We start from the raw sequence: 113,808 nt of genomic DNA, 5'->3' as shown, positions 1-113,808 counted from the left end.
TTCTTGACGATATATCGCGATATCAAATTTCCTACATCGTCCATCCCTAGTCATAATCCCCTTTTGGCCCGGTTTTCCTAAAAAAAAGAACGTCAAAGATAGGAAAGATAGCAAAATGAGGGCTGACTACCAACAAAAGTGTACGTAACCCGCCCCTTTCGAAAATCCTGGGCACGCCACTGAGCATGAGCTATTCGATGTTTTCAGCTCATTGGACAAAGGGTAATTCCAGTTAGATTTCTTTGACCAATCAGTTTTATACTTTGCTGACTTCATGCTGCTCGCAAGATCCCTGTCCACCCGGGAAGAGGAGGGAGGCCCCTGTTAAGAAAATTATTATGAAGCATATCCCCACCATTGAATTTTCTCTATGTTGATTTATACAAGCATCCCCCAACTTTTCCCCAAACTGGGCAAAGCATCCCCTCTTGGTAGGAATTTCCGCTCAGAGAACTGGGAGCAAAGTAAGGTATCATATCTTGCCTCCGATCATAAAAATTCATATTTTACCTTTTGCTATTTTTCTTTACAAAACATAAAATTAAAATTGAATTTAAAATACCATGGCGTTGTTGTCAGTTCAGACTTGATGATTCTACTTGCTCCCTTTCCATAAACATCTATTACTTTCTTGATAAAAAGTTCTTTGTATTTTTGAACTTTTTAACGATGCACAGATATCAGAGACCACTTCTGTCGTCTTGAGGGGGAAAGTGGACCCTTTGCGGGTGACCCTGATATGAATGCAAATGAGTACTGGATGAAATTAATGAGAACAAAACAAATAATTCCTTAGCTCAGTGGTTCCCAAACTTCTTAATTTCACGGCGCCCTTAGTGTTTCAAGATTTTTCTGCTGCGTCCAAGTAAGAACCACTGCTAGCTTATCTAAAGCCCTTATCACACGGAACTGGATTTCTAGTAGAAATGCCCTAGTTGGCGCTGAACTAACTTTCTAGGTAGGAATCATGGCCGCCTGGCTGACTGCTTGACTGGTTTGGAGGAATAGGACATGTTCTAATTGCTACTTGCTTTCGTCGACTGGATTCTGTGGAACAGCCAATCAGAGCAAAGTTTCGTCATGTGAAGATAATCTAGATTGTGCAAAGGAGTGTTTTTGTCTGTGGTTTCCGAGTGTTACTCCAGCAATGTATAACGTATACAGCATGAAAGGCGCGTTGAGTTACACCATCTATGCTGGGTGCACGGTGTTTACATTTGAAACAACTTAAATATTCTTCCATAGGTGTACAGTAAACGTTGTAAAGTATGTATTTAAGCAGCGCCATTGTTTTGTACCTAATAACTTTTTTTTATACGAAACGTTATTCCTCTCGGTTGAATAGTTATCGGCTTTTAAAAATGTGAAGTGATACATTGTTTACGTCTCACGCGGCCGCCATTACAACTTCCCTCGTATGCAAAAGTCTATCGACAAGTACATTGATAAGTATCGTGTGAGGCGAAAACTAGCAAATTGGTAGCCAGTCCAGCGCCAACTAGGGCATACCTACTGGAAATCCAGTTCCTTGTGATGAGGGCTTAACACTTGCAACGCTCAGTTAGTGTGGTTAGGTTGCTTGCCGTAAGTTACAAAATAAACACATAGCCTATTTCAAGTTCAGTAACTATTTATGTGTAAAAAGTACTAAAACCCTGTGTAGACTAACAAGTAAGTGTCATTTCAGTGAAAATATTAGAACATTTCGCGACGCCTCTGCAAGTCCCATTTTGGGAACAACTGCTAGCCTGAATTCGAATCCAGCTTATAGTCAAACAATGAAACCCAATGCATTAGGTTTTGTAATAGGCAGCGGCGTAGCAAACAGTGTACGAATGAAGTGGGCGATCGCCAGGGGCCTCGCACCTGAAGGGTCTCCGCGTCCGGTGTCGTGCTGTTAGCGAACGTGCTCATATCGAACACGTGCTCTTAGCGAATACAGTTACGGAAGGATTTGCAGGTGCGTGTTGTTAGCGAACACGTAAACTTGTCCTGTCTTATTTGTCCTTGAAACTGGTCAGCATGCAAGTGTTGTCAGTGATAAGCGAACTTGCGTGGAGAAATACCTCATTGGCTGTTGTCTCTTGACCTGACCTGACTCACCCCTGATCATTCTTCAATCGACTGTGAAACCAGCAAGATGAGTGAAACAGAATTCATTAAAACGAAATACGTGAATTTGTGTTTGGTGTACGATGGTTACAGGAAGCCGTACATGCCATGTTCCAAATTAGGCAGGTAGAACTTCGAGTCTCTAGCGGTAAAAGGAAGAAGACTTACATGAACATCGACACCCGGATAAAAACAGCTTTGGAACAACTGAAAATTGATAATAACATTTAGAAATGTCTTAGGAAGTTGTCATTTGTACAAAAAGTAACCTAGGTTGATTAACATTTACATTTACTATGTAAAATTTAATTTAAGGAAGATGAAATACTACGTATATCAATATTTTAACAAATACTTTCATGTAGTTAACCTAAAATGTTGAGGATCCTTCATTTAGCTAATCTCAAACACAAAAGATTATAAGGTATCACTGGCAACACTTGCATGTTGACCACTTTCAAGGACAAACAAGACGGGGCAAATTTGTGTGTTCGCTAACAGCACGCATCTGCAAATCCTTTCCTTCCGGTGTTCGCTACGAGCACGGAATCCCGCGTCCAATGGGGCTTATTTTCTTAAAAATGTAATAAAAAGAAGTGAGAAAATAGATAATAAAACTAAAACATTCTCTTTTTACTATGCTTTAAATTCTAGTGCCTTTTTCTTAGCCTAGGTGGCTCCTGAGCGGCGGCTAGCTCGACGGTCAACGAGAGAGTTAAACTTTACAATTTGAATCAAAAGTCAAATATTTGATATTTTAAATAAACCGAATGATAGCCGTATACAATGAAATGAAGTTCACAATTATGATTCACAATATTAAAATTCAAAATGAACTGATACAAGTAATGAGCAACAAAGTCAAAATGGCTACATTAAAAAAGGTAAAATTAATAAGTTAATGTTCAGTTTCAATCTTTACTTTCTCTAAGTTCGAAACTTCCTTTACATCCTAAATTATTTTGTACGTAAACGTAACCTATGACTTTTATATTTGGAGCACAACAATGTTTAACATTCAACAGTAATTGTTCATTGTTGAAACTCGTTACAGTAGCTATGAAACTACATTCAAAAACTGACGGCCCGACACGTTTAAGAATTCTATTCTACTTTTACTTAACGTAAACATTTTAATACCGGATTTCCTTTCAAAAGTAGAGAGATGCTGGCAGCTGCAGGATAGTACGTAAGTTTTAGAACTTTATTATTTCCAATCGCTTTTCTGCAATTTCTGGCTAATAGCTATCATGCGGATGAGTGATGATGTGATTAAATTAATGAAAGGACACTTACAAGGACACCCATGCCCAGATCGAGATTCGAACTCAGGAACTCCTGTGGCAAGATCGAAAGCCGACCACTTAACACACCCGGCCCACCGAGCCGGCATGTTTATGTTATTAATGCTATATTGTTTTGTGCGTTGCTTTTCTTATACTTTTGGCTTCTCGCAAAGATGAAGATGACGGAGCACTCACCAATATCACCCATTCCCGGGCCGGCATTCAAATCCGGGAACCATTTTAATGCTATATATGAGGCGTTGCGGATACGAAGGGCGAAGTCAACAAACGGAAATTGTGAGGGAAATGCGTTTCAATTTGTCTGGCACAGTGCGAACTTCACAAAAAACTTTGGAAATCCCGCAGGAAACTTTCCGATCTACTCTTACCTGTATCAAACAGGTCTTCAGTGCCAAGGCCTGCCAACCATATTTCAGCTAGATGGCGCCTAGTGAACTATAAAGTTCCATCGCCGCTGCTGTCTATCTTACTAGATTACAGGATGAATGCTAGTTAATATCTTAATCTGCTATTTTCATCGTTGACAGTAGCTTATTGTATAGTGTACAAGACGATAACACACAGGATTTGCGTGAAGTAACTTGGAGTCTCGCGGTAACATGATTAAGCCTTGTTTCCCTATTAAATACCACTCCAGTTGCTGGCAAAGGCAGTTTTATTAAAATGTAATTAAAAGCACTTTACACGTTACGTTGCAACCCTATATTATGCATTCTTGTTATTCGTATGGCATATAACACTGTAGGACCGCTCCCGATAAGGTTGTTTCCTACCTGTTTTGGTAGGAGACGTCGTGGAAGTTCCACCTAGGACAATGATTGAGCCTGCTTGTGCATTGGCTCTCTATACTAGTGTGTGATAGTACACGACGTTTTCCGAGTTAGTACGAGTTCGTCAGCTCTGGAAAACTACCTTGTCGGAAAGGTTCCACGTTTGCTCAACATCCACAGTTGTTATGCTGTTGCAAATCTTGCCAGTTTGCCACAGTACAATCACAGTAATTGCAGTAATCCCTGAGATTTTCCCATGTCACTTTAGGCAAATGTAGGTATGTAATGAAGTAAGTCTTGGTAGGCAGTATGTAGGTATGTAATGTAAGACCACTAACGGTTCTTCCTTTTGGGTCTGCAAAGTAATTCCCTAAGCTTGTAGGTAAGGTTGAGTGAAATTTTTATTACCTTAGATTTATATGTCAGTATATGCAGACCCAAAAGAAATAAATATTCCACGTTGTATTACAAGAGATCGCTGAAAGCGAGATATTGTTATACACAGATGCAATTGACATATTGTGTAAGTTGCAGTTGGTTCTCCGGCTCAAGGCTGTAAGGTACAAATGGCCTTGCGTTCCTCTTCCAACTGAAAAAAAGAGACCCTCACAGATGGTAGAGACGTTGTGGTGAGGCTTTGCACTGACATCTACCTGTACCAACCCTATGTGGTCATATCTTTGCAGGACCTTAAGAGATCTAGATTGCCAGGGAACCATCGATAGACTTATGGAGTTATTGCGCCGACAGGAAAGCATATCAGAAGTCCTAACTTCACGGCCTCAAAATCAACAACACAAGGAGGTTCACAGAGATCCATTCTAGGTCCTGAATTGTGGAATCTAAACTTGGAGCCATCTCTCGAACTATTAGAAAATATTTCGGAGATAGAAAGCACAATAGACTATGCAGATGACGTAATAATTGTAATAGAAGGTAATTCAAGAACTGTAAAAAGAATAGTCCAGTATTGCGATCAACTCTCTCGAGGACTTGCGTGATTGACCATTGTCACCCAGAAGACCCACTTTACAATTCTCGAGTAAGCTGAATGCTAATAGACACCAACAAATAAAACTCAGAGGAAAGAATCTTAAAATAGTAAAGGAAGCTAAATATCTAGGTGTAAAATTGCAAGAAAATGTGCAACAATCACAACGATTGGCAACAATAGGTTCGAACACTTAGAGACTCCCAATGTCGCTTATAAAAATCAACAATCTACGTGTAGAACGCGATTGTTTCTTATGGCACACTAATCTGGGTCGACTTCCAAAAATGTGCAACCTATGTAACAAAAATAAGATCAGCGCAAATGAATGATATTATTATAATGACAGGCGCATTTCGAACAACGTCGACAGTTACAGGCCTATGGCCTATCGACAAAAAAATAAAAAAATAAACAGCGAGCCGCCAAATACTGGTGCAAGGAAGGCCAAGAAGAGAGAGTTTACAAAGTAATTGGCAGATATGCCCCTACCATGGCAAAAGTAAACTACCAGATCATCCAGGAGTGGCAGGAAGAATGGACTAACAGCCCCAAGGCAGAAATCTGTACCACTCCTTCTTATTTATAAAAGAGAGGCTGATGACTAGGGTCCGAGTTGATGACAAGTCATCTTTTTCTGTGAGCCTTGAAAACAATGCTAAATTTGGTATCAGTCCGTTTCCCTTTTAGAACCAGAAAACCTAATTTTTATTTTGCTTATTTCAGCCTTTTAGGTCATTCTTCAGTATCTTTTGTAGTTTTTATTGCATTTTTCATTTTTGAGGCTTTTTTCCTCTTCCTTTGTGATTTCGTGAACTTTAAATGCATTTGCTAGCATAACTTACATATTTCAATTCCCTGACATTAGCAAGTTCGCCATTAATCGAAAACACGGTCAATGGAAAAGCACAATATTATTTTAACTGAAACGTTTGGCAATGCATTAAATAATTTATTGTGGTAAATTTATTTTTCCTCCAGAAAACTTAAAATACTTTGTGTAAAGCCTACTTTGAGGTTCCCTTGGTGGCCTCTATTATCGCTTTTATCTGTGGTTTTAAAGTAAAATTAGTCACAATATTTTAAAACAATATAATCTGATGTATGCGAAACACAACCGTATTTTCAGATGCTGGTCGACTACTGTATCGTGGAAGGTGCACTCTGAAAGAAGATGAATTACTTTTACAGAAAAACCTTGCGGTGTATTATTTGTAACCTTCAAGTAAAAATAAAGAAAACTACATTAGCACTAATTGCTAATTGCTTTGCTTCAGTAGTTTAAACCACAAAACAACGGCATGTATCGAATTATTCAACTACTCTCTTGTAATTTATGAAAAATCAAGCTTTCTTTTTCAGAGCGAAAATTATTTTTAGGTCAACAACTTCCGAACTCTACTGATGACGACTGAGGGCAGGCGTTGACCTCTCGAACGACGAATGGACACTTCACTTGTGGTAAATCGCCGACCAGATTCATGGTTTCCAAATCCCCCAGCGCACAAAATACCTTTATGTAAGAGCTGCATCACGTGAGTGGCGATTCTAGTGACGTGCACTGAGGAGTAGCTAGTCTAGCAGAGATAGATCAATCAATCTCACATCTCGAATTATATTCAAATCACAATATTTATTGTCTTGTTAAAGCCACCACAGCTCATATGCAACACCTTTTTTTTTTCCCACGCTCTTCTCGTCCATCGGTGTTCTCCGTGGGCAAAGCTGGCTGGATACCCTAGCTCGCTCTTCTTCCGCCAGACCAGTTTCCAGGTAGAAACGGCCGGCCCAAGGAAAAGGAAGATTTCTACCTCTACTTCCCTTGCCCCCACGCCCCCCGCTGCAATGGTTGAAAGCCCGTGCTTACAGGTCCCCCAGTCTATCTCCTATAGGACAGATAGGGGATTGGTTTCTCATAGATTTTTTTTGTAAATCCTCTAAAAAACTCAGGGTAAAATTTTCTGCAGTACTTATGTTCTCTGTATTTACACAACATTTTACACGTTGTACAATATGTATGTATAATATGGGATGTAGTTTTATTATTTATGAAATAGGAACGTGTTATGTGCAGACAATAATGTTATGCTTTCTTTCTTTTTTCTTTTTCAAATATGGCATATATAATGTTTAAATTACAAATATGTGATCGGGCTCTCACTCTTGTTTTCGTAGTGTCGTATTATTTAAATATACTACTCTTGGCCTCTAACAGTCATAAGTACGGATGTATTGATTTGGGCAGGAGAACGCGTCTTCATATTGTTGTTGGTTTTGTTTATTTTACCTCGCTTTTCTGCCACATTTGGTTATCGCGAAAATGAGGATGAGTGATGATATGATGAAATTGATGAAGGGACCTCATATGAACAATCCAGGCCAGGATTCGAACCCGTGACGAGTGCGCATTCTTGTCCTGTGTGTTGTACTCTGCAGTAATTTGTATTCATGTCCAGATATTATTAGAATGATTAAATCAAGAAGACTTAGGTGGGCAGGCCATGTGGCACGAATGGGAGAGGAAAGAGGAGTTCACAGGATTCTTGTTGGGAAACCTGATGGTAAGAAAACTGTAGGAAGACCAAGACGAAGATGGGGGGATAACGTTGAGATGGACATAAGGGAAATCGGTAGGGATGGAAAAGAGTATATAGATCTTGCTCAAGATAGGGACAGATGGAAGGCCTGTGTTGCTGCAGCCATGAACCTTCGGGTTTAAGAAGGCTATAGAGTTAGTTAGCTCTGCAGTGAATAATGAAATAATTTGGAATGAAAAATGTACCTCAGAACTCAAAAAGCCAAATGAATATTATTGAAGAAACTACAAAAAAGTGTGTTTTGTTACCGGTTTTGTTTCTGTGCATAAAGTGTGCTTAAAACATCAAATCAACCAACTGTGGGGGAGTGGTTATCACAGTGCGTTACGACACCAGGATTTCCGGCTTCGAACCCCGTCCTGGGCATAGGTGTTCTTTGTGTTATTTTATCGTATTATCTTCGCAATTAACCAAATGAGACAAAAAAGCGACGCTAAGTAACAAAAATGAAGTGAAATCATTGATTGATTGCTTGATTTGGTTTATTTTACTTCGCTTTTCCGCCACTTTTGGCTAATCGCGAAGATGATACGATAAAATTGATGAAGGGACACACGCAAAGAATACCCATGGCCAAGCTGAGATTCGAACCCAGGATCTCTGGCTTAGTAGTCAAATCAAATCGTTTTCTTATTTTCGAATGTGGGTGGGGTTTACGTGTACTTTTTTAGTACTCATTCATCAATTTGCAATCTTTTCCTGTTATTGACATTCTTTTTTTTTAGAAATACTGGGCCCTAAAGGGGGGGAGTGGTGTGACCCACACCAACCCCGCCCCTCCTTGAGCACGCCACTGACTGCTACCCCAAGTGTCGACGTCACCGCACGTCACTGGGCGATTCTGTTTTTCCATTTAACGTCCGTTTCATGTACACTTTACAAAAGCTGGCTCACTGATCCAGGGGTGCCCACAGAGTACATCCATGACGTGCCTGCGTCATGGGATATTTTTTTTTGGGGGGGGGACAAAATTTTATAGTTTTGATACCAATTCTATGTATCTTCACACAAAATTGGGGGAGGGGGATCGTTTCGTTTGATTGACTTGTTATTAATCTTTAGTTATGGGGTTGAAATGAAACACCATCTTTTATGCCTTTTAGAATCGGTTTGGAACCGGGATAAGGTGGGGGGGGGGGGCGTATGGCAGATGAGTGGTTAATTTCTACCTTAATTCCATCATGCGAGTCCGATATAGATGGGTTTCATGTGACGTCAGGATTCGCACCGCCGCCATCTTCGTGGCCAACTTGCTTGTCGTCTGCAAGGAAATACCCACCACGTAACGTTCGTTACACCTGCGCCAACTGTACGTTTGTTAGTACTGTGTAAAATGTCGGTAATATTGCATATAACATTAATGACAATGTCGTTCCATCTGGAAACGTGCGCAGTCGACAGAGAAAGATATGGAGAAATAGCGTAATTTTGCGGTGTAGATCCACATGAACTGGACCATAGCGAAATGAAAAGGGGCCTAAACCTTTAGCCAACTCTAGTTCACGTGTGTTTATTTACTTGACCCAGCTACCTGGAATCAATTTGTTTTCGTATTTATTAGTGGTTAGGATTCTGCTTCAAATATTTACATCCAGTACAGATTATCTATAAATTCCAAGGCTCCGCCATTATCGTCTGTTTCCTTTTAAGGTTTGTTCAAGCGGTGTAATTTAAAAGGTTAAGCTGCTCGAAAACAGTAATTTCACTCCTTGCTTTAACAATTTGGGACATACCGGCCTCCGTGGCAGAGTAGTTAACACAGCGCGCTACGATGCCAGGGGTCCCTGGTTCGAATCCCAGCCTGAGCATGGGTGCTCTTAGAGTTTAGCTTTATCAATTTGAACATATCATCGCTCTGTCTCGTCTTCACGATTAGCCAAAACTGGCAGAAAAGCGAGGTAAAATAAACCCAATCAATCAATTTGGAATACTTTGAGTTTTTTTTTTTTTGACAGTATGCAAAGCCTATTACAGGTACCTTTTCTCACGGATCGAATAATAATTAATAACAGTTTGTGTTAACGAACGAAATATAATAAATAATCAAGTTCAAACGTACAATTATCAAGATGAAGTAAACTTTGAATATTATCATTTTTATCGTCAAACTTATCAGAAGTATCAGCACCTTTCTACCAAAAAACAAGGAAACACTATTGCAAGTATGATTATACACACCAGTTCGATCCATTTGTACTAAATTTCACAGAGAAAGGTGGCATATGAACTTACCTGAGAGGATATATTCACTGCACACTCTGTAATGATTTACTTTCTCCAACCAGACGACGCGGCATCTTCTGATCAACAATTATAGTCCCCCGTGCCGTGAAGCGCACCTTCTGTTCTTTCTCGAAAAATTCGAGGATAAACGTGAGTTTCTGTTAAAGAACCGAATACTGCACAGTAGTACGTACCATCGTAAACAAGGTTGAAATCTCCCGCCCGCCCGCTTGTATTCCGTATGTTTACAAGAACCGGCCTCAATCATGGCTGCTCGATCCCACAATGCAACAGTTTGTGACGTAAGTGAAACACAAAATGAGAAAATTATCAATACATTTGCTGAAACAACTTTCCAACGTCAGAAGTTATAATCATTCATGTAAAATGATATTTTAATCAAAGTAAACAAACAATATGCATGTAAATGTCTATATTGTAAACAATATCTAAAGTAAATATATATATTGATTAAATATGTCTGTATTATATTGTTCCGCAAATGTTGTCTGACCAAAATAATTCGGCATAAAGGTGGGGGCGGGGGAATGTTCTATACCTTTTTGGGGGGCACCCCTGCACTGATCACCTATTTAATGCAAACAGCATAAGAATAAACCCTCTTTCGTGCTTCTCTGCTAAAAATAGACTGACTCTTTGTTGTGTTATTTCGATTGTTCTAACATAAAGTTGCCAGACGTCCCTTATATACGGGATTGTCCCCTTTTTTTAAATAAATCTTCTCGGGACGACCATTTGTCCCGTATTTAGCTAAGAAAATAAAGAATTAAAATTTCAAAATAATTTTATACAATGAATTAATAACAATTTATAACTAACCTTTCTATGATGACTGTTCAGGGGACTAAAGAACGCAATCGGCTGGAAAGCATATTGCAATCTAGTGAATGGTAATGCATTGGAAAAAAAAAAAAGATCCTCTTAAAGGACGCAAAGAGTTCACTCAAATATTAATATATTTTGTCAAAATGTTAAAAATTAGGGATTAACAATGCTTTAAACAGCAATTGATTTTGTAATGTTTAAAAATGTTATAAAAATAAATTTAACTATATCCATGTCTATACATATAATTTACATGACCTGTTTTATTATTTTAGAAATCTGGCAAACCCTATTCTAACACAACAAATTTAAAATATCCTTAGGGGCGATTTTTTTTACCAATAGGTGTACTTCGGTAAAACATCTAGAAGAAAACTTGATTATTGAAGTATGCAAATACTTTCTTCTATATTACACTAATACCATTGTACGTATATTTATGCACATCTATTCAGATCAATACGCCATCAAATCCAAGGCGCAGCTAAATTTTTAAGATAAGAGACCTGAGAAAAGGTGCGCCTGGAATTCGAAGAAATGCGGCATTTAAATGTCATAATACATTTGATGACGTATAGTCCCGTGCAGCAATGGGACGCGCGCAGGTTCGAGTCTCCTGGGGGAAACATCAAATTTTCTGCAGATATTTCGGCCTGTGTATGGAACCAGTGGCCACCCATCATTGTGAGGAAACTGTGCTGGGAGCTATGATCTTGTATCGATTCACTTTGAAAATTCAAAACAAAGAAAAGATTGGGGCCTCACATTTTAATCTTGCTGAGGGCCCCGCGATATGTTGCTACGCCAATGGTGATAGGTATCATGTTGATCAAAAATATCACAAGAAATAAAGGAATATTTACATAAATTCAGATTAATTTTATTCCTTGTTGTACGGTCCTAAAACGTAGAAATGCAACATGACTGAATATAAAGGATCGATTTTGAACTCTGGACTGTAAAATTGACACGTGTCCATCTCCTCTTGTTCTAGATGTGAGCAAATTAGAATAGGATTTCCTATACATCAAAATGAGACCTCTGATGAAACTACAGACTACTTTACATTTTGTCAGTGGATTGGACTAGCCTTTTCATTGGCGAATGACTGTTTACACATATTTTACGTGGTTCTAGGAAAACAGGACAATGAAATTAATTATTTTATGATCAGTGAGGTCTATATTGAACGGTTGAGTTTTTTCTAATGTAATTGAATGAAATACAGCAAGTTTTATCTTCTACAATACGAGGGCCACTATTTATATTTTGAGCCTTGGCAACACTGATTGAAGTTAGGCGCGATTTGACGTTTGCACGGAATCGTCTGGCATTATTGACCATAACGTACTTCAAATGTTTTGTCAATACCTTGATTTGTGTTGTTTATGTTGCCTTGGAGATTGCGCGACAACAATAAAATGAAATTAACTCGTGAACATTTTCGTGCGATGATTTTTTTATGATTTTCGACGTGGATTATCAAGACAAGAGTGCAACGATCAACTTACTTCCACATTTGGCGATGAAGCCCCATCCTTTGCCACTGTGAAACGCTGGTATAACGAATTTAATCGTGGCCGCCATTCGCTCACCGACGAGATTCACGAAGGTCGTCCAAAATCAGTTGTTGTTCAAGAAAACAGTGATGCTGTGCAAAACCTAATACTGCAAGATCGTCATGTGACATACTGTGAGATTGAGGCTACCATAGGCATTAGTTCCACCAGCATATATAAAATATTACATGAACATTTAGCTGTGAGAAAGGTATGTTCTCGTTGGATCCCACACAATTTGACAAAAACTCAAAAAGACGCTCGCGTCAATTGGTGCAAACAAATGCTCAATAAATACAATCGTGGTGCTTCAAAAGACGTATATAAGATTGTAACAGGTGACGAATCATGGATATATGCATATGAGCCGGAACGTAAACAGCAGTCGACTGTATGGGTGTTTCAAGATGAACCCAATCCAACAAAAGTTGTTCGCGCTCGAAGCACATCGAAACAAATGGTCGCCCGTTTTTTTCGGGAAAACTGGTCATGTGGCAACTGTGCCTTTAGAGGAAAGTAGAACGGTCAACTCTGAATGGTACACAACAATTTGTTTGCCAGAGGTCTTCGGTCAAATACGGAAAACAAACAAACGCCGTCGGATCATTCTTCATCAAGACAATGCCAGCTGTCACACATCGCGTCTAACAACCGACTTTATGAACAGTCAAAAAATCGAATTGATGGGTCATCCGCCGTACAATCCTGATTTGGCACCCAATGACGACTTCTTGTTCCCGAATGTCAAGAATAAATTGCGTGGACGATTTTCGTCGGCGGAAGACGCCGTTGATGCATTCAAAAACCATATTATGGAGGTGTCTCAAGAAGATTGGAAAAACTGCTTTGACAAATGGTTCGAACGAATGCAAAAGTGTATTGACCATAAAGGAGAATACTTCGAAAAACAATAAAGCAGTTTTCAATGCCAAATTCCTGTTTTTTCATTGTTAGGCGCAAAATATAAATAGTGACCCTCGTACCTGTAAACCTTTCAATGAAAATAAGCAGATACATTAACAGAAGCTCCTGATATTTCTATTCACAACCACGTACATGTCCTTTATTAGACTCCCAAACTTCATGATGCAGATTGGGAGACATTTACACTCGTTACTCTACTGTCTCCAAGTTGTTTCCATTGGACATTCGACCATACTCGGCTGGACGGCTGTCCTCTTCGGAGCAAGTATCGCCAGTACGAGCCATTTACACAAGATGATTTGATTTGTGGGATTGCGACGACGAGGATGATTGACGATATGATGGACAATCAGAAAAAACAATATCCAGCCTAGGATTTGAAACCGGGACCCCTAGCTTCTTAGCACGCTGTTGATAACCACTACGCTATGGTTACAAACAAGCAAAGACATTGGCACTCTGATTTTACACAGTGTACGAAAAAGTCCTGTTACCATATCCCATAATTAAGTTGTAACCAAACAAGATAGAATGCAATGCTGTCTGTCTAACAGGAAAAAAAAATTGAGATTCTACAGAAGGCCAAACGTATCCTTTGCTTTAATTACTGTCCAACAATATTTTTGCTGTGGCGCAGAGGTGGGTCATAGCTAGTGGTGTTGGCTCTAGCACCATGGCCTCTTAAAGCTAAGCCTTGTTTACAAGAGAAAGTAAACTGCCCTTACACCCAAAGTTTGGTACCCAATCGCCGCTACTGGTCATGGCCAGTCCACAAATCAGGCTGGCCTACTCTGTCATAATGTTGAATATAATGGGAAACCTTCCTTATTTGGATCCATAATAACAATGCGAAATATCAAAACACATTTTTATTTGAAGATATGTAGTGTAGTGAATGAGAAAAAAAAACAATGGTTGGAATCAGACAAGACCAAGACAAGTTTTCTCATCTCAGTACCATTCTTAGTTTCAGGAAATAATTTCTTTACCATGTCATGTTACCTATGGCTTGGGTTTAAGGGGATGAAAGGCTTCACATGGAAGAAAAATTGCTTTGAAAGGATATACAAAACCAACAGGGGGAAAAAACAAACTTGAAATACGGTTAAAAAGAATACTAGAAATAACTTGGCCCAACAGTTATTAACATTTCTTATTTCCTACACAGTTGAGAGAAATTTTCCATTGGAATTCTTAAAATGAATCAAAAAATTTATATTTGAATAGAAGATAATCCAGATAATGGTAAAAAAATCCAGAGGCAAAACATTATGCATTGTTCTTTTTTCAGTAAATGCCAGTATAGCAAACCGACATGTACGGCCAGAAAACAAAGAAGTGTGTGTTTATATAAAGGGTGCTGCAATGTAAAAAAAGTAAAAAAGTAAAGTGCTCCCCTGTGCATAGCACCACGCCATGAAGGTGTATAGGGGGTGTGGGGGTAACGCCCCAAACTTTCTTGATCCGGTCGTGAGTGGGGTGCTGCAATGAATCGGGCAATTTTAAATACTCCCACACTTCAGACAAAATATTGTATAATACATACAAAACATACATAATTAAGACAAAATAAACTAATTTATTGACTGAAGAAGAAATACCATAAGAAAATACAATCCTTACATTGTGATTTATTTGAAAATAACAGTACTATGATGACACCATTATAGTTGCACACACACTACAAGGTAGGAATTTGAGCCATACCTTCCTGGAACGATCTTATAAGTGCATTAAGGGTACTCGATGGTTGGTTGGAAGATTTTTTTTTTTCAATTACCCTCACACAAAATAATCACACACGGACACATCCGGTGATCTGCCCAACCAAGGAATATCTCCGTTGTTTTTTATGCTTTTATAGCGAATGCGACCTGTGCCTCGTTCCATGACTTCATAATGGTAAAGAGAAGGTTCTGCAAGATGATGGTAGTCACGTGTTACCTAAGATGCAACAACTAGCTATATCCAGTGTTGCAAATTGCCCGATTCATTGCCACACACTGTACACACATCCATGCATGTACTTTGTTTTTGATGACATGCAAATTTTGGTAGCTTTTTAATGTTTACAGTGAAACGAGAATGAAAATAGCACAATTTTAAACTTCTCACAGATCAGCCAAGTTATTGAAAAAAAGATATAATTACATTTTAAATACATGCTCTTTGTTGAGGATCTATTACGGTTTCATGGCTTTCTCTCTTTTGCTTCTACTTACTTAGTTGATAACCAAAATTTCAAAATATTATGTCGCTCTCTCTTCACGAACGTTCAGTTAGGTATGAATAAGCAGGGTTACCATACATCCTCAGAGAGTGCCCAGGAAGATTTTCTTTTCAGAGTACAATGTTTTGGTTTTCTACCAATTTTTAACAAAAACTTCAAAATGTTAAAAATAAGAATAGCAAGTCACAACATGCATGCTCACTAGATGTCACACTAGCTTGAGTGCAAATACAATCACGGCTAAATTTAATACTGAAAAACCATTGCCAGCTACCGCTAGGTCCATATCAGAAAGCTATACAAACAATTTCTGCTCATAGCATCATCTTGGACTCAAACTCGAATCTACATGCATTTATGTTATGTCATGTAGTATATCGTGATTTAGCATGCTTTATTGTTGTGTTTTATAGTTACATTAAAAAGTTGAAATAAAGCGTTAACAGATATGTTCATGTAGAAATGTAATATATATGCTTAAATCGTGTAATTCTTGCTGAGAATTCAGTTGGTGGTTCAGTAAATTTTTAACAACAGTTATTAATATACGAATCATAGGAATATCAGAAAAACAGAATTTGACTCTCATAATTCCAACAAATGAAATAAACCTAAACTATTTTTGACTACTAGATGTGGATAATTGAACCCTGTGAGCAAGTGAAACTTACTGATTTTGATGTCCATATTTAACACATTCTGATTTCATATTATATACAGTGCTCGAAGTGAGGGGGGATGCAGTGGGACCATCCACTCAGCTAGCAAAATTCTTGCAAAACATTCCCCATGCTAACCCAAGGCTCCACGAAACTGTTTCATCATAAATAAATAAATAAATACTGTGTAAATAACTTACATAATATGGTGATATGCACTGCACTCCATTAGAATTAGAAGCCATTCATTGATATTTTGCCAGTCTCCGTGGCAGAGTGGTTAGCACATTGCGCTACGATGCCAGGAGTCCCGGGTTTGAATCCCAGCCTGGGCATGGATGTTTGTGAGTGTCCATTCATCAATTTCATCAAAAAGCGATCATATCAACACTCATTCCCATCTTCGCAAATTAGCTAAAAGTGGCACAAAAGGCAAAGTAAAATGAAGGAAAATTGAAAGACTGAATATTACTATGCCATAGTTCATAGTAATGTAATGTTACAGTAGTTCTATGCCGATAAGTCAGTCACAAAAAAAGGGACATTTTGGTGTCCCATTTTACGTTAAAAAAAAAGGACAGACTCAAAAAAGGGGACTGTCCCAGCTAATACAGGACATCTGGTCACCTTACCCTGGGTAAATGAATCACTAAGGTTCTTTGTGGAGCATTTGTATTGTTAAATATTCATATTAGTTTTCTCTATGAGAAATGAATAATGTATGCAAGATTTGAATACATTAGAACAGTGGTTCAAAAAGTGGGAGCCGCAGCACCGTGGCTGGCTTACAGGAGCACCGCAAAACGTTCCAATATTTTCACTGAAATTAAATGAGTGTTCCAAACATTTGCTCATTCAGTACTTTTTGCACATAAATGTTTCTGAATTTGAAATACGTGTCTTTTTTTAAAATTAAGGCAAGCACACTAACTGAGCGTTGCAAGTATTAGATAGGGCTACATTTTGACTGGGACATCGCGGAAAATCTTGAAACACTAAAGGCACTGTGGAATGAAAGAAGAATAAGACTGTACAGGGTGGGCCAAAAGTCACAATCGGATGTTGATATATTATTATTATTGTAAAAGAAAATGTGGTAATCAATGCAGAAACTGTATTTCATTGAACAGGATACATTAAAGGGTGAAATAAGACAAGAATACCTTCAACACCCTACAACGTGGCTTTTAACTAGCATCTGGACTGACTTTATTGGAAAACCTGACTCCTAACCACAGTATTGGGATTGACTGGCCTCTATTGGAAAACAGACAAATTATTACCACACAATGTATGCGGGGACCTATGACAAAATTTTACATCAATTTCGCTTGTGAATAATAAGTTCTTGCACCATAAATAGTATCCGATCATGACTTTTAACCCACAGTGTACTGTAGAAATGCGATAAATTTGTCCTCTTTTATGAAACTTTTGAAGGCAAGAAATTGAAATTTGGGTGAAAAATGCAAGTTTTCAAACTAAAGTCAAATCCTGATTGGTCCAGAAATTTTCACTTATACTTCTGTAAAGCGCATTTCCTGTGTGTGCAAAATCACAATGCAAGAAATTGAGCGTGAGGATTGATTTAACCTTTAGCGGACAGAGCCTTGCATGCCTGGATCTTTTAAAGAGTGTGCTTTTCAAACATGTTGCGAAGTACAAAAAATACTGTAAATTGTAGCTTGAGAACTAATTGTTGTGTAAAGATGAAATTGGTTTAGTTTTCTTTCTTAAAAACAGGGCTTTTAGCAGAGGTAAAATTTGTACATTGAGCTTCCCAATAATTAGTGTTAAAAGAAAAAGGAAAGGAAATTTGAATTTTTTTTAAAAAAAATTGACATGTGGCACGCTCCTCTGGCCCCCACAATAGACCGAAGTGAATGAAAAATAAGGTATGTAGCAGTTGTACATTCCTTCAACCATGCAAAGTTTCATTGAAAACAGACTGATACTTCTTGGCTAAAAAAAATAATAACAATGTACGAGAGCAGCAGTGTTGCCAGCTTATGGAAAAATTACGGAATTTCACTTATAGAGTTGGCTCTTTGGATAGTGGTTGGACCAAATTTGGAGAGAGGCATGAAACAAGACTATTATCTGAGGATGCTCGTGTCACAATTTTGAAAAATAAACTAAAATTACCACGTTCAGAAATTTTGCGTATTTCCCGAAAATTTTAATTTTTGGTCATTTGTCCCCACGTTCTCCCTGGATTCTTAATTGTTAAGAAATAATGCGTCACTTTCTGTCTTGTGGTGCTGGTACCAGCCAGCCTAAGCTGAATACCAGAGGTGGTACATATTTGTATTAGCTCATATCAATATATCAATTCAGCTAATATTTGTATATCTAATGTTAAAACTAATACAACGATAAGAAAACACTTACTTACCTTACATTAATCATACTTCAAATGCTGTTACATATAACTGAGAAAAAAAAGGGTTCTCCTTTTCATGTTGATAATGTTTCGATAGGGATAAGTATTGGGGATAATTTATTTTATTACAAATTCTTTACCTTTATTGGAACCGGTGTTTTTGCTTTTCTTGTTCTGTAATCTGCTTACACAAGTATTGGAATGATCCAATGGTAACAATACATTTTTTTATGATAAACACAAATTATACCTGTGGTGTCACATCCAACCTATTAGGTGGCGAATGCATTAACTTTGGGGAGAAAAGTTCCACCAATAAAAATTATACCTCAAATCAACTTTTCAATCAATTGATTACACAACACTTTGAGAATATCTTTTAGTATCCTTGGCTGGAGTCGATTCGAAATATGGAAGAAGTAAATATCCGGGCATGTCCCACAGGAACTCTCAACTGCACAAAATAACACTCATTCTCATTCTCGCATACACGCAAACACGTACATTTATCTAGTATGATCGGCCCCTTCCACGTCCACCCCTGCCTCCACGACCCCTGAAGCCACGACCGGATGAGCCCCTTCCTCCTCTTGGGTTATTTAAGCCTCCCCTTAAATTGTCAAACCCACTTCTTGAATTTTGGAAGCCACTTCTGCCGCCTGGGGCATCAAGGCCAGTCCGTGCATTGAAACCTCCTCTAGAATTGTCTCCGCCTCCTCTCATACCAGCTCTCATGCCACCGAAATTTCCTCGCATGTTATCAAAACCACTCCTTGAATTATCGAAACCGCCCCGCAAATTTCCGAAGGATTCTCTCTCGCTGTCAAACCCTCGCGAATTAGGTGGACGAAGCATGTCATCTCTTGATCCTGAAAATCCACGCTGCAAACCTTGCTTAGGACCATCATCAGCATACTCATCATCATCGTCATACATATTGTCTTCCTCATCTTGGAAATTCCTATCTTCTTTCCTCCATCCTCTCTCATCCTTGTCATCATAAAAATTGTCCATTTCTCCCTTTCCATTTGGGCCGCTGCCCCACAAATTTCCCCTCTGCCAATCTCCTTGATTAATTCCTCCGCGATGACCGGCACCACGTCCACGATCGAACGGAGGTTCCCTCATAGGTAAACCACCACCAGGATGCCTTCGATCGTCCATATCTCCTGAAGTAGGGAAACCAAACTGCACATTTCGCTGATCAAAATCACTAAAACTTCCACGTAGATCAACATCGCGACCTTCTGCTCCCATCTCATGGTTAGGAGGCCCCATACGTCTTCCGGCTGGAGAACCTTGTCGGCCCATGTTGCCAAACTGTCCATGATTCCCCGAATCCATAAACTCAGGCCTCGGTCCTCGCATTTCCTGAAATAAGGGAGGCATCATTGGACCAGGCCCTAACATAGGAGGATTCTGCCCTAACATTGGGGGGTGATTTTGCCGAAAATCTTGATCCTGCCCATACATTGCAGGAGGTTTTCGGAGATCCTGGTCGCTCATGACGCGTAAGTCTTTATCTCCAAATACATGCTGGGGTTCCTGAGTTTCACCAATCCCTTCAAACATGCTTCCGCCGAGACTCCGCATGTCTTGGTCACCAGACACCAAGTTGCTTAGTTCTTCAGGATTCCCGCTGGCCACGCCCGTAACTTCGTTCGACTCCATGCTGTTATCGTCATGGCACCACGGCTCTAGCTCACTCCAGTCTTTGTCACCATTGATGGAGCCTTCGTCTTCGTCAGGTGGTACAACATCCTGCAGCTCTTCAATTTCACCAGATTTAATCAACTTACGCAATTCTTCTGACCCTGCAGCAATTGCTGTAGCAAGTGCAGAGTTAGCTGTGGAGGCAAAATGCAGCTTTAATAAAGAAATAATGAAATTACTCCATAAAAATACTATTATTTTTAAAACAAGAAAACATAAGACTTATGACAGTTTCAAGAAACAAACTAGACTAACAGAAAAGGACTATTATGTCCTATTTTAGTTGATAAGGAGTACCTAACATCAGATTCAAAATCCAGCAGGAACATTGTCTTGTTATTCTGTAACTTGGTTTTACAGTAATTAAATAATTATTTGGGCACGATTAAAATAATTTAACGTGCATATTTTATGATGAGTTTTAAATAGTTATAACAGTAATTACAGCCCTCTCCCTCAAAATAAAATCCAACAACGCATAGCTATTTAAAAAAGGAACGAGATAAACACTGTATAGTACTATGTACAGTCTGAACCTCCATTTTCATATCTATGACATAAAACATTTTCTATTGGCATACGAGGTGTGGCTAGAAAAAAAAACAGATTAATATTGCTGTCGACAAACGGCAAGAGCGTCAAGCTCAAGCGGTGCATGAGTGTATAATGTGATATCCTGCCTATCGACTGTGTGATTGTCCAGGGTGCACGGCGCTCAGTTCCGCTCTAACTTGTGGATGAAGTGAACCATCAAAAACGTCAAAAAAGCCTTGCACGTCAAAAACAGAATCAAACATTGCAAATGTCGGTGAATTGATTCGAATTGGGTACCCAAAGGTCAAACTGTCAACCAACATTATTTCATTACGGTGCTGACGACCCTTCGTGAGCGAGTAAGAAGATGACGAGCTGATTTGTGGAAAAGAAAGTCACGGATTCATCATCAGGAAAATGCTACTGCCCACACGGCATTGCCAGTCAAGGCTTTTTTGGCCAAGCATGGGATCCCAGTGTTTGAAAATCCACCCTATTCACAGGCTCTCGCTCAGTGCGACTTTTTTTTATTCCAAAGGTCAAATCAGCACTGAAAGGAACCAGATTTACGACCATAGGACCTGTGAAAAGAAAAGTGACTGAGGCCATGAACATGGTTTCAGAAAATGATTTCCAGCACTGCTTCCAGCAAAGGAAGATTCGAATGGAGCAGTGTATCGATAGTACAGGGGAGTACTTTGAAGGGGATAATGTTTGTATTGTACAAAATAACCAATAAAAGATTTTGTAGCAACAGTCCGGTTTCTTTCTAGCCACACCTTGTAATTGTTTATTTTTATTTCCTTGTGGTTTTTGTACTGTAAAAAGAAAACAGACTTCTAAGAAACTGCAAACGAAAAGTGTTAGTGGGTCCTCCCCTATGCCATCTATTGTACAGTCACATACACTTCAGGATTGTAACAACCGCATTGACTTTCAATGGGATGATTCCAACCCACAAGTGTCCGTACCTGAACATGCATTTTAAAAATGTGATGAGGAGGAGAGATTTGCATTTGTAGTTTAACTAATGCAATTTCAAGCACAAGGAAAATGCTTCTTTTATCTCCTCACTCTGTCTCATTATCTCTTCCTACCTCTAACTTCTCTCACAATGTAACTTTCTCTTCCCCCTATCTATCTATCTCTCTCTCTCTCTCTCACTCACTCACTTTCACACACGTGCTCACAGAAAAAGATACTCACCATACAAACAGAACTCACAAATTAAAGCATTTCAATTTTTTACTCACACATGAAAACAGATCATGTTTGAGATGTGTGTTACATACTGGGTGGTCCAAAAGTCCCAGAACGGTCACATATCGTGGGAAATGCACATCGAATCGGAAAACGAAAAAAAATATATGTTTAATAAGTAAAAGAAAGCTATTCAATGATATCACATTTGATTCCCCACCCCGGCCCCTGGGCAATTGTGAAATTTTAAATGTAAACCCCCATTTTGTATTGTAGAATCGTAAAGAGGACTTCATTCCGAGTCCAACGAGTTATCAACCATCCTCCTAGCTCAATTAGGAACGGAGATATAGCGATTTTAATTTTTTTTTCTTTCTTTCTTTCACCAAAATTTAAAATCGCCATATCTCCGTTCCTAATTGAGCTAGGAGGATGGCTGATAGCTCGTTGGATTCGGAATGAAGTCCTCTTTTCGACACTATAATACAAAATGGGGGTTTCCATTTAAAATTTCACAGTTGCTTCCCACCCCACCCCCAGGGGCCGGGGGTGGGGAAACAAGTGTGATATCATTGAATAGCTTTCTTTCACTTATTAAACATGTATTTTTTCGTTTTCCGATTCAATGTGTATTTCTCACGGTATGTGACCGTTCCGGCACTTTTGGACCACCCGGTATAAGTTCTTACGAAAATCTCATGCTTGCTCTACAGTACTTTTCACTGTCAAGTCGCCTGTGGAGCAGCACATCTGCTGGCATTTAGACCCACAGCTTTATTCTGACTTTGGCACTAGATGCACGTGTGCTTCAGTATCCAGATAGCTGGTGTCCAGTTTGCATGTGTTTGTGAAGTGTTAAGAAGCTAACAAGTGTTTTAAACAGGGAGTCGTAACGTAACGAAATGGAACGGTATTTTCAATTACGGTTTCCGTTACGTTACAACCAGAAACAGAATAACTTTTTTCGTGAACAGAAACGTTACCTCAGGTATATGAACATTACGTTACAGGTGTGCATAACGGTACCGAACCATAACTGATCTTTAAAGAAGTAGGTCTTCACGTGACACTTTAACGTTACATCCATTGCCGGCAACCAGTAACGTTACAGGGTAAGAAAGAGGTTCGTCACGTATTGACTAGTAACTTTAGTGTGTGTGGAAAGTGATAGTAACGTTACAATTAACCAGTAACTTAATTGAGGTCACTACTGAAAAAACGTTACACTCCTTTTTTCAAAGCAACAACGTTATTTATAGCTGGTATCATACAGACGTTCCGATGTGCAATACCGTGTCCGATGCCGTGTTCCGGAGAGAATAACATAGGTCTCTCGTATAATTGTGCTCGTTACTTTTGTAACGTTACAGTTCTTTTCCTCCACAAAAGTCTGTTTCGAAAAAGTGATACACATATCCGTTACGAATAGCAAATACCGTTATCGAAGGCGTTTTCGAAGAAGTCTCATAATTGTTTGATTTTGATATGCTTTATTTGACTTCGCTTTTTTTTTGCCACTTTTGGCTAATTCTCGAAGATGGAGATTGGTGATAACAATATGAAATTGATGAATGCACACTCACAAACATCCACGCCCAGGCCGGGATTCGGACCCGGGACCCGTAGCGTTCTCATAATTGTGATCGGCAGCATAGTAACATTACAATATTTTGACACCTTGAAAGTCATTAAGTTATAATACGTATTTTCGTTTTGGATGTCAGTGAAAACATTAAATTGTAAAACAAAACGTTTCATTCGGCGTGACAGAATTCTGGTTATCGGAATTTACTGACTAACTATGTATTTATCACAAATATATTTCTTTTCTGCATACTTAATCACTTTACGTGAATTTGTTCTAATTTGAATATCTATGCAAGATGAATTTTAACATGTGCGTTCACTTTATACAATAGGAAAACAAACGTTTGTTGAAGGAAAACGTTTCTATCTATCTATCTATCTCTCGCTCTCGGTTTACATGTGTTACATCAATTAAAAAAAAATACATTATGTTTTTCGATGAGAATGATTCGTTCTTAGATTAAAATGCTGAAGGACGAAACATAAAGGACCAACCATGGTCGAGCCAAAAAGTCATCCGTGCCACGCGTTCGTCCACATAAGCGAGAGGCAAGCTTTTTCCTATCGGAAGACGAAAAATAATTGCTTGCTGCGCGACCTTGAGAAGGCGAACCGAACTGATAGCAGCAGCACCACGCAAATCGGAAAATCTGAAACTTTGTACACGTGACCTTCGATCACGAAGCATCCGAGTAGACAACGCCCTGAGGCGATATGAAAGGCACTTTTAGCCAGTGGCGGCCGGCGGGTACTGTCAACGTGATCAAGAAATCGAAGAAAAAAAACCTCCGCAATGCCTTGGCCCCCCTCCTTGAGGTTGCCCCACTGGCCAAGATGTATATCCTTGTTTGGTAACGTGGAAAACAGTGTGTTTAAGTAATAACACACTAATACGATTCATCTTCACTCACTAACCTATCTTTAAACACTACAGGACACTTCACTAAAAACACAATTACAAGAGGAAGGGAAAGCAAATCTTCTCACCTTCTCCTCCCCCATGCACACGTATTCCAACTGGATGTTGAAAATATTCTACATTTGATGTAAAAAGAAATTGTCGAAATGCCAAAGGAATTTTTACTTTTATATTTTTAAAAAGTCTGGATGGCCCTCTAGGCGCATCTATCTATTATCAAAATGTTCATTTAACTTCGGAAAAATACTAGGTTCGTTTCTCCAAATGTTGGCAGAAAAGTAGATAGTACCTTTTTCACGAATTACTTCCCCAACGGGTCGTACAAATCCGTCGTATTTAGCGACTTATCTCTGAAGATGGCAACGGTGTCAACACTGAGAAAGTTCCCTCGCTGTGCTAAACGGGCACGGCTGGTGTCTTATGGGCTAACCCCATTGGCTAACACCACCCCCTGCCACCTTCTTCCCGGCTTATGGTGCAAAGGTTACTCGCTGAGACTTCACCAACCCTCTGCACGCGTTTCAACTTGGTTAGGCCAGCTCTTGGGTGGCGCCGACCGCTGCCTCGCCGAGGATACGAAACAGCTGGCGATGCAGTGAGGAGGTTGGGGCGGTTCATATCTAGTCTGTGGTTGGGGCGGTCGTCACGTCAGCTTGACCGATTGAAAGATTCGAATCTCATTGTCTGTAAACTATCAATGTATTAATTTAACAATACTTGGGCTAGGGGCTAGGTATGCATTTCTTCTGAGGGTAGTGCCATGGTACGGCGGCTCTCCCCCTTGAGCCGCCGCTGCTTTTAGCAAGTAGAAAATACGTATAAAGGATGGAATTTGTGTACGAAACAAATGAAACCGCGTTTGCGCAACTGGTCTGTAGCTAGACAGGGCCTTTGGACTCTGAAGTAGGCAACAATTGTATGGAGAGTGATTCTCAAAACTAAGCGAATAAAAGGACAGTACACGTATTTTACAAGGGCCCTCATCTGCTTACAATTTTGAAAATTACTTTCAGTAATTCGTGCCTTTTTGGACAGGAGATGAATTAAACTTTTTGGTGTAGAAACAGACAGAGCGCCTACCACGTTTGAAAGAAGAGCATAGGCAGACATTAAAGTAATTTTCAAGAATGTAAGAACGACAGTCGACATGGACATTGAGCAACGTGTGACTGAGAAATACAATCGGAACAAAGGACAAGATTCTTCAAGAAACAGTAATTTTATAAAACTTCCTATCATTAACTAAGTTCATCCTTTTATCCTCTTTTGTTTCTTCTACTTTTGTATTGTTCTTGTATCGCTTTTCTGCCACTTGTAGATAATCGCGACTATGAACATTAATGATGATCATATTAAATCTATGAAGGGATGGTTACCAAAGAAAACGCTCATGCCCAGGTGTCTACTCGAACTTGAAATGTTTGGTAGAGAGTTTATGAGTGGATCACTCAACGACTTCGGCTTCGAGGATACTGTTTCAGTTGCAACATGCAGTATAATTACGTTTCTACTACTCTCAATTGACCCAAGCATGTGGTATGTGTCCTTCATTTTACTTAAAAAGCCCCCTTGATACATGAGATACTGCAAATAATTTCAGGCATGCCGTCGAATTCACATTGCCTGGCACTTTTTTTAAACTAAGTAATGAAGTGACGTGTATATTCATATTACGACTAGCTCGAACTAAAAACTCTTGTGGAATACTGTGTATATGTTGTCCTTGTTGAAGTGAGGAACTTCATATTTTGCTAAGAAAATATGTATGAAAAAATATGTTTGTAGCTACTAGAAGAATTCAAATTATTATGATGGAATTTCAACTTGCGTATACTCTTCATATAACGTGGTATATAGTTATCGCAGACGAGGTCTTGTTTCGCAGTCAATTTATTTTTAGTTGAGGAACTCGAGAGTAAGTTGCAAATATTTAATGACCCACGTTGTGGTGTGCTGTTCGATTAAGCAGAATTGGAGTGAGAGAAATCATTCAACACGTCAATTTGTAACTGTGAATGCAAGTTTTCTTTGATTTAGCGGGAAATCAGTCTGCTATTGTTGTAAGTAATAAATGGAAACATATACATTTTCTGCTCGAGTAGGAATCCACAGGCGTTATCCAATCAATCAGTTTCTGTGTTTGAAACTTCTGTCTAGGAAAGCTACATAAAATTTGCTTTTAATAACAGCAGCTTCAAAATAACCTATCCATTCTTGTCATGCCAAGTAATGTTTGATTTTGATTTGTTATATTTAACTTTGGTTTTCTGCCACTTTTGGCTAATCGCGAAGACGAGGATGGGTGATGAAATTACAAAATTGACGAAAGGACATCACAAAGAAAAATGAAAATGATGCATAGGCTGGGATACGAACTCGGGACCTGTGGCGTCGTATTGCGATGTGCTAACCGCTCCGCCACGGAGGTCTGCAAAGTTGTATTTGACCATTGTACATTGTTAATGAAATAAAAACATTACATATACAGTGGCTCACATTAGTAACCGAAACGTAGCATTTTGTTTCATTTCTTCACAATATTTCACAATTAACAACATGTACATAAATATAATCCATTGTGAAATATTTATACGCATTTATTAAAGCTATATTCCCTGTTACGTTTTTCTTTTTTTTTTTAATTTTGGGTGTTTCAGCACTTAGGCTATTTTGCACCCGCCACGTTATACTGGGTCCAGCCCCTTACCACAACAAATAACATAACTGTAAGGTCGCATAACTGAAATATGAAAATATTCTGACTTAGGTTAAAAGCTGAGGCTGTAAAGGGGCACTCAGCACACATGACAAAAAGCAGGAGAACATACAGAATTATACTGGCCAGTCGCCAGAGACTTGTTAGTCAGCAAAAGGCAGCCCAGGGTGTACTACGTGGAACTGATTTTGACGATCGGGTGTATGTACTGCGTGGAAGGTCACCCCTTACACCCCTGTTACGTTTTCAAATCTGAAATTAGTTATTTATATTTGGGTGTGAAAAAAAAGATCACTTTAATATTCAGACAAATCTTGAAAGCCTTCTGTTACTGTTACATAGTTTTTTACCGGTCAACTACAATGCGGGGAAAGAACAATTCATGCTACTTCCTGACTACATCTGTTATGAGTAACTGCATTGATCCCTGACTGAAGTACGAGAAAAATGGGTAACAAAACAAAAAAACAACATTTGACGAACGACAGCTATTTATATTTGCCGTATCTAACCAAAGGGTGTCGGTACGTGCAAGGAAATTGAAAATGTTAAGTACATGTAAGCGTACCGTGGGTAACGCAATAAAACGTAATGAAAAGCAAAATGAGGTAAATTCCGTATCTCAGAAAATTCAACCAAGATAAATGGGAGAAAGAAATGAAGGAGCTTCGGTATGAAAAATCAAGACCCTTTCCTCACCCCCACCCCCTTCTCAAACCAAGGGCTCTGAAAGCAGCTGTGCAACTTGGAGCAGACATTGGGACTGCTTTACAGACGGGATAAAATGAAATGTACTTCCGTTTTCCTACCAACTCAGAAGCGAGTTGGAAACTCTTCATTGCTCCTGTATAGATAAGAAAGTGGGGGAGGGCAGTAGCAGACAAGGCCACCACGGAAACTTGTTTCCAGCAAGCTTTATGTTGGAGTCTTGGCAGTTTGTGGAAGGATTTTGTGTTCTGCCTTCCCCCCCTCCTCTCTCTCTTTGGATTGAAAAACAGGGTGCGACGATTATGCGATGAAATACGGTAATATATAACGATAAAGCTTTATTTGATTGAAGATGATGATAATAATAATAATAATAATAATAATAACCCGTGACGCAACGGTCCGTGAGGGCCACGTCCTACCTACCGACTGCCGGCTTCACTTCCACCTGCCGAGGTTGGAATTATGGGGTGACGCGTGGTTAACAAGACAAGTCTTCAGCTAATCTGTGGTCTTCAGTCTTTGCAGGTTTCCATGGCCGCGTCACGCTACTAATTTGTAGCTCCTCAATTTCCTCACGACGGTGGATGGCCACCAACCCCATACACAGGCCGAAATCTCAGAACCAGGGGTTCCGGGTTCGAATCCTGGCCTGGCCATGAATGTTTGATCTTTGCAAATTAGCCAAAAGTGGCACAAAAAGCGAAGTATAATAAAAGAAAATCAATCAATAAATTGTTTATTGTTGGTTGACGTGAATTGTTAATATGCCTAAACTATTAAAATACTCTAATATCAGGTTTTCTGTTGCAAATTATTATTTGAATTTTGAGGGCATCCATGACGAAGTGCTTTGCATACTGCTCTATGAAACCGGAGACCCTATGATCGATTGATTGATTGATTTGCTTTATTTTAATTCGCTTCTTGTGCCACTTTTGGCTAAACGCGACGATGAGGATGGTCGATGAAATGATGAAATTAATGAAGGGACACTCACAATGAACACCGAATGAACACAATGCCAAAGCCGGTGTTTAAGCAAGCTGTGCTAACCACTCTACCACGGAGGCCGGAATCCTTCTTAATGTATAGGAGAAATCGTTCTTTGACATCGAACTAAGAACAGTTAATATGCGTCACCTCGGAGTTATTATATTTTAAATTTCGAACAATCAATTGAGATTTATTCTTCACCATTATTTTGTCCACATCAAAACTTCCACACAATAAGATCAATTACACTAAGGACAACAGCATTAGAGTCTATGCTTTAAGGAATGATTAAGCACACAACGATGACGGAAAATAATTCACATGATTAAAGTGATGCATTACATCAGTGAAACATAAATTTTCGGTCATGAAGAAAGATTGAAAAACGCAGGGACACAATAATCGATGTGTTTATTTATTTTATTTCGCTTTTCTTCCACTTTTGGGTAATCACAAAGATAAGTATGAAAGGTGTGTTAAGATGAAATTTGTGAAAGGACAACTACAAACGTAAATGGATAGGACACAGTCCAAACCCCACAGACCATTATACTGACCTTATGTCATGACGCCAGATCCTCGTTAGTGTGCAAAATGCACTCCATGGTCACAATGACGTAAGCATTCGTAGAATTGATTTGTATATCATTCTTTCTTTTTTTCAGAAAAACGCGAGCTAAACTATTGCGCGTTCTGTGATATGTTCATTACTTCTCAGGAACACTCGCGGCCTTCAACCAGTTTTATCCTTAAACAAAATTGCGGGTTAGGATGTTAACAGATACTTCAAAGACAATATCCAAAAAATTACTTGTCACATACGCAGAATGTAAAACATTTTTATTTTCTCGTTTCTTCTACATCCTTGGGGAGTAAAGACGGCTGGAGCGTGGTGCTGGTCATATGACCTCCAAAATGTCCGAACTCGAGAATATGCGACACCCTACTGCCACAAACCCTTAAATGTGCCTTCATGGCACGGTTCTATACGCACGACGAACTTTACCTTACCTTTACTACTACTAAGTACTCATGCCCGGAATTTTTGTATTTTTGATCCCTCATTATGTCTCCATTGCTAACCTGTTTCATTTCCAGTCATGACAGCAATTAGTCGATGCAATAAAAATACGTCAAACTTAAAATGAAACAGGTGTCGGCGCGCGCACACACACACACAAACACAAACTCAAGGAGAGAGAGAAAGGCGGGGTTGGGGTGGGGGAGGAACACAAAATCCTTCCACAAACTGCCAAGACTCCAACAAGACGCTTTGCCGGAAACAAGTTTGCGTGCTGGCCTTGTCTGCTATTGCCCTCCCCCACTTTCTTATCTATACAGGAGCAATGAAGAGTTTCCAACTCGCTTCTGAGTTGGTAGGAAAACGGAAGTACATTTCATTTGATCCCGTCTGTACATCCGAAATGGTAATCTGGCGGTTAAGAAAGCAACGATGAGTATGAGCGACGAAATGGTGAAACTGATGAAGGGACAATCACAAAGAACACTCCTGCACAGGTCGGGATTCGAAACCGGAACCCCTGGCGTCGTAGCGTGCTGTGCCACTCTACCACGTAATATTTTTTATGTACTCATTTTTAGCTACTTCCTTTGTTCCTTATTTTATTAAGTGTATCCGAATATTAATGTTGCTGCTATGTAAAGTCCAACGTTCATAATTTAATATCTGACTAAATTGTATTTTTTCAAAATTGTTCCACTTTGTATCACACATCTACGATACCGAAGATATTTTTTTTAAAAAAATTCTAACGTTCCTTCATTTAAAATGTGTCTGACATGCCTTAAAATGAAAACGTCTTATCTGGCCAAATATTCGAGAGTCTACCTATTTAGCGAAGCGTTTTTCTGTTGTTTGCGACGTGAACAACGTAACGTCTCGAAGGTAGTGAAGTATAAAGACATTTGTAGACATGTGAGCACTTTTGTTATCATATTCACTGATTGTAAATGTCAAATGATGGGGAATTGCAGAATTACGCCTGTTTATTTGATGGAATTCTAAGTGAAAAAGAAGAGAGGAAATGGAGATATTAATACTAACATTTATTGAACGTTTTATCCTGGATGCGAACCCGGCTTCTTAAAGGTAAGTGATCTCACTTTGTATTTGTTGAATATGTATTTAGTGTACACATTTGTGCCTAATAAAGAAGTCCAAGAAAAATGTATTTTTTAGCTAATACGTTTTAGAATTATTATTTTTTTAAGTATTTGTAGGTGTGTTTTACAACAAAAGAGCATTTCGGTATCAAAGCAGAGGGACACAAGAAAGAAAATGCAAGGGCATTAAATGAAAACTCCTTAACTTCATTAGGGGTAACATCTGAAATAAATAAATCAATAAATAAATCTAAGCGTACATATGGTGAGACATGAATCCATAGGGACAAAAGTATATTTTTGGTGAAATGGATTAGAATCACTGCGTGCACCCTAGAAAGTTTGATAAAACACCTCAAGTGTTTTTCTTAAGAGAAGTGTAATACTACCAAATAGGACCTCTGGCAAGAAATCGCTAATAGGCGGTGTGTGCCAAACAAAGAAGACGACGACAACCTATCTCCAGTTCTCAAGGGCATTTAGTGGAATGAGTGATTATAAAGTTTTATTTTGGATTTGTTCAGTAATATGGTGCAGGCGATAATCGTTCAGGTGTGTATATGTATATGATTAATTGAATTAGGTTATTTTACTTACCTTTTTGTCATTTTAGTATATATATATACTAAAGCAAGATATATATATATATATATATATATCTTGCTTTAACCCACGGAAATAACTATTTCTGCTTCTGCATTTTTCAGCAGTGTACAAATACGCCACAAGCTGCTTCTACATGGAGCCAATCAGATTCGCAGTGTTCGATTTAAGGGAGGGGTAGGAGGTTAGAACTACATTTTACAGCGGAGGTAGATGAAGAAATTGGGATCCTTAAAACTAGCGTGAATGGGAATCTCGGTCTTTTACGATTGGTTACAATGGAAGGAGAAGGTTCTTCGCTATCCAAGGGAAGAAAGAGAAAAAATCCCGTTCGCATGTTTTTCTCCTTTGATGACATACGACGAGAATCTCACTGTCTTATTCCGGGCTGCGGAAAGAAAGTTGCGGTAAGTGCAATCTTCGGGCAGGTTGAAATGTTTCAGTTCTCGCCGTAAATTCCGTTATTTAGGATTTCAGGATGGGACTTATCTTAACTTGTCGAATCTCATAGCCGTCCTAGACCGAAGCCACCTTGATCGTGTTATTACTATTTAAACATCATAAGTGTTTTCTATCTTATAAGTTACATTCTTCCTCTCAATTGTTCTGCCAGTGAGGGTCAACGTAGAGAACGTGGTCTCGAAAAAGGAAACTGAAAACAGCTCGTCTAAATGTCGGAGAGCCTTAGTTTAGAGTGCAATGGGGTTATACGTCGTATAGAGCGACCACAAGGGGAAAAAAAACGCCGAAAAGTGTACGCACAGATTTTCCTTCTTCCATTCAGCTCTGGCCATAAGAAAGCATGCTTTACTGTGCCCCTCTCCTCCACGCGAGAGTACGGTGCACGCGAGCCGCGAGTCTGCTCAGGTTTATATCCTTGTGGTCCCACAGTAGTTTCTGTTCATTTCTGCAGGAATTCAATCTTATCATAAAAAACTAACTAAACTTTTTGCTCTGATTGTCGTGGATTAAAAAAATGTTAGGATGCAGGCGAAAGGAAATGGAAAATAATTAACGTTTGTAAATTACACGTAGGATTGTGCACGAGTGCACTCTTGCTCACACATCACATTCTGCTATGAGCCAGCGTATTTAAAGGTGCTTGAAGACTATGGGCAGATCTTTTCATGTCTGCAGGTTTGCCTTGGGAAAATTCAAATGCCTAGTTTCAATACATTAATTAATTTAACTTTATTTGGGATTCTATGAAATTATTTGCATGGAGGTGCATATAGAAACGTTCATTTCATCATGTTAACGTTTGAAAGCAACTGATATAGTCTGACCGTGGGCAATAGTTGCTTCGGCATTTCAAAACTCGGCTGCATATGCATGTGTGGGGGGTAGAGGAGTATTTTATTTCCTATTTCGGCAATTTTACGTAGCTTTCCTACCTCTTCAGTTATTTACTATGTTGAGGTTGAATAGATATTGGGACAAACTCAATGGTACGTCCATACCTTAGCCAGGGTTTCAAATAGCAGCTTAGCTGATCAGTCACGGAGCAGGCAACGACTTTAGTCTTTACGGTGTTCTTCAAGCAGCAATTTTAGTATGGTGTCTTGATACTAATTTTTTCATGGCCATTATTTTGTTGGCCGTGACGATATAAGTTGTTATTGAACATGGTATCTAAAACTCAAAGTTTGCTGATTTACGTGAATGCTGAACTCTTACTCCAAATTGAAATGAATGCAATACTCCTTGACTACTAAAAAGTGATAGCGATACTTGAAGTGAAGGTCGGCTTCCCCGATGTCGCAGTGGTAGCGTCGTCGCCTTGTATTCCAGGGGTCCCGGGTTCGATACCCGGTGGAGGCACACAGTGGTTCGGATCCAATTTTATAAACTGTAGGTTCAGTTCCGATTAGCCTTACTGTGCATAAAGTCTGACTCTTAAACGTGACTCAGTCTTACAGATAAGAATTAGAAGTGGAAAAATGTCGATTTACTTCAAATACCCTTCAGAGGATTTTTTTTTTAACAAAACTGAAAACCGCATTTTTGTAGTTACGTTCGTCTGATTCCCGTAGGACGATAGGTGAAATACGTTTCCCGAGAAATATTTGAAAGGAGTTGTGTTAAGATGTCAAGCATGTAGCCCACAGCCATGCTGTATGATGAAAGCATAGAGGATAAGCCCCACACTTAATCTAGGTTCACAACAAAGATAGCGACTGAGAGGCCTAGCGTAATGAAAGGCAAGGAAAACTGTTAATCATTGGAAGAGACAATGAGTTTCATGTTTAGATCATTCTATCATATGTATAATTAATGAAATTGCTTATAAAAATAAAAAATGGTACAAAATGCTTCAAAGTAATTGAAAATATCGTCTCCAGGAAAAACCGAGAAAAGGAATACGCCCATTCAAACTGCAAACCTCGATTTGCATACTATATAGAAGGAATTTCCACCACATACTTGAAATTAGTTTGAGAAAATCTAAAATACGAGGAATCCCTATTCTCGTGTTGCTAGTTCCTGTCAAATAAGAGGCTGTTGCGGTCTACTTCCGCGCTATACATTGAAGAAACAACGCTTTATACTCCGAAGTAGATACCAATGGTTCATGGACGCCCGCATTTTTTTTCAGGGAAGGGCAAGCAAGGTAGTTTTTTCCAGGGGGGGAAACAAGGTGCATGTCCTACACCATAAATGTTGTCTTTTAAAAAAAAAACATTACTTTAATTTGAAGTTATGTTCATGCAATAATTAACATATATTATTGTAGCTGAAATGACATTATATGTGTGATATATATATATATATATATATATATATATATATATATATATATATATATATATATATATATATATATATATATATATATAATTTTTGGTTGACTTTCATTTTCCAGGGGGGTCGTCCACCCCTTGCCCCTCTTTCGGACGTCCTTGCAAAGGTTCTATTTTTATTTCGCGTCTACCACTGTTAATCGCGATGATAAAGGATGCGATAGATGATGGAAGTGGTATAAAGACAATATCTTCTAGTCCAGGTTCTAATCAGACTTTAGACTTCGCATTGTATTACGCTAATTAATTTGCCACGGGATCGGCTACTTTGTGTTTGTCTGCTCATCAAATGATTAATTAGTTATTCAAACTCTATAGGTAGCAAAGCGATATAAAATAACGAAGGAAAAAATCCACTTGACGTCTTGTAGTACTATCATCAACCTACAATTTCATGCTCACAAATCCACACAGGAAACTTCTTGTGGCATTAGTTTTGCGGAATGGCCTTGGGAAATAAAGATCGCCCATTTCCTTGTTCAGCTCTAGACAATTCAGGTGCCTTATCGAAGCTGCTCTTGAGCACGCAGGGTTTCTAACCTACTTCGCCGTAATTCAGTTGTTGTATCTTGATCAATATGCTGCATTGAACATTCCACTCAGAAATCCCATCCTATTCAACAGGGCGAGCTCACTACCATTCACGATTTTCGTCTGTATAAAGTTTGAAAAAGAAGAAATTTTCAGAAAACTCGTGTCTAATGTATTTCATTCTTTGATGTTTGTGTACAATTTGTAATACTATTAGTAATTGTAATACAGCGCGTCATTTTACTAGATATTCAACTAGTCTCTGTAGAAATAAGACAAAAAAGGAAGGAGGCTACTTAATGAAAAGGTGCAAACTGCTAATTTATAAATCTAAAGTCACGAAAAGAGTTCAGTCAAGGTCACGCCGCTCACCTAGTCTTGCCAGTAAGTAGACACATCCATATTTCGTTTTTGACGAAAACACGAAATGTGAAATGACATGCTGTAATGTTAATTTTTCATGTTTCTGAAAGGTGAGGTGCATTTTCCTACCCTGTTTCGTAACGAAATGATCTGCAAAATAAGAAATACTCCTAAACACAAAATTAGTTTATTTACCGATGCGATACTTTCTGAAGTTTGAAATATCCTGAGTTAGGTAATTCACGGAGAAATGATTAATTCTGCTGTAAATATTTGAGAAGCATAAATTGACCCCTTTATACAGAATAGACTTAATACTCTCGTAACTACATAAATGCGTAGCGTTCCAACAGAACTGATATGCTACGAATGTACTATAAGGGATATACTTATTTTGTGTAATAAGTGCAGTTTTTTAATCAAATTTAGGATTATATTCAATTTGTCATTTTATACACCACTTTTGATCAGATTTTTCACCGCTATAACAACGAATTTTTATTTTATTTAGCGCATTTGAACCCGAAAATTGTACCGAAATTTTGTATTATTTACCAAAAATATATGCCTCTTCTACCAATAAGCAACAATTTCAGCTGACGCAATCAACCGCATACGTACAGTGCGATGCACTAATATTGCTCGGCAAATTGTCCGACTATTTTCGTTATTTTTCTCGTACATCCTATGTGTTTTAAGCGATGGATTTTTATGTATACTGGTGCAGAAGTTGTCAACAGCTTGTTTTGAGTTTTCTTTTAATTCTTGAAGCTCTTATTGGGTCAAATAAAATGCACTAACATGGTGATGGACAATTTGCACGGTAATACTCATGGATCCCACTGTACAACGCGCGAAGTGTCGACTGAGCAGCTAAGATGTGTGGCAACCCTGTAGGACCAGGGGTGTGGAGGAGACAAGGGGAAGCTCAGACTTTGACTGGACTGTTTTCGTGGAGAGAGCAATCGTGGGAAATTCCTACTATCCATTAGCTAGTATATCCATATAAAATTGCGGAGGATGGTTACATTCTAACATTCCAAGTAGGACCTTTATTCCATCACTTGAATTGTTTAGTAAAATTTATTATTTTAATTCGTATATGCAAAATTGGACTAAATTGATCAATTTGATGGAGTGGTAAGTTAAATTTTACGTTTGGTACATACATTATATTTCGTCAGAAACCAAATGCTTTATTGATGGCGTTGCGGGCCAAAACTGAACGTATGAAAATATTTCAGATCAAATTGTGACTTTACTGGAAAGACAAAATATCAGGTTCAGGAAAGATTTCCGTGGGTTGTAGTTTATAAAACACACACCTCTGAATGGGTGTCCAATATGTCCAGGATTGAATTGCAGTAATTGGTTAATATCAAGGAAATAGCGTTTATAACAGGGCGAAGCAATTAATGACCTAAAAATAAAATTTTAAAAATATATCATTTGTTATTAATTCCTTAACAGTTGATGAGTTAATTTTTGATAAATTTAATGGATAAGTGTAAAATGTTTAAATTTACTACAACTTGTTCGGAAAATGGAGTAATACACACTGTTAGCAGCAGTGAGATTAATGTAGAATTGGCAAATACGTGAGATTTAAAATCATTTTTTTAAAAAAATAATTTTATGTTGTATTGTTACAGAAGACAAAAGTTGCAATGGCTTTTCAGAATAAAGCTGAAGTAATATGATCAATAAACACTTGACGGAGATTCTAAAATAAAAATGATTGTCTGCTAGTAAAGACGTGTACAGTACGATACACAAGTATCGTGTGGGAAATTGACAAAGATTACTTTTGTTAATTTTTTTTCTTGCATCGTGCGTGTGTTTGAGAAATAAATGCTTGTGTAGAGATTCAGTTGCTTGTCTGGCGCTTTGTTCAAATTCGCAACTCTCATTGGGTAAAACAGAACAAACGCGATGGTGGATAATTTGCTTAGTAATTAATACTTATGCATCGAAATCAGCATGGAAAAGCTCCTCTATACTCTCATTGAAAGAACTGAAAGATACTAAAAGCAGTGTGTCCTAGGTTTACTTCAGTCAGCAAGAGGACATTATCACATGACAAAATTTGAAAAATAAGGGTAAAAGATATTCAATTAATAAAATGTCAAACTCTACAAAAAATCTTCAGAAAACTACTATAAATGTTCAAAATTACCTAGAATTGACAAAAGTTACTTATCATTACTTAAGCATTAAAAATTCAAAGCAAATTTGCCTGAACAAATTGGCTTTACTGAACAAAGTTTTTACGCACATTGTTCTTGCATTGGAGCAATCTTTGCATCCTTTTTTTAAAATTCAAAATCAAATTACTTGTTCTATTATTATAGTAAAAAGAGCAAAAGTGTGCCCATTCATCATATCACTCATCCCCAACTTCGCAATTAGACAAAATTGGCAGAAAAGCGAAGTAAAATATACTAAATCAACTCAAATGCATATCCCAATCATTGACTTTCAATTTTTCCCAAAATCTCAAAATCCATAAGCACAACTTTCTCCCTATAACCTGTAGAGTTTATCTAGAAGTTAGGCGAGCTTATACCGCAAATTAGTCTTGTTCTGTCACTTATCACCACGCCCCCCTCTATAGTTGCCTCCAGCTCGTTGTCCTGTAAATTCTCCACACGCATTGTAGTCTAGCTTTCCCCATGTTCAAGAATTTCGACGTATTTTATATTGGGGAAGGTCCACTATGTGTAGGGTATTCTATAGTATTTTAATCAGGCGTAAAAAGTGCTGGGATTCCAATTTGTGACTAATCTCCATACATTAAGCATATTGTTATATAATGACAGTTAGTGGTCTCCATATATTTACGTATATGGGTATATTGTACGAATACACAAACTCGCACATAGATTTTACTTTGATATTAATTCTTTCAGTATGAATAAAACTATTTTCTTTATAGGGAGATCATAGTGGTAACCTAGAGAAACATATCAAGCGGAGGCATCAAGATAAGCTGTCATTTCTGCAGAAGAAGAAAATGAGAAATGCTATCTCTAGTAATCCGAAAGCCAATATTCTCCTAAATGTAAAGATGACCGCAGACATCCTCAGGCAGTCTTGCATCCGACTCATCTCGGAGCACGGACGTCCTTTTTCACTGATGAATGACCAAGCATTTCAAGATATAGTGAATCTTCTTTTGGAAGCGATGCCAGCTTGACAGGTGCGTATTTTCATCAATGTCGTCAGATTGTCCTTTACATGTATTCCTTAGTATGTTCACATTGTATACGAATGAAATTATTTTCATTGTTAGTAACGGACAGTCTTAATCAGTGTTCGGAAAGTTACTCGAGTCAGTTGCTTGGTTCAAAAAGTAGGTTCGGTGCAGCTACTCAATTTAAAGAATAACTTACTTTTGCAGTTACTTTCTGTTGGATATTTTATTGCGAAAAATTGAACACACCCAATGATCATTAATTACAAGAAAATAAATATTTAAGAAATTTTATTTTGGATTTTATGTCTGTGGTATGTCATCGCATTGTAATATTATGACAACAATCAAGATTAAACCAAACACTGAAGTTTTAATGAGCAACTAGAAATGACGAATTGCAACAAAGCGTGGATGTCCTAAATTCAAAATGGAACGAAGCCCAGCTTTCTTGCCTTAGTAGGAGATTCCGAAAAAAAAAAGGAAACAAAAGCGTCCAGAAAAGAAATAGTTGGAAGCTAAACTACCCCTCTAAGAGAAAGGCCCTTAAATCAATTTGACGTATACAAACAAGACTAATTATTCAAATGCCAACAACTCTAAGCTGATTTTTCAAAGGATGACGCTTGGTCCGCGCATAGTCCATCGCAGCTATTTCTGGCTTTCAAGACAGAACCCACTCCTTAACTAGCTCAACTACTGTCCTCGCGTAGCTGGGCAGGACTGAAATTTTGGAGGGCTCCCACCAGGAATTTAACCCTGGACCGCTAGCGCCAAATGTTAAATCACTAATAATTTGGCTACGCGGGAGCCCATAGTTGAAACAGTGTTGCCAAATTTAACTTTTTCCCCCAACGCTACAAATTTTAAAGTTAAAAATTTGTCTTAAAGAATAGTAAAAGTAACGTCATAAAGTTACATCTATTGCAAAAATGAAACTCTGCTACGGTTACAGCTACCTTCTTTAGTTAGAATTCCTTAGAAATTCATTTCAGGTTACTTCAAATACATTGATTTTATTGATCCAGCCTCATGTAATGAAGGTAGAGAGTTCTGTATATCCTTACAATGTTTAGAAGGAATGCAATTACGTTAAGTTAGTTTTTTAAATAACTGTAAAACTAGTTACTCACTGACATAATCATGAGTAATTTCAACTGCAACAGTTACTCTTTGAATAAGTAAACTAAGTATAACTGTCTGGAAAAGTAATTTTCTGAAGACTGATATGTATGAGACACATTTTTTCATCAAATGATATTTAACACACTTTTGTACACTCAAACAAAACTAATTAATATAAAGTTTTCAAATATTATGTCAAATTTTCCTCAATTTTACAAAGTTGTTACATATACAGTGCGTTCGTTTTAAACTCTTATAACACAGGTTAGGTCGGAATATGTAATATAAATACTGTATAATTGTCTGCATGCTAGACGTTACGGGACGAAAATGCCGGCATCTGTCCCATATCACGTGCTAACTCTGCGCAGAGACAAAACAAACTCACTGTACTCCATATGCCTAGAGACAGGTTATGCTAACATTCTGTAGCTTTCCAGTGCTGGATGGAACTGAGCATGCAGTACAACTTATTTAGATATCCCCTATATACTATTGTTAATATATTTTAGAAAATAAAAAAAATATAGGTGTCACATATATCCTTTTCACAGCCTTAGGTATATCTGAATGAAGCAAAAAGACCTATTGCCAAAGCCCAGTGCTGTGACCAGGGAGGGTGGTGTTATAACTTCCTCATTAGTTCAAACTTTACTAAAGAGCGTTGATTGCATCAAATAACACTGTTTATTGCATGCAAGCTGCGTTAGTTTCTAGACACACTGATAGAGGTTAACCTATTATGGTTTTAAATAACAATCTTTTTCACTTTCACCAAAAAAGTGTTCTGCTTTCTCATATTTGTAGCATTTGCCTAGTTGATGAAAGCTTGATAATATAATTAATTCATACTATTTGAAAAATATTTTTAAGAATTTTAATTCTATTTTGGGTTTGAAACAAATGTCTTGAAAATTTCAAAAATCAAGAAACAACTTATCAATTAAGGATTAAAGCAAATTTTATTCTCTGCAGGTTTATCGTGAACAAGGAAGGTGTACGGAACATGCTATTCAGTCAGGCCCAGCAGATCAGAGAAACAATACGCGGCGAAATGGAGGGAAAATTGATACATCTAAAAGTTGATTCTACTTCGAAAAATGGACGATCATTCTTTGGTGTCAACGTCCAGTTTGTTGTAAATGGGGCTCTCCAATTGCGTACTTTGTCAGTTCAAGAGTTATTTGTGTCTCAAACAGGTAGCAATTTGCGTTACGAATTGTTGAACATTCTGGATAAGTATAATGTGCCCGTGGAGAATATATATAGTTTAACTACAGACACTGGAGCAAACATGATTAAAGCCGGGAAACTTATTGGGGAAGATCAAGAAACAAAGATGTCTAATATTTCTCAAGACACTTACGAAGATGAAGATATTGAAATGGAATTGACGAGTAAAGATTATCGTCTCCAATCCGTTCGTTGCGCGTCGCATACTCTTCATTTAGTCGTGAATGATGCTCTCAATTCCATTCCTGAAGTTAAGGATATTATTGTGACATGTCAAGCAGCATGCCGTGTCTTACGATTGCCTACAGCACGGCGTCAATTGAATGCAGAATCACTGCCGGTACCATCCCTTGATGTCCCGACAAGATGGAACAGCACAAATGATATGCTCCAGTCACTTTTTACACTTAAAAAGTTCATAGGGGATTACTATCAAGAGCAAGTTAAAATAAAGCAAGAAGACTGGATATACATTGAGGCTATTTTGACGTCACTGGAACCAGCCAAAGTAGCCACAAAGAGGCTGCAAGAAGAACAGCTTCTACTTGGCGACTTCTACGGGATATGGCTGGAGTGTCGCCTTAAAACATCAACAATCAACACAGACCTTGCACGCCACATAGTAGAGGGCATGGACAAACGAGAAAAACAAGCATTATATGTCAATAACGAAGAGAGACTTCCATCATTATTTGAGTATCCAGGATTTCTTGCTTCTATTTACATGGATCCCAGGTACTTTTCTGTTTTAAGTGAAGAAAACATCCATGTGGCGAAGGTGTATCTCCAGAAGTTGTGGTTAAGACTTGAACACATGAAATCCTTATCAGTGTGTGGAGAGGTAAAGAAACAAGAAGATTCCAGCACTGAAGATGATGACAGTGACCATGTCACAAACTACTTAAAGAAACAAGATTTATTGCGGCGGAATACCATATCTGCACCAAAGTTTAATATTGCGTCATTATTGGACACTTACTTTGTTTCAACTCGAAGACTGAAAAGGACTGAAAATGTTCTAAATTTCTGGGAAATTAGAAAATCAAGTTGTCCCGAATTGTACATTTTGGCTTGTATTGTTCTCTCTACTCCTGCAACACAAGTTAGTGTCGAGAGACTCTTTTCATCTCTGAAATTCATACTAAACCCACTCAGGTGTAATATGGCAACCGAAATTATTGATGACATACTTGTTATTAGAAATAATTATATTTTCATGAAAAAAAATCTAACTAAATCTTCATTAAAAAGCAATCTCAGAAATAGCAGCACAGAATTGACTACAAACATTGTAGCAAACTTTGTGGAATCCAATGATACACCACAGAAAGATCTTGTACAACATGTTGAAAATGTGGGGAATATTACTGTCTAGATTAATAATGTATATAATTACTTGATTTTTTTTGTGATCTTATAGTTCATTATACATAAGTAGCTGTAACCAAAGAAAATCTTTTCAGAGGTTCCATAAGAAGTAATTTAATTAAAAGAACAATTTTGCTCGTACTTGTTTAATGTTTCCTAGTAATTAATACATTTAGTTTTGAGTAGCTGTCTTACCTGTTCACAAAATTGCACAGATATACTGATGTTATACAAGAGTATGAAATATATTTTTATTCATGTCAAATTTGTGGAATTCTGTTTAGTTTTAAATTGACACCTGAAGGAAATGACAGTGTATTTGCTTTGTTTTGAAAGATACAAAATTTCTCTAGTTTTTTAAGTAATAAGGTCTTTTTTTTCCTTGTTTTAGAATTTACCTTGGAATGATTAAGAGAATAATAAAGATATTCAACAAAATTTTAAAAACTGTTTCAATATATACTTTTCAGAACCTCCGTTCTATTCTTATGCTTATACAGTACGAATGCATACTTTAAATATATGTATATTTACATTTTTTTAAAAAAAATTGAGCTTCGATGTTGTAGGGAGTTGAATATATGGCAAATATTGTTATTCCTTGGTTGGTGAACAAATCCTAATTTTTTTTTATTGTATTAATTCCCATGATATCTATTTCTTTGTGAGAGATTAGTGTAAATTTTTAGATTTTTTATGATAAATTTGACAGCCATTTTAGAATGTACCTCAAAATGTAACATTTAGAGCAAATTACTCAGGAACACCACTCAATAACAGACGTTACTGTTAGCCTCCTAATATGTAACCTAAAATCAATTCTTGTTTTTCAAACACGCTACTTCCTAAGGTTAAGTTTAGTTCTCTTGTTATAAAATTCTCTTAATAAAATATCAAAAAATGGCAACATCATTGTCATTATCTTGTCTAAGTAATTATTGCATGGCATCTGATAAATTATCAAAAGACGCACGCAAATGCAAATTAATGTACATTAATTACCTTGATGGACGCACGTGTCTGCCTGTGTGTGTATCCAAATCAGCATGTTACTTTCTAATGTTCTGGACAATGAGTTTTTGAAGAATGGAAACCGAATAGTCAATCACTCTACTACCAAATCATCCCGTGTAACAGCATGGAATGTAAATGGAGATGACAAATAGCATCCACATATCTTTTGAACTTGACTCATTTTGTTAGAATCAGTCGTTCCACATGTCTTATCGATACCTCAAAAATACTGAACCCACAATTGTAATATTAAAATGGGCTCCAATAACTATCAAAGTTTAATTTTTGCATGGCTGAGTTGGGGTCATGTAAATTCTTGTCCTCGCTAAAGTACAGTATGCGTACGTTGCACAAGACTATATAAAAACAAAGTAAATTTGTTACACACACATAAGTGCGCGCCCGCAATTGCATAGCTGAAAGTCTACTGAACACACACACACATCAACTTTCGAGCACTAACGATGACCATTGCCATAAGCACAATCTCTGGCGTGTGTCCAAACATGCACTTCTATGTTCACTATCTAGTAGTAGCAATTTATGGTAGAAATCAATGGTCACTAAAAGTGCATGTTACAACGTCTGCCCACACCTGGGAGTTAGGAATGGAAGACATCGCCATTATGTTATTAAGTGTCCTGTTCAAAATGTCCTTACTTTTATTTTTAAGAAATTTGCCAGAGAACGAAGCGCGATAGTTTTCAATTACATAGAAAATGATGCACCCCCTCAGAGGAGTAACCACAAATTCTTGTCTGCGGGGGGAGTACTTGGATAAACTATTAATAATAGTAGTAATAATGGCACTATTATTATACGTACACAATTTATATAGCCTATATTAATACATTACATAATGAATTCATTCGCCCCCACAACAAACAACAAAAAATATGCCTCTGAAATGTGTGCGCTTCTTCTCCCCCAAACAATTGTTCATACATTTAAGACTCAACTGTTTGTAATAGTCTGACGTACTTACTTCTTGTTACTTCTCCCTCTGGTAATTTACAATGCATTACAGAAAATAAATTGCTAGCTAAGCGATCAAGAAAACTTTTAGATCCAAATTTTTGCAAACTGAAAACAATATTGATTTAATATGGCGCAAAAAAATCATGGAGGCCCATGACATTCTCTTTTACATTTTTTTTTCTATTTACATCGTTCGGCGTCCAGGGCTGACTGCCGCCGTCCCCTATACATCGACCACAAGGAAAAAAACCTTGGGACGAAAAGTCCCCGCGCAGCTTTCCCTTCTTCCCTCCACCTCGGGCCATAAGGAAGCATGGTCCACTCTCCCCCTCCCCTACAAGCGGGAGTATGGTGTACAGGAGTCGTGGGTCTGCGCAGGTTGTTTTGCTCATGGTTCCACTATAGCTAAGGGTTTGAAATTGACAAGACTGTAAGAAAAGCAGATATTGCGAGCGAAACGAGCTAGACAATTTTATATAACTTTATTTACATTTGTATAAAGATATAAATCGAAAGGGGGCAATTGCCCTTCTGTGCCTCCTTGCAGATGCTCTTGACCGTCTGGAAGAAATAATGCACGAAAGACGTGAAAACTAAATCCGTCTTTAGTATCGTTTTGTCCTGCAACTCTTAGATTCTGCAACCTTTCTTTCCATAGTTCAATGTTTGCAACCTTACCCCTTAGAATTGATTTCCATCCAAGGTTGAGGCCCAATCTCCCCCCCCCCCCCTGTGGTTGCGCCACTGCACCTTCTTTAGCCGTAGTTGTTTTGTGAACTTTCATTGGCTTAAAAATACTTCATTTTCTTCAAGAGCATAATATAGTTTAATAACCGGCGATAAAATTCCTCTCCCCTAAATTTCTGGATTAAAGTATAATAATATAGGGGCATGGAAATCTGAAAGGGGGGTGCGGATGGCCACCTCTCTCCTTTAGAAAACGAATGTCAGCTAAAAGTATATATTTCACACGTATAATTTGATTCCAGTCATAGTAATTTACATTAATTATTATAATGGGTATGCAGGAATGCGATAATTTCGAATTCAAGTGGTGTTTCTTGAGGGGGCAACACTATTATCGGGGTAATATGCCCCATGGAAAAATACCTCGCTTCTCCCTCCGTCGAAAATATCTGCAGACGTCCATGATTAGGGCGGGGCATTAACCCCCCCTTTGGACTTCGTGCGCACGCCTATGGCTACTCATTTCTACACTACATGGAAGGTTTATTCAATTTCGAGCCAAAAATGTAATTTTCAAATCAGGGTTTTTAAACGTCCACGAACCCATCAACTAATGGGTTCTATTGGGTTCCGCAACAATACCGGAACCTGTTCTATCACAGTGTAAATTCGGTCCAAGTTGCGTATTGTTTCATTTCAAATATGGAACTTAGACCGTCTTTAAATTGATCCGGAACGAAGGACCCTGTGCCGTATTTCAATTGATCCAGAAAAAAGGTTCCTGGAACTTATTTAAATACCTTAAACATAAAAAGGCTCTTTACGGTCCAGATCCATTTATGCTTGCTAATATTCCCTGCTGAACCTGAATTGAATTGATTTAAAATTCCTGATCCTTTAACAACCCTGGTGGAAATTCATTAATTTACAAACAACCATATTTTTAACGAAACATTAATCCCACACAATATACTGAGTTATTTTTCGCAATGTTCCAATGAATGGCAAGAGATTTGGGCTATTCCTTTTTCTTCCTTGATGTTTAATAGATTATATTTGTCACGCACCTATAACGTTACTAGCAAACATTTGTGAATTGTTCTTTCCTTGAAACGTTAACATCTACCATACTGAATTTATTTACGTTCCTTATGCAGATGGTATGTACCCAACTGCATTTTGTTCCGTTCCGCTACAGTGGTTTACATTTTGTTACATTCCTATGTAACGTTAATTAACCATATTGCCTTTCACTTCGTTCCGTTACGGAGGATTGCATTCATTACGTTCCTATGTACCGTTATTTACTACCATGTTGCATTTCGTTACGTTTTTTTGTAACGCTAGTATATACCACAATGCATTTCGTTACTACGTTCCTTGTATCCTTGTAACGGTAGTATATACCATATTGCATATTACGTTATGTTCCAATGTGCTCATTTCGTTCCGTTCCTTTATAACGTTAATATCTACCATAATACATTTTGTTACGTTCTCTGTAACGTCAGTCTGTAACATATTGCATTTCGTTACGTCCCATGGGTACCAGCAGCTGAACCATACTCTTCCTCCTACAAAATGGAACGTACCGTGTAACGCAAATTGGGTACGTTACGACTCCCTGGTTTTAAATTGTTTTGTGTTAGTTTACGTATTACTGGTGCTTTACTACAGTCTTTTAATGCCTTGCTATACATACAATTAAAAACAACGAATTTTTATGTACAACTCTTACATCATTACGAATTCATGTAGGGAAGTTAGAAGGCATTTTGCAGCAGAATTCCCAGATGTTCCTGTTCCACACAGAGGCAGTTTGAAAACTTGTGAACAAATTTGTGAAACAGGGTCTGTTCTTTATAAGAAGAGAAGGGTAAAACGGCATGTCCTTACTGAGGAGAAATTAGATGACGATTGGAACATACTCCTCAAAAATCCCTCCGGCATCTTCGACAATAAACAGACATTTCCATGACGTCTGTGTGGCGAGCTTCCAAGCTTTTAAACCTGAAGTCAAACATTAGAAGAATTGAAAGAAAACATCAGGAGAGAAATTGAAGCAATTTCAGAAGAGGAACTGATTGATATGTTTTAGTGAAAATTTCCTAAAACACTCTTACTGCCTATCACGCTAGCAGCCACTCCATAGGCAACTTGACTGTGAAAAGTACTGTATTATTGGCTTAGATGTATTTTATGCAAATTCCACACAGAAATATTAAAAAAAACACTGTGAAATACCAACCTGTTCAGAATCTAAAAACAAATTAAGAATAATTAAAGCTATAAGAATACTGGACTGATTCCAATGTTTACAAAATTCTGATTCAGCAACTTAAACATTATACTTAAAACACTAGTTTTTTCAATTTGTATTTCTGAAAGGGAATGAAGTCCTCTTTCCGACACTATAATACAAAATGGGGGTTTCCATTTAAAATTTCACAGTTGCTTCCCACCCCACCCCCAGGGGCCGGGGGTGGGGAAACAAGTGTGATATCATTGAATAGCTTTCTTTCACTTATTAAACATGTATTTTTTCGTTTTCCGATTCAATGTGTATTTCTCACGGTATGTGACCGTTCCGGCACTTTTGGACCACCCGGTATAAGTTCTTACGAAAATCTCATGCTTGCTCTACAGTACTTTTCACTGTCAAGTCGCCTGTGGAGCAGCACATCTGCTGGCATTTAGACCCACAGCTTTATTCTGACTTTGGCACTAGATGCACGTGTGCTTCAGTATCCAGATAGCTGGTGTCCAGTTTGCATGTGTTTGTGAAGTGTTAAGAAGCTAACAAGTGTTTTAAATTGTTTTGTGTTAGTTTACGTATTACTGGTGCTTTACTAGTCTTTTAATGCCTTGCTATACATACAATTAAAAACAACGAATTTTTATGTACAACTCTTACATCATTACGAATTCATGTAGGGAAGTTAGAAGGCATTTTGCAGCAGAATTACCAGATGTTCCTGTTCCACACAGAGGCAGTTTGAAAACTTGTGAACAAATTTGTGAAACAGGGTCTGTTCTTTATAAGAAGAGAAGGGTAAAACGGCATGTCCTTACTGAGGAGAAATTAGATGACGATTGGAACATACTCCTCAAAAATCCCTCCGGCATCTTCGACAATAAACAGACATTTCCATGACGTCTGTGTGGCGAGCTTCCAAGCTTTTAAACCTGAAGTCAAACATTAGAAGAATTGAAAGAAAACATCAGGAGAGAAATTGAAGCAATTTCAGAAGAGGAACTGATTGATATGTTTTAGTGAAAATTTCCTAAAACACTCTTACTGCCTATCATGCTAGCAGCCACTCCATAGGCAACTTGACTGTGAAAAGTACTGTATTATTGGCTTAGATGTATTTTATGCAAATTCCACACAGAAATATTAAAAAAAACACTGTGAAATACCAACCTGTTCAGAATCTAAAAACAAATTAAGAATAATTAAAGCTATAAGAATACTGGACTGATTCCAATGTTTACAAAATTCTGATTCAGCAACTTAAACATACTAAAAACACTAGTTTTTTTCAATTTGTATTTCTGAAAGGGAGCTTTCAGATTGAAGTGACATGTGACATAGAGATTTCACACTGGAGTGACAAGAGACACAATTCATGCTATTGAGAAAAACTGTCCAGTCCAAATGGCATGCATGTAACAAGTGTCATTCCTGTACAAAAGATTGCATTTATTATAGAGGGTTAACTTCCAAGTGACATGTATTGCTTTGGTCTGAAAGCTCAATAAGTGTTTTATCAATATCGACTGATGTAGATGTCTTAGTTTATCGATGAAAATTGAAATTTTTCAATGTAACGTTTCTACTAACATACTAAATTTAGGGCACAACAAGAAGATATACTCTGGTTTTAAGATAGTTTCATTTTCTAGGGAAACTATTGCAGTCACCAAATTTATATCAGATCTGTATCCATACCTTATCAGTATCAGTATCTGGAAAACTTTCCTACCAGTCCATCCCTTATTCTCGGCATAAATAGTAATTCTTATGCTTGTTTGTTTCTATATGGTTATCTAATGTCATGCATTTCTGTTTAACTACAACGATGAAGATGAATCAAGTAGATGAAAGTAGACACAACAGAACATGAAAACTCATCATGCATATGTACTGAAAACTTAACATACAGTGATGGACAAAAGTATTCATACAGTGGAACTGAAAGGAAGAAAGGACGAATTGCAGCAGCTAGGAAAACAATAAGGAAGTCAAAACTGTTAATGCTTTACCATGTATGCACCAAACGATATATTGACAACAAAAATAAATATCAGATACTGCTTGTAGAAAAATAAAATACAATACATTCTCAATACCCTCTTCTTTGGCTGGACAAAAGTATTCATACACCAACATAAAAGTTCACTTTGAAGAAAAGAAAGAAACAAATACCATGTCGTCAGTATTAAGTATGCATTCCACTGTTATGGAGAACAGCTGTCAGTCTCTTTTGCATAGAATGAACAAGAGGCGTGGTTATTTCAGATGTAATATTGTGCCACTCATGCAAAATGACCTCTTTCGGTTTATTCTTGCTTGTTACGTCATGTTTTCGGAGTCTGGTTTCCAAATGGCTCGAAAGATGTTCAATGGGGTTAAGGTCAAGGGCCTGAGGTGGAGTTTTGAGTGTGTGGGGAGTATTATATAACTACCAAAGGTTGACAATCTCAGCTGTATGTTTAGGGTCGTTGTCCTGCTGGAAGTAAAAATCATTCCCAAGACCCAAATGATCGATACTCTGCTGCAAATTATTCTTCAGAATATCCAAATAGACAAATCTATCCATAGTTCCCTCAATAAAGACGAGTTCTCCAACACCTGAAGCTGACATACAGCCCCAGACCATAACGCCACCACCTCCATGTTTAACTGTGGCCAAGAGATTTCAAGGCTCAAGCTGAGTATTGGGCTTTTTCCACACCAAAATTCTACCATCACTATGGATAATATTAAATTTACTCTCGTCCGTAAACAACACTGTATCCCAGAAGTCCAAACTTTTACTCACATACTCCTTTGCAAATGTTAATCAGGCCACCTTGTTCTTCTTACTGATATATGGCTTCCTTCTAGGTACCCTAGCTCTGTACTCTGCTCGATTGAAAAGCCTTCTAATATTTCTTGAGGACACTTGTTTTCCCAGGTGTTCGTGAACATGTGCCGACACTGCTGACGATGTTAATTTTGTTTTTTTCTTGATCATTCTCAACAGTCCTTGTTTCTCTCTCGAAGTAAGTTTCTGAGGATGCCCAACCCTTTCCCTATTTATCAGCACTTTTGTGTCTTTACATCGTTTGATAACACTTTGCACAGTCGCACGACTTCTCCCAACTATGTCTGCGATTTCAGAATATGATTTCTTATTGTGGTATAATGATATCGTAATTCTCCTCTCTTCGATCGCGGTTTCCTTCCCTTTGCGGCCCATTTGACTTCCTGCAGCACGCCAACACCAGACCAAACACTTCCTTACACAGGTACAAGTGCAGCAAACAAATATCTGGCACTGAATGATGGAAACGGTTGTTTCATGAACTTTATTTGGGGTTTATAACCTGGCGTATGAATACTTATGACCATCCAGAAAGCAGTTTATCTAAGGATTACCCACATTTCTCATGACAATTTCAATTGTATGCACACAATTGCTTTGCGTTTCTATTCTTGCCATTCCAATGGAGCATATGTGCTACAGACTTGACTTGCCTTGCCTTTACGTTCTTCTTTGTATAATAACATGTTTCATTCAGATAATGCCTTTGTATGAATACTTATGTCCATGACTGTATTCAATACAGATTTATGCAATGCACACTTACGACAAAAGACAACACTGAACTAAAATACAAAAACACACATATCTATTGTTCATTTCATTTCATGAACTAATAACTAACCCCAAAACACTGAAATTGGACACTGACAAGACAATACATATTACACAACATTTTTTTCACACATCCACCACATTGCATGCATGTGAAAATTTGAGTCTGCGAACTTTCTGATAGCACCTTATAGCTGCAACTGGGAATAAAGCCAGCAAGCTAGTAGGAACACAAGGTATTGCACATGACTGAAAGTAAGAAGGATCATGTTCGTCCATATATATATATATATAACATGCATGGTTTTAGTAGGTATCCCAGCAACCAAGCTTGTGAAGGTGACATGCAGCATGCTAAAACTGAAAATTTGTATACATACGTTCTACCGGGAGAACTTTGCCATATACTATAATAGCAGATGGTTGCAGTTCTGTGAGTGGAACCATACCGCGAGGAGGATTTGACTCGGCTAATTGCGATATAGCTTCGGACAGCATGTCCTTATGCCGTGCCTTACTATCCTCACTATCGTCCTCCTCGGCTGAAAAACAAATCCTGCTGTTACAATTTATCTTGGAACACAACTCACACCTTGCCTTACAGGTTGGGACTCGGAAACAATGTTTCCCAAAAAACAATACTTTTCTTTCTTATTTTTGCCAGTATACCTGGAACACCTTTGTATGTAACAGTCTCAAGAACTAGTTATTCTAATAATATCAGGGAATGAATGTAGATTATGCAGTTTAGTATCGCATAACATATAAATATCTCCTGATCAAAATTTCGAAAGTAAGAAACTATTGAAATTAGTTTAAATATTAGCTTTTCACCAATTCTGATAAGCCATTTTTGGCCATCAGGAATCAACTTCAACACATCCTTACTAGCAAAATAGAATTTATACCAACAAATGCATGTAGAGTGTTTAATTTCTTGTGACAAATTCATTTTAAATATTCTGATTCTCTTACTAGCAGTAATAATGGCAAATATGTACACTGGTTACCATAATATTGTGTACAAATTTATCAGACTCATGGTTTTACAATTATGTATCCTTACATTTTATTATTGTTCCTATATTGTCATTTTAAATATGAAAACCCAATTCATGTGTAAACATTGAAAATAAATGTTTGAGAATTTACATTCCATCTATACAGTATATGTTACTGTTACTGAAAATGTATATATCATTCTTATAATAGTACTTGTCTAATCTTCATGTTAGTCCAAATCTAGTTGAGACAAAGGGATGGTCTGTTCTGTGTGTTAAAAACATACAGAAAGTACTGTTCTCAACCACTTATCTTACACTAATAACATATGTTGCAACAGTCATGAGGCCCAGGACCTCACTCCCACATCTCTCAGCAGAGGTGGGTGGTCATCCAGTTACGGGATGACATGTAGTTAGCAGAACAAACTCCCAGTCATTGTTGCAGGTTTTCCATGACCGGCTTCGTATTCATTCATAGCTCCCCAATTTCGTCACAATGGCATGGCCACCAGTTGCATACATTGGCCGAAATCTCAGGAGGAAAGTTGTTATTCTTCCCCAGGAGACTTTAACTAGCCCACGTCCTGTAGCCCAAGCCCAAAGCCTGATGCCTTAAACTGTACAGCCACGGTGCCAGACACTTTGTAAATACTTAATAAGTTAAAACATTCTTAATAAAGTTATTTTTGATGATTCTGCTTCATTTTTTGTCATTGTTTTTGCTAAAACACCTTAACCAAATTCATTATCTCTAATATAGTGGAATCTCGATTTCCAGTACACTGTGGCTAATGAACACATATGTTGGGGAAAAGATGCATAATCTGGGAAAATTTTATTACAATTTTCTTCATTCATGTTAGGGGAATAAAATACGTGGTTGTATAATAAATACACGTAAACAAGTTGCTAACTTTTTCTGCAAAACTAAAGGTTCTATTAATTTCGCCGACCACTTCCACCATCTCCTTGGGAACTTGTTGCTTCCCTGTTGGGCTGGCTTCCAATACTTGATATTTCCCTGCATGCCATTAGGAGCACTGATGTAACCAGTTTGTCTGCTCCATTAGCTGCACACACTGCTGTCAATGTTTAGTTCACGTGGAAAGCTCATAATCGAGTGCATCAGCAGCAAAACAAGCAACAATAAATGGAAAGGATTGCCTTCCCTTACCAGCATACCACACCCAACCACCTTGCCAAGACCCTGAGACAGTTCGACATTAAACTAGCACAAACAATATTTCTTCTCGCCTCTGAACAACCCAGTGTGATCGCATTACATTGGCAGATCTATCGGAGCTATCAACGAACATATACAACAGCACTTGTCAGATGCTAAAAAATCCCAACCAGCTACCCGACTAGCAAAGCACCAGTCAAAAATGTTTCACTCAGGTGCACAGTGCACACACTAATTGACACCAAAATGAAAGAGATGAATGCAATTATGCACTTTCCACATGAACTAAACATTGACAGCAGTCAGGCGCATCACATTTAGCTCCTCCTACTGCAGCAACTGAAACCCAGTGTGTGCAGCAGGAACTGGAAGCCAGCCCAACAGTGAAGCAACAAGTTCGCAAATGGATGGTGGCAGGTGCCACCTAAATTAATAGAAACTTGAAAAGTAAGTCTCGTGGAAAAAGTTAGTAACTCATTTACGTGTATTTATATTTGTCTACATTGGGATCTCACAAGTAAGATGCATAAAGTTTAATGCATAAAGTTTAAAAAAAAGAGGATTTCACCATACGTGTTTGCCATTCTCTGCTGACGTTGGAACAACAGGTCACTGGTTAAATGATCTGATATGTGACAATAAGACAAATTCTCAACAAACAAGGTACAAAACCAAATATGTGACCCAGCAAGATGGGAAATACAAGCAACTTACCATTTCACAACAATTGTATCAATACAATGTACAACTGCTTTTTGTATTTAATTCATTATAAAATCATCATGATTAACAGCATTGATAAACAATAAATGATTTAAAATGTTTTCAATGGTTTACAAAACTTATGTAAATATTTCAAAACAATTTCTATATCCAGAAATCACCTGGTTGATATCCCACGAAAACCTCTTTATAATTTCTATATTTTTTTTGAGATTTAAATCATAGGCTGAAGTAAAAGACACATGTTTCTTTCTTCAACACTACATATTCTTATGCTATGTTTTGTGGGAAAATACTGATCTTGTATTTAACCCCTTAAGTGTGGATGGCATTATATATATACGCCCTCCTCATTGTGCTGCTGTAGTGCGGAAGGCATATATATACACCTAATGTTTGTTTCAACTATATTCAATTTACTGTGGCATATATAGTCACACAGACGTTTGATGAGATAGTTCTAGCTTTAGTAGAAACAAAAAATAGTAGCAAGAGAGGAAAAAGATTAAAAAGAAAACAAAACTAATTCTTCCTTTCTTCTTCTTCTTTCTTTTCATCTTTTTCCTCTCTTGCTACTATTTTTTGTTTCTACTAAAGCTAGAACTATCTCACCAAACGTCTGTGTGACTATATACGCCACAGTAAATTGAATATAGTTGAAACAAACATAAGGCGTATATATATGCCTTCCGCACTACAGCAGCACAATGTGGAGGGTGTAAACTGAATTTGACGAAAAACCTATATTTTCCAGCAAAAAACATACATTTTCCAGTAGCGACTTGTTCAACAAATTCCACACTTAAGGGGTTAAAAAAAACTACTGAATTCAAAAGTTACCAACTTTTCACTTCACCACAGTAGCCACAAAACGAAAAAAAATAAAAAAAACATATATATATATATATTTGTTTTAGATTCATGGTACAACACTAATGAATTTGTTGATGGTTTGATCAGTCAGTATTCATAAAGCTTCTGCTGAGAGAGGAAATAAAATAAATAATTAATTGAAATGAGAGGTGATAATTTAGGTTGTAGTGTATGAGAATTATGGATAAGAAATACAAGGTAGAGTCAAATGAAAAACTTTAATTTGTTTGTGTTTCTTATCAAATTGATTTCTGTATCTAGAGCTACACAAGTTTGTTGTTAGCACAGACCTATTCCTGATCTACATATACTTTCAAGTTTGAGTTAATGCCTGTATACCTTAAGAAGAATAAGTCTTTGGGGTCCAGGTGCAGTCACATATGAGCCACTGTGAAGACTTTTCCACCCAACTGCAAACTGAGGCCATTGTCGAACTTTCACCTCCATTAGTAAACTTGCTGGTATGGTAAGCATGCACAGAGATATTGAATTATCATTTGCAGAGAAATTTCTGTAAGTTTTAGGCTGATAGAGGGCAAGAAACCACTCCTTTTCACTGGTGCAAGTGTGTATGAGAGGTGCCACCTTTAAAATAACAAAAATGGCGTTTTGAAGCTTACATGATTAGTGTTGCAGCCTTGAGGTCGTTTTGTAAATAACAGTTGACACCTCATGCAAATTTGAGCTGTGTACAGTCTGCCCTACAATTTTTATTGGACTTTTAAGGCTTTCATTTGACTCTTGTAATAAAATGTATAATCCCAACCAGAATGAAATTGAAAGAAACAAACTACTTACTTTTGCCATCTTCATTGCCTTTTGTCTCATTCCACTGTGCTTGGAAATTCTTTGGGATTGGTTTCGCATATGGCACCTGCAAATATTTAAAATATCAATAAATATGTTATTTCCCTCCTCTTTACATCAATAAGCACATATGAACTTATTGAGAAAGATGCCAAAATTCAGACGATTTATACTTGATGCTGTGAAGCATTCTATATTGCCACTTGATTTTTTACCATTACCTGCCTTTTCTGCCTGAAAGGATATGATTTGATTTGGTTTAAGTTACTTTGTTTTTCTGCCACTTTTGGCTAATCATGAAGATGAAGATGAGTGATGAAATTGATGAGGGGACACTCACAAAGAACACCCATTCAAACCCAAGACCCTTGGTATCATAGCGTGGTATGCTAACCACTCTGCTACAGAGGTTGGCTGCCTGAAAGGAACATAAACTGTAAAATGTCTAAGGTATTGATGATTCCATAACAATAATAATTATCACTGACTGCACAAGACAAGTTCTAGGGTGTTCAAGAAAAAGCACTTAAGTGAAAAAATGCAATTTTACAGCAAACATTTATGTTTATTATTTTATTAGCAAACATAACACACATGATATACATGTTGGTTCACCATTGTTTAGAAACTTTGCACTAGCCTAATATAAAATTATACTTATAATATTTTTTATAATTGATTCAGTGCGACTTAGATCGGAAATCTTTTCCTGAACACCCTAAAGTTTCAGAATTATATAAATTGTCTGATAGGTTCCTTTCCTCTCTACCCTCATTGGACTGCTGATCAGTGTTGCCAATCTAATGTTTTCCCTCCAAATATGATAACTAATAGATAGAGGCATGCATATTTCGTTTTTGACGAAAACACGAAATGTGAAATAACACATTGTAATGTTAATTTTTCATGTTTCTGAAAGGTGTGAGGTGCATTTTCCTACCGTTTTGTCATGAAATGATGCGAAATGAACTGCAAAATGCGAAATAGACTTTTAAACATGAAATTTACCGTTTATGTACCGACGCGACACTTTCTGAAGTCTGAAGTATCCTGTGAGTTATGCAATTCACGGAAAATTGATTAATTCTGCTGTAAATATTTGAGAAGCAAAAATGGACCCCTTTATACAGGAATAAACTTAATATTCTGGTAATGATTTGATGTGCTATTAGAAGGGATATGTTTAATTTGTGTTATAGTGCAGATTTTAAATCAAATTTGGGATTATATTCACATTTTTAAAACCAAAATGTCATTTTATATGCCGCTTTTTCACTGCTATAACAGCGAAATTTCATTTTATTTACCGCTTTTGAACCCGAAATTGACTCTGTTTTTGTATCAAAATTTTGCTTTTTTATTTACCAAAAATATGTGCCTCTAGTAATTTCTATATGTTGGATATTGGTTAATGGGAATTGTGGTGTTGATTTGAAACTTTTGTTGGTGGATCTCGTAAATTGTGCCTGAACTTTTCACGGAGGCAGACTGACTTCACTGTTATAGAACTAGCATGTTCCAGTCAGTCTTGAGTTTTGTTTTAAGCCAAATGTATGCACAGACAGGCTAATCGAGATGTGACTTGCAGTTGACAGTGGGATCGAACCACAATGTGCCTCCGCTGAGTAAGAACCCAGGACCCCTTGAATTCAAGATGATGTTCTTACACCACAAAGTTTGTTTTAAGTGTACTTTATACATTGGCCAATCACAAGCTAAAATTTAAAGTGAAAGTGGGAATGCAGTAATAATATTACACCAAAAACAACACTTGAAAGTGACTTACTTTCTTTTGGGGTTTCGAGTTGTCCTGTACATTTTCGAAGTCCAAGCCTGGTATTTGTGCATCCATATCTGAAGGTAAAATTTCCACACGGTCTTCTGGACCCATTCCAGGAATAGTCCTAGAGCTTGCTTCTGTAGGTAAAGCAAAGAGAAAAATTATGAAATTTACAGTTTCAATCCCTGATGACAGGAAAAACTTGTAAAGCCCGATTTTCTTTAGTATAGGGCACATCAAGAAGGTAGTATCTTTTTGATAATAGCGTAACAAAAGAAGTTAGTTGAACAAAATGTTTTATTCTTAAAAGTATATACTATGGCTGAGCCAATAACACTTTGAACCGATACAGATGTTGATACTCTTAACAATACTGATGCTTGAAAATTGTAATAATTAAAAGTTGTTAAAATATTGATTAAAACTTGTTTGTAACTATTCTGCTCCAATTATATGCATCAATTTACCAAGATATTTTCCTTATAATATACAAGAATTACATCAGAATATTAAACTACATGTTATGTTATCACAAAATTAAGTTTTTCACACAAAACTGGTGTGGAATAAAAACAAACTTTGAATTTTGCATAATTTTCAGGAAAATTATATGCTGCAAAGGTGTCACACAGCATTTTTGTAGAGCTCGTGAAAGACCAAAATGCCGGAAAAGTATCAGCTGGTATCGGTAAATAAATTCCAACCGATACTTTCCAATAACAATACATCGACATCGGTTTTGGCTCAATCCTAGTATATACCTTAGGTTTGTTTCTACAGAGGCATTCATGGCATTGAGGTTCTTATTTTGCTGAGCCACACGTCTTTGTATACCCTCATCATACACTTCTGCTGTCAGTTCAGTGGCAGGAAGATACAAAGGCAGCTTCTAAGTTCGCCCAGTATGCGTCAGTTGAGAGTGAGCTTTCGTGCATGTTGCATCACAGTAGAGCGTTTTTGTACTTGTTTTTGTGGGCAATCAACATGAAGCAGATAATAGAGAATCCTACGCTGTCCTGCGAAGTGAGAACCGTCATTCGATTCTTTCATGCTAGAAAAACTCGACCTTCAGAAATTTCTCAAATCACAAAGATTTATGGTGAACAATAAAGAGATGCAGCAAATGGTAACTGCATTTCTCAATGGACTTGCAGCAGAAGTCTATGAAAAAGGTATAGAAAAACTTATAGTTTTTCTTGTATGTACACATTGCTTGCATTATAGAATTATTTTCCTGTAGTTTACGGTTATTACAAGCATAAGAAAACAGTTTTTCTTTGTGACGTTTCAGGAGAACACACGCTCCTTTCATCAGACATTTATTTTCATTTTGACTAAAGATACAGTTATAACAATGGTTAAAATAAATGTCTGATGAAAGGAGCGTGTGTTCTGAAACGTCACAAAGAAAAACTGTTTTCTTATGCTTGTAATAACCGTAAACTACAGGAAAATAATAGAAAAACTTGTCTCCAAGTACGATTAGTGTCTCAATGTGAGGGAGTGCCTACATAGAACAATAGTTCAAAGTATGTACTTTCAGAGTAAAAAAGTATTGTTCTTCTCTTACTACGAAACAGGTACTACTCTCTGAGTTTCTGAGTAATTATCATCATCATCATCATCCTTCAGTTTCCTGCCTTTGGCTGAGTCGGCATAGAAAATAAATTGAGGCAAGACTATAAACTGTACTGGGCAGGTACCGAAGAGGGTGGGAGAAGTGGGGTTGGATTTGTAGTCAGAAGTGGAATAAATGAGGAAGTAGAGAGGGTAAATGACAGAATAATAAAACTAAAAATGAATGTAAGAAGAAAAGTAATAGAAATAATTCAAGTGTATGCCCCACAAACAGGATGTACAAGGGAGAAGAAACAAGAATTTGAAGAGGACTTGGAAGAACATGTAGGAAAGGAATGGCAAATTCTGATACCTGATTTTAATGCACAAGTGGGAAGAGATAGGAAAGGGTATATGGAAATTCTTGGAGCAGATGGATGGGGACCAAGGAATGAGGAGGGAAAGAAGCTACTGGACTTTTGTAATAGAAACGGACTGTTAGTAATAGCTGGTTTAAGAAGAAATATGACAGCCATAAAATTACAAGATACACTTGGAATCATGAACATAAATCTGAGTAACCACTAGGTACAAAATTGTTGACCAAAAAACACAACATTTCATATATGTAGCTTGAATAGTTTCCGAGATTTACCAACCTCATACAAAATATTACTTTGGTACACTAACGAGATCTATGAAAAATCTTGCATTTCATATATTCATCCCCAGATGAACTGTACAACCAACAGCAAAAGAAATGGTATGTGAATTATCCATCACCAATTTCATTCAGTCGATTTTTCACAATGAGATGATCAAGAATTAAAAAAAAGAAAAAAACATCAATAAGCAGAGGACATCTGCTTTGCCACAACATAATTCCATTCTTTAAATCAACACAGGATGTAGAATTAAAAAAGGAATGAAAAATCATGATGGACAATTTGCCTACTATTATCTTTGCCAATGGCTGTACTATGCAAGAGAAAAGATTTGTAAAACAAGAATAAGAATTAGAAGTGTTGATGATGACTAGAGTCCAAAAGCTTTCCTGCTGCATTTATTGATAAAAATTTTCTTCATATACATTTTTTATTTTGTTGCTAATTTTTTAGATTGTCTATTTTGTACACTACTGTCTATTTTTAATTTTAATGCCTTTCTGCCCATTTTCAATGAAATTAGATTTTTTTTTTAAAAAAATATGTAACTTATATTTCTTTCAAAAACATTATTTGTTCACACATTATGGTGTTGCCAGAGACAATTGCAAAGCTGGAAGAAAGGGGTGAAAGTCGTATAGCATCCATGAAAGTCTTCAAGGAATTAGTGGAGCAGCTGATGGAAGTACCTGGAGAGAAAGGGTTATCTGTTGCAGAAAAGTGCAAACATGCAATGAGTGCAAATGCGAATTAAAAATTGTGATATTCTTAAAGGTGGAAATTAATTCTTGACGGTATGAATCCGGTTACCATAGCCTGTTTCACATATGCTCCAATTGCTTCTATTGAAGTAGAGAGATCATTTTCATTTTCTGTTATGAAAACTCATTCTCTCCGAGAGATGCCTATGTATGAATGTCGAAAAGGAGAAGAAAAAAAAAATCTAGTGGTTATGTGTAATCAAGACAACCAAGGAAAGTAAGAATGTTATTTCCATATAGATTTTAACTTTTTGAATGAAATTACAAACATAAGCAGGGTGTCTACAAATAAATAAAATCAAAATTCCACAACCTTTCCAGGTTTTCCACGCAAAGAACAAACATTTTTCACACCAAGTCATGGGGCACAATTCGTGTATTTCCACATTTGTATAAAAAGAACACTACATATTAGCTAAACACTACACTTAGATACCCGCTAAACGAAGTTAAAAGTAATAACAAGAAAGAAAAAACTGAACAGAAATTGCCTGATGGATAGTAGAAAATAGTTCAAAACATGATTCCTTTTCCTAGAGTATTTAACATGCAATTTCTACCGTAACTGCCAGTAATACTTAGCATATCAAAATGTAGTGTAGTTTGTCTGCAGCAAATTAAAAATGTCTTGCTTGTCCTCTTGTTCTTTGTGCAAGAACCTACTTTTTGTGCACTTCCACAAAAAATATTAATTTTCCAGAAACATAGTAAATTTGCCTGACATTGCCAGGTTTTCCAGACTGAATTTTGCCACTTTTTTTAAAGGATTTATTGTGCCTATTTTTTTTGCTTTTGGTGCCTATTTTCCACATTATAAATGCCTCCTTATTTTAACCAAAATAAATGCCTGAACTTCCAGGCTCTAACGATGCCTGTTACTTACCACCAACCTCTGCATCTTCCTGCCCAGCAGCACCAGCAGGTAGAGTGTTCAAGTTGTACTTGTCAGTCATGGTGTCTCCTGGTCGATTCCTTGTCCAGAACTTGCTGGTGTGGTCGTTGGAACCGGAACAGAGGATATGGCCTAGCGGATGCCATGCCAGAGACCACACTATGCTGTCATGAGCTTGTTCTATAGCACCTACTTCCTTATCAGCCCTAGGTTTTGTATTAATAAGGAAACATACAATATTAATCTTGTGGAAGAAATTTGAAAAGGTTGACATTACCAAATTAAATGTCATGATCACAGGCACTTTGCTATTACAGAGTGGCCACTTGGTTTTCAAGGCAAACTTTCCATAACATCAAACGCACAAACACGTACACTACAAATATATAATTTAAGGTGCAGAGTTTACATTTGCCATTTCACATATTCAGATCAGAAATAAGGCTACAAATACAAGTCACAAATGTTACGGGATACTCTAATTTACAAAAAAAATTGGTAATTGCTAGAGGCATGCATATTTCGTTTTTGACGAAAATACGAAATGTTAAATAACACATTGTAATGTTAATTTCTCATGTTTCTGAAAGGTGTGAGGTGCATTTTCCTCCCCTGTTTTGTCACGAAATAATGCGAAATGAACTGCAAAATGCGAAAGAGACTCTTAAACATGAAATTTAGTTGATTTACCGACGCGACACTTTCTGAAGTTTGAATTATCCTGTAAGTTATGCAATACACGGAAAATTGATGAATTCTGCTGTAAATATTTGAGAATAAAAAATGGGCCCCATTATACAGGAATAAACTTAATACTCTGGTAACCACTTAAATGTGAGGAGGGATATGTTTATTTTGTGTAATAGGTGCAGTTCTTAAATCAAATTTAGGATTATAGTCGCAATTTTAAAACCAAAATGTCATTTTATATACTGCTTTTGATCCGATTTTTCACCACTATAACGCCGAAATTTTATTTTATTTACCGCTTTTGAACCCGAAATAGACTCTGTTTTTGTATCAAAATTTTGCTTTTTTGTTTACCAAAAATATGGGCCTCTAGTTAATTGCATAAGAATTTCAAACTCAAATTTACCTAATCAACTTCAATATATCTTCGTTTGCAATATTTTTCAGTTGGTTAGATAGATTGATCTGCAAAGGACACTAACAAAGTAAAGGAATTGAGAGAATTCTGTTTTATTTTCCATGCATCTTTCTTTTCTTTTCCTTCCCCCATAAAAATAATGGCTAAACTGTAAAAAACTTGCTTCAGGGCATTAATAAATATGTATAAATTCAATGGAACTTGGAACAGTGGCGGCTGGCCAAGTGCAACAAGTGCAGATGTTTTCACCTCATTTTCAAATTAATATTGACATTTTTCATTTGTCTGTTAAACTATTTCCCAGCAAAACGCACATGATAATACTCAAATAATACGCCGCTCGGTGCTACGCACATGAAGAGTTCGTCGTGGCATGATGAAACCCAAGGGCAAATGCCGCCAGGTTGCGGAAGACTTTAGCCGGTTGTCATGGAAACGGTGACATCACCTAGCTTTGTCCTTGAACGGGTGTCGCTTTGTAGGTGCAGCAGTTCTCTCGTCGACAGAAAACATTGCATCCAGTGGTTATGATAAAATCGTTGCGTTTTCGTGAGATCTTGTTCCGCGAGTGTGTTTCGCGTTTCCTATCGTGTGTTGTGTTCATGTGTTGAGCTGTGGTTTGTACAATGAACCCAGTAAATGACTTAGTGTGTAATTGTTACAGACACCATTTTCCAGATGGACGGATGAAGACAAAAAAGACGTGTTAAATTGTGGGCGTCCCACTGACAGTCTTCGAATATCAGTTAAGCGAGAGAACAAAAAGGCAGGGAAATCGTACAACATTAAATTTAAAAGTTCCTGGTTTGTCGACTTTCCTTGGTTGTGTAGTAGTCGATATTTGCAATCATTGTTCTGCTGGCCTTGTTTACTGTTTAGCAACAAATACAATGTGTGGAATAAAGAAGGGTATAACGATTTTGTCAATATAACGCGTTCTCTGCATAAGCACAATGATTCTGTGGAACAGTTCACTTACTATTTGTTTTTTCATTGCCTATAAATGTACTTCTTCACCTGTTATTTTAGGCACGAGCCGCTACTGACTTGGAATACTAAAAGTTGCAATGTTTCACGTCTACGAAGAGAAATTCACGTAGAATTCCCAGAATTCAAGGAATTCCCTGTGAGTAGCCACTCTGTATTATGAAGTGACTTCAATTAATTTTTGTCTATACAAATACAAATCCTTTTTAAAACAGTCACACATATATAATCAGAAAACTACTCAACGGGATGCCCTGCTTTGGGGCCTTCCTAGGATGGCACCGGGTAGGTCGCCTGGCCCTTAAGCCAGCACCGTATGCCACGCATGATACACGTGCCTGTGGATGAATATTAAAGAGGAGGAAAGAAGACATTATGACATTACTGAAAACCTACCCAACATGCCAAAAGAGAATGGCTCCATCTGACCCTCCGCTGCAGAACAACCCTTCATGGTAAGGGTGCCATGCCACACTGCTGGCTTCCTTCTTATGGCCCCTGAACGTCTGGACCTCTTGGCTCAGATTCCTCAGGTCAAACAATTTAAGGAGATGATCGCGAGATGCTGTGACTAGCCAGTTCCCATTTTGGTTCCATTTTATGTCCATCACTGTACTCTTGTGTGCATGTCTTTAGGAGAATCAGAAGAAAGAGAGTCACAAAATATGAATGCAATCAAGGTTTGTCCTAATTGTATTTTTCTTATTTTATGTTACCTTTTTGCCTCCTCTTTAGGCTAACAAGAATGAATGATGAATAAATTACTTTGGTGAAGGGATTTTAACAAAGAAACATTTTTATGCCGGTACTCAACACATTTCACAACTGAGGCAAATTTAAATTGTCTAAAGGCCAAATCACATGGACCTGGATTCCCTGCTGAAATGGTCTTGTTGGCACTGGAATTGCTACCAGGCTAGCTGGCAGACTGGTTTTTGACAAATAGACTGTGTTCAATTACATGCTTCTCTGCTCCATGCTGCAGTAAGCAACCAGTCATAGCAAACATTTGGTCATGTGAAGTCAATCTGTAAGTTTGGCAAGGGAAATTGGCTTTTCTTTGTGGTTTTTAGCATTGAATTTACAAATTCATACATAGCTGTGAGAATTGTACACAACAGATGTGATTAACTGATAATGAATGAATTACATGTTTGCCATATTTAGCTGAACCACCATTCTTTTTATGAATTAATTCTGCAATATTAATGTATAAATATATACCAGAGTTCATTAAAAAGCATGTTGAGTACACCTTGATTAGCATTTCTTTTTTTTTTTTAGCACATTTAGAAGTAATACTTTTCTTTATATTCTTAATTTCAATTTTAGCAATTGTAAGAAAAATAATAGCAGTAGATATTCTCCTACAACGTTCTTCAAGAAGCTTGTCCATCTTTTCAGGTTGTCTGCCCTGCGCAATGCTTTTTGGGAATGAAAAGTCTACCACTAAGTACTCAGCGAAAACTAGTAGGTGAGAAAGTACCACATCACTAGTCCAAGTCCAAGCAGAAAATCTAGCCTTGTATGATTCAGCGATTCAGCCTTAACTTCAGTATCGAACCTAACCTATTCATAGTTCAATGATTATACATTTGCAATCAATTGGCCAAAGATAGGTCTTTCGTAACCCTTAAACCTTTCTTAAATAGACTAATAGTTTACTAACTGATGTTATTGGTCTTTCAGTTCATCAAATTTCACTCTGAGATATGCCAATTGTATGACTTTTCAGAGAGATGCCCGCCTCTGATAATTCTTTCAGTTCATTAAACCTCATCTTTACACAACTATCAGTTTCCGAGTAATAAAAAAGGCACTGATTTCCTTGATTGTTGACTCGGGAACATAAACTTTTTGCTTTAATATTATTATCATCACATGTTATGTGTTACCTGCAGATTGTCTTCTCGTTTCATTATGGTGCGACTACCTTTAAGGCATGTGAATCTGATGCCTTCATCTTAAATATAAACAAGCATTTTATAATTCCAGTGACACTAGATTACACTAACACAATGTTACCGTCTTAGCTATAGTAAATATTAGGGATGGGACAAATTAATCGATACTCTATCGGTATCAGCCGATATAGGCATATCAGTGTATCGGTTAAATTACTGATTATTTTACCGATCTGATATATCTATAAATATCTTATAATTAGGAGCAAAATTCTACCATTTATTATGATTTTTATGGATAATCTCCATGGCCTACTTTTTTAAAAAAGTAAATGTCTAAATATGCAACAATAAACTATTCAGGTTCTTCAAGGACCATTTCGAATTTTATATTGGATCGGTAGAATATCGGTTATTGGTATCGGTAAATTTTATATCGGTAGTTTATCGGTATCACCAAAAAAATTCCTATTGATTGGCCCATCCCTAGTAAATATATATATGATGCAATGATATAAATAATACCTGTAAATTAGTATTCCATTAAATGATGAAAAAGCCAACATTTTTATCTAAGAATTTATAACATTAGATGTACTAAGCTACCCAAAACTGCACAGAGCTGTGTATTAGTAAGTTTCATTAAGAGGATGAATGTGGTAGCACCTGAACTCTCAAACTTACAATGTTGCCAGTGACTGCCCAGTTTTCGGATCCCACAATTTCACAGGCTGCTGATTGTCCTTACTACCAGATATGATCAAACCCTTTTGGGGATGCCAGTGGCAACACTTCACGTCAGCTCCATGACCTGTACAGAAAGAGTAATACGTTACTAAATTAATTCTTGTTTAAAAATATTTATCAGTATGGTATGTAAAGGTTAAAATACACTTTTGGATTCTTTAATTAACTCAGCTAATTTTATACTTCTCGCCAAATTATAAGCAGCAATAGTTTGCCTTTGTAGACAAAAAAACATAATTAGCAAGGTTCTCCTTAATAACGGCAACGACACAGTGCATCTAATCTCCTATGAAGGCTTTTGAGCCTCCTTGATGGCACAGTGGTAATATCTTGTAATCCTGGGTGGTGTAATACTTAATACATAGATAGGATGATTGGGACTGGACCTATAGTTTACGATGTGATCCGAACCTCTATGAACCTGGGACCCCTTCATTACAAGGTGACAACATTACAGGGGTTAGGAACTGCCTAAAAACTGTAGGTGCAATCCCAATTAGCCTACATGAGCATACTGTGAAAAAGTTTTATGATTGCTTTTGGCTCCTAAATCACAGAAAAAAAAACAGTCAAAAAACTTTGGGTGTAACACATATCAAGGTAGGAAGACAACTTCAGAGCTGCCAAGCTATTTGCCACTTTCCCTCAATTGAAGAGGAAAAGGATGGCAATGGTGAATGTTCTCCTCTTGTTACCTTCAGCATTCCAAGGATCATGAAAAGTTCAGTCCAGTTCATCCAGCGTTATATGCTAGATCAGGGATTCCCAACCTTTTTATGTTTGCGGCACTCTTGGGCTTCTTGTTAGAATTTTCTTTCAATTTTTATTCTTAAATCGAAGTGGAATACGTTATGAGGAGCAAATTAAATTTATTGCCAAATAAATACCTATTCCAGTACCAATGTTAATCATTTACTGAAAGATAATTTAAGGAACAAACACCAGAAAAGAATACAATTTACTACAATGGAAATCACTTGAAAGAGTTTTGTTTTATTAATTTAAGACTTGCGATTTATGCTTAGGCACAAATGTTTGATATCAGTCCTTACAGTTGACAACGAAACACACATATCCTCCTCACGGTTACGCAGGCTATTTCTTGCTTTGGATTTTATTGTCACCATAGCAGAGAAGGTTTGCTCACACAAATATGAAGCTGAAAAGGGCAAAAGTACGTCCATTGTTTTCTTCACTAGGTTAGGATAATCTTCTGAAAGTCCAAGCCAGAAAGTTTATGCCTAAAATATCTCACGACACCCTGGTTGGGAATCACTGAGCTACACGAAATATCATTTTCAGCTTTTGTATTTCCAGCCCTCCCTCTTAGAGATGTTACTGGGCATTGTAGGAAAAGATAGGCTCTTTAATTTGGATGGGCAAGAAGGGGCAATGCTTTTGACTATCAACTGAGACACACTGCAGTTTTGGCATGAAGACAGATAGAGAAGGGTCTTCACTCTTTGGCAAAGCCAATAAATATATACATTGGGTGTGAATAACATGTAAATATTACATTTTTTTCTAGTTTTCCTGGCTTTAGTTTATTGTTAATCTGTGACATACATTCACATCTGTTAGGAAATTGTAGAAGCATGGTGCTTTGCACTGCATTTGCATACAGGAGTAGCACACAATATTGGGTATCCCCACACAAATATTAAAAATGTCACAACCCTTCCTGTTAAAATTTATCATGAAGATTTGATTTTGGTGATAAATTTACCACTACAGCCCTGCCCCTCTGAAATCACCCTTCCACTACCCAAATTGAAAATTATGGACAAACCTCTGAAGCCAAGACAGGCAATGAAATTAATGTGGACCTTATGCTTGAAACATAAACCATGGTAGTCTAGTTGGTATGGCTTCCGACTGCCACGTGGGAGACTTGGGTTCGATTTCTGGGGTGAGTGTTCCGAGGTCAGAATTTTTCTGGCCTTATCCCCGCATATAACAGCTCTGGGGTTCACTCAGCCTCAAATGAATGATTACCTGGAAGAGGGGGGGGGGGTGAAGACAGCCAGAGCATGGTGCCGATCTCATCCCCTAAATATGCCTTCATGCCATGGTGCTATATGGACAGGACATGTTATCCTTATCTTGTGCTTCAAACAGGACATGTATATCATGTGATTCAATTCTACTTGTTACTTTTCAAATATATTTTTCTTGAGCTATGACTATGTAAAAATATGTTTTTGTACTAATAATCTTAATAATTGTTGCCAGATTGTGACTTTGACACTGAAATATTCCACAATATGTATTTTTCCCCCCAGAAATGGAATATGGAATTATAGATGTGGAATTATTAAATATCTCACTAATCATTCAAAATATATATTCTTTATGAATTTTCCCGATGTTTGCATCAAATATATGCCTCAATTTATTTATGGCACTGTTATAGTGTTTTGTATACTTCACACAACATCTGCACACAGCTCATCATGCAGGTGTGCTTCTTTTTTTTAAAAAAAAATGTCTTCAGTAAACACTTTGACAAAAAAATAATAGTCAATAATTATTCCATATTGAATCATAGAAGTCTTCTTTCAGTTGCCTATTTTTTTAATATTTCTATAAATAGCCTGTAACTAAGTGCACATATCTGTCATTTTATTGTTTCTATGTTTAAAAAATGTATAACTTATGTTCCCTGTTTTCAATCCACAACCTGAGTACACCTCTGTTCTAAATTTATACAATCTTAACCTAACCGTGACTTCCAGATCGAAGTTTTGTCTAGGGCCCAACTCTGTAGCGAACATCTGACATTCATGTTTTTACATGAAGATATTGTTTTATGCTGGGAAATACATTTTATTTACAAATATAAACAGCACATCTTGTGACAAAACACCAATGCCATTGGTGCTTGGCAGGGCTTTTTTTTTCTGGGAAGACAGGTTCTGGAATTCTTCAAGTTGGTTTGTTCTTGAGTTCATCATAAGAACTACTCAAAACACATATAAAAAGGTGCTGCCACAGGGTACTGTTGAGTACCGCCAGGAAAAAAGCACTAGTGTTTGGTAAGATGGGTTGTTTATAAATAAAATTAATTCACAATTTCGCTTGTAGCTCATGGTTGTGATAACTTATAACTCATTTGCAAACAGCACTATTGTGGGATTGAATAAAAAAAATGCATATGTGTGCAAATGAAATGTTTTTATTTTTATTGGAGAGAAGATAAAGGTAAATGTTATACCCTAAGCATTATACTGTGCATGAAAAAAAGCAACACATGTTATGACTATTCTCAAGATAGTTTTTAACAGGAACATGTACAATTCAGGAACATGTAAGCTCTAGGCCTCATTTCATTGTTTTGCACATATTTTCAACAGCTTTTACTTCCTTACAAAGTTATCCAAGAACACAGAGTAAGGTAACTAGTACCACAATGTATATGGTACATCCAGAAAGTAAGTTCCATTTGCAATTGTGCCTCAGCAGCACTGCAATTGCGAGTGTGTGCATGTGTGCTGGAGTTGTTTGACCCATTGGCAAGGCACAGACGTCAGTTGGAGGAAAGATAGTAGTGCAGAAGCTTCACAGTGGATTGTGATAATGTTCAACAAAATTGAGATGTTCACCGCTTTTGAAGTGCGGTCTGTCAATCGATATATAAATGTGTCAGCAGCTGAAATCCACCATCAGATTGGTGAGGTGTACGGGGAACAAATCATAAGTGGCTCAATGGTATGGATGGGTGTGACAGTTCAATGAAGAGTGAAACAATGTGCACCCCACTGCAGCCACCTTGCTCCGTGCCGTGGAAGAGAAGATTACAGAGAACAGACGCTTCACCGTCGGCACTTTCAGTGCATTTCCCAACATGCTGTTACCACCTGGTTATCATTACAGGCAGCATTGTTCTGTAATACAGGGATACAAAACATGGTGTTTCATTATGGTAAGTCTCTGAACAGTGGTGGCAACTATATTGAAAATTAGTCCAAGGTAAATACTATGACGATAGATCGCCATAATACCTTTTGAGAAATCAAATAAGAAGGGTAACATAAATTGTATGTATTATGTTCATTTGGAATGTGGGAGAGTGTCGGAATTAGGTCAATGGATGCCTGATGTGGCATTGGAAGTGCAGATGCAAATTTTGCACGTTTGCCGGAACTTTTGTATCGCCCGATGGATAGATGATTATTCTGTCTGATGGGTACTTGGGAGTGATAAGTATCGGCTACAAATAATCGAGGAAGCAGGTCTTCGCCACAGAGTTCTCAAGAGAAAAAGGTGAACCTGGGATTCTGGTTGCCATGCAAAGTAACTGGCCATGAAGGTAAGAGTTTTCCTTCGGGAATATCGTTGCCGGAATGGACCCTGAAGAAATGCAGTAAGTTGAAATTTCATTACCACTATTTGATATGGAATTTCCAGTGAACTTGGTGCAATTATGTTGTTGCTTGTTATTCTTTAGCGCTGCAGAAAGAGTATAGGAAAGAAAAAAATGGGCGACGCTGCCATCTTTAATAAAAAGTGATTTTCTAGTGATTTCATCAATATACCAAGAATTCCCGTGTGTTACGAAGGTGCACATTGATCATAATGAGTTATAAGATATATATGGATTGATTTGATGAAGAATAATTAACATTTTTGAATAAAGGTTGCTTCTGCGCAATTGAATGTTCACGCGACTCAGATTATTGTATGCTTCTATTTTGCAACCTAACGTAGACGAGTGAATTTGTTGTTTCGTAATATCACTTGTGCAGAGTGGAAATCTCACAGGTTTTCCTTGGGTCCATAAAGTAAAACAGACTAGATATGTAAATACTCCCTGGAGTCATTTATTTATGTATATTTTAACAAAAAAATGACCTGTGGTTTGCCTAAGCATTTGTGAATTGCTTTGTATGTATGACCTCAATGTTATTGAGAGACAAGACTTACTCAAACAATTGTGTTCTATATAGTGCTGTAGTAATAGCTTAATTAATGTCACATTAAAATTGAAGTAAGAAATTCAGTGGTGCGCCATAACATTAATTTTTTTGTAAACAAGTGCAATTGCTCTTTCTATTAAGTTCTTAAATCAAGTTCATTCAATTTGAAATAAAATAATGCTTGGGTATAATGTCACGTGACTGGTGGTACAATGTACACTCAAGAGCATAATATTCTGGGGTACATGTTAAGGTAACAAAACAGGTTATATCTGCTTTATTTTGAGTATGCCAGTGTACATATTACAGCATAATATTTTCACTTGTTCACTCATATTCAAAACTTAAAAACTAAAAACAGGTGACCACATGCCAGCCGAGAAACTCCCGTCCAGCAGTAAGGTGAAGTGCGTGGGTAATGGTCTACATGCCCAGAGTTTGAGATTACTTCCTCCCCCACAGGACTGATTCCCCTCAACCGCAATGTCACCAATCCAATGAGAATTCACGTTCTTCCCCTACAACTTTCGGCGGTGACATGAAAACCCAAATTAGCGTAAGTTTTGAGCGAGAATTATTCCTTAAAATTGCCAATCTTACACATTGTATTGATTTAGGGGTCAAATAGCAAGCTCCTGATTTTTGCCAATTTTTTTCGCATTCCGGATCACTGTGCATTGGTTGAATTTAAGATTTGCCACACTAAGTGGTTTGGTGCATAGTAACCTATTACTCCTGTCACTTAGCTTTATCTTTTCAAATATCTATCCATTTGTCCTCACAATGCCAGATCAACATCAAAGTATTGAATTCCCACTATACGTTGAACCTAGGACAATTTGCAACAATTTGCAACAAAAAGGCCGAAATCTCAGGAGAAAAGTTGTTATGCTTCCCCCACAAGAATCCAACCAGTGCATGTTCTGTATTCCGAGCCCAAAGCATGACACCTTAAGACTCCACGATGTGGGACAATGTGAATTATTGTCTAAATGCCAACCAGTCGTCCAAAGGGAAATCAAATCAACTGTGGCTGCCTGAACTTTCCAACAATACTAATGCCTTTTTCTATCATGTGTTTTACAAAGATGGAGTGCAAAATGAGAACATTCATTATTATGAATTTTCGAAAAAACCCAGTTCTAAGTAGATGAATTAGAAAAAGTGGCAACACTGCAAATTCTGCCAACTGCATTTCTCCTTGTGCAGGTTACTTGCGAGCCCTTGCCTTCCACCACTCTACATACGAGGTTTGGCTAGAAAAAAACCGGATTGATGTTGCTATTGGCAAACAACGAATGCGCGAAGGTTGAGCAATGCATGATTCTATACTACCATACCCTGCCTACAGAATGACTAATTGCCCTGGGTGCAGGCCTATTAGTTTCGCTGTGGCACTTGGACAAAGCGGAACGTGCGTCTATGCTCCGTCGGAAAAATGCTGAGTATTAAAATGGAACAGCGTGTCAATATGTAGTTCCTTTACAAACTGGGGAAATCCGCAACAGAAGCGTACGACATGTTAAATTCTGTGTACGGGGATGAGTGTTTATCGCGCACACAAGTGTTTGAGTGGTTTAAACGGTTTAAAGAAGGACAGGAAATGATCCAAGACAACCAACGTTCAGGACGACCATGCACGTCGAAAACGGAAACAAACATTCAAAAAGTGAGTGATGTGATTCGAAAAGATCGTCGATTGACCATTAGAGCAGTTGCTGAAATCACAGGAATAGACAAAGAAAATGTTCGACAAATTTTACACGAGAATTTGAACATGAGTAAAGTGTGTTCAAAACTCATGCCAAGGAACCTGACATTGGAACAGAAGGAAGCTCGAGTGAACATTTGTACGGACACTTTGAAGAACATTGAAACAGACCCTACATTCTTAGAGAGAGTGATAACCTGTGATGAATCGTGGTTTTTCACGTACGACCCTGCCACAAAGCGCCAATCAATGCATTGGAAGACCCCGAGTTCGCCACGTCACAAGAAAGCTCGCATGAGCAAGTCCAAATTAAAAGCCATGATGATTGTCTTTTTCGACATTCGAGGCATTGTGTACGTTCATTGGGTACCCGATTGTCAAACTGTAAACCAACATCATTACATTAATGTGCTGAAAACCCTTCGTGAGCGAGTAAGACGACGACGACCTGATTTGTGGCAACGGAAGTCATGGATTCTGCACCAAGACAATGTTCCTGTCCATACGGCCCTGTCAGTGAAGACATTTTTGGCTAAATATGGCATCCCAGTGTTACAACATCCGCCGTATTTGCCGGACCTTGCTCCCTGTGACTTCTTTTTATTCCCCAGAGTGAAGTCCGCCCTAAAAGGAACCAGATTTGAGAGTAGAAGCTGTGCAAAGAAAAGCGACAGATGTAATGAACATGATCTCCGAAAATGACTGGCAACACTGCTTCCAGCAATGGAAAATTCGTATGGGGCGGTGTACAGATCGTGCAGGGGAGTACTTTTAAGGAGATAAAGTTCCTGTTGTACAAAATGCCGAATAAAAGATTTCATAGCATCAGTCCAGTTTTTTTCTAGCCAAACCTTGTAATTCCCTCCAAGGACTTAACCAGTTTGTGGACACCCCTTTTCGCTGGTACATTTATCGGCAAGGAATGTGGAATACCCTTAGTGAAACAAACACACCGAGTCTATCCTTGTGTTGCTTGAAAATACACACACACACACACACACACACACACACACACACACACACACACACACACACACACACACACACACACACACACACACACACACACACACACACACACACACACACACACACACACACACACAACAGCACACGACTGAAAAAACTGAACTTGCATTGGTGGAAAAGGGAGAGAGACATGCAATGAAAAACTGCTGAGGTGAAAAATTACACAAAATAGGGAATAAATTGATAAAGAGACAATGAAGCTCCTCATGCGAACACATACTTTACTTACAAAAAAAGGGGCACATGAGACACAATTGAAAGATGATACAAGGATATGGATTAAGGTTATTTACTAGTGTTTGTAAAGGGGCCAAAAATAAAAAGTAAAGCAACAATGCAAGACAGACATGAAGTTTTTGAAGTTGTCAGTTTAGCTTTTGTAAAGTTCTAAAAATGGTGGTGTTAGTTTATTTGATATCAATGTAGGAAGTTTATATTTTGAAAATGTATAACAGCAATGTTTGATTTACTTTCTAAAATTACTACAAAAACAGCAATAAGAGACATATTTTTGTTCTTTAGCATTGCTTTTCTGCCACTTTTGGCTAATTGCAGCAATGTCAATGAGTGATTAGATTCAATTAATGAAGGGACACTCACAAAGAACACCCATGAACCAGGATGGGTACTCAAACCTGAAAGTCAACCACTCAGCCACAAAGCCGCTGCTGTTATCAGGGAACATCAAAACACGTTGACAAGAGTGGCCACAACCTACCTAGATTTTTCATTTCTTATTATGGTACGGAAGAAATTTTGAAAATTCAGCGATGCTTCCTTGTTTGTTTTCATGAAGTTTTTATGGAGTTTTACATGCACAGAAAGGCTAATTGGGACAGGACCTACAGTTTAAAGTGGGATCCAAACCACTACGTGCCTCAATCGGAACCTCTTCATTACAAGGCGACGCCGTTACCACTACACCATCGGGGAGGACTGTTTTACATGGTAAGCCACAATGGATTTAAATTACTTTAATACAATTACACTGCACAACACGAAATTTGTCCTTTAGATGAAAATGTGTGATTGTAATGTATTTGTGCATGACAAAAACGAATCTGCAATTTGTTTCCGTGTATCACGTTTAATTTAGCCAAAAACACAAAATTTCAAAGTTACATAAGAAATGTATAGTACAATAGCCGAAAGTGTGTTTCTCCTGTGTTACAAAGAATGAATGCTTGAAATTATACATTGGTATGACAGGATAACATGTATGCATGAAATACTGTTGCTTCCTCTGTGAGTGGGACAGTCGGGACAGAGATAATCATTATGTCCGTAAACACTGGCCGCTACTACAGGCATCAAGAACATATCACGAGATCTAATTGAGAAGCCCCAAAATGTGGGATGCGGAAACGAGAGAGAAGTTATTTTAATATAATCAATCAATCAGAATGTATTTCTGCCCCATTACACATCAAGCTTGGTTTGATGAGAATCTTCATCAAAGCACTAGGGCAAGAAGGCCAAGCTTTCTGGTACCTCTGGATGAAATTCCCACACTTAAGTGAGGCAAAGGTTAAGGAAGGTGTGTTTATTGGTACACAGATTAGAGCCGTTTGAGTCTACACTTTCTGAGCCAGCAAATGCAGCATGGCAGGCATCAAGTTGGTGTGTTCTAGTTTCCTGGGTAATGTCAAAGCACACAAATATGAATCACTGTTCGTGACATGGTGCACTGATTCCATATCATGGGATGCCACTTGTACTTAAATTACACTTTCTGGATTCACATTGGGCTCTTTCCCGAAAAACCTGGCAGCAGTCAGTGATGAACATGGGGAAAGGTTCCACCAGGACATTGCTGTTTGAAAAGTGGTTGCAACGGCAGTATGCTTACTGACTATTGTTGGTCTATCATCACTGAGACCCCTACAGATATGTACAAGCATAAATGCTTCACGTCATGTTTGTAGGTATTGTTACTGTGCTTTCTTGCTGTACAGTGTATTGTAATATGCCTTTCACACATGTATCAGGTGGCTGTGCAATAAAAATGATGCATGATAGAAACATACGGATTTCACACTTCAATTCTGTATCCTCGGTTTAGTCCAAATCACATGATTTCATCTGAAGAACTGAAAAGGTCTTCAAATTTGTTGTCAAGTATTATTAGGTTGTTTCATTTGTAATTGGGGAAAAACAAAAATAGTAGTCAATAATCGAGAATGTCAATAATTGTCAAGCTAACATTATATATTTCACACATATAATTTAATTTGAGTCTCAGTGATTTATGTTAATTATTATAAGGGCATTGCAGAAACATAACTCCAAACCGAAGGAGCATTTTTTGAGAGTGCAATGCTGCTAGTGGGGGGGGGGGGGGGAGGAAATAAACATGTATCCCTTCTCCCCATCAGCCGAAAACAATATACCTGCTTGCCCCTCTCTGGAAAAAAAAATATGCACACATCCATATCTACAACAAATAAAAAATAGCTAAAACTATGCCATCAGAATTGTTAAAGTATTTCATCAAAGTCTCAAGACAGCAGCGAGGTTTTTCCTTTACCACAAAGCAACTGATACACCAATGCCAGAAAGAAAAACAAGATGGATTTCAGTAGATTAAGTGGTTCATGTTCTCATTTTGAGTGTGGGCAATCCCAATTTCGGTACATTGTACAGACCCACTATTGGTAAGGCAACCCAGGGACTACTTCAAAGCAGTAACAGGTTCTTGTCCACAATTTCAGAAGCTAATGAAAAAATGTCTAGCAAGCCTTGGCCTTCAAAGAATGGTTGCATGCTGGAGTCATGATTCTTTTAGAATGAATGAGCAAACGAATGATGTATTTTACTTTGCTTTTCTCCACTTTTGGCTAATTGTGAAGATGAGAATGAATGATCATATGATGAAAATTGATGGGACACTCACAAACAGCCATGCCCAGGCCGAGTTTCGAACCTGGGAGCCCTGTGCTAACCACTCCATCACAGAGGCCAGCAAGTTTCCTTTGAAAGAGAGTTGCTGGCATCTAATGCTACCACAGATTTTGGGGTGCAGTGTGAAAAATAGTGTCATTGCTCTGTATAACATATCTTATATTTTCAATATAATCAATATACAAATTGCACGTAAAGAAATGGTCTATATTTACAGTTACCAGTAGACCAGGCATGGTTGAGGAGTTTTAATGTATGAAGAGGGCACAATATAAGGCCAGTGAGTGTGTATACTGCACAAGGAATAAGAAGAGGCTAAAGGAAAGACCAAACTGCCAGTGGAAAGAGAGGAGTGAATGAAAACACAAAATTTATAGGTTACACTTGTTTCTCCATCCAGCGAGAGACTGGAAATTTGTTGTTTGAGAAACAGACAGATGTAGCACCAATTTATCACATATACAGGACAGGAAAAAAATGTATTCTTAGGAATATGTCTGCCTTTTAAAAGATTCAGTAAATTGGAGATACATGATTACACCTTACTGCTAAGGATTAGAAGTGGAGATATGTCGATCTGACTCCAAATACAGCCGTTAAGAGAACATATGTTAAACATATGGTTCTCACACAATGAATTGTGAAGGATGACGATTTACAGTGGTCATTTTACATTGCTTTTCTACCTTGTCAGGTTAATTTTAACAAGGATGAATGAAAATTCAGATGAAAGAACAAATACCATTGAACACCTACGCTCTGGTCAGGACTCGAACCTAGAAGTTCTGCAGGCAAGATTGTGAGTCAAATACTTAACACAATTGGCCACCAAGAAAGAGAAGCAGAAGTATTTTACATTTCTTTTTGTGCCACTTTGACTAATTGTAACAATCAGGTTTAATGGTATTAGATGAAATTGAAGGCCAGAACTCAAACATGGAACCATTGGTGCAAGACTCTACGTACACTACCGAGGTAACAATAGTAAATACATTTTATCTTCGTGTAACTGGCAACTGAATAGTCAAATGATACTCAACATATTCAAGAAGTTCGAAGACTTGAAAAATAAAGCTATGCACACAATTTCATTCCCCACAATGGATTTGATTGATTGATTTGTTGTTTTAAGTCCACTTTATGCACAGTAAGGCTAATCGGGACTGGACCTACAGTTTAAAGTGGGATCCAAACCACTATTTACCTCCACCGGGTATCAAACCTGGGACCCCTTGATTACAAGGCAACGTCACTACCACTATGCCATCTCCCCACAATGGAATCTAAGGTTTAGTGCTCTACAAACAAAGATTTCAATATTCGCAACTCTAATCCATCATGAACCAAATTATTTTAATTGTACAATACCAATACCCCAGGATTACTTAGAAGCTAGAAACTAATTTGTTGTTATATTCCTGGCTAAACGAATAAACTTCCACCTTTAATCTACAATAACTAAACTGTGCAGACACTAAAAAAATTATGACCAAAATGAAGGAAAAAGTACATACCTCTCAGTATTCGTTCTTCGTTGCATCGATAGAAGTCCCATATCCTGATCGTGCCGTCATCGGAGCAAGTTGCAAATTTTTGATCGGTTGGGCTGAAGCTAAGTAGAAGATTTTTCTTTGTCAGAATTCCAGAATTTTTTCTTTCTTTTGTGTCTTCAAATATTTAATATATTTATGTCAAAACCCTACAATATACTCAACTAAGTAGTTTATTCATTATTGGATACGATGTCTGGGAATGTTACACAACTTCGGTTGTATTTTTTTCTTTTAAAAGATAAGGAAATAAAGGTTTCATCCAGGTTTTCCACTTCTCTAAATTTCCTTACATTCTTCTTTAAGCATTCTATTTGAAAATTCTTCAAATTTTGGATGATAGTGACAAATTCTGAGTGTTCACACCATAAATATTTTTCATGGGGATCATCATTGCATAACTTAGAATGAGAGCAATGAGAAATATTACTGAAGAATTGCAATGATGGAAATTGTTATTCTACTTAGGAAAAATGTTAAAATGAAACAGTTTCAAATGATACATCTGGCATTCTTGTGTTAAAAGTACTAAATATGTTATCAAAGTAACATCAATGCATAGTAACAAAAACAAGTCTTAAGAATAAAAAACATAAATAACATACTCATTTCTTAAGGAACAAGGTCTTCTTTTTCCTTATTTAATAAACACAAAATTAAGTTTCTTTCACCAAAGTCAGTTACATTTCTGTAAGATTACTGCATAGTCATGCACAGAAAAAATAAAATGCATTGCATGGACAATATTTTTTAATGTGTAGCTAAAGTACTAGTTACTTCTATCACAAAGTAATTTTCCACATTTATCCTTTTTCTTATGTTTTCAAATTTCATGTTACCTTTAAATGCTCAGAACTCTTTTAACATTACGATGGCTTTCATGTCATCACAAAAAGGAGACAACAGAAATATGATTTCCTATGCCATACTTTAGCAAGTGCATATTACTATGGACAATAAAATACATATTAGATTACATTTGTATGATGCCATAGAAGACATTTGTTTTTCTATATGTTCTTTTGTCCCTCTTTAGGCTAACTGAATGAAGAAGATGAATGACAATATGATGAAATTTATGATGATGAGATTCGACACAGAGTTGGCGGTAGCGAAGCTAAAGACAGAACAGCTCAGTTATGATTGAGGTAATTTATAAAAATACGTTAAAAAATTAACATTAAAAACTATACTTACGTATGCAAGTATGTTGTTCCTATTTTAATTTCTTTAGAACTACGTTTTGCAAACAAACTATCCCCTTCTACTATAGTACCTAGTTTTTCATACGAACCTGAAGAAGGGGACAGTTAGTGTCCGAAACGTAGTTCTAAAGAAAGAAAAATAGGAACAACATACTTGCACACGTAAGTACAGTTTTTAACGTCTTTTTATATTCTGGAATTGTTTGTAATACGCACCAAACCTACAAAATGCTATTCAGGTAGTTTGGGTGTATGAACAGGATGGGATGAGAAAGTGTGTTATCGAGATTATACACTATACAAGGAGTGGAAAAATGGTTAAGGTCAACACAAATGTACCTGGAAAAGGAACAGGTATTTGAGAGTGTTGAGAGAAAAAAGCAGAAGTGGAAAGCAAAAGTGCTGGAAGATGGAGACTGTTCACTTCTATGCCAACCCAACCAGACGTAACAAAAGATGGATGATGTCACTAAGGATTTCAGGTGGCCAGGCCTGGACTCAAAAGCAGATCATACAGGGCCACCAAAGCTGCACCACAGAAGGAATAAACTCTGATCTATACACTGTTGCTCATAAGATGGCTATGTCAATATGGACATTTGTGGTGGTGACGTGATCAGCACCACCTCTGGCTGCCTTTACCCCTCCTCCCCCACCAGGTGCCATTTATTAGAGGCTGGGTGATCCTGAGCAGCTTCATGCAGAGGGAAATTTCCACACGAAATCATCAATTATGAAAATCGTCTATCTTGGGAATTGAACTCTGGTTTTCCATTTGGCAATTCGATGCCCTATGGATTGAACCACTGTGTGTCTAATTATAGTAGGGATGGGCCAATACCGATAAAGTACCGATACCGATATTCTACCAAAATGATATAAAATTAGATATGGTACTTGAAGAACATGAAATGTTCCTTGATCTCCTTAACAAATGTGTGTTTCGAGGTGACTGCAGTGCAAAAGAAGTTTAATATTTAGACAATTACTTAGAAAGTAGGGCATCGAGATTGTCTGTCCATAAAAATTACAACAAAATGGTAGAATTTTGCACTAAATTATATTTATCGATATATTGGATCAGTAAAATAATCGTTAATTTTACCGATAAACCAATATACCGGTATGCCTATATCGGCCGATACCGATAGAGTACCGATTAACTGGTCCCATCCCTAATTTTTAGGAATACTGGATTGGTAAAACAATTGGCAATACCATTTATCAGTCTCATCTCTACCAATTGGAATTCTATGATAAACCTTGGCACTGTAAGGTTAGAACAAAGATGTTATGTTACAAGGAAAGGGAGGGGGGGTTGGTTTTCCAGCTTTTGCCTTTGTTTTAAGCCTAAAAATTGCATTAATTCAGTATTATGAGGACACTAAGTAGTGTACTCCATTCATGAAATTCAAATAACTGTGGCAATGGGACTTCTGCATTCGTTATGAACCACCCAATAAAAAGCTACTTCATGGACCTTGGCCCTCACGGAGCTGTAACACAACAGAGGTCAGTTCTAATTTTAGGAATGTTAATCTAACAATGGACCTTATTTTTGTGGCACCCTTCTTTGAAAGAAAAACCCTGAAGCAGTTGTCTCAATTTCAACTTGAACTTTATTCATTCACTACGTGATACTGACACCACCCAAGGGAAATGCCCTGGGCCAACCAGTGTGTGCAGAAAAACTAGCTAGGTAAATGATCTATTAGCCAAATATACATATTTGCATGATACTATGGGATACTAAACGCGATTGCTATCTCCAGTTTACCATACGTGGTGTATGAGACGAAATAATTTCAGAGAGTAAATTCATTACGAGTGAAGGAAAACAAAGTGTTTTATCTATTAAGGAAAAAAGAGTTTTATCTAATGGAAGAAAATTCAGAAGGAAAATTTGCAGCTTAAATGTGAAAGAATTCATTATACTGATGGAAAAAAAAACAACTTGAAAAGTAGTGTTGACTAAGAATGTAGTAGTCTTGAGCTTCTTCAAGATCATAAAAGACTAGTGAAGAATAGTTTTTCTTTGTTGCTAACAGCATATTTGTTGAAAAAAAACAAGTTTTTTGAGGCCTCTTATAATTTCCAAAAATGAAGTAAACTACAACTAACAGAGGAGAAGACTAAGAAAGTATGACCAGTGTAGTCATCAGAGGGAAATACATTACCTTTGACAGAAAAATTGTGTCTAGTATTGAATGTGTTTGGCCACAAAAATAGTAAGCAGCAGTGCATATATTACATGCAGATTGCAACCACAATTCACATTTCTGAGTTGAAAAAAAAATTAGGTATCTGGTATTACCTTATTTATTCATTGTCTCATCATCCTACCAGTTTATGGTGCAGTCCATATTTTTTCCCCCCAAATCAACTGATTCTATTGCAGACATTTAGACACTTGATATGAATATTTTCATTCTTGTATGTTATTTTTGTTCCCAATTTTCTATTTTAGCTGTTTCAGAGGAAACAAAAAAGTCAATTTTACGAGACCTTTCACTCTGCTCATTATATGTAAATAACCCCTTCTTTCACTATGCCAACTAAATCCCAACCTTTTAATGCTAGTCTCAATTGTTTCATATTCCTGCAGCTGAAACTTGGTTTTGATTCTACTTTTATGCTCAGATAAGATGATCAGAACTGATCTATAATTTTAGTGGGACCCAACTGACTGCACTGTGCCAAAAATGATGATTGAACCAGGGGCTCACTGATTACAAGATTATGCCATGTATGCTATAAGCCAGGTTGCAGCCGATTCATTTATTGAGAACTAAGATTAATTTAACTTGATCTAATATATATGCATGAAGCTTTCAAAAACAAGGGCCTAAAAGAAATAAACAGGTTAGTGAAGACTACACGATACCTTAATTGCACATCTATATTCACCCCTAATACTACAACAATTAAATCAAGAATACTCTTCCACTTCTCACAATATCTAGGAAGCATAATTGAGAGAAGTGGAAGAATAGATGAGGAGGTACACAGAAGAGGGCAAATGGGTGGTGGACTATATCAAAGCATTCGAAGATTAATATGGAACTGGGATGTACCTATGAAATGCAAAAATGTAACATATAACGCATACTATGCACCAATAATTACATATGGAGCAGAGGCTTGGACAATGACACAAAGAGACAAAAGAAAGATGCAGGTAGGTAGTGGAAATTAAAATTTTAAGGAGTATGTTGGGGAAGACTAGAAGGGATGGAATAAGGAATGAGGAGATCCGACAGACAGTGGGGATGGTGAAGCTTCAGGACAGGATAGATCAGGCACAGATTAGATGGTTCGGACACATGAAGAGGATGGGTACAGAAAGACTGCCAGTAAGAGCTTACAATGCGCACGAGTGGGAGTAATGCCAAAGGGGAGAACAAGATGGGAACACTGTGGAAAGAGACGAGTGGTGGAAGACCAGAAAAAAATGGAGGTGCTTGCCTTCTACGATAACACAGCCAGAGGCAGGAAAGAGTTTACAGGATACTTGTTGGGAAATGGTAAGGCACCTTTAAGAAGGTCAAGAATGGATTGATTCTGCTCAGGATGTGGGCAGATGGAAGTGTTGCTGCGGCAGTGAATTTACAGGTTTATTAATCTTCGTAACTGTGCACATATGTTACTAGTAAGCACATATACCTTTCTGTGCCCTTCACCAAGTTAATTGTGCTACTTACTCTGTTAGTATATGAGGCAAATAAAAAGAAACACTGACCAAAACATTTCAGTTTCTATTCAGAGAAATAATATTCCCCTATTTATTTATGTACAGCTGAAAAGCAATCAGCAATCTTGAATATGTACAGGCATGGTATTACACGCAAGGATCATGTGTGGAAAATGTACAAGGCAAGACACTGAACAAACAAAACAATGGCTTTGTTTTGCAATTGAAAAACAATACATGAATGTGAAGTACAGTTTGTGCACTGGTAGGCTAATCAAGACGACCTAGTTTTGAGTGAAATCTGAACCACTTCAGTTACTACTATGCTACTGAGAAAATCCCGACCAACAACTGTAATGGCAATGCTCATTGAATTTCATTGAGTGGTCCCAGGTTTGATTACCAGTGGGAAACGAATAGTAGCCGACTCATCAGCAATGGTACTTGAAGTGCTGACCATGCATCGCCCAATAAAAAGCTGCCTTCCAGGTCTTGGTCATCAATCAGCGGTTTGCAAAGCAGGGAGTTTTTGGTTGGCTACAAAAATTAAGAGGATGAGCGCCCTGTATATTTTATTTTTCATTTTCTCCTCCTTAAATTCTACGTCCATAAGAAGCAAGATAAGAAAGTTAATGTTATTGACAAGCTTTTTCTGTAAATATTTTGGTCTTGGATGATGCAGCTGTTCTTATTATAAAGTTGTTGTTTTTCCTAATTGCTAATGAATGTAAGGAAGGAACACTCATGCATGCTAAGAGTCAAACCCATATCTTTAGTGGAGGATTGTAAGCTGCTTAAACGTGGTAGCATTTGTGAAGCATTCTCAGTTAATGTTTAAAGTTCTTTCCTTTGGAATATGCAGTCCAGGGTTAATCCCATGTGACCACTGAGTATTGCTGTAGCATCATGAGCACCGCCATTGGGGAGATACTTGAAAAAGAAAGTTTGTATTTAGAAAGCCAAACAACTAAAGTAATGTGCTGGCCACGAATTACCAAATAAAAAGCCACTTGTCCTCAAATGTTTGTTGAACCATAGTTTAGCTCTAGGTTGGCACCCATGTGAACAGTCTCGTTTCAATGTTCCATGACACAGTCTTTATCCTCAATGTATTGACTGTCCGTCCTACCTCCTGAGCACAGGAAAATGTAGAGGATGCAGAGGTAGGGTTCCACACATTCTCAACATCGACCATGCTGGAGGTGATGTGACCAAAACCATGTTCTGGCCACCTTTAACTCTAGGCACGCATTGCTGAGGTTGGGTGAGTCCAAGAGCCATTAATGAAGGAAGATTAGTGGAAAAATTTCCACCAGAGATCACCTGGAGTTTCCAGGCTGTCACACTTCGTACCAATAAGACAATTTGCCTACAGCTAAAGATCAAAATATTCTAAGCATGCAGTTTTAAATTGTTTTATCTAAAGGGAACGTAAAGAAGAGAGCCAAACTGTGACTCGTAATTTCATCACAAAAAAGGATCAAATCTTAAAATAACTTGATCACCAAGCAACAAGCGCAACTATTCAGCTACCATACACACCCCGATCAACACCCTCCACCCCCTCACATAAAGTATAACAAGTCTAGAATACGTTAAAGATGGAATTATTTGATGTTATGGGCAATAGTCCATCATAATTAATGAATCTTGTCAAAATGCACTTGAGGATGAAACAAAATAATAACCAACAGACAGAAAACGAAACCTAACAAGCCGACCAATCACCTTCAAGCAGAAAAATGCTGATACTTCAATATTAGTTGTGTGGAGATCATGTGGCAAATCCAATCAAGTTTCCACCACACAATTTTCCATGAAAATGTTCCTAACTTTCTATAAGGGGACAGTACACTATTTTCACCTCTAGAAAAAAAAATCTAAATGAATAAAACAAACATGCATTTTTGTTCTTTTCATTTCTTGTTTCGGATACCATCACAAGAATGCCAGATATGCATTTGAAACAGCCCACATTTATGTAAAAAACCATCTTTATTGCTTTCTTAAACTGCCTCATACGTTCTTCAACATTACATCTTAAAATCTGATTCCCAAACTATATGGTAACTTTATTTTGGAATTGCAACTACAAAAAATGCTTTTTACATTGAAAACATGCAACAGACCATAATACCAAACATTTTTCTATCTCTTATTGGTTTTAACAAAATCAGTTCACTATATACAGCATGGAAAATACCATACATATTTAATGGACATTTTTTTCACAAATTCAACATTAAAAGTGTATTTCTTTATTAATTTTTCAGTTATTTATATCGATTCAGGATAAGGATTTATTATTACTTTATTTTCAGGGTAAGGATGCGGGGGTTTCCTGAAAACTTTATTTATTTGTGAAATATAGGACATGGAAGTAGATAAAATAAAACTTGCTATCTTTATTGTAAATAGAAATAACAGCCACCAAATTTTCAGGCCGAAATCCAAGTACCTGAGGCCACGAATAGCTTCCTTATGCGCCTGGAACATCTTCACATTGTTCATGTTTGACTGCCAGTATTTTACATACCCACTATGGTCGCCAGTTACCATCCACACGTCGTTGTGGGACCACACCATCGTTCGCACCGGACTGTCATGAGCCTGGAAAGTAAGAAAGGGCAGTATGTAGAAATGAGTGTTTTTTTCAGGTTTGGCAAACGAATATTAAATTTCGTTTGTCATTCAGTGCATAGTAAAGTGCTGCACGAAAATAATTTCGCTCAAGCACAAAACAGTTTACACGGATGATGCTAGATACAATATGGAATATACAGGGTGTCCCACTTATACGTATAATAAAAGAAAAAATCATAACTTCTAAACAAACTGTCAGAATGATGTGATTGTTGTTTTATTTTAAAGAATGACTCAGAAATTATTTTTAGCAACACATTCGGTGGTAGTTGCGCATGCACAGTAGCCAGAATGTCTTGAAAACTGATATTATCAGTTTCTCAGTACCCATTCGTCATGTGGTCACCACAAGAAAAGGTGTTTTGTATTTTAACGTTGTCTGAAGTGAAGTCTGTGACACTTGTACAGAGACGATTTCGTGCACGTTATGGTTTGGGTGCTAAAGAAGTAGTTCCATCGTACATTTCAATAAAGAAATGGGAAACACAGTTACGTGAAACCGGTTCATTTCTCAAATCTCGTTAGAGACTTCCTGGATGTGCATATCAATGGACAGGAAGAGGTTCGAATTTTATTGAATGGCTCCCACAGTTATCAGACCACACTGTGTGTGATTTTTTGTTGTGGAGGTGTGTTAAGGACAAAGTTTACTGTACACCGGTTAGAGATTTGCAAGACTTGCGTGAAAGAATTGTGGTTGCAGTAAGCAACATTACCCGGCACATGCTTCAAAACGTGTGGCTTGAGGCTGACAACCGGTTTGACATTTACCGTGCCACTAACGGTTCACATGTGGAAGTGCGCTAGTTTTCTTGATTTGTAAAAAAAAAAATTCTGAGTTCTTACATGTTTGTACAAAAAATATTGGTAAATAAAAAAGTTGTGATTTTTTCTTTTATTATACGTATAAGCGGGACACGCTGTAGAGTTGCTCGAGCGAATAATGCTCGAACAGGCAAAACGAGCTGTACACGCTTGAAGTCCAGTAGTACACATATAACTGTAATTTGTCTGTTGTAGTGGGCCCTCAAATATCGATCGTGAGGTGAAAGACGCAGTGAAATTGAAACTTAAGTGAACATTGTCATTATCTCCATTCTAAAATGTAGTTTTGTCTATCTTACCAATACAGTGATATATGAAAATGAAATAGATTGTGGGCTGAAACTGCCAGGACGGATATTTTATGCATGTGTCTATGATTATTGTCACATTAAGGAAGTATTTACACCGAAGAGACACGCAACAGGCGACACATGACAATCAACGTCAGTGTTTCACACCAAAGAGACAAGCTGCACGGGACACTTGTTTCTTACTCAGTTTGCATGGATAAAGCGAAGACCTAAACACTAGAGAAATGGTTCTCAACCTTCTTGAAACCATGACCCGGTATTTATTTTTTAAGTCAATGCCCTTAGTCCAAGAATTTTACTCATAAATGCCTTTCTAGTATTTAAGATTTTATGCATGAATTAACATGTACCCATGAAATTAAATATTGAAAAATAAATTCTAGCATAATCATAAAGAGTTTGGTTGTGTTTTAAGTCCACTTTATGCACAGTAAGGCTAATCGGGACTGGACCTACAGTTTAAAGTGGGATCCGAACCATTATGTGCCTCCACCATAATCATAAAGAGTAATACATAATAGTTTGATTACGTGTAGGATTGTTGACAAATATAAAAATATGGATGACGAAGTGGTAACGTCGCCTCCTTGTAATTAAGTGATCCTGGGTTCTATACCACAGTGGAGCACTGGGCAAATGTCTATTTGTGCATAAAATGGACTTAAAAAACAAAAACTCACAACTCAAATATGATATTGGGATTGTGTTATTTGTCAACCAATTTTAGCAGAACCTTTCGCAGCTCAGTATAGTTGATGGGAGGACCCGGAGGTTGAAATACAATGCACTAGAGTACTTTACCATGTTCACTGATCTATTTTGGACTAATGTGCCTCCATATGCTGGCTTTTTCAAATAAAAGCAGCCACGTCATAAATGGCTAAAACACTGCATCTTTACACAAAGTTGGAAGGCAAATTACAGTCGATAAATGCATCAAAATGAACGTTGTTCTTAAATCTTAAAACAGTGTTAAAACATTGTACAGTTGGATACTCTATTCTATCAATAAATTAGAGCTTGTTGTAAGGCCTCCAATTGGGCTCACTTCTAGTCTAAATATAGCTCGTTGGAATGAAGCATTCACTGTGCATACGTGAACAACAAACTGAGGCGACACGATGCACCGTATTGAGAAAACGACACAGTCTGAGCGACATGCAAGCGAATTGCAGCTTGTCGCGTTGCTTTGATTCGAAAGGTTCAATTGATTACTGAGTGTTCGCTTGCAAGTGACACGTGTCTCTTGCAGCATGTTACATGTTGCGTGTCGTCTCTCTCTTTGGTGTGAATTCTCCCTAAAATGATATCCCACTGTAAATGCTCAAGCGTGGGAGATTCGAACAAGTACAAAAAAGCGAAAGTGGTTCCATGCAGTACTCTAGTACACACACATTTATTGATGAATTAATATGAAAATCTATTCTTTACAAATGGCTACACTGCTTCTTTTATAAATTGTTATTATTTTTACCCAAGAAGGATCTACAGTGGAACCTCAATTTTAAGTTTTACAGGGAACCAAGCTGAAAAAACTGAAAATTCATTTTTTTTTTATCCAGGCAAGTTTGAAAAGTGCATATCTGAAAAATTTCCAAAATAAAAATTAGCGTCACTTTTCTGCCACTTTTGACTAACCGCACCGATAAGGATGAGTGATGAAACTGATGAAGGGACATACACACAAGAACACACATGCCCAGGATAGGATTCGAGCCTGGGACCCCTGGCATTGCAGTATGCTGTGCTAACCACTCCTGCACGGAGGTTGGCAAGTTTTTCACCTTTGTCACATTAACCTTTTGATTACCGAGCCCATTTTCTCATGTAAGCCCCCGGGATCGGGCAAATTTTTAGCAAAATGCAGAGTTTCATTTAGATGACTGTAGATCGGAGGCTAATTGCTCTAGACAGACAAATGAAGTACCGTTATACGCGGAATGAACCATAGATTCGGACTACATACAATTTATGTACATTTGAGTGTATACATGGATGCAGGGGGAGGGGAGGAACCGGAAAATTTCAAAATCGCAGAAAAAATGCCCTTCTGCCCCTGGAAAACAAAGTACAGGACATTGTCAAAATACACATGGAAATGATCGGAGGCATGTTTGGAACAAGAAAATAATTGCACTATTATCTTATGAGCAATACAACACAACTTGTACCTCCCAAACGACACGTTTGTGCACCACTGACTCAGTTTCAAAGGAAGCTGCCATTTTCCTGCCTTTTTATGGAAGAACAAGACGTGCAAGAGTCTTTACGGTGCAGTATATGTGTTAACAATAATATAAAAGAAAAAAATCGCAATTCCAGCAAATAATAGCGACATTATGACATAAAAACTATGAACATGTCAAAGTATCTCGATTGAGATACCTGGTTCCCGAGGGTTTACAGGTAAGTATCTCAATCAAGATACCTGGTAAACAAGAGGTTAAAAATAAAAAATCAAGGTTCCACTGTATACTGAAATCCATATTGATTTTTCACGGAAATGTAGTAATACAACACACACTATCTGAAAGCATCAGACATGTCTTCTTCCTGAATCAAAAATGTACTAGGTAACATTGAAATCTCACAACATATTCATAATGAATTGCATAGTTTTATCAAATACATAAGCAACAAAGGAACACCGAAACAAATAATGCAGTCAAACTGCAAACTTCAAATCCTGGAGCATGGACACACACATCACACCCACCACCTCAATCTACAGCAAATTACCTGAAGAATAGTTTCAAAATTGAACGTGAGTCCATTCCACAGAGTAAACTCTCCACTGGAAGCTCCAGTAACTAATCTCCTGCCTTCTGGAGTCCACGCTAAGCAAAATATTGGACACCTCATTTTGTTGGTTGCAGTCTTCACAAATTTGGTTGTTACTGAATTAATTGCGTTATCTACATAACTAGGTGGGGGATAGAGTTCAGGGTAGTAACAAAGGTCCGGCTGAAGGGCTCTGTAATCTCGGAAGTCTCGTTGCCACACCCTGCCCTGAAAAGAAAATGCATAACATGGTGTTAGAAAGTGGGTGCATTTACACACATCAATTTGCAACACAATACCTACTATCGGATTAAAAATTTTGGATTTTCGAGTTTGAACCCCAATTAAATTAACCATTAGACCTGCATAAAAATCAGTTACATCAAAATTTAGCTCATCTAGCTCCACTAAGCTACTGTAACCAATCTTTTTCAAATATGCTTTCGAATTTTTATAGTAGTGAGAACAAGAAAAGTGGCTGTTTTTTTGTGATTTGAGAACGACCACTCTCCTTGAAATTCAATGAATAAAATACTTGAGGTGCGATCGTGAAATTTAAATACAGTGTAGGTAGAAAAGTTGTAAATACAATTCTTAATTTTCAGATTTTTTAAAATTCATCAAGAAAAGTTTTCAAATACTTTGTTTTATTTTGACGCTCTTTGTGGCTGTTTTTAAAACTCATTATCATTGTCAATGCACATTGCAAAACAGATTTTATAAAGATTTTCATTCAATGAAGTAAATGTGTGTTGAATGTGGCGACGCCGCAAACATTAACAGCTAGCAGATTCTATGGTTCCGAGGACATTGCTGTAGTGACAGCACATGTGGTGTTGTCACATTCAACACACATCTTTAATCCAACAATAATGGGTATTAAAAATGGTTGCAAATAGCTTCAATACAAGAGAAAGATTGTGTTTGTAGGACAATTTAATACTACGAAAAAGTTTCATAGAATTTTCAATGAAAAATGTAGGCTCGACCAGGACTTGAACAAGGGTCTCTGAGCTGCCGAGCCGGACTGGCTTCACCTGATTTTTAGCTGTCACTGTCTACGTATACGGGGTTTCAAAGGCAACAGATCCCATTGCAGTATAGAACGACCATAAGGATAAAAACCTTGGACAAAAAGTACCTGCGCAGCTTTTCCTTCTTCCGTTACGCTCGGTCCATAAGGAAGCATGGTCCACTTTCCCCCTCCCCTCCACGCCGGAGTGCGGTGCTTTGGAGTCGCGGGTCTTAGTAGGTTTTTTTGCTTGTGGTTCCACTATAGCACTGACAGAGATGATTCCACACAGGTAAAACAGCGACAGCAAAAAATCAGGCGAAGCCAGACTGGCTCGGTAGCTCGGTGGTAGAGCAATGGCATGGCATGCCAGAGACCCGAGTTTGAGTCCTGGCCGAGCCTGCATTTTTCATTGAAAATTCTACGAACTAGATCTCCCGTGTGTGCCTAATCTTTAAGAAAAAGTTGTTTCATAAAATTCAATAGAACATTTTTTTGGCAGTTTCAAAATTCTGAAAATTAAGAATTTTATTGTATTTGAAACCTTTCTCCATGCGCTGTATTTAAATTTCATCATGATCGGACCACACGTTTCTTTTTAAGAATTTCAAAGAGAGCACTCATTTAGAAAACAAAAAACTTGGCACTTTCTTGCACTCATGACAATAATTTGTTGCCATAGCTTAAAGAATACAAACAGATTATATTATGCCATAAACAAAGGATTTTTAGGGAAAAAGGAAATAAGCCAAAAAACAAAAATGATTGTGTACAAATCAACTTATGTACCAACGTTGATATATGGAAGTGAATCCTGGATAATTAATGAAAAACAAAAACAAAACTTACAAACAGTAGAAATGAAATATTTGAGGAGAACAGTGGGAAAGACCAGAAGGGACAAAATCAGAAATCAAACAATCAGAATAACATTAAACACAAAACCAATATATCAGGATGTGGAGCAAGCACAACTCAGATGGTTTGGACACCTCAGCAGAATGCTTGAACATCGAATACCTAAACAGGTATGGGAAGCAAGAATGGGAGGATTGGGTACAAAGAGACCGAAAGGAAGACCACATAGGACATGGAATGAGGGAGTGAAGGATATCCTGAGCAGGAGGAACATCTCGTGGAGTGAAGGAAGGAAGCTGGCAGAAGATCGTGACAGATGGCGAGCTCTCTACAAAACCTCGACACCAATCGGTAGAAGAGGATCGGAATAAGTAAGTAAGCAAGCTTAAGGCAGAATTAAATAAGCTAAATTATGATGTAACTATTTTTTAGGTAGATTAACTGGTTAATCTTTGATTGGAGTCCAAACTCAAGTATCCATAATTTTTAATCTGATAGTAAGTGTGTCAAAGTAACACATACATGTAAAAAAAAAAAAAATCTAAACTTATTTTAACTCCACTTTATGCTAAAATAGGCAGATCGATATCTTGATTTGGTTAATTTTACTTTGCTTTTCTGCCACTATTGACTAATTGCAAAGATGAGTATATGATGAATGGACACTAATAAAGAACACCCATGCCAGGGCTGGGATTCAAACCCAGGACCCTTGAAGACTTAGCATGCTGTTCTAAACCACTCCACCATCTGCCACAGAGGTGGGCAATAGACAAATCTAGATTGCCTTCAGAGTTTAATGTACAATGGAAACCACTGTGCAGGATTTTCAGATTACGAGGCAGCAATTGTTAACCACTACACTACCTGGAAAAGGGTGTAATGATATCTTTATAGCCTTGTAAGCATGGGATCTCTGGTGGAGGTATATAGTGGTTTGGATCCCACTTTAAACTACAGGCACAGTTCCAATTAGCCTATCTGTGCACAAAGTGAACTTAAACATTCAAAACTACCAGGAAAAGCACAAAAATGTCCCAATTTTCATTTTCCCTGAAAAACTGAATTTACTGTAACTTATCAAAAAATCCATGAAAATTGCAACTGTAATAGAATAGAAACAAACACTCACTTACAAAGCATGCAAAATATCCATGAACCTTTCACCATATGAGTGTGCTTCTATACGAGTGACCATATGAAAGGTGCCATTGTCATAGCTCAAAATAAAATTAATTTCTATGGCTAATTATTTCAAAACAGTGACATGATCCAACACAATAAACATTTAAAATGAACTTACCTCCAACATTTTTATAATTGAAGAATTGTAGTCAACAGTTTTTCGCATAACACTTTTCCGTAGTCTCTTCCCGTCAAATTCATTATCGGGTCCTGGTCTAGGGTAAGGTCGATACGGCTGATAGAAATGCATTCGCTGTACTTTGTCCTGAGGCTGGAAGCGGGGTGTGAAATGCGGCTGCTGTGGCAGAGGTGGTGGTGGCACCCCCAAATTAGGAATTGGGGGTGGCGGATGATGAAATTGCATCATTCTGATAGGTAGGGTTTAGTCACTCATGTGCCGATGGATGTTAATCTAAAGGAAGAAAGAAAACTACTATAATACATATATTAAGGCCATGGCTTTCATTTTCAAACAATATTATTCTTGCATAAAACAATTACAAATATGAGGCATTGCAGATATTGAGGGCGAACTCGACAAAGGTTGATATTTCTTTTATTGTATACATTCACTGGCATACACATTGGGGAGGGGGGCTACAACCCCGTCTGAAATTTTAAGCAGTGAAGAACTTGGAAAAACCAGTGGTAAATTGAAACTCACCTTAAAAATGACCTCTTATAGTGTATCTTCCCATTAGAAAGCAGCTATCACTATCTCCCTCCAATTCAAGCCCCTTCAGAAAAATTCTGCGTACGCCAGTGTGTACATTGTAGGAACTCATGCAATGTGTGACAAGAGTCTACCTTGCCTCAAATACTCTGATATTTGCTTTAGAATGGAATAGAACACTGCACAAGCAACGAGATAGATGTGAATACATTTAAAACTACTGATTCTCGGAACTTGTGTTTTGAGAGTTCGTCCCTAATATCTGCAACGCCTCATATGGTACAGAGATGATTTTGAAGACAATATATAAATTGTAGCTTTCCTGGTGACATGATTCGAACACGTGTTCTTGGGTTACCAGCTAGGTTAATTCGATATTAGGATCTAACTTTCAGGGAATTATGATGAGAGCAATGTATGTACTCAAAATGTTGGACACTAAACGCACGGCCATGAAATTAGGCGGATGGCAGTTCATGCTGTTGCCACGTTGGAGCACAACCCCGTGTGTTTGGCGGTTTAAGTTTAAGAGAATGAAAAATCTTGTTTTAGAATATATATTTTTAATCCACATGATGCAAACTGACAAAAGGTCCGAGATGACACAAAAGTGCCCCCGGAGAGAGGTCGGTTTGATGTCTGAACTAGAAAATGCCAACCGGTTGATGTTGCCACACAGTGCTTGCGAACCAGCGACTTTCGTCCCACTCTCGTTTTGCTTTCCGATATGTGGCACCAGCGCAATTCAGCCAAGCTGCCTATTTTCATGGCCGTGCATTTAATGTTCAATTACAGTGCGTTTCAAATGGCATGCATCTGTAACTTTAATTACTGATAACTTGAAAACTATGATTGATATTTACACCAGATTTTCGTAATCAAGCCTTATCAAGGTTCCTGCTCATTTTAAGGCAAATCAAATTCTCTGGCTTTTGGAAATATTTCCAAGTAAATTTCCAGACTATCTGATAATGCCCCCAACTTTACATACTAACCAAATAATGAAACCGACCTCCATTCCAGTGGTTGGCACAGTGTGTCACAATGTCAGGGGTCACGTTTGAATCCCAGCTTTTGCATGGATGTTCTTTGTGTCTCTTTAACAATTTCATATCATTACTGATAACCGCGATTAGCCAAAAGTGGCAGAAAAGGTCATAAAACAACCTAATTCAAACAATCAACCAAACCAAACAAGGAAGTTTATTCAATTATTTTTTTAAATAATGAAGAAACATTAAATACATTTTTTTTCATATCTACAATCAAGAAGGCTGTTAAAGGAAAATGTGAAATGTGTTTTGTCAGTTCCTGACAAAAATCATCAAATTTCCCTGGGCTTTTTCCAGGTGAATGGGAACCCTACTTATCCATTGATTGCCAATTACTACATGGTGGAATTTATAGAAATCAATGACTCAAAGCACGACAAATCCCCCTTGGTCAGAAAAATTTCAGGAGCGAAAGTTGTACATTTAATATCACTATCATAATTTGAAGCTTTTAATTTTGGTGATAGGTGATATGTGAACCTGTGGTTTATAAACAATACTAAAAATAGTATAAATTTATAATAGTATAAAATTATACTATTTTTAGTATTGTTTGTATTATATAGTGAGTAATATGCACCCAGTCACAATATGTAACCTGTGGCTTGCAGCCAAAACAGATTATGTTCAGCAATTGGTGAACCCGAAGATTCTGATTTTATGGGTGAGGCAAAAAAGTGAAATCTGAGTGGCACATAATCTTGGCTGGCAACTCTGATGGAACAGATTTTTGTCTGCATGCACAGGCAACATGTGCTTAAGTACTAACCATGTTGCATTAACAATCACACATCATACTTTTAACCACAGAGTAAAATTACATGAATGTATTGCCAGGACTTGGACATGCTGGTAAAAAGATAAAGGTAAAGTTCCCCATGCATATACAGGGTGTCTACTGAAATAACAAATCCAAAATTCTTCACCTATTTTTTTTCCCTTTTTCTTAACATTTATTTAATCACCCCTACTTAGGTATAGTTTGAAATTAAGAAAATATATATTTTTATTCAATGAAAAATTTCCCGTTATGGTGACATCCCATGGCCAGCACGGTCCCCAGATTTGTATTCTTGGAACTACTACTTATGGGGTTTTCTTAAGCAAGAATTATTCCAAGCAAGTCCTGCCAATATCTTGTGTCTGAGTGTGTCTTGCATCTGAGATGTAATTCCAAGTATCGTGACAAACATGTTAGAACTAGTAATGGACAGCGTCCGATGGCGCTTGGGACAATGTGTGGCATGCCGCGGTACTCATTTCCAAGGGGTCATATTCAAACATTAACTAGTAAATGGTATTCCTTTCTGTACAATTAGGTACTAGGTCATTCAATAAGAACAGGCTGCTATTTGTTCTGGGAGACAAACACAAGATCATGTATATTCCATCTGAACAATAAGTGATAAAACTTAGAAAAAGGAAAAGATGAATTTAGTATTTTTAGATCTAAAGGCTACTTTCGACTCTGTACACAGAGAAGAAATATGGACAATATTAGAGAAAAGAAAAATCCCAGGGAAACTTATTTGAGTAATAAAATCTACATATAAGAAGTAGAAGGAATAGTAAGATTGGATGGAAAGATGTCAGACACATTTAAGTTGAAGAAAGGAGTGAAACAGGGAGATAGTTTGAGCCCGCTACTCATTATAGTATTTATGGATGAAGTTCAAAAGATATGCAAGAGAAGAACAGAAAGAACAAAGGTGGGTAATTGGAATGGGAGACCAATCCATTGCCAAGCATTAGTATACGCAGATGGCATAATACTAATAGCAGATACAGAGAACAAGCCACAGGAGTCAGTTACAGAATGGGCAGAAGTGCTAAAGGCTAAAAGAATGATGCCAAATGCAAATAGAAAGAATACACATAATGTGTGATGAAACAGAACTGGAGCGGACAGAAAGATATGAGTATCTGGAAACAATCATAAGAATACAAGAGGAAGCATGGGTGCCCACAGGGGAAGGGGTTGGTGCCTGCGTGATGGGAATTTTTTTGGGGGCGGACAAAATTTTATACCAATTCTATATATCTTCACACAAAAATGGGGGGATCATATTGTTTGATTGATTTGTTATTGATTATTATGTATAGTTTTTCTACCTACCTGTGAGTGATCGCGGCGATAGGGTTGAAATGAAACACCACCTCTTATGTCTTTAGAATTGTTTTGGATGGAGGGGGGGGGGCATGGTATTCGCATTAATACAAGGTTAGTCGAGCAGACAAACTGTGCAGAATAAGGTTGACTAACAATGGCAGAGAGCCTAAAGCCCTAAAGTGCTTAAATATGTCTGTCTTATACAGTGACGCAACCACAGATTCATTGCCCCCACCCCCCCTCACCTTCGGTAGAAGTCAATTCTAGGGTAGCAACTGGGGACAAACATTGACAGCCTAAGGCCCCTGCAGGGAGGCACAGAGGAGCAATTACCCCCTTTGATTTCAAATTTTATGCAAATAAAAATACATTTTCTTGCTTGCTTCGCTCGCATTATCTGCTTTTCTTGTTTTCAAGTTCATAGCTGTAGCTAAGGGTGGCGGAAGTCGGCCATGGGCACCGAATGATCTAAAAAAAAGTTGTAAAAGAAAGAATGCCATTGCGTCCAGAGAAATTATTTGCGCCGTATTAAATCAATATTGTTTTCAATTGCAAAAATTGGATCTAAAAATTTTCTTGCTCCCATTCTACTTGTTTTCTGTAATGTAATTTATTTAAATAATATGTGTTGTATATTTGTATTGAATAAGCTTTGAATACATACACAATTTAGTGTTAGCTTGTTGCATATGTATTTTCTATTTTATGTCGCTCCATGTTGCATATGTGTGAAACATATGTTGTACGTACATAAAAGTTATACATGTATCTTCGGAATGAATTTATCGTTCATTTTCTGCCATTCCAAAAAATAGTTTGTGTGCTTGATTTCCATTATTAGCTAATGTGAAATTGCTGGTGTCGAAAAATATTTCAAATCGTTCGTTCCACACAAATGCTTTGGCACAGACTTCTCTCCCTTTTTGCGTAATTTACGAGGATAATAATGTCTTTGATACTACTACTACTACTGGTGGTAGTGGTAGTAGTAATAATAATAATAAAGCCATTATTAATGTTATTATTATTATTGGTACGTTTATCCTGATACTTGCTCCCCCAGACACAAATTTTTGGTTGCACCTCTGGTATTATATTTTTCAGCAAATTTTGTGACAAAAATAATTTGAGTAATTAATTCAGCATAAACGGGGAGGGGGGGCATGTCCTACCTTTTGGGGGGGGATGGGCACCCCTGAGAGGAAGGAAATCTAACAATGCATACTACCAACTAAGCCACACCATTTTCGGAAAAAGGGAAATAGGCACCAAAACTAAACAAGTGTATGTCGTTAGTAGTGGAACCAATTTTACTATATGGAAGTGAAAGCTGGCCGTAAGAGGAAAAGAAATAAGACAAATAACAACAGTAGAGATGAAATGCTTCCATAGAATAGTTGGTAAAACAAGAAGAGATAGAGAACATGATAAAAGAATTGGAGAAGAATTAGATCATAAGCCAATAGAAGAAAATTAACACAAAGACAATTAAAATGGTTCAGACATGTAGTAAGAATGGACGAAGGTAGAAAAGTAAAACAATTTATGGGAGTTAGAACAGAGGGAAGGAGAACAAGAGAGGTAGACAGACCCCAGAAGACATTCAAAAAAGCAATAGAAGAAATAGGACAAAAGAAAGGAACAAGAGAATTGAAGAGAAAGTCAAAGGAACGGGAGAGATGGAAGGAGTGGATAGAGGTAACCCCGTCGCTATGAGACAAAAGAGGAAGAAGAAGAAGAAGTCATTCAATAAAAAAAAATCCACATACTATTGAAACTTTCAATTACACTATGAACGCTGCTGCGCCCTGTAGTTTGAGCAGACATTTTTAAAGTTTAGACAGTCTGTGCTAATAGAAAAAAATTCAACAGAAATCATTTCATTCTGATTAACCTTTAGCCACCCGAGCCTCTTTCGCATGTAACCCCTTTGCTGTCCGAGTCGATTTTCAGCAAAATTCAGAGTTTTATAAAAATGACTGTGGATCGGACGCTAATTGCCGTAGACAGACAAATGATATATCATTTTACTCAGAATAAACCACAGATTCGGACTATATAAAAAATTTATGCACACTCAGTGTATATATGGAGGGAAGGCAGGGGAGGAAACGGAAAATTCCAAATTTTTTTAAGAAAAAATGGGGAAAAAAGTACAAGACATTGTAACAATACACATGGAAATAATCGCTGGAGTGTTAGGAACAAGAAAATAATTGCACTATTATCATATGATCAATAGAACACGACCTGTAATCCCAAAACGACATGTTTGCGCACCGACTCAAGTCTCGAATTTCAACAAAATGTATAGTTACCTTCAAACAACTGTAGATTGGACACTAATTGCCGTAGACAGACAAATGATATATTGTTTTACTTGGAATGAACCATAGATTCGGACTATATAAAATTTATGCACATATAAGGAGGGGGGGATGAACCTCAAAATTCAAGACCTTATTTGAAAAAATGAGGGTTTCGCCCCCCTTCCCCGACAAAACGTACAAGACATTGTAACAATACACATGGAAATAATCACCACAGTTTTAGGAATACACACACTCGCAAACTAATTCATGAGGTCGTATAACAAACTTCACACAAAAAAAGCCAACTGATGCACGCACGAAACCACCACTGCTGAGCTTCGGGATGTTGCTAGAACGATAGCCAGGAAAGGGGCGACGAAAATGTGCCAAATCTCCCCCTTTCTATTTTTAGACAATGCAGGGGTCACATTGCAGAAACTTAAAAAACATGTGCTTGGCAACAAAGACCTGTTTTCATCTTGCTTTCAAACTTTTCTTTGTAATAGCGCAGTTTTCCTCAACCCCTCCTCTCCCCCTTCGTGGCGACATGGGGAAAATTCCTTAACACCTTGGGTACCGAGAAGCAAACTTTTCACCCGTCTAGTTTCCAGTGGTGGAAGAAAAGAATTCCTAACAAATCCGGCCTTTCTTTGTCAGATTTTTTTTCCTTTGTGAGGAAACGGCGCAAAAAAAGCAGCCATTTTTGTTCGACACCAAGACGTGCAAGAGTTATAATTGTTTAATATGTGTGTTAACAATAATGTAAAAGAAGAAAATCGCAAATCCAGCCAAAAATAGCGACATTATAACGTAAAAACGAGCATGCTAGAGGATCTCGATCAAGATGCTCGCGATGGAAGGGGTTACATGTAGGATCTCGATCGGGGTGAAAAAGGTTAACCCACTCTTGAACAGAGTTTTATTCCATGGACTAGTTCTGTGGGTGTTGATGTTAATTCATATGGTCATCTGTATAATATACAAATGCAAGTTTCAAGAGGTGGCCCAAGATCTTCCATATCAAGGTAGGCAAAAAATAAATAAATAACATAAAAAAAAAAAGTCTGAAATGTAGAAATTTGAGCAAAAAATGCACTCAACCAGGACTTGAAATGTGGATCTCTGGCATACCATGCCATTTCTCAACCAACCAAGCTATTGAGCCAGCTCTGGTTTCACCAGATTGGTTACAATTCCGAATGTATAATATTTTGTTAAAAGTTTTATAGGAGCATTGAGAAGTGCTTTAGAATTCTGGAAATGTTTGTGGGAGTAAATTCAAAGTTTGGAGAAACTAATTAGCACCGTTAAAAGTTTCACCAAGTATTATTTATTGGAGAAATCATGATCTGAAAAGTAGCTCACACAAGTTTCAGTTCTTTGCACAGAGCATATATTCTTCATTTACAGTCAGTCTCAGACATGCAGTTCCAGCAGACTTCATGGGCAGTTCAAAGGGTATTCCATGCTTGAGACCAGATATTGTGCAATTGGGTGTTGTAAGCATTTATGGATGTTATTTTACTAACCTAAATCTGACCTGCTTAACCTAACAATCAAAGTATCAGGTGTTTCTGAAATAGGGTTACCAGATAGCTATAAGGGAAATGTAGGACATAATGTCCTAAAATGTAGGACATTGAGTCAAAATGTAGGACACAAAAAAATAATACATATTTCTATAAAACACGTTAGTGAGTAATTTAAAATTGACACTTTTCAGTTAAATAAAATAATTCTTAACTAGTTCTTTAATGCAAAACTTCCAAACTTGTAATCGTACTAAACAATGCACCTCTTACTAGATGTTTTAACTGGTAAGATGAGCCAACTTTTCTCAAAATTTCAGGTTGAGTCAAAATATATTTATGAGAGATTAGACAGTCAAACTCTTTGACATTATGTGGACCAGTACCAAACTTTTTAAGACTTTATGAAATGAAATATTTCTCTCGTGATTTGGTGGTAATGAAAGTATAGTGTCTCAACATTTGCATTATGTCCTGTAATGACTAACAAATATTCAGCAATATGGGGTCTCAAAACTTTGTTCCTTAATTGCTTCCGTTGTCATTCCAGCATAAACTTTTATTATCTTTTTGGGCAATGATTGAATCAAAATAACTTCCACTATTGAATTTGGGAGGGCAGTCCATGGACTTGTAACTTGCATGGTTTCTTTTCGTTCAAGTGAAACACATATTGTCCTCATTAATATCATGTGACGCTCAAAATGTAGGACATTTATGATATTTTTCAAATTCCTCCCGGACACCGGACATAAAGCTAAAATGTAGGACATGTCCGGGAAAAACCGGACGTCTGGTAACCCTATTCTGAAATAATTGAGGGGTTACAAAAATTTATTGCACAGTCCAGAATGAACGAGGAATGCAAACAGTTTGTGCATCCATGTTTTAAGCTGAGAGTTAATATTCCTACGTTCTGGAGTGGTTTCATTAACCTAAGTTCAATACTTTACAATTAATTTTTGTAACCCTTCAATTATTTCTGAAACACCCACTACTTACAGACTAAAAACCCTGTTGCACCCCATGCACTTGAAGTAGATGACGGCAGCAGTCAATATCCAAGACAACAGTAAATCAACAGCTGTTCGAAAAGACTCATGTAGGTGAATATGGAAAAGAAAAATAATTTTCCAGAAAACAGGCAGCAAGTAATCACTAAGACTATGAACTGTGTGTTAATAGACATACATAGAAATCGAACCATGTAAAAAATGCATGTGTACTATTATTAGTTCAGAATTAAACGATCGGAAATAGGGCCACCTGATTTTCCGCTGTGTGTGGGATTGTTGGTAGGGCACGGCACGCCAGAGATTAAGGTTCAAGTTCTGGTTGAACCCAAATTTTTAGCTGAAAATTCTACACAGTAAATCTCCTGTGTGTGCCAAATAGTAAGGGAAGTCTCTGAAATGTCAGGGTAATATTAAGACAGTAGCCGACCCATTCGGTGAGCCAGACAACTGCAAGATATATCTGAGAGGAAACAGGTAACTACCAACTTCCGGCTTAAGATCATCTTAGCTGAATCGCCGGACCATAAAGTAAGTCGCATGAGGTCTGTTGATGAAACTTGTCACTGCAACAACTAGCATACAAGCTGTAAAGGTAAAAATTACGGACAATTAATATATTTAAGAAAGAATGAAAAAAGTAGTTACTATTCTCAAAAAGGGGGTAAATATGGTATATCTTCTTTGGGCATACATTTAATTGAATTTAAGTAATTAAAATCAATTTTTAGTTCATTTTCATATTCAGCTTCATAATATGCAGAGTTCAATCAAAATATTTATGCTGAATAGAAGAAAATGTTACCACGTTAGGTCTCATTAGGGATATGTATTTAGCATTCACTAAAGTAGATTAAATTGTTCAAATCTTGTGTCGAAGTAATGCTCTTCGTTCTTTGAAGCAGACGAGATATATTCAGTGAAGGTGGTCTTGATATAAAACAATGAACTTCTCTATTCTTACACTTCAAACCAATATTTAAACATTTTCAAAATATCATTTATTTATTATGAATACAAAGAATGTTGTCAGACATAGCCAAGTATGACTGTAGTCATTCAAGCAATAACATTATCTCAAAGTGCATAATATTGCAAGATCTTGTGCAGACGAAATAAGTCAACTTTTCCTTGACTTGCTCTGGCTGCAAGATGGCTGTAAGCTGCCCAAATGGCCGGACACTCTTACTCTGTAAGATGTGACATCAACTTCCGCTGGACGGACGCTAAATGTGCGAGATCTTCAAGACGACTTGAAGTTGTCTGGCTCGCTGAATGGGACTAGTGGTAAAAAGTCAATCAGTATCAGTATAAGACAAATATTCAGTAAGAAAGATCATTTTTCTTCGAAAACTTTCCACTTTAGCAGATAGATGAAACACTGTATGTGCTAAAATGTTCCTAGATCTTGAGGAAAAAGCACACGATTTGCATATTAGTGAAAAGTTGTTTTTGCTTATCCAGTTAAGACATATTGTGGGTGCTGGTTACCCTCTAAACAGCGAAAAAGTAGCAAATTTTGCATTCTTTAAGAACATTGTGTTTAATACGAATGTTTTTGTTCTTAACTCGTGCAAATGTGTTATGGCCAAGTAATGGGTGGTTTTATATGGGACTATTTATAACATCGTGACATTGGTGCTCATAAAAATACATTTTTGTTAGGCTACAAGTGTAATTAATGCAATTAGAATTTGCATTCATTTCCTTTCTTCATGTTTGTGTACATAAATATGATACTTTGTTTTTAAAAACTGTGATTGTTTCAGGATATGACATACTGAATGAACATTGGTCACATGGATACTAAAACATTCAAGAATAAGCACAGTGGGAAATGCATATTTCAATAACTTTTTTCTTAGTTGTGGTCAATTTTATTTGGTCAGGAGTGTTAGGTTTAGCATGGTTAGATTTCTCATGTTTTTCAGTCACACTTTAGGACAAAATATCTGTTATTTGTGGTTTCTGCTACGATGAACAATCAAATCTGTCAAATAAATAACAAAATGTAAAAATCTTGAATAGTGTACGGTTTGCCACCAGCCCCATATCATGGATGCAAAGGCTTGTATTCACCTAAATAGTGTGGTCCCGTTTGAATAATGAATACAACAATATGCAAATCTACTTTTCCTTAATGTGAAGCCAAGTTGAGATGTTTCTTAGGTACTAATCGTAAGAAAAAAGCCTCCATATATTTATGAAGCAAATCTGGAAGCAATTTTACAATACCGGGCCATTCCCCGATTTTGTTCATATTTCGCATACTTAATGACTTTGGGCTCCTAATCACGAATCTGCAGTTAATATTTGGGGGTCACGTGTAGAAATTCGAAAAAAAGAGGATCCGTGATCGCAAGCAACAATGCACGATTGCTCATTATTTACCGGAAGATTTCAACAAACTTGTTTCCATTCTTATATTCGGAGAACGATTGCGGTTATTGACAAGTTTATTATACAACTTCTGCACATCAAATAACAATAACAACACATCACCCCCACATGTTAACCTCATGGAACTACGTATTTTGTAAGTATAAGAAGTAGGATAGAAATTACAGCTGTGTCCGGTATTGTAAAACCTTACCCAAATCTGTGTTGTCACTATGGAAGAATCATTCCAGAACACATGGAGCATAAAAAAATATGCTTTGTAATCAAGGTTGATCCTGGTTGGCCTATCCCGAGTGTAGAGTGGACATATGGAGGGGAAAAGTACATCTGAACTTGTGGATGTAAACTTCCTCCAACTCTTGCAGAACACACTGGACAATCCAAAAAGGTTGGGGCTAATTATGAGCATAAATATATATGATAAAAAATATTTCCTTTGAGAAAAAGTAATGCAGATAAGCTAATCGGAAGGTCATTGGGCTAGAGCAATAATATAAATAAAAGAAATACACAAGAAACTGAAGCAGCAGCATGTATTATGCAGGTGTACTTAATTAGTGAACAAACGGCTACTTTGTGTGGCAAAATAAATATTGACGAGGAAATGGGCCTCTCAATGCATAAAAAATTATCTATGTGTTCAGTATTTCGGTAAATTTCTTGTATCAGACAAACTGATTTCTTCAAATTTACAGGAGAAATTACTTACCGAATGCAGTTTCTTTATACTTGTGAAAGTTTGGGGAAGTGTTTTCTCACATCGTTCATTGAATTTTGCCGGTAAATCATCTATTTTTCGATATAAATGTGTGACCGATGCACGAAAGCTCTTGCATCCATTTACTTCCAGGTGGATGTAGCCTGTGTGTGATGACGAAATCCCAGTCAGTGTTTCCAAACACATGTTTTTGTAACTGAAGAAGGTACGTTTCCGCACATGGTGTGTGGGGCTATGCGAGAATGGTGTGTGGGACTACGCATATTTTTTTCGAAACCAAATTTTAACTATTGTAACTTATACGTGACACGACCCAGATTAACCTTACCGGAAATAGTTCGTGGGGCTATGCGTCAATGGTTTGTAGGGCTACGTAGGTATTTTTGGGTGCAGTGGGGTGCAAACACTGCATGCCGAGTACGGTAGTGAAACTGTGACCACCTTTTTGCGTGTTACCGACAACAAAAAGAAACTAAGAAAACTTACTCGATATGTCGCAAAGAGAGCTTATTTCCGTGAAATAAGCGAAATGCCACCTTCAGCAATGTTTCTAAACGCAGAATACGTAAGTACGAATATTCAAATTAAATGAACTAGCAAATTTCAGCCGTTTGTCCGATACGAGAAATTTACCAGTATTTCTCTTAAGCAGTATTGTTTTTCTGCTTTTTAGATGACATTGATGAAAAAGATAGCCTATAAAAAAGCATCCATATCCACAACAAGGTTATGGTTTTGAATGCTAAAAATAAATAAATAGTAACTCTTTTGGGACATTGTGGCATAATGAAGAAGCAAATCTGATCCACCAAATCTACCCATGTAAGCATACATTTCTGCACAAACACAGCAAAGTAATCAATCAGAAAACCTGTTCAGTATGTGCTTACAGACATGTAGAGAATTTGATTCCTGTACAAAAAGGTATGTGTATATCATGGCACTACTGTAATTACACAATTGTAACTTGAAACTGTTACAGCTAATAGTTTATCTACATTAGTGGGGTATCTATCGATATCTCGGATCATGATCATCAAACTTCCATGAAGCTATTTACTTTCGTCAAACGTCTGCTAAATGATTATGCCTCGTAGTTAAAATAACAACATTAGTCTTTATAGAATATTTCATAACTATTGAAATCCTATTCCCAGAAATTTCCAATCACCAATGTGGATTATTGAAATCCTATTCCCAGAAATTTCCAATCACCAATGTGGATTATGTACATTATAAATCGTTCAAACGGGAAGTTACTTATTTGTGTAAACAAAAACGCTCACCATAGTTTTGCATACCGTTAGAGACGACCATCTCACATTCAGGTGTGGTAACTTTGACTAAGTTCTTGCTACAGTTATGTTTTTACAAAAAGGTTCAGTCCAGACTAGTAGTTGAAGCCCAACTTACTCTCAATTCGAATTACAAAATAGAAGAGCAACGACTTCCTCATAATACAACCCATACGATTTACCCTACTTGTTCAGTGAACCCTCAAATATTACAAGGACTACTGTTAAGCAGAGAGTGTTAGCTTCCTGAAAAACCATTCGGCTTATGAGTCATATAAATAGACACAAAGAAAATAAACCAAGAACAGACTGCAAGGTAGAGAAAACACTAGATACACAATTTTATAATTTCAACACAACGTGTCGGCCATGATGCTGCTTTAAATTTTGGCAATCGCCACATACGCACATTCCACTATAACTATGAGGTATATTTTTAATGAGGAAATGTTTTTACCCTTTAAATCCAGTAATGAGGGAATGTATTATTCTAATATGTTCTTTGTGCAACGAATTAATCGTTTAAACGCCATAGTTATATCAATAGATTAGATAATTACAAGAAACAACACTCGATAAGGGTAAATCGCGCTGCGTTTGCGCACGAAACGAAAACAATCGATCCATAGACGAGGAAAGATCGATATATGTCATTAACGAGCAATTACACTGTATTCTACTTATTTTATAGAATCGTAGAATGGCAGTGTCCGCTGCCACGTTCCTTTTCTGCTGGAGCCTCAAAAGAGATGCGCGTGGCAGCAGACTCGGTCTTTGTTTTATCGTGATTTCATCATGTTATGTATGCAATTACGTCTGTAACACATACTGTGAAGTTGTAGCGATTACTTTCACAAAAATGTTTTAAGATTAGGTCCCTTAGCATTCTTCTAATAATAAACCTAAATGCTCTCGTAGTTAGGTTAGACTATGTTAGCATTAAAATAATATCGCTAAATGCTTTCTAAAGAAAAAAGATCTAAATTACCTGTACATTCATTCCCACTAATCACGAACTTGCATTTTTATCGTCTTCATCTATTCTTAAGACTTGTGACATCCTCTGATGGCCGTGTGCACGAACGAAGATCAAATTTTAAACTCGGATCGGGAAAGGATCACTGGAAAATTCCATTGCACCAAGACGGTTCAACACTTGATCGCGATCTAGGAACATCAAAACGAGTTTATCTTCTGATCGGTCATTCGCCACCGTTTTGGTGTCTGATCCTGGTTCACGATACTGACGCTTCAACTGCAGGCAGTTGTTTTTGAATATAAAAAGAGCGGAAAGTGATATCGAGGGCGTGCAAACGCTGAGATGTTGGATGTACAATGCCGATAATTCGAGAAATGTGTAAAGTAAACTAAAAACTGCCAAAATAATAATAATAATTTGTGGTTCTGTGGCACAAAGTCGAAATGTTTCTAAATACTGTACTTTCTATCCCAGAACACAAAACATATGCATGTGCAAGGTAAATTACAACAGAGGAAATATGATTGTATAAATTTACGAAAATACATGTTACTGGCTATTTACACGACACGACAATATAAATATGTAAGAATTAAGAAATTAAAAATTCAAATACTTACCACAATACAGTAATAATAATAAAAAATATCTTTATTGAGCGGGCGAGCGTACCATACCATATGAGCGTATTCTGTTCTCTCGCGAATGCATTTCGTAAGGCATTGAAGTCCCGTAGAAGAAGGTTCCATGCTTTCTCCTTATCCTTTTGTCTTGCGCCGTCAGTTCTTTTTTTAAGATTATTATTTCTTTACACCCTACTACATCCTTGTACTCGTCGACAAGGTTCATCAGTACATTTCTCAAATTCATATAAGTTTGCGGCCCGAATTACTTTCTTCTCCTACACGTTGATACTTTAACACATCACACTACTCTGTGGCGTTCTTGATTGTCATTTGTTTTAGCCAACCAATCAGGTATAGCCTTACAAATTAATCTCGGATCATTTGAACGGAATCTCGTAAACGTCGTTTTTCGTTGGTGCAATGCAAATCTTTAAACCAAGTTCATTTAGAGTGGATTAAAATTGATCTCGTTCATCTGAACTTCGAAATAATCGGCGTTGGTGCACGCGGCCATTAGCAGACGAATTACGTGGCAGGATCAAATTTGACGCTTATTCTTACTGCTGACACGTGCGTGGCAGCAGACTCGGTCTTATAGAATACAAATAAGGGGACGGGTTTTAAATGTACGTACGATTAAAGGTAGGGGTGTGCGGGACAGAATTTTTTGGGTAGGGACGGGATCGGGACAGGAAATTTTAAAAATCCCGACATTTGCGACGGGAAAAATTCGAAATTTCCCGAAGGTCTTGAAATCTCGAATTCTACACTTCCTTTTCACCGTACGTGATTGTTTTTGCATTTCTCGAATAAAAACTAACAATTTACGATAAGATCCAGACACTTAAGTACAATGCAGTACGTCGAGAATTAACGACTTTTTAAAATGGCTTTTCGGCATTTCCCGACTGCTCGGGATCCCAAAAGGTCGGGAAGTCATTTCCCGAAGTCGGGATCGGGACGTGAAATTTTTTTTCCCGGTCCCGACTTTTCGGGATCCCGCACACCCTAAGGTTCAGTTAGGGCGTAACCTGGAAGTTTGTGAAGGTTTGAGCTTTTCAATCACACAACCTAACTTAACCTAGCCGTCTCAAGTAACGCTCAACGTTGGAGTACTCTAGGTTGGTCGTGTTTTTTGGGCAATTTTTGGATACTCTCATGACGTTGAAAAACACAAATGGCACAAAACACTACAAGAACACAGGCTGAACTTGAGGAACGAAGAAACGTACTCCGTCTACCATCAGCCATCTTGACTTATTTTCAAGGATATATATTTATGTTATTTTATATCAATAACTAACAAACGAAGATACATACAGTATTCAATTTACAATTATATAAACGTTGATGAATAAGCATAGGTCTATACACTCACCTCAATTAGTACTGCGGCTTTTTGTTTCTTTGTACACCATATTTGCATAAAATTCAATTCAATCTATAGGTGTGTCAATAGACGTTGTATAAAACACAACTTATTGCTAACTTCGTTGACCCTGTACCACTGTGCTATAAGCGCAGAGTGGGCCTCCCCCTCCCCGATGGCGCAGTAGCAATGTCGTCGCCTTGTAATCAAGGGGTCCCGGGTTTGATACCCGGTGGAGGCACATGGTACAGTGGTTCGAATCCCACTTTAAACCGTATGTCCAGTTCCGATTAGCCTTACTGTGCATAAAGTGGACAACTCAAAACTCTGTAGTACCCCAACGGCGAAAGAAATAGTAGGCAAATTGTCAACCACCATTTTCATTCGGTCTGAATTACATGATATGATAACAACGAATTGAAATAATGACTTCAATAATATAGAAAAATATTTGTCATTTTATAATATGTTTGATTCTTTCGTGGAATTTCATGGCTCGAATATATTTATAATTGGAGATTTCAATTTACCCATGATTACCAGTTCAGGTTATGAGTTACAGAATGGTGGACCCTCTTGTAGAGCTTTGTTAAATTTTTTGAATTTTTATAACCTTCATTCTGTAAACAATATTAAAAATTGCCTCGATAGAACTTTGGATCTTATTCTTACTAACATTCCAAAGAATGTGAACATATGTAGGGAAGAAATGCCACTTGTAAAAGAAGATAACCATCATCCTGCATTGACTGTACACCTAACTATAAGGGAATCTACTGATGTAATAACAAATGAAGCTTATTATTCTTACAATTTTAAAAAAGCCAATTTCATGCAGATGTATCATTTGCTTGGAGTGGTAGATTGGTCTGTATTAGATAATATGACTGATGTAAATCAGGCGGTTAATTTTTTTTGTAATAGAGTTCATGAAGTATTTCTTGCCACAGTCCCAAAAAGAAGACGAAAGACAACAAATAAATACCCATGTTGGTTTAATAATGATATCATTAAATTGATAAAGTTAAAAGAGTATTACAGAAAAAATATAAAATTTAGAATAGGATATAAGTCATTGTTTCGGCAAACTAGAAAGCAGGTAAAAACAATGATAAGTAGTGCCTATTACAACTACATAAAGGAATTGGAAAGCAATTTGAAATCAAATACTAAAGAGTTTTGGAGTTTTATTAGAAATAAGAAAAGTAATAATGGTGCTTGTAACAGCACAATGAATTTTGAAGAAAATTCTCTCAAATCTGCAAAAGATATTTCTGATGGTTTTGCTAAATATTTTAGGTCCGTATATGCTGAAACATCTGAACCATGTATAATAGACGAACGCACTGAGTCCATTATATCATACACATTAGCAATTTCGCCAGTTAGTCAGAAAGAATATGAAAGTGCTACAAAACAGTTAAAAGGCAAACGATCTAGCGGCCCAGATGAAATACCACCTTACATTTTGAAAGGATGCTCTGAGGTATTGATGTATCCTCTACTTAGAATTTACAACTTAATAATGAAAACACAAATGTTCCCTGATATCTGGAAGGAAACGCGTGTATGCCCCATCTTAAAATCTGGTGAAAGTTCAAAAATAGAAAATTACAGGCCCATATCGATTCTCTGTGCACCGGCGAAAGTATTCGAGTCTATCCTATACAATCGCATATTTAATCATGTAAAATGTTTCTTAAGTGACAATCAACATGGTTTCTTTCCAAGTAGATCAACACAAACAAATCTGATAAATTTTGTCCAAGATATACATGATGCGTTCCACGAGAGACTTAGTGTACATGCAATATATATAGATTTCGCAAAAGCTTTTGACAGAATTAATCATAATATTCTTTTAAGAAAACTTGCAAGTTTTGGGTTCTCAACACAATATGTAAATCTTTTCAAATCTTACATTATTAATCGAAAACAATATGTAACTTATAAACAAGCGAAGTCTTTTGTTTATGATGTTAAATCTGGGGTTCCACAAGGTTCAAATCTGGGTCCTCTATTCTTTGCAATTTATATTAATGATTTACCAGGTACAATCAAATTTTCAAAGTGTTTAGTGTACGCAGATGATGTTAAAATATATAGAGAAATTAGGGATATTACGGATACTAGGAAATTACAGAATGATATAAACATGGTTCATAGGTGGAGTGTAGAGAATGATATCAAGTTTAATATTAAGAAATGTTCATACATGATATTTACTAGAGCACGAAATAATGTGCGAAATGATAAGTATGTTATTAACGGCGAATTTGTAAAAAGAGTGTATTCAATTAAAGACCTAGGAGTAATTATTACCCATAATATGACTTTTACTGAGCATATTTCTTGCATTACCCAGAATGCCTACAGGAATCTTGGATTTCTAATACGAAATGCTAAAAGTTTAAATGATATATGCTCTTTGTGTATGCTCTACAAATGTTTAGTTAGAAGCAAATTAGAATATGCTTGTTCCGTATGGGCGCCAAACTGTGAGTCCCAGAAAAATATGATTGAACGTATACAGAAGAAATTTCTCAGATTTTTATATTATAAGAAGTATCGAATATCGCCAATAATTCTTAAAATACCATACAATGATTTATTAAATGAATTTGATTTTGTAAGCCTGTCAAATAGACGTGAAATTTCTCAACAAATGTTTCTGTATAAAATAATAAATGGACATATTGATAGTAGTTCTATACTAGAGAGAATATGGTTTAATGTAAGACAGGGTCATTTACGTAATAGACGTTTACTCTCATACAAAATCCCAAGAACAGAAATGTATAAATGTTCGCCAATACAAAAAATGATACTTCAATATAACAAGATATCAAATCATTTGGAGGACTTGGATTTCGGCATGACACGGACCAAATTTATGAATATGTTAAAGGGGTATCTCTCTTAATAATGCATTTATTATGAGAATTGGATTTGTCATATTGAAGTTTGTTGTAATGATATATTGTACCAGTGTTTGTGATACTTGTTTTGTGTAATTCAGATGAAATGTGTAAATATATGATAATTTCTGTTGTCACAGTTAAGCAGTAAACCTGATCTGTCACCAAGATGTCTATATATATATATATATATATATATATATATAGTAGTTGTATTGATACTACAACCAGGACGAGAAAGTACGAACCCCTCTCCAGCAGATTTGCTATACTTAAATCAAGCTCAACATGCCCATATAAGTTTCTTGCTCTAGTGTGGAACCTTAGTCTAACCTAAGAATTTTGGAAAAATGCCCTCGGGAATTTTTCAGAAAGTACGAGCTTCCTCAGAAAATACGAGCTTCCTCAGAAAGGAAGAGCTCCCCTGAGAAAGGAAGAGCACCTACCTATACACACCTACACCCACCCACACCTACCCACACATATTTACTTCCGGTCCACTTCCGGTCCACTTCCGGTCTACTTCCGGTCCACTTCCGGTCCACTTCCGGTCTACTTCCGGTCCACTTCCGGTCTACTTCCGGTCCACTTCCGGTCTACTTCCGGTCCACTTCCGGTTCACTTCCGGTTTGCCTGGTACGGTCAGGACGAGAAAGTACGAACTCCTCTCTAGCAGCTTTGGACATATTTAAAACTTGTTCAATATGCTCATATGAGTTTTTGTTTAAGTGTGGAGCTCTTATAATTCAAGATTTTTGTAAAAAATGCCCTCGGGAATTTTTCAGAAAGTACGAACCTCTCTCTAGCAGATTTGCTACACTTACAAAAGTTGCATCAGCCAGATTTTTGTTTATAAACTTGTCAATTTTTGGCTACACCAGAAATTAAGCTTATAGTATGTTTTTCTGTCAAAATCCCAGGAATCTTGAAGATATCTATTGGGTTCTGAGACCGAGTGGAGTGTGGTGCATTGCCTTGTAATCAGGAGGGTTTTGGGTTTGAGTCCTCATAAAATCTGATGGCAAAATGTTAATATTGTTGTTTTGTAAACAAAGGGGCTTTGGGTTCGAGTCCTGATAGATGTGGCTTTCCATATGTGAGATTTTGCTCTGTTGATAGCTTCCAGATCTTAAATTTGGTAAAAAATGTTATACAACAGGGCAAAATTATTCTCTATTAAGAATCACCAGAGTACGGCCGAAACTGCATAATCAATACATACATACGAATGGAGGTCAAGTAAACATTGCATGTTTTTTCCAGGAATTAATGCTTGCCCGGGAATTGTATGCCACCAGATATAATCTATATTGCGTCTTTTCAGAGTTATTCATCATCAAATAGTAATTGCCTTCTTTCTGTATGCCTGAGTGATTATATCTCTTGATATTACCTCTATTGTGCCTTTTCCGAGGGAAATTACATGTCATTTGTCATGGAACTCAAAGTGAAATTCTTATCTACACTATGTACCCTTTTAGGGACCATCTATCATATTGAGAAATTGCCTTCTCGGATATTGCCATTGCAAAGGTTTGATCTTGTCGCAGCTGAATAATTGTAATGGCAAATGTGCTGTGTTAGTAGGTAAAAGCTTTTCTGCTCGTAAGCATAGGTGCAATAAAATGGGTAGGTAATATGTTTTCTGACGGTAAAGTATTGTTTTATATCCAAAGGGTTTCTGTGTTTGAATTGTGCTTCTAGTTCGAGTTGCTGTTTTAAGTCCATTTTATGCACAGTAAGGCTAATCGGGACTGGCCCTACAGTTTTAAAGTGGGATACCACTTATGCCTCCACCGGGTATCGAACCCGGGACCCCTTGATTACAAGGCAATGACGCTACCACTGCGCCACGGGGGAAGCCCCGAATTGTGCTTCTAGAACTGCTCTGTGACCCGCTCATTTCTCACATCATAAAGATATGATTTTTCCCCTATGAGAATGACACTACATATGGTGTCTTCTGGTAAGGCTTCGTGGAATTCACAGATAATTTTAATGTTTGTTCTGTCATTAACCACAACTTGTTTCCTTTTTGAAGTGTTAATTACGAACATGGGTCTTCGTGTCTTGAATTCATCTGGTGTGTAGTACATGTCAGTATTGCCAATAGTGACTCTTTTGAAAGCCGAAAAAGCTTCATATAATTTAAGAAAATCATCCTTGGAAATGTCTAAATTGTAATTTTCTCTAGGAAAGACTTCATTTCTGCCATTTTTAAGATATATGTTTTTGATGTTGCAGTTATCAAATCTACTTGAATTTTTTTCCTGATTATTGTGTCTCCCAGTCTGAAACAGTACCACCACAAAATCAGGCATGTCAAATTGAATACTGGAGAATGAAT

At 37.3% G+C, this 113,808-nt stretch overlaps 1 protein-coding gene across 6 annotated transcripts; it reads right to left on the bottom strand.

Annotated features, from left to right (window-relative positions):
- Window positions 1-18,717: 18,717 nt before the first annotated feature.
- Window positions 18,718-106,177, bottom strand: Wdr33 (WD repeat domain 33). 6 transcript variants are annotated; one of them, XM_083132166.1, is made up of 12 exons: window positions 106,027-106,177; window positions 92,586-92,879; window positions 89,371-89,640; window positions 85,311-85,462; window positions 77,921-78,018; window positions 65,787-65,913; window positions 63,595-63,828; window positions 61,095-61,309; window positions 57,235-57,365; window positions 55,440-55,515; window positions 51,239-51,400; window positions 18,718-20,448 (listed from the first exon to the last, which is right to left on the bottom strand). In XM_083132166.1, exons 2-12 carry the CDS (start codon window positions 92,832-92,834, stop codon window positions 19,112-19,114), a joined length of 3,051 nt encoding a protein of 1,016 aa, XP_082988292.1. In that variant the 5' UTR covers window positions 92,835-92,879; window positions 106,027-106,177; the 3' UTR covers window positions 18,718-19,111. The 6 variants fall into 6 exon arrangements, with proteins under 6 accessions (XP_082988292.1, XP_082988296.1, XP_082988294.1 ...); XM_083132170.1 differs by lacking the exon at window positions 106,027-106,177 and adding an exon at window positions 105,688-105,948; XM_083132168.1 differs by lacking the exon at window positions 106,027-106,177 and adding an exon at window positions 105,576-105,701.
- Window positions 106,178-113,808: the final 7,631 nt, after the last annotated feature.

Source organism: Lepisma saccharinum, chromosome 12, assembly GCF_977018435.1.
Source record: "Lepisma saccharinum chromosome 12, izLepSacc3.1, whole genome shotgun sequence".
Lineage (NCBI taxonomy): Eukaryota > Metazoa > Arthropoda > Insecta > Zygentoma > Lepismatidae > Lepisma > Lepisma saccharinum.
The sequence above is the reverse complement of the archived record's forward strand: the minus strand, read 5'-3'. Positions and strand labels throughout refer to the sequence as shown.

What these genes read in the sequence shown, in the direction of transcription:
- Wdr33 (XM_083132166.1), bottom strand. Translation starts at nt 92,834, where the DNA reads ATGATGCAATTTCATCATCCGCCACCCCCAATTCCTAATTTGGGGGTG. An exon ending in GGGCAGTCACTGGCAACATT is followed by an intron (nt 63,829 to 65,786) that starts GTAAGTTTGAGA and finishes ATTCTCCTAAAG; the next exon opens with ACATGCACACAAGAGTACAG. An exon ending in GGAAGATGCAGAGGTTGGTG is followed by an intron (nt 57,366 to 61,094) that starts GTAAGTAACAGG and finishes CTTTACCTACAG; the next exon opens with AAGCAAGCTCTAGGACTATT.